The sequence below is a fragment of the Bombina bombina genome, chromosome 8 (genome assembly GCF_027579735.1).
Source record: "Bombina bombina isolate aBomBom1 chromosome 8, aBomBom1.pri, whole genome shotgun sequence".
Classification (NCBI taxonomy): domain Eukaryota; kingdom Metazoa; phylum Chordata; class Amphibia; order Anura; family Bombinatoridae; genus Bombina; species Bombina bombina.
This window is the reverse complement of record NC_069506.1, coordinates 215,235,304-215,379,482: the sequence shown is the minus strand read 5'-3', so window position 1 is coordinate 215,379,482 and position 144,179 is coordinate 215,235,304. Positions and strand designations below refer to the sequence as shown.

The window sequence follows — 144,179 nt, the reverse complement described above, 5'->3', positions numbered from 1 at the left end:
AAAAAAATCACTTATTTTGTTGTATTCTTTGCATTTGATAAAAAAAACTATCAAAAAAACCCTCATCAAAAAAGTTCCTTTAAAGGGATATGAAACCCAAAATGTTTATTTTATGATTCAGAAAGAGCACACTATTTTAAACAACTTTCTATTTTACTTCTATTATCAGTATTTCTTCATTCTCTTGGTAACTTTTGTTGAAAAGCAGGGACATAAACATAGGAGCCGGCTCATTTCTGGAGCACTATATGGCAGCAATTTTGCAAGAATGTTATACATTTGTAAGAGCACTAGATGGCAGCACTATTTCCTGTCATGTAGTGCTCCAGGGGCGCGATCCGATATAGATCACAGTTTGCGGCGCAAGCGAGGGAACCCACGTCGCCCGCAGTTTCAGCTCGCAACTCGAGCCATCCAATATGCGGCGCCGTCACTTGCTAAAGTGGCGCAAGTCTCACAAACCAGCGATGTCCAGAAATCTGCGTAAGTACAGATTTTTGGAGTCGTCAGTGAATTGCGCCACGTTAGAAACTGCTGGCGCCTATAAAACCTGACTAAAGTCTAAATCACCCGCACTGTCTAACACGCCTCCTAAACACGTCTAACCCTCTATCCGCTATCCCCCCTCACTATCCTAACAATAAAAAAGCTATTAACCCCTAAACCGCCGCTCCCGTACCCCACCGCAACCTAATAAAGTTATTAACCCCTAAACCGTCGCTCCCGTACCCCGCCGCCAGCTATATTATATCTATAACCCACTAAAGTGAGCCCCTAACACCGCCGCCATCTATATTAAAATTATTAACCCCTAATGTAAGCCCCTAACACCGCCGCCATCTCTATTAAAATGATTAACCCCTAATTTAATCTACCTACCCCGCCGCCAGCTATATTATCTATATTAACCCTAAGTATATTATAGTTAATATAGGTATTACATTATATATATTAACCCTAATTATATTAGGGTTAATATAGTTAATATAGTTACTATAGTATTTATATAAACTATATATTAACTCTATCTAACCCTAACACCCCTAACTAAATTTATATTAAATTAATCTAATTCATTTATAAACTAAAATAATTCTATTTAAATCTAAATACTTACCTATAAAATAAACCCTAAGATAGCTACAATATAATTAATAATTACATTGTAGCTATGTTAGGGTTAATATTTATTTTACAGGTAAATTGTTAATTATTTTAACTAGGTATAATAGCTATTAAATAGTTATTAACTATTTAATATCTACCTAGTTAAAATAATTACCCAATTACCTGTAAAATAAATCCTAACCTAAGTTACAAATACACCTACACTATCAATAAATTAAATAAACTACAAACATCTATCTAAAAATACAATTAAATTAACTAAACTAAATTACAAAAACAAACAAACACTAAATTACAAAAAATAAAAAAAAAGATTACAAGATTTTTAAGCTAATTACACCTATTCTAAGCCCCCTAATAAAATAATAAACCCCCAAAATAAAAAAAATTCCCTGCCCTATTCTAAATTAAAAAAATTTCAAAGCTCTTTACCTTACCAGCCCTTAAAAGGGCCTTTTGTGGGGCATGCCCCAAAGAATTCAGCTCTTTTGCATACAAATACAATACCCCCCACCCCATTACAACCCACCACCCACATACCCCTATTCTAAAACCACCCAAACCCCCCCTTAAAAAAGCCTAACACTACCCCCCTGAAGATCTCCCTACCTTGTCTTCACCACACCGGGCCGAACTCCTGTTCCGATCAGCCAATAGAATGCAAGCTCAATCTGATTGGCTGATTGGATCAGCCAATCGGATTGAACTTGAATCTGATTGGCTGATTCAATCAGCCAATCAGATTTTTCTAACTTAATTCCGATTGGCTGATAGAATCCTATCAGCCAATCGGAATTCGGCGGACGCCATCTTGGATGACGTCATTTAAAGGTACCTCATTCGTCGTTCAGTCGTCGGCCGGGATGGATGCTCCGCGGCGGCGGAGCGAAGAAAGAAGATTGAAGATGCCGCCGGAAGAATGAAGACTTTGCTGCCGCTTGGAGGAAGACGTCGCCGGAGGAAGAATTCTTCTTTGCCGCTTGGAGGAAGACATCGCCGGAGGAAGAATTCTTCTTTGCCGCTTGGAGGAAGACATCGCCGGAGGAAGAATTCTTCTTTGCCGCTTGGAGGAAGACATCGCCCGGATCGGATCAGGAGTTCGGCCCGGTGTGGTGAAGACAAGGTAGGGAGATCTTCAGGGGGGTAGTGTTAGGCTTTTTTAAGGGGGGTTTGGGTGGTTTTAGAATAGGGGTATGTGGGTGGTGGGTTGTAATGGGGGGGGGTATTGTATTTGTATGCAAAAGAGCTGAATTCTTTGGGGCATGCCCCACAAAAGGCCCTTTTAAGGGCTGGTAAGGTAAAGAGCTGTGACATTTTTTTAATTTAGAATAGGGCAGGGAATTTTTTTTATTTTGGGGGTTTATTATTTTATTAGGGGGCTTAGAATAGGTGTAATTAGCTTAAAAATCTTGTAATCTTTTTTTTATTTTTTGTAATTTAGTGTTTGTTTTTTTATGTAATTTAGTTTAGTTAATTTAATTGTATTTTTAGATAGATGTTTGTAGTTTATTTAATTTATTGATAGTGTAGGTGTATTTGTAACTTAGGTTAGGATTTATTTTACAGGTAATTGGGAAATTATTTTAACTAGGTAGATATTAAATAGTTAATAACTATTTAATAGCTATTATACCTAGTTAAAATAATTAACAATTTACCTGTAAAATAAATATTAACCCTAACATAGCTACAATGTAATTATTAATTATATTGTAGCTATCTTAGGGTTTATTTTATAGGTAAGTATTTAGATTTAAATAGGAATATTTTAGTTTATAAATGAATTAGATTAATTTAATATAAATTTAGTTAGGGGTGTTAGGGTTAGATAGAGTTAATATAGTTTATATAAATACTATAGTAACTATATTAACTATATTAACCCTAATATAATTAGGGTTAATATAGTTAATATATATATAATGTAATACCTATATTAACTATAATATACTTAGGGTTAATATAGATAATATAGCTGGCGGCGGGGTAGGTAGATTAAATTAGGGGTTAATCATTTTAATAGAGATGGCGGCGGTGTAAGGGGCTTACATTTGTGGTTAATAATATTAATATAGCTGGCGGCGGTATAGGGGGATTAGATTAGGGGTTAATAATTTTTATATAGGTGGCGGCGGTGTAAGGGGTCAGATTAGGGGATAGATAAGGTAGATGACAGCGGTGTAAGGGGTTCTAATTAGGGGATAGATAAGGTAGATGGCGGCGGTTTTAGGGGCTCACAGTAGGGGGTTAGTTTATGTAGATGGCGGCGGGGTCCGGGAGCGGCGGTTTAGGGGTTAATAACTTTATTAGGGTTTTCGGGGGGGGATCGCGGTTGACAGGTAGATAGACATTGCGCATGCGTTAGGTGTTAGGTTTATTTTAGAAGATCGCGGTTGACAGGGAGCTAGACATTGCGCATGCGTTAGGTGTTAGATTTATTTAGCAGCTAGTTTAGGGAGTTACGGGGTTCCAATAGTCAGCGTAAGGCTTCTTACGGCTGCTTTTTGTGGCGAGGTGAAAATGGAGTAAGTTTTCTCCATTTTCGCCACGTAAGTCCTTACGCTGCATATTGGATACCAAACTGCGCTGGTTTGGTATACCTGCCTATAGCCCAAAAACTACGGGCGACGGCAGAAATATACGCGCGTAACTTCTAGGTTACGCCGTATATAGGATACCAAACCACTTTTTTGCACTAGATGGCAGCAGTGTTTTCATGATTTACAATGATGCTGTCATGTACAGTATGTGTTCTAGATATGTGCATGCTTCGGAGCCTGCATACCCGCTTATCAACAAAGTATATTAAGAGAGGAAAGTCATTTTTTATATTAGAACATTTGAAAGTGTTTTATAAAATTGTACACTTTATCTAAATATTTAAAGAAAAATGTGTTGTTTCATTTCCCTTTAAGCAAATACATCTGTAACATTGTTCTTTGAAAAAACTAAAAAAAAAGAAAATTCTCTACCATAATGGCTATGCAGGAGGCTGCTGTTTATTAATTCTTACATATGAACTTTCCAAGAATCAAGAAGAACAGAGAGACATAGTCAGTTCCATTCTGCAGTTAAAATATGTGCTGATTTATACTCTCCTATGTTCTATTGGTTACATTTAAGAACTTGGGAAATACAGTCAGGCAAATGCAAAACATAAGGGTCATGAAGCACTTGGAGACTGTAATAAAATATGTGTGTGTAGTAAAAAACAAAAAAACAACATTGTTATTTATATATAGTCATTATTACGCTTGCTTCTCTATAAAAAAAAAATGTATTTGTCCCACACTCCCTAAAGAGACAAAGGAAATTGTGTAACCTGGATTTCCTTCAAAATGCTGCAAATTGCCAAAACTTGCTACATGCTACAGTGTGATTGTTTATAATAGTAGACAGATTTGTTTATAACCTGGACTTATTCACCAAGATATTTATAAACGTTCACGGGAGTTATCAAGTAGTTTTGAAAATAATTAATAAAGTGACCACTACACAGATCAAACGAAATAAACAGATCAGCCTCCAGGTTTAGTCCCAATCTTCAAGATCCCAAGCGACTAGTCACAAACAAATTCCATTGATGAATCAACTAAATCTAGTGTTCTCAAATTACAGGATACCGGGATGATAAATACACATTTATAAACAGGCATAACCGGTTATAGAAAGGCCCTGCTGCGCAGAGAGACACCTAGCGGAAACCATACAACAGTAATGACAAATATTGGCACTCCAGATGTTTCTTAAAGGGACACTGTACCCAAATTGTTTCTTTTGTGATTCAGATAGAGCATGCAATGTTAAGCAACTTTCTAATGTACTCCTATTATCAAATTTTATTCATTCTCTTGGTATGTTTATTTGAAAAGCAAGAATTTAAGTTTAGATGCCGGCCCATTTTTGGTGAACAACCTGGGTTGTCCTTGCTGATTGGACAGCACCAATAAACAAATGCTGTCCATGGTTCTGAACCACAAATTTGCTGGCTCCTTAGCTTAGATGCCTTCTTTTTCAAATAAAGCTATCAAGAGAACGAAAAAAAATTGATAACAGAAGTAAATTAGAAAGTTGCTTAAAATTGCATGCTCTATTCCAATCATGAAAGAAAAAATTTGGGTTCAGTATCCCTTTAACTACATTTCCCATGATGCTTAGGCCCTCTGAAGTCCAGTTGAGCATCATGGGAAATGTAGTTCTGTATATATACTGTATATATATATATATATATATATATATATATATATATATATATATATATATATATATATATATATAATGTAGTGGTTGTCAGCACCTTGTTATTTGAATGTAAAATGTTATTATATCAGCACCATAACCTTTATGTATTTGATATTTTCAGAATAAAATGACAATGAAAGGAGGTAAAATAAATAAAATATAATTGAAAGGTTTTAACAGCACATAATTAAACATTCTATATTGCAGTCAAAGTATTTAAGGTTCCTTTAATAATTGATACAATAAATATATAAAAAGTTAGCCTCCCTTTAAGTTCTTGTTCATTAGTTTTGTGATCTGTGCTTCTCTAAAAGAATAACAATGCTGGCTGTTTCTGAACATAGATATTATACATCAGTTAAATTGTACAGTACAGTTACTGATACACATTTTCTCTTTCCTGTAAATTTATTGAAAAGATCTTTTAATTATTAGGACTGATGATACTGTAGGTTGAAAGGACTACACTGACACCATGTGGACATTTTATGTAAATGAAGATATTTCTCCTAGACACAAAACTTTAAAATTATGAAACATTCATGCAGTGCTTTAGTGATGTGAAAGTGGCAGCCAAGGCTCAGTTTAGCCGGGTCTGGTGCTTCTATTCTGGATTTGTTGCTAGCCGCTTTTTTTTCTCCAAACCTGACAGAGCAGGTGGTTCCACCCGCTGCTCACTTACGCTACTCTGCATTTGAGGCCATAGATCCTCCGCTATAGCCTTGTGGGTTTCTCACTCTGACTTATGATGAACAAGAGGAGGCCTCGAGTGTGATTAATATAAATTCTATTACAGATACACCAGGAGAGCCTGTACCCCCGTTGTTACAGATTCTGAAGGAGGGCGTTCCACTCTCAGTATTTATAATACATTTTATGATTACACAGTTCAGCATACTTCATATAAACCAATAAGAATAAAGAAATAACCTTAGCACTAGGTTAGGCCTGATAACTTTATGATCAGTTCATGACATATTTCTATCATATGAGGGGAATTCGACCTTATATAGCGTGCAGTGGCGTAGCGTGGGTTGTCAGCGCCCAGGGCAAGGTAAGAATTGCGCCCCCCTAACCCATTAGCACCGACTGAGTCTCTTCCACCAGTACAGTAGGGATTGGCAAATTTGCTTTGAATCTAGGAGCCAGCTCAACAACTTAGGAGACAGGTTTTTGTTTTAATTACATATAAAACAAATTAAACTTGTTACAATTTCCAATATTCATTAAACCATTATTCTCAACTTCTACAGGAAAAAAACTGGTAGAAAACATGCAATAAATTAGGAATGTTTAAGAAGCCAGAAATATTCTTAAAAATAATATTTAAAAAAAAAAAGCAGAACAAGACAAGTGTTTATGTCTCTAGCACTAAATATTTGTGTTCGAATCCCAGTGTTGGGGGGGGGGGTGTACAGTCCGTTTACAGTTAAAAGCTTGTATTGGTTTGTGTTGTAATAAACATTTCACCAGGTATTACTTACTACCAACTGATCTGCAGGTAATGTAAAGGTCAATATCAAAGAAGAGTAGTAAAGATACAGTGCTAAGATTTTTCATACAAAAGTAAAACTTTATAGTTGATGGTAAAGGATATTTTTTGTGCAAATTCCATATAACTATTATTGTTCATACAGGGGTTGAGCTCATATTTAAAGTCCTGGTCTGGTAAGCAAATCACAGGTGTGGCATATGTGCATAGTTGCCAGTCGCTGGCCTGTGTCTAATTCAGAAGAAGTACATTGGCTCTCTGGAAAAAATCCCAAATGTTCAGAAAATGTTACCTTTTGTTAAGTCATTGGCTCCTTTATCTTTCACTGCTGAGTTTTTCTAACTTATTGATATATTGCTGCAGATAGACATTGCTGTAAGCCATGTATCTGTATTTCCTCTCTAATGCAAATGCACAAGTGTACCACCCCCTTCTCACACACAATCTAGAGCCCAGGAATAAAGTGGTTTCTCATGCAGGGGGTAGCATGCGGTAGATGACCTGAGAGCAGGACTTTTATGGAAACTCACAGCGGCCAGCCTGAGACATAACTGCAGCCAAACTGCATCCAGACTGATGAGAGGAGCAGAGCTCAGCAGCACAGGATTACAGACAGATTATTCCTACCCAGGCCCAAGAGAACACTGAGCTCACCTTTACACCCCAGCCTCCCAACAGTTAACATTCCTCTCAGTCCTCTGAGTCCTGAAAATTTGTAGTCAAGAAATATATAGCCACTAAGGCTAAGCCGCTGCCACAACTGACATCCCTTTCCTCTCCTCCCCAAATTACTTACCTGTCCAGGCTTCAATTTCGAGTCACGGGCAGGCACCAGGCACGACGCGCTAGAGACAGTCCTCAGGCTCAGGCTCTTCCTCCACTTATTGCTCCCTCGGTCCCTCCTGACCTGCGCGCTGGGAGTGGGAGGAGTCAGGACCTGCCGGCGCCGTGTTAGTGGTGTAAACTGTAGAGTCGGATAAACAGTAGATTACATTTACACACACTTACAGGAGGCGGCACAGACTGAGACTCACAGACCGTGACGACTCAGATGACACTGACAAAGTGAAAAACAATGGAAGTTCACACTTGCATTGATTGAGACTGAGAGTGACTCAAGACAGAACAGCAGGGTTGCTAAAAGGGTTGCTAAAATCGCTGCTGGAGTCTGGGACTGTCACAACAGTCTACTGTCTGGTGGAGGCTTTTGCGCCCCCCATAATTTTGCGCCCGGGGCAACCGCCCCTGTGGCCCCCCCCACGCTACGCCACTGATAGCGTGCAGCAGTTAATGTTATACAAGGATATCTGATTCCTCAAACTGCCAAGATCACAAGAAGAGCTAACTCAATTTTACCCTGATAGCTATCATGGGACTTCTGCTACATATTCAGTCACATAAGCAGTTAACCCATAAGTTACCATTCACACATATAAAACAAGACATAATGTTAATAATGTCCATCAAAATAATTTTCACATTAGGGCAGCTGTGGAAAGTCTATAATAGAAGCATTTGGCCAGGGTCTTAAAGGGACATGACACCCAAATGTTGAATCACATAAAAGTGATGCATCATAGCAACCCACTTCCAAAAGATATTGTTTAAATCTTTCCAACTTGCAGAAAGAACTGTCCTTTTAAACAATCTCCCCAAAAAGACTTCTAAGATAAGAGCTCATCTGCTGCAGTTTGGAATTAATAGTGCCAAGTCATTGATAGTGAGACATTGGAAAACGTAATTTATCCCAACTAAACAGATGTGGATAGACAGAAGTTAAAGGTTTTTTTTACACGTAATCAAAATTCATATTTCCTCAATGTCAAATTCTATTGGGAACAACTTACACTACAAAGATAAGAGAATAATCACATAACACAGTCACAAATCCACTATTGAGACAATATGTAAGCACATTTATACAGATAGATATCGCTCCCCATCTTCCTCTTATCCTTTCCAATTTTATATACACTCCTAATGCCATCTGCCCACTTTACACTACTTGACCTGCCACCCAAACATTTTCCCATTTCTAAAAGATAAAATGACTAAAATTACCTGTCAATCTTGAATAAGACACATAAAAGGTAACAGGTATTTTTCATTTAAAGAAGAAGATAATAAACCCTCCGAGTACCACCACATATCTCAAATGATGTTATTGTTTCTGAATGCATTTTTCTAGTCTTTGTATAGCTTCTGTTTAGAAAGACAGTATATGAGCGTAACAAGTGATAGTATGACTATAATATACACCAATGTTATATGAGCATCATCTGAATGTTCAGACCTATTATATGTATACAAATTACATGTTTGCATTGGTTGATAATATCTACTAATGTTTTTGAAATTTAAAAAAAAAAATTGATGCAGAATATCTGTAAAAAAAAAAGATGACTAGGTAATATCACATGAACATCTCTATGTAAAAAAGGAAGATATTTACCTGAAAATGTCCTTATTAGCAACATCACATTGTAAAGGAGCTTTGCAAGGGTATGGGCATCTGGTATGTGCAGGAACAGTCACCTCAGTTAAAGGAAGTACAAATTCTGCAAGATTTAAATGAAATCCTTTAAAGGGACATTCCAGTTAAAATATAAATGCACATAGATTTATTGTATTTTTGAATAGAAAAATATTTTCAATATACTTGTATTGGCAAAAATGTTTATATTAAGAGTTATCACTGTTTTAGCGTTAACATTTTTCTCTGCACGTGCATGTGAAGCATAGCTAGATATTGTCACTGCACCCACATTTTAAATAACACAGCTGCTTAGATCATCAGTGGGGCTTGTATCATGTCAGCAATTAATAAATTGAGTCATTAGCAGATGGTACAAACATCTTTGGCTCTCCAAACAAGTGTGTTTAAAATGCTGGTGCACGGTGCATACTTAAATACACTTTTGAAACAGCTATAGCTTTTATTAGAAGCCTTTTTGCTAATGCAGGTATATTACAAATTGCTTCTGTTCATTACCGAAATGCATCCATGTGGTTTTCTATTTTGGCTGGAATATCCCTTTAAGATCACCATAAAGTGTGAACTCTGATGATGCTGATTGGCTGTTTTTTTCACCATGCAGATGTCAGTAAAGACAGTAGCTATGGATCACAGAGAAATTACTCTGGTGAGCCATAAGATATTTTGGGGTAAAATATCTCCTTTTTAAAATAGAGAGTTGTTCTTGTAATATTTTGTTGTCAACGATTTAGTTTTACCTTAAAGGGATTTTGCATATTGGTATTATGTTCCTTTAACAGAGCCTTTGCTGCTGGATTTACATCACTAAAAGAAAGTCCTAGTGTTGCAGTTGCCTATCACTATAGATAAGTCCTTGTATTGCTGTAATAAAATGCATTGAACACATTTTTAATCAATTTAATGTTCTGTGTCTCTTTAAAAAGTCAGTGTGGTAAAAATATAGTTTGTCATGGAAGCACATGCAAAATCTATTTATACTTAACTGGAAAACAATGGAAAATAACAGGAAATGCAGGCTGTATAAATAGGTAGTACTTAGACATATGAACAGACAAAGAAAATGGTTTTGGATTAAACATTCATTATAAAAATGTTTTTTTGTTTCACCCAAGATTAGTTCCTAAGGCCATTCGGTTTGGCCACATTTTGAGAACATTATTTGTTAACAGTAATGTGTTAATCCCTTAAAAGGGGCATTAAACACTTTGAGATGGTGAAATAAAATGATAAATTGTATACAGAATATAAACTCTGCGATATACTTTCATTATTTATTTTGACCCCTTTTCAGTTCCTGCTAGAAATGGAAGTGCAGAACACTGTTATATACCACACAGCCATTTGCTGCACACTCTAGTGACCTATTTATAACTGTCCCTAATTGACCACAGCAGAGAAGGTAACCTAAGTTACAACATGGCAGCTCCCATTGTTTTATAGACACTAAAACTTTACACTTATTTTGTCAATATTTAAATAGCCAATGAAACTTTAAAAAATACATCTACATATTATTCTCAGACTAATCATTTCTTTGAAAGCATCCTTCTATCTAGTATTTGTTTAGTGTTTAATGTCCCTTTAACCCCTTAACGACCGAGGACGTGCAGGGTACGTCCTCAAAAAAAAGGCAGTTAACGCCTGAGGACGTACCCTGCACGTACTCGTTCAGGAAAGCAGCTGGAAGCGATCCTGCTCGGTTATCGATATCGAGGCATCCTGCAATAACAATTTTTAGCCATCCGATGCAGAGAGAGCCACTCTGTGGCCCTCTCTGCACCGGACATCGACGGCTAAGTTTGTTGGTGGGTGGGAGCCGGTGTGGGAGGCGGGTGGCGGCCATCGATGGCCCTTGTGACGCGGAGGGGGGCAGGATCGTGGGCGGGGATGGGCGGGTGCGTGCACAGGGAGGGAGCGGGTGGGAACCGCTACACTACAGAAATATTATAGTTAGAAGTGGGAAAAAGGGGGGGATTAGATTTGATCTAACAAGATCGGTTTGGCTGGTGGGGTTTTGGTCTGTGGGGGGGAAGCTACACTACTGAAAAAAATAAAAAATAAATAATAAAAAACAATTTTTTTGCAAACTGGCCCCCAATAAGGCAGAGGGGGAGGGTTAGAAAGCTGTTTTGGGGGGGGGGATCAGGGAGGTTGGGGGCTAAGGGGGGATCCTACATAGCAGCATATGTAAATATGCTAAAAAATAAATAAATATTCAAAGATTCCCTTTATTTTAGTACTGGCAGACTTTCTGCCAGTACTTAAGATGGTGGGGACAATTGTGGGGTGGGGGAGGGAAGGGAGCTGTTTGGGAGGGATCAGGGGGTGTGATGTGTCAGGTGGGAGGCTGATCTCTACACTAAAGCTAAAATTAACCCTGCAAAGCTCCCTACAAACTACCTAATTAACCCCTTCACTGCTAGACATAATACACGTGTGATGCGCAGCAGCATTTAGCGGCCTTCTAATTACCAAAAAGCAACGTCAAAGCCATATATGTCTGCTATTTCTGAACAAAGGGGATTCCAGAGAAGCATTTACAACCATTTGTGCCATAATTGCACAAGCTGTTTGTAAATAATTTTAGTGAGAAACCTAAAATTGTGAAAACTTTAACGTTTTTTTTAATTTGATCGCATTTGGCGATGCAATGGTGGCATGAAATATACCAAAATAGGTCTAGATCAATACTTTTAGTGAGAAACCTAAAGTTTGTGAAAAAGTTTGTGAAAAAGTGAACAATTTTTTTTATTTGATCGCTTTTGGCGGTGAAATGGTGGCATGAAATATACCAAAATGAGCCTAGATCATTACTTTGGGTTGTCTACTACACTACATTAAAGCTAAAATTAAATCTACAAACTCCCTACAAGCTCCCTAATTAACCCCTTCACTGCTGGGCATAATGGTGCGCAGCGGCATTTAGCGGCCTAATTACCAAAAAGCAATGCCAAAGCCATACATGTCTGCTATTTCTGAAGAAAGGGGATCCCAGAGAAGCATTTACAACCATTTGTGCCATAATTGCACAAGCTGTTTGTAAATAATTTCAGTGAGAAACCTAAAATTGTGAAAACTTTAACGTTTTTTTTAATTTGATCGCATTTGGCGATGAAATGGTGGCATGAAATATACCAAAATAGGTCTAGATCAATACTTGGGGTTGTCTACTACACTAATGCTAAAATTAACCCTAGAATCTCACTACATGCTCCCTAATTAACCCATTCACTGCTGGGAATATTACACGTGTGGTGCGCAGTGGCATTTAGCAGCCTTCTAATTACCAAAAAAGCAAAGCCAAAGTCATATATGTCTACTATTTATGAACAAAGGGGATCCCAGAGAAGCATTTACAACCATTTATGCCATAATTGCATAAGTTGTTTGTAAATAATTTCAGTGAGAAACCTAAAGTTTGTGAAAAAATTTGTGAAAAAGTGAACATTTTTTTTTATTTGATGGCATTTGGCGGTGAAATGGTGGCTTGAAATATGCCAAAATGGGTCTAGATCAATACTTTGGGATGTCTTCTAAAAAAAAAATATATACATGTCAAGGGATATTCAGGGATTCCTGACAGATATCAGTGTTCCAATGTAACTAGCGCTAATTTTGAAAAAAAGTGGTTTGGAAATAGCAAAGTGCTACTTGTATTTATGGCCCTATAACTTACAAAAAAAGCAAAGAACATGTAAACATTGGGTATTTCTAAACTCAGGACAAAATTTAGAAACTATTTAGCATGGGTGTTTTTGGTGGTTGTAGATGTGTAACATATTTTGGGGGTCAAAGTCAGAAAAAGTGTGTTTTTTTCAATTTTTTCATCATATTTTGTATTTTTTTTATAGCAAATTATAAGATATGATTAAAATAATGGTATATTTTGAAAGTCCATTTAATGGCGAGAAAAACGGTATATAATATGTGTGGGTACAGTAAATGAGTAAGAGGAAAATTACAGCTAAACACAAACACCACAAAAATGTAAAAATAGCCTTGGTCCCAAACGGACAGAAAATGGAAAAGTGCTGTGGTCATTAAGGGGTTAAGACGCTTTTCAATTTCACTTCTATTAACAAATTATTTTTTTCTCTTAGTATCCTTTTTTTAGTAAAGGATATGTATATATTCTCAGCAGTAGTATATTGCTCCTCTAGAATTGACTTTAACGGTGTGTGTAATCCCTTTGCAGGAGATTTTTGTAGCTAAATCATTTGATAAGAATTTCTAAATGATTGTAATGGGCCCCATAGTTATAAGCAAACAATAGTTCAATAGTAAAATACTCACTGCAACTCAATAAAACACATTACTTATTTATTGCACTTTTATGTTAAACAGATATTAAACAGTAAATAAATGCTAGATATTGAAATGTATTCCAAGCAGAGATTAACCTGAGTTTTTTAAATATTGAAGATACAAGTGTAAAGGTTAAGTTTCTATATAATACTTTAGTTTCTATTAAGTAATAGTTGCCACCATGTTGGAACCTAAGTATCACCCCTTACCTATCTCTTTTGCTGAATAGGGACAGATAAAAAACAGGCAATAAATGAGTGTGTGCAAACAATGCTTTGAGGAAACCCTATTAGATAGTTACTTCAACAATTCTATATTCTACACAGCCATGTTTACATTCAACAGCCAACTGGCAAACACAATTCGGTAGAATGAAACAAAATCACTAATTTTACACTATTCAATACAGATCCACAAATATAGTTGTCAGTTGATTGATTCCTGTGCCAGCCAACAAGTAAGCTTCACCTTTTCTTGACAACCCTGAACCAATCGCAGCATAAATTTGGACACAACTAAAGATTTTTTTCCATGACAAAAATTTCAAATAATGTTTTGTCTGTGCACATGTAAACAACAAAGCAAAAACATCCAACTTACAAGCTATCAGATCATGGTATGTTATATAGACCCGCAGCAGGCAACCTGCTTCATTTTCATTCACCTTGTCCAATAAATCCCCACATTTTGCCTGACAACTAACTGCAGGATGAATTCTTCACAACTGCCTGTTCAGGGCCAATGTCGTGATTTGCTGATGGACCATTATGTTAGGATAGATGAAGGATCATCCCAAAATGCTCTGCTACTTCCTTGGATACAACCGTCAGCATCAAAACCTTCAAATAGGGCAGTAAAGATTCATGAAAGATCCAGCCTTACACTCAAGAGCCACCTTTTTCCATCTGCATACACCAAACCACTTAAGGAAAATCATTTGTTGAAATAAAATTGCAGGGCACAAGAACCAGGAACCTCAGTCTATAGAAATGGGATAAGAACCCAGAGCTGCATTTTGTCCACTTGAAACAGTCACACAGGAAATGATAACCCAACAGCTGCAGTGTTGATGTTTAGACCTGCACCAGATCCCAAACAAGCAGTTCATATCACAGAAAGAAGTAGAGCCCACGCCCAACATTGTAAAGAAATGGAGTAACTGTCCATAATAATTGTTTGGGTACTTTGAAAGAACTGCCAAGCATGAAGAGGCTAGAAGCTCTAACCAAGTTCAAATTTTGTACCAAAGTTTTTAAGAGAATATAAGAACCAGATTGCTACACTATGGAAAATATTTTACTGGGGATGGGTTCACTACACTACAGAAAAGGGATCATTAGAAGGGTAACTGTCAGTACCTAAGATGATGGAGATCATAGGAGGGTGGAGGGTTAGAGAGCTGTTTGGGAGGGATCAGGGAGGTGGAAGGATAATGGGGCATTTCTACACTGCAGGAAAAAATAAAATAAAAAATAATAATAATAAAAAAAAACCTAAACCTTCTTACTGGCAGACTGTCTTCTAGCACCTTAGATGAGGAGTGTGTGTGTGTGTGTGTGTGTGTGGGGGGGGGGGGGGGTAGCTGTTTGGGAGGGATCAGTGAGGGATCAGAGAGGTGTCAGGTGGGAGGGTAATACCTACACTATAATACTATTACTTTTACCAGCTAACTAATTAACCCCTTCATTGCTGGCAACCTAATTATTAAAAACCAATGGTAAAGCAATGCATGTCTTTTATTTCTGAACAAAGGGGATCCAAGAGAAGCTTTTATAACTATTTGTCTTATGACTTTTTTTTGTTTTTTAATATGATTGCATTTTGCACGCTAAACAGTTTACTTGAATTATACCAAAATGGGCCTAGATCAATATCTTGAGTTGTATGCTAAAAAAATATATAGTTTTGAAACGTAAATAAAAAAAATATTGGCTCTATTTCTGTTTATATGTGTTGATAGCAAAAATGCTAAAAATTCTCCAGTATGTTGGGCAATTTTTTCTCTGAAATTCCTGGTCCTGAAGGGGTTAAAGGGACAGTCTACACCAGAATTTGTGTTTAAAAAGATAGATAATCCGTTTATTTCCCATTCCCTAGTTTTGCACAACCAACACAGTTATTTAAATACCTTTTTTACCTCTGTGATTACCTTGTATCTAACCCTTTACAAACTGCCCCATTATTTCAGTTCTTTTGATAGACAACCATTTTAGCCAATCAGAGCTGGCTCACCTGAACTCCACGTGCGTGAGCACAGTGTTATCTATATGAAAGAAAAGGAACTAAGACCCTCTAGAAGGGAAAAACTGTAAAAATTCCCTGAGAGAAGAGGCGGCCGTCAAGGGCTTAGAAATTAGCATGTGAACCTCCTAGGTTTAGCTTTCAACTAAGAATACCAAGAGAACAAAGCAAAATTGGTGATAAAAGGAAATTGGAAAATTGTTTAAAATTACATTCTCTATCTGAATCATGAAAGTTTATTTTGGACTAGACTGTTCCTTTAAGGCATTGTTTTTCAACTCCAGTCCTCACATACCCCTAACAGGCCAGATTTTCATGAAATATAATCGGAGGAAGTTCCTTGGTATTTGTCATATTAAACACACCTTGTAAAAATGTAATCTTTGAAAAACTAAATCTCAGCTGTCACTTGATTGGCTATATTAAAATGAGTCAACAGGTACAACATTCTGCCTTTCTTCCTCCATTAACTCTCTGATGTTTTCTGGCAAAGGCATACTGTGATCATGTCTATCAGTTTTGCTGGCGCATACTGTAGGGCTTCACTAGTCTGTTGTAAGCATCTCAACCTCATTCTTTTTACTCCAGTCTTTTGATAACATTGCATGTCCCTGAATATTGGCATATGTATACTGTGCTGGGCCCAAATTTGAAATTACTGGGGTAAGCAACCAAGTTTAAAGTAGGTAATCAGAATCCACTATTATAAAGAACATATAATCAGTCCTTAAATGGGCATAAAAGTTAAACAAGAAAATTATCTAATGTGTTAGGGCATTTTAATATTGTACTATTGCTTGCATATAACTGTGTGTTTAACCCCTTTGTATACTCAGGCCTGTTTGAGAATGCAGTCCGCCTCCCTTCTTTAAATCTCAGTGTGGTTGCTTTGATGCTTTCATGTGTGGCTGTAAGTTAGGGATACAGGTAAGAAGAGGCCTTGATAAGGTCTAACTCTATTTTGTATGTTGTGTTTGATATTTGTATGTCATTTTCCTATTTAGCATTGTACCCAGACTGCCTGGTTTACTGGTAAGGTTGAAAGGAGTCCTCCACAAAAATACTAGACAACGTGCAGGTCATAGGACCCAATTGGTAGGTGGGTTAACACAATGGCCCCTCTCCAAAGTTCTTCCCCTAGACCTCACCTATGAAATTGTCCAACTTTCCAAAAAACAAGGAAACAAGAGCCGTCTGCTCAGCTGCAAAATTCTTTGAAGTAACCTTTTATAAACAGGTATTTAATAAAACTCACAAGAAAGGGATTTTTTTTTTTAAATTGAGGTACCCAGGAGGCATGTGGCAGTTAGTCTTTTATTCTTTATTCCTCCGGCAGTTCTAATAGATGCTCTGGTGGTTCCTTGGTCCTTTTGTCTAAAGTACATGCTTCCTCTGTTTGTCCTGTTGCCTTGAGTGATAGCTTGAATAAGATGGGAGAGAGTCCCAGTAATTCTCATTGCTCCAGCTTGGCCTTGCAGGATTTGGTACGCAGACCTAATTCAGATGTCCAGTTCTCTACCTTGTACTCTTCCTTTACGAAGGAACCTCCTGTCTCAAGGTCCGTTTTTTGCATCTAGATTTAAAGGTTTTAAATGTAATGGTGTGGATGTCTAACACTTCGTTCTACATCAGAGTTTTTTCAGAATCGGTTATTGACACTTATTCAGACAAGAAAGTTGTTCACTAGGAAAATGAATCAATATATGGAAAGCCTTCTTTTCCTGGTTTGATTCCAAGGGTTTTTATTGGGACTTCTTTCAAATTCCTAGGATTTTACAATTTTTTCAGGATGGTTTAGATAAGGGTATATGTGCCAGTTCCTTGAAGGGTTGGATCTCAGCCCTTTTAGTATTGTTTCATAAAAAGCTTGCTAGATTGCCAGAAACATAACTTTTGCACAGGCTCTTATCAAGATTAGCACAGTCCAAAAATACAGCAACATCAAAGGTAACAAAGACAACGTTTCGGACCTCTAGTCCTTAGTCATGACATGACTAAGGACTAGAGGTCAGAAACGTTGTCTTTGTTACCTTTGATGTCCCAATAAAGATGGAAGTTTTTGCATAAGTGGTGAGTGCTGCTGTATTTTTGGACTGTGCTATGTTATTGGAGGTATTGTGTGGAACCCTCTGCAGCTTGCACCACCCACTGCCATTGTGCTGTACCACATGAACTTTGTTCTCAGGGCCGCAACTAGAAATTTTGGGGCCCCTGACTTAACCATTGTTCAGGGCCCCCCCTCTCCCCTCCTTTGACATGTGCAATTTTTGACCAAGAGACTAAAACCTATATGCACTTTATTCTTAAGTGTCTATATAAACTTGGAAATGTTGTAAAGGTAGTAACATACACACACACACAGACACAGACACACTCATACACTGAAACACACACACACACTCACACATAAGGATTCACATATAGACACGCAAAGAAACACACTCAGACACAGACAAGCAAACAGACAATCAGCTCTTGTTTACATTGACCTGACAAGTAATGAGGTAAACTACAGTTTTGTAAAAAAAAAAAAAAAGAAGGAGATTTAGAAAAAAATATATGGAGTTCTGATAATCTTTTTGTAAAGGAAGATGCCAACCAAATGATGATAACAGCATGCAGTGGCTGAAAGGAAGGGCCCTGAACTGCCTAAACCATAGTTTAAAGGTTAAATGGAGGATTTGTGACTTCCGGAAAGGTCTCGTTAGTCTCAAAGTCTGTAGAAAGATGTGAATAATCAGTAGTAAGGTCAAAATGTCCTAAAAAGGAACAGACAATGGACACACACACAAACTCAAACTTGCACATAAACCCAAGGAAACACCGACAGAGACAGCCTCAGAAAACACACAAAGACATACACACACAAAGAGACAACCACATAAAACACATAAAGACATACATACACACACCCTCACTGAGACAGTCACAGAAAACACACAAAGACATACACACACCCTCACAGAGACACCCACAGAAAACACACACCCTCACAGAGACATCCACAGAAAACACAGACATACATACATACAGACCCTCACAGACACATCCACAGAAAACACAGACATACACACCCACCCTCACAGAGGCATCCAGAGAAAATACACAAAGACAAACATACACAAACCCTCACAGAGACACCCATAGAAAAAGCTCAAAGACATATGCACACACCCTCACAGACATCCACAGAAAATGAACAAAGACATACACACCCACCCTCACTGAGAGACCCACAGAAAAAAATACATACACACTCAGAGACACAAACCAAAGCACAAAGACATAAACACAGACACCCACAGAAACACTCACAGGAGGAAACATTTATGCACCTTGCATCCCCTAAATCAGCAGTGTGTGACATGCATGATAAAAAAAATGCAGAAATAAAGAGATCACTTTTTAAAGAATCATATTTGTAAATGTGCAAACAAAAATAATTAAAAATTGTACATTAATGATCTGGGTAGATGGCTAGATGAAGAAAAGTACTTTTAAAAGGTTGACATATGTTTGGTTTTTTTTTCCCCCCATTTTCCCCAACCAATAGCACCACTTCAAATATAGTGTACAAATGTTCCCATCTGTCAGCCGTACTTATGGATTTTGAAAGTGCTGTACTCTATATGGTCTTGGTGGAACCATAAGCTGTGTTACTCATACCATTAGATCTGGTTAAATGCAGGATTTAGGCTTGTTGGTATGTTTTTTTTTTAAATTAAGTCAGCTGTAGTGTAAACTGAACAGTTTTAAGTTAACCTGTCTCATTTCAAACTCTGAGCAATCTTAGTCTGAGAGTATAACATTTTATGCAGATGTAAAAATCTTAGATAAAATGCCTCTTTGCATCTGGAAAGTCCTTGCATAAAGGGGCAGTAAACTGGAATGTAATATATATATATATATATATATATATATATACACACCAATAAAAAACTATACAAAGAGTATAGGAATAGGGTGCGCCAATACTGAGATAGAAATATGGGGGGGGGGGGGAATTGGTATATTATGAGCCAATAGGAAACCCCAAAAAATAGAATAGATATTCTATCAAAGTGATAATATACGTTGCAAGTGACAATATAAAAATGGTAATATAAAAGAAAATATAATATCAAACCTAAAACTAAGAGTGCAAATAATGTGTAACAATTTCCCTTGAAACTAGAAGTGACAATAATATGTGAACATTTTCCTTAAAACACAAAATGGCAACAAAATAAGTTGTTGTAACACTGAGGAGAGAAAAATAAATAAAATAAAATTAACAATGTGAATGAGACAACAATTGGTGATGTAGCAAGCAAAGTCCGTTTTTAAAAGTATATAAAGATGTGGGCTGCTTTTCTTGAAACCGATGGCGAGTCAGTGGATCTAAATGGTGGAATCAAAAAGAAAGCGCCTCATGGTGTGGATAACTCAAAACATTTGTGTAGCACAGTGACATGTAAAAAGTGGAAAGATACTCACAAGGAGAGTGGCACTCTTAATATAAGAAGTGCAAACAGGCAGGCTGACGTTTTTCATCAGTCAGTACGCTGGAAGTGGATGTGGTTTGATCGGCAACAGGTCCGACTGTCAGCTCTCCACAATAGGAACACAGACTCCCTCTGTCTGCATGTGGCTTGTACAAAATAGTTCTGATGGAAAGCCAGAGATCAAATAGCACCGTAAAGGCTGCGAACAGTTCTTAAGGGATACTACTAAAAGTGTATTAGCCACAATAAGAGAGTAGTTCCCTTCTCCAAACTGAAACAGGAATCTTAAAACATCCAGGTAAAATATAAAATAGCATTTATTTGAGCTTAAAATGCGTTTCTCAGCCGTAAGCTCCTGGCCGTTTCATCAAGTTAATGGCTAGGAGCTTACGGCCGAGAAACGCATTTTAAGCTCAAATAAATACTATTTTATATTTTACCTGGATGTTTTAAGATTCCTGTTTCAGTTTGGAGAAGGGAACTACTCTCTTATTGTGGCTAATACACTTTTAGTAGTATCCCTTAAGAACTGTTTGCAGCCTTTACGGTGCTATTTGATCTCTGGCTTTCCATCAGAACTATTTTGTACAAGCCACATGCAGACAGAGGGAGTCTGTGTTCCTATTGTGGAGAGCTGACAGTCGGACCTGTTGCCGATCAAACCACATCTACTTCCAGCGTACTGACTGCTGAAAAACGTCAGCCTGACTGTTTGCTCTTCTTATATTAAGAGTGCCACTCTCCTTGTGAGTATCTTTCCACTCGTTACACGTCACTGTGCTACACAAATGTTTTCAGTTATCCACACCATGAGGCGCTTTCTTTTTGTTACATATATATATATATATATATATATATATATATATATATATATATATAAATATGAATATCTGCCAAAAGGGCACCTACCATTTGTGTATTGAGGAGGAAACATTTCTGAATGGTTTTAAATATAGAATTTCTACAGCATTGTCAAATACACTGTTGCTAAAAAAAAATGTGTTTTTATGGACCCCTGGCCCCACCATACAACTCCTACCACACTGAAGTTACAAGTTGAAATTGCACAAAGAAATAAAAAACATTTGCTAAGTAATTCCTACCTCCTCTGCAAATGAAAGTGGTCAGCCGTCTGACTCAGGCACACACTGTACAAACAAAGTGCCAAGTCTGTCTCACACTGTGCATAGTGGTTTAGTGCACACTCAGAAATCCTCTCAAATGCTAATACTTTACTCCTTGTAAATGCTCAATTAGCACTCTGCTGTAGTACCCACTGGTGGCTGCCAAAATGCCTCATGGGGCACTCCTGGCCCATTGGCCCCTGACAAGAGTCACCCCCTGATGGCGGCCCGGTTTGTTCTTATCAAGATTAGACCGGTGGTCAGTCCAGTTTTTCCTCCATAGAACCTCATTCTAGCTTTGCCTGTTTGGGGGCTGTGTTTGGCAAGAAGGTTCTCCAGGCAGCTGCCTCTGGTCAATTATGTGCTTGCCTCTCTATATTTTTCTGTCCCACCCTTTTACGGTATTGTTTTGTGGCATTAGATTCCATGTTATGGCTTGTGGACTCTCACTTCCTTATGAAAGAAAACAAAATCCATGCTTACCTGATAAAATAATTTCTTTCATGGTGGTGAGAATCCATGAGACCCTCCCTATTTTTGTGGCAAAATATCCATTAGTGGTTCTAGCATGCACCTCGTTTGCTCTGCTTGTTCTTCCTGCTTTTCTGCTTGGCTATACGTTAGACTAAGGGAAATCAGGAAGTGTGACGTATTTGATTTTTTGGGGTGATTTTTGCCTGCCTCCTGGTGGAGAGGTTATGGCTTGTGCACTCTCACCACCATGAAATAAATAAATCAGGTAAGCAAAAATTTAGTTTTTTTCAAGATTATTATAAATGAATTGTTGAAAAGCATACCTAGGTAGGCTGAGATGCAGCAATTCACTAGTAGGAACTAGTGGGTGATTGGTGGCTAGGCACATATGCATCTTGTCTTTGGCTCACAAGATGTGTTCAGCTAGGTTCCCAGTAGCGCATTGTTGCTCTAGAGTTGAAGTTAACTATGGGTTTAGAACCTTTATAGGGGATAAACAGTTATATACAAGCAATAGTGCATGAATTCATTTTGCACTTGTATGTCCCTTTAAGTAACTAGTACTACTATTTTAAATTAAGCAATTTGGTTTTAATTCATACTAAACTATTAGTAGACTGCTGTACATCCATTTTTTAAATATTTACATACCTCTTTAGATTTCATTAATTTTTTAACTCATTTTTTTTTACAATGTGATGAGTTATTTGTGATGGTGCCTGCTTTTCAACCAAGGGGTTGTCTTCCGAAAGCATTGTATTAGAATAACAGTTGGCTTTTGGATACGTTCCCATATGGAAAAATGAGGGTATTATCCATATTTATGATTTTTTATATTCTGATTCAGCAATTAAAACATTAATATTCCTTTAATAATTTTAATTTGAGGCAAATACATTTTTTTCCATCATTTGTCCTTTCCCAAAGCTGTTGCAAACAAACTAACACTTCCCAATTGCTCACACAAAGGTAATAATCAGATGGTTAGTAACGGTTTATTTAATGACCTGTTGCTTGAACAAGTTCACAGCAGGCAACAGGAACTTCTGTCTCAAGTTCAACCTTTCCTACAATCCAAGCTGGTTAATCTTTATCCACCAAGGTGTTATGCAGGAGCAATTAGGTTATATAGAAGTTAAAAACATAAAACAGTTTGAGACTGTAATATACAATGTTTAATTATTCTAAACAAGCTTGTGACTAACTCATTCACTGAGAGTGATTATGTCACTGCCCAATACTCCAATATCCCGTCTCCAGGGGCGTATTTAGGTTTTGTGCTGCCCTAGGCACTCAGAATCCTGCTGCACCCCTCCCCTGGATTTACGTCACTTTTGGCAATATAATTTTTTGGTTAGGGAGTAATGTGATTTCTTTTTTCTTTTTTTTTTGCTGCTGCATTTTAAAATTAAATTTTCCACAGCCAGGGCTCGTAAAAAGCTTGCACCCTCAAGGATTTTTTTCTTCTCACAGACATTATTATTTTACCACTTTCAATTGGCCATTTGAACTTTTGTGCATTCATCTTTTTTTACATTGTCCCAGGAGGGGCTCCTTATATATGAGAACATATCACTGTTGATACCCAAGTATTATTTGTAGAATAATTGTTTTAATTATCTTATTGTTTTTAAGTTATATATGAAATTGTTACCCTTCACTACGTCATTATCTGTGTACTTGGATTCAAATACTTTGTAGTCAAGTGCACTTTTTATACTTGTATGTTTCATATTTATTTTTAATATTAGGATTTTGTATGTCACTTTTATCTACCCTCATGTGGTCAGATTGGTTATGATTAAATCTATGTTTTTGTAATTGGGCTCCATTTCACTTCCTGAGGCTCCTCTCTCATAATTTATAATTAATATTTTATAGCTCATTATATGCTTTATAGCTTTGTCCATACCCCTAGTAGATTACTCCTTGATTAGTAACTTTTGGCGCTCCTAAATTGTCCCATTTTTACCCACCATTTGTGCACTGCACAGTCACACACAAACAATCAGCTCCTGCTCCTCTTAACAGTTCAAGTTGGCAGCATTGGCAAATAAATAAAAAAAGGAGGACAGTCAGATAATGATTTATAGTACCAGTGACGGTCCCTACTCCCTACCTAAAAATGCTCTACAAATACATACAATTCAAAATTTCAACCAGTCCAGGCAGTGACTCCTAAATTATGTGGAAACTGGAAAGCTTTGCTTTGCTTGCACTTGCCTTAGTAGCATGATTAATTGATTTTAGCAGCCAGCCCAATAGCCATCAATGATCAAATTCAATTTCAAAATAAAACTATGGAAGAGAGGCAGACTCGGAGCCAGAGCAAAAAAAGATATCTTGCTATGCGGCTTGCTTGTACTGCTAACTGGGTCACCCCCCTCCTCTCCAGTTTAGTGTCTCACTCAGGCTTGGCTCCGCTGACGCTCGATCCCACTCTCACCCGTTGAGACTGCAGTGTCACTGACTGACAGTCTAGTCCGTGTCCGTTCGTGTACTGTCTGACATTGACTCCTCCGTCCGCTAGCTTCTGTCTTCATACTCACACTCACAGTCACCGCTAAGCCGCTTACCTCCAAATTCCAATGCAGGGACTCTGGGAGGGAGATCATGTGCGTGCCTCCCTCCATCCATGTGCGGCAAGTACTGTGTGAGCAGAGCAGACAGGAAGGCGGGTGGAGGGTGAAAAACTTCACGTGACCTCGGCAAAAGCCGGGTCATGTGACCGCCGCCGCCGCAACAACCAAAAAAATATTGCCAAGTTGCCAACATATCAGTGCCACTGCCGCCCCCCCCTCCCCCAAATCGGCCTTGTTGGCCTATGCATAAATACGCCCCTGCTTGTCTTTCAATAAACGCTCTCTGAGGGGAAAATAGGCCTCTAAACGTTCTGAGGAACATTCTCTATGAGGAATCTGGAGCACCTCAGTTCTTCATCCACCTCCTGAGAGGCAAATATTAGACTGGCTAATAAGTGAGGTGAGAGCGATGGAATACTTGTGGAGTTTTGGGAAATCTTCGCATCCTCCTAGTGGCCAGGAGTAATGGCCGTGTGGACTCTCACTACCTTACGAAAGAAATATAAACTTTGCAAAATACTTTATTTTGTGCCTTTTTCCTGCAATTTAACACTGAGGGACCAATGATAAAAAACCTGCTGGCACGAGGAGAAATGTTGCATAAAATCTGGGATTTGTTTTTCATTATATTGTAATGTAGGTGCTTTGTCTTTACATCTAGAATCTTACATAGGGAAAATAAAATCTCTCAAGAGAGGCTCCTAACGCTGGTTTTAGGCTACCACCGGTATTTGGAGTCACTCAAAATAGGGTCTAACGCTCACTTTTCAGCCGCGACTTTTCCATACCGCAGATCCCCTTACGTCAATTGCGTATCCTATCTTTTCAATGGGATTTTTCTAACTCCGGTATTTAGAGACGTTTCTGAAGTGAGCGTTAGACATCTAACGACAAAACTCCAGCCGCAGGAAAAAAGTCAGTAGTTAAGAGCTTTCTGGGCTAACGCCGGTTTCTAAAGCTCTTAACTACTGTACTCTAAAGTACACTAACACCCATAAACTACCTATGTACCCCTAAACCGAGGTCCCCCCACATCGCCGACACTCGAATAAATTTTTTTAACCCCTAATCTGCCGACCGCCACCTACGTTATCCTTATGTACCCCTAATCTGCTCCCCCTAACACCGCCGACCCCTGTATTATATTTATTAACCCCTAACCTGCCCCCCACAACGTCGCCGCCATCTACCTACACTTATTAACCCCTAATCTGCCGTCCGCACGCCGCCGCCAGCTACATTATAGCTATGTACCCCTAATCTGCTGCCCCTAACACCGCCGACCACTATATTATATTTATTAACCCCTAATCTGCCCCCCTCAACGTCGCCTCCATCTGCCTACACTTATTAACCCCTAATCTGCCGACCGCAAAGCGCCGCCACCTACGTTATCCTTATGTACCCCTAATCTGCTGCCCCTAACACCGCCGACCCCTATATTATATTTATTAACCCCTAATCTGCCCCCCTCAACGTCGCCTCCATCTGCCTACACTTATTAACCCCTAATCTGCCGACCGCAAAGCGCCGCCACCTACGTTATCCTTATGTACCCCTAATCTGCTGCCCCTAACACCGCAGACCCCTATATTATATTTATTAACCCCTAATCTGCCCCCCTCATCGTCGCCTCCATCTGCCTACACTTATTAACCCCTAATCTGCCGAGCGGACCGCACCGCTACTATAATAAAGTTATTAACCCCTAATCCGCCTCACTAACCCTATAATAAATAGTATTAACCCCTAATCTGCCCTCCCTAACATCGCCGACACCTAACTTAAATTATTAACCCCTAATCTGCCGACCGGAGCTCACCGCTACTCTAATAAATGTATTAACCCCTAAAGCTAAGTCTAACCCTAACACTAACACCCCCCTAAATTAAAGGATTACTTTCTGTTATAATTTTTAAGCTAAACAACTAACAAATTAAAGTTAATAAACATTAATTAAAACCTACTGACCTATATTTTCTCCAAAACGAAGTTTCATAACGTTCTAAAAGTTATATATTTTATTCGCCGATGATGTCACGTTATCCTGCCCACTATTTTCAGCACTGAGTGTTCAAAATACTTAAACCAATAACTTTGTGTTTAAAGCGCCATTTTGAAACCTAGGTATTGTAAACGGATTGGTACAGAGCAAAGGATACCCACGGAGTGGGTTTGGAAAACAATTAAATTTGCAGACAAGATTTCTGATATATGGTAGAGATATGTTAATGAAATGCTATTGATAAAAAGCGTATTTGGGGTAGTTAGTTAGTAACAGGCATAGAAAATATTTACTTACAGTGGCCCTTTAAATATAATTTACATCTAACGAAATTAATTAACTCTTATTAAATAAATTATTCCTATTTAAAGATAAATACTTACCTGTAAAATAAATCCTAATATAGCTACAATATAAATTATAATTATATTATAGCTATTTTAGGATTTATATTTATTTTACAGGTAACTTTGTATTTATTTTAACCAGGTACAATAGCTATTAAATAGTTAAGAACTATTTAATAGCTAAAATAGTTAAAATAATTACAAAATTACCTGTAAAATAAATACTAACCTAAGTTACAATTAAACCTAACACTACACTATCAATAAATTAATTAAATAAACTACCTACAATTACCTACAATTAACCTAACACTACACTATCAATAAATTAATTAAATACAATTCCTACAAATAAATACAATTAAATAAACTAGCTAAAGTACAAAAAATAAAAAAGAACTAAGTTACAAAAAATAAAAAAATATTTACAAACATAAGAAAAATATTACAACAATTTTAAACTAATTACACCTACTCTAAGCCCCCTAATAAAACAACAAAGCCCCCCAAAATAAAAAATGCCCTACCCTATTCTAAATTAATAAAGTTCAAAGCTCTTTTACCTTACCAGCCCTGAACAGGGCCCTTTGCAGGGCATGCCCCAAGAAGTTCAGCTCTTTTGCCTGCAAAAAAAAAACATACAATACCCCCCCCCCAACATTACAACCCACCACCCACATACCCCTAATCTAACCCAAACCCCCCTTAAATAAACCTAACACTAAGCCCCTGAAGATCATCCTACCTTGTCTTCACCTCACCAGGTATCACCGATCCGTCCTGGCTCCAAAATCTTCATCCAACCCAAGCGGGGGTTGGCGATCCATCATCCGGTGGCTGAAGAGGTCCAGAAGAGGCTCCAAAGTCTTCATCCTATCCGGGAAGAAGAGGCGATCCGGACCGGCAACCATCTTGATCCAAGCGGCATCTTCTATCTTCATCCGATGACGACCGGCTCCATCCTGAAGACCTCCACCGTGGACCCATCTTCTTCCGGCGACGTCCAACTGAAGAATGACGGTTCCTTTAAGGGTCGTCATCCAAGATGGCGTCCCTCGAATTCCGATTGGCTGATAGGATTCTATCAGCCAATCGGAATTAAGGTAGGAATATTCTGATTGGCTGATGGAATCAGCCAATCAGAATCAAGTTCAATCCGATTGGCTGATCCAATCAGCCAATCAGATTGAGCTTGCATTCTATTGGCTGATCGGAACAGCCAATAGAATGCGAGCTCAATCTGATTGGCTGATTGGATCAGCCAATCGGATTGAACTTGATTCAATCGTTGTAATATTTTTCTTATGTTTGTAAATATTTTTTTATTTTTTGTACTTTAGTTAGTTTATTTAATTGTATTTATTTGTAGGAATTGTATTTAATTAATTTATTGATAGTGTAGTGTTAGGTTAATTGTAGGTAATTGTAGGTAGTTTATTTAATTAATTTATTGATAGTGTAGTGTTAGGTTTAATTGTAACTTAGGTTAGTATTTTTTTTACAGGTAATTTTGTAATTATTTTAACTATTTTAGCTATTAAATAGTTCTTAACCATTTAATAGCTATTGTACCTGGTTAAAATAAATACAAAGTTACCTGTAAAATAAATATAAATCCTAAAATAGCTATAATATAATTATAATTTATATTGTAGCTATATTAGGATTTATTTTACAGGTAAGTATTTATCTTTAAATAGGAATAAGTTATTTAATAAGAGTTAATTAATTTCGTTAGATGTAAATTATATTTAATTTAGGGGGGTGTTAGTGTTAGGGTTAGACTTAGCTTTAGGGTTTAATACATTTATTAGAATAGCGGTGAGCTCCGGTCGGCAGATTAGGGGTTAATAATTGAAGTTAGGTGTCGGCGATGTTAGGGAGGGCAGATTAGGGGTTAATACTATTTATTATAGGGTTAGTGAGGCGGATTAGGGGTTAATAACTTTATTATAGTAGCGGTGCGGTCCGCTCGGCAGATTAGGGGTTAATAAGTGTAGGCAGATGGAGGCGACGTTGAGGGGGGCAGATTAGGGGTTAATAAATATAATATAGGGGTCGGCGGTGTTAGGGGCAGCAGATTAAGGGTACATAAGGATAACGTAGGTGGCGGCGCTTTGCGGTCGGCAGATTAGGGGTTAATAAGTGTAGGCAGATGGAGGCGAAGTTGAGGGGGGCAGATTAGGGGTTAATAAATATAATATAGTGGTCGGCGGTGTTAGGGGCAGCAGATTAGGGGTACATAGGGATAATGTAAGTAGCGGCGGTTTACGGAGCGGCAGATTAGGGGTTAAAAATAAAATGCATGTGTCAGCGATAGCGGGGGCGGCAGATTAGGGGTTAATAAGTGTAAGGCTAGGGGTGTTTAGACTCGGGGTACATGTAAGAGTGTTAGGTGCAGACGTAGGAAGTGTTTCCCCATAGCAAACAATGGGGCTGCGTTAAGAGCTGAACGCGGCTTTTTTGCAGGTGTTAGGTTTTTTTTCAGCTCAAACAGCCCCATTGTTTCCTATGGGGGAATCGTGCACGAGCACGTTTTTGAGGCTGGCCGCTTGCGTAAGCAACTCTGGTATTGAGAGTTGAAGCTGCGTTAAAAATGCTCTACGCTCCTTTTTTGGAGCCTAACGCAGCCTTTATGTGGACTCTCAATACCAGAGTTATTTTTATGGTGCGGCCAGAAAAAAGCCGGCGTTAGTTTTTCGGGTCGTTACCGACAAAACTCCAAATCTAGCCGTATAATTCTTTAAGGGACCTCACAGTACTGACAAGCCTTCTTAGAAAATCTTGCCAGACCACAAAACCTTAAAAGAATCAGGCCCTATGGGCTTGACAATTCCTATTTCATGGAGACTAAAGTGTCACTGTTATTTATTCAATACTAATATAAATTGTAAAAAATACGTGTGTATTATTCTCAGGCTAATCTTTGCTGTGAATACATCATTATGTCAAGCATTTAATTACGGTTTTATATTCATTTATGGTAGAACTTTTCCAGAGGCCACAGCAGAGCACTGACAGTTGCAAGGATTCCATGTTTAACAATGCTCATAATGTCAGCATCATTTTAAGTGGATATTTGATTTTAAAAGCAAGCAAGTTTTTTTAGATCAATATTTCTACATCTTGAAAAATGTGATAGTGTGCAGTCATAAGATATTCTAAAATGTTCTATTAAAATTCATGAAATAAATCACACTTGGCACAACAGACAAAGCATCATATTATACACAGGTTATTTTATTCATTGGTAAAAACAACCAGACACTTTTAAAAATAGAACAGTTTTATCCTGCATACAAGGAAAAGCAAACATATTAGAACAAACTGTATTGTATTAAAGCATACACATCATATAAATAACATGTATGCGCAAATGGATTTGAGACAAGTGGTTACTCCTTTCATTCTCTATAGAATACACAGGTGGTTGCACCCATTGTTGCAAATACCCTGGTGTGATATATGCTTTGTGTGTGCATACAATCAAATATATATAGCTCTGTAGAAATGTGTATGTACAGATCAATATATATGCATATATTTACAGACGTATATACATGTATGTATATATAACACAATAATACATATTTTCATGTAAATGTATAGACACAAGAACATAAAAGTGCTTTGTGAATGTGTTTGTATATACAAATATACAAGAAATAGCTTTGAGTACATGGTTTGTATACACTGAGTTTACGTTTCAGTTTCAGCAGCTAGCAATCAGGTTTTTTAAGTGCACTACCGTGATACTTAGCAATAATATATATATATAGCTGTTCTTTTCACATATTATCACAATGTTTACATCACAATGCACTTTATTCCCTTACACAGTAATATGTTCTCCATAAACACAATACTTTGCACCTATAATCTTATTATTTTTCTGTGCTTTCAGCTCTGTTTTCTCTGAAATTCCCATAATCTCAAAAGATTAGTTCATACAGAGAGACCTCTGAGACAGCTATACTTGTGTAGTAATTTGCCCTTGTGTGTGCTACAGTGTGAAGGCAGAGACTGAGAGGTGAAGGACACCGTTTGTTCTAGGACTTTAACCCTATACAAGTTTGGGGTTTAGCCCAAACTACACAATAAATACACAAAGCAGCACAGACAACCAGTTACCATATGTGAGCATGAGACGGTTTGCTATTTTCATTGTATGCAGCCTTAAGTTTCCGACAATATAGTAAATTATCTATAAAACAGATTTTAGGAGGATTACATTTAACGTTTTTTTAATTTCTGAAATGGTTTTAATGTGCCTAAACTACAGAGTACCATTAGGCTTTATAGCTTGTAAACTGTTCACCAAATGATCTGTATATTTTTAGTGCTTTGGAAAATGAGTGGGATGATTCTAAAATGCAATGGAATATAGCTTCACAATATGTATACTACTACTATTTATAGATTTAGTGTATAAGGTTGGAGGTACAGCTAAATATTACTCAATTGCTTATTTTTATGAAAACTTAAAGGGACACTCAAGTCAAAATGAAACTTTCATAATTCAGAAAGAGCACCCAATTTTAAGGAGTTTTCAAATTTACTTTCATCATTATATTTTGCACAATCTTTTTATATGCACATTTTTGAGGCACCCGCTCCTACTGAGCATGTGCACAAGCTTACAGGGTATACTAGTCTGTGATTGGCTGATGTCTGTCACAGGGGGGCTGGCAAACGGGATAAAAAATAAATTTGCCAGAAAAAAAAAATCTACTGCTTTTGTAAAATTCAGAGTGAGTGTTAAATCATTGTCTTTTTCTTATGCATGTGTTAATTATGCAATCCTTCTATATTTAGTGCTCCTTTATAATATCTGCTTATCCTCGTGATATAAAACTAATCTAAATGCTGAAAATTTATCGTTTCATTTGATAACATTTTCACAGCTGAAATACAATGTAATAGCAAACAGATTTCATTAACAATTCGGACTTGGAGAAAAAGCAAATCTCTGATATACTGAACTAAGTGGTCATTTTCATTAAAGTGAGGATTCAAAAGCAAATTGTAGTTAACCTTTAAAAAGCTTAAAGGGTCATGAAACCCAAAAAGTTTTTCATACATAATTTAGATGGAACATACTATTTTAAACAAACTTTCCAATTACTTCTATTATCTAATTTGCTTCATTCTCTTTGTATCTTTTGTTGAAAGAGCAGTAATGCACTACTGGGAGCTAGCTGAATGCCAACTAGGTACATATATGTGCAGCCACCAATCAGCAGCTTCTGAGCCTACCTATGTATACTTTTCAACAAAGAGAACAAAACAAATGAGATAATAGACGTAAATTGGAAAGTTGTTTAAAATTGTATGATCTATCTGAATCATGAAAGAAAAAATTGGATTTCATGTCCCTTTAATATGCTGGTGTTTGATAATATGCAATATTTGTAAAAGAAAATTAAACAGCAGTTCTATTTAGACTTCTATTTTCATCCATGCAATTCTTACATCAATACAATATCTTGCAACCTTTTTGAATAAGGTTTGAACAGGGATTAATAAGATAATAAAAATGAAAGCTATTCAAGAATGTGCATTTTGTATTTTTCTAGGGAAAATGAAAGGGCATTTACATAGTGACAAATTAAGTTGCAGCTTTTTAAATAAGAAAAAAAAAAGGTTATAGAAATATAAACTTAATTAATATTCAAAATAAATATGTATTTCCACTGAATTTTTACAGTGCTGGGTACAGCATAGTAACTGGGTTCTAAAGTATTCAATGAAATGTATTTTCTTAATAATGCATATTACCTGCATACCTTTACCAAGTAAATATATAAAATCAAACACAGAACTATTGGATAAAAGATACATTTTACCGTCTAATGCTGGTGCATTTGGCAGCACATTACTTTAAACATTTAAATTGACATTGTTTACAAACGTAGGGCCATCAGTCAACAGACAAAGCTTTGTCACTTTATTATTATTATTATTTTAATATCGTTATATTATCAGTAGCTGGGGTGATGAGGGGAGAGGACGAACCAAGAAGATATATCTTTTGGCAGGGCTGTCACAAAGACGAAATATGAACAAATGGTTCTGGGCAGCAAAAATGAAAACAAACCATAACTATGAATGCTGTGTCCTCTTAGGGCCACCTACAAACAATACTGATTTACACAACAGCAAACTGTACACACTTATCTACACATATAAACATATCTGGAGAATATAAAATGTTTATCAGCAAATCTTATAATAAAAATGTATATATTAACATAAGGGGTGTATAAAATATTCACATACAAAATGAAGGTAAAATGATATGTACAATAAAGAACATACACAGCATACAAATAGCTCAAGGGAAAGAATTGCTATTTTGGGAGAGTCAGAACACTGCTCATACTCTGGGGATTATTGTAACAAAATAAGAAATCTAGAATAAAACTAGTAAAATAATGTTACTTATGTATAATATCACAGTGGTTTTGTTAGCGGAGGCATTTTAAACCCTCGAATACCAAGTAAAACTGACTTCACAAATGGCTTCCCTTTGAGTGCTTATACAATTTTACCTCTCTCCGGTTATGTATTTAGCTGAACTAAACTTGTTGTATAATTTTGCTTACACGTTTTCATGTCATTATTCCATCATTTTTCTTCATTTTTAGCTCTACTACTTTTAATACATATTATCAAGTTCTGATGAATTTCTATCCCACATGTTGCTAAACTGAGCCCTCCAGCTATCCGTCTCCAAAACAGAAATCATACTGAGACCTTAAAACTAAAGGCATCTCAGACATACAGGGACTTTTGGACACTAATAAACCAGCTTCTAAGTGCCTTATTGCATGTTTGGTGTATCCTTCAGAGCTTTTTCATCAGAAGTGTAACGTTCTTTAACGGCAACGGACATGTTATTAAATATTATTGCACAGTAGATTCAGAGATTGAAGTGAGGCTCAGGCTCCTATCTCTCGCTCGGTCACTGTTGTGATCTTCCCAAGTGTCCTCTCCAGTTTACGGTGCTTTCTAGGCGCAGGGGGAGGTGGTGCTGGTGCTTCTTCCCTCAAAATTTGTCTGATTCTTTCTACGCAAACAGCTGTGGCCTCTCGTGTCTCTCTTGAGAGCTGTGACAGACTAAGAAAGCCATGAGGCAGGTCCTCAACCACCTTCAGTGTGACGGGCCGAGACAGTGATCGTAGTCGCTTTGCAAACATTACAGAATCATCCAGCATTGGATCAAGAGCACAGGCCTATTGGAGAAAGACAAACAATTGTAAAGACACAGAGAATACATAGGAGAGAAAGAAAAGAGAGCCATGGTTTCAAAAGAAAAAATAAACATTTTTAAGTAGACTGTCCCTTTAATTTTATTTATTGTTTAAAAATATAGATAATCCCTTTATTACCCATTCCCCAGTTTTGCATAACTAACAATGTTATATTAATACGTTTTAACTCTATGATTAACTTGTATCTTAGCCTCTGCAGACTGCCACCTTATATCAGTTATTTTGACAGACTTGCATTTTAGCCAATCAGTGTTGACTCACAAATAACGCTACGGGAGTGATCACAATGTTTTATATATGGCACACATGAACTAGCACTGTCTAACTGTGAAAAACTGTCAAAATGCTATAGGATAAGAGGTGGCCTTTAACGGCTTAGAAATCAGTTTGAATCTACCTAGGTTTAGCTTTCCACAAAGAATACCAAACATTTTTACTACAGGCATAAAAAACAAACAGTTATATGCAACAAGGTAATGCATGGATTTAAATACAGGCCCTTTGCTGGACATACTTTACTATTACTTTAAATCTAAACAAATTGTTAAAAAATAAAACTACCTGGGGCAGTCAATCAACTCAAAATAAAGCTGATGTTTGTAGAAGCAACAACAATGTTCAACAAGGTAACACTACAATATAGCTCAGCTGTATCTTCATTCTGCACTAAACATTCTTGCAAATCTAACAGTCTTACATCTAGCTGACACTGCAACAAAATGCTACCAGATTGACACTTTATCTGAACCAAAAGAACCTTTATCCAACAAAACAGTAAAAAATCACCATCCTATGAAAACTGAAGAAAACAAAGCACCGGGGAATTTAAATGCAAATCACAAGGGCGGTCCACGGCACCTTTAAAAGTAATACTTATTTTATTGGCAACAGAATTAAAAACAAAAGTGACGTTTCGGGTCTCCCTCTTAATAATACATGTTATGCATACACTTTGAACATACTTTTAAAGGCATTTTTGGTGCCAATCTCTCCTGCCACCTAGTGGGCTAAACCAGTAATTGAAGTCATATACAATTCATTTCTTATGACAACCATCATTTTATACATAGTTCACAAAGTATCTTAATATTGTGTAATAGATATATTGTATCATAAAATTTAAAGCATGACAAAAATGCTAATACGGAAACTACAGATGCAGTAATACCTTCCATAGGTACATATTTAAATATAGATATATCAAAACCAAGGTTTACTTATATTATTCTCATAGATTCAAAATCACTGTTTTAATGAAACACTGTTAAGTCATAATCTTTATTGAGGCCCTTAGGCCTAAGTGTCTTCAGCCTATGGATCCATTGCATCTCTCTTTGTTTTAATAGCCTCTCCCTATCCATACCATTTCTTTGTGGCCCTACATGGTCAATTACCTGCCACCTTAATTGACTAACTTGGTGATTTTTTTCTATAAAGTGTGCCGACAGAGGAGCCTCTTTATTTCTACACCTGATATTTGACCTGTGCTGGCTCATTCTGTTGTGCACTTTCCTGGTCGTTTCACCCAAATAAATTAATGAACACAGACATTTAATAAAATAAATGGCAAATTTAGACTCACAAGTGAAAAAATCATTGATGGTATACTTTCTCCCATTCTGTGGGTGGTAAAAGGAGTCCCCTTTAATGATAGAGTAGCAGCTCATACAACTGAGACATGGGTAACTACCTGTTAATTTCCTTCCTATATACTTTTGTATGAAGATTTTAGCTGGACCTATGTCAGTGTGTACCAGATGATCACAGAGATTTTTTTACCCTTCTATTGGCTAGAATGGGGAGTACTTTAAAGGCCTGTATGCCCTCATTACAGTCTTACAGTATGTGCCAATGTCTGCTGACTTAATGGACTAAATTGGGTAAAAAAATAAAACATACACTCTTTATCTGTCTTCTTTTTTATGGGCATTTGTTCCCTTCCCCTAACTTCACACATTTTATGTGCTAGCAGATTCTTGGGATATCCTCTCTTTAGAAACTTGAGCTGCATCTCATTTAATCTTTGTTCTACTCCTATCTCTTTACTGAATATTCTCTCCACCCTTATAAGTTGGCTCTTGGGTAATGATTCTACCAATTTTCTGGGGTGAAAGCTATTGTAATGAAGCAATGCATTTTTATCAGTCTCTTTAGTGTGGATATCAAAAATAAGAGTAATTTCCTTTTTTTGTAAATCACTGTGTCTAAAAATACTACAGATTCTTCATGCCAAGTTACTGAAAATTATAAACCCCTCACTGCTTAGTTTAGCTAGTGCATAACATGCATGATTAAGGGGGAGACGCCGAAACGTCACTTTTGTTTTAAATTCTGTTGCCAATAAAGTATTACTTTTAAAAAGTGCTGTGAACCGTCTTTGTGATTTGCATTACCTCTGGGGACCTGGCAGATACCCTGGTTTTCACGTGCACCAGAGACACACATTGCTGTATCATCACTTGGAGGGGAATTTAAATGGATAGTAAAGTTAAAATTATACTTTCATGATTCAGATAGAACATGCAATTTTAAACAACTTTGCTGTGTGTCACAGCCTTAACCGTTGAGCAGCAGCAACTGACCACACAGGTGCACCTCTGGCTCTAACCACTATACAAAAAACTACTATTAAACTGTGGATTGTTATCTATATCCTATCCATAAGTATTCAAATGATATAAAAGAAAAGAGAGTAAACTTACTCATCTTTCAAGTTTATTCTACGATGTTCCATCCTTTTTCTGCACCAAGTGAAACTGCACATCACTCCCTCCCACATAAGCAGTAGACCCGTGGTGTTTGCAGCAAGGTGCACATTATCCACACACGTGGACTGTTAAAAGGGATATTAAACACTTTGAGATGGTAACATAAAATGATAAATCGTATATATATATATATATATATATATATATATATATATATATATATATACACACACACACAGTAGAATCCAGATTATCCGGAACTCAAGCAACCGGAATTTTTTTTAAACATGATTATTTTTTTTTTTTAAACATGAATTTCTTTGTTAGGAGCAGTCTTTAAACAGCAGGAGCTGCAGTAAATAGCCCAAACGATACAGCAGGAGCTGCAGTAAACAGCGATACTGTAGTTACACTGACCCACAGACCCATTCATAAGAAACGTTAGGGACAGAGGATCAACTTCAACAGGATACAGTAAAGGGACAGAAAATACAGTTTACTGCAGCACTTACGATTGCATCAGCTTGGCAATCAGGGCTCACGGCTGCACATCCCTCTGTCATCGTTATGCACTGACTCTTCCGGAATAGACTACTACAGAGCACAATGGGAGGATCCACTTTAACAGGATGCTCAATCAATAACCAATTCACAGAACGTCTCAATCTCTTACTGAAAACGATGCAGGTTTTTTTTTGAGACGTTCTGGTAATTGGTTATTGATTGAGCATCCTGTTGAAGTCTGCCATGATACTGTACATCTAGTGTGCGCTTCTAACCGGCTCCTGCCCATGTGATCTACGAATCAGCAATTATTAAAGTACTGTATTGGCCCAATATAGGAAACAAAGGTGTTGAAGATAAAAAGCAGGCAAAGTCACAAATACCTGTACACACTTGTACAGTACAGTAGTGTATACAGCTTTTATTTACTGTAACAGCATTTTAACTAAAAATGCATTATACAGTAATGTTAAACTGTGTTACATAAAGTTAAGTTTGCTTTTATTTACTGTAACAGCATTTGAAATACAAATGCATAATAAAACTGTTAAATTAAATTAAGTTTGTCTTTATTTGTATTAATTAGCATTTATTTAATGTATTTAAATAATAATATCAAGTAAAAACAGTGTTTATAGTAAAATCTGGGTTATAGAACTAGTTAGACCTATTTTTAACAGTGACTCTCAAGCAACCAGAAATTCACTTATCCGGAATCTACCGATCCCCATGGGTGCCGGTTAATTGAGAGTTTACTGTATCTGTATATATATATATATATATATATATATATATATATATATATATATATATATATATATATATATATATATATATATATATATATATATATATATATATATATATAAATAAAACTCTGCAATATACTTTCATTATTTAATTTGTCTCCTTTTCTTGTAATTCCATTCTGAAATGGTGAGTATTACAGTTTCTGTTAAAAATAGAAGTGCAGAATACGGTTATATTCCACACAGCCTTTGGCTGCATACTCTCTAGAGACCTATTTATAACGGTCTCTAATTGGCCACAGAAGAGAAGGTAACCTAAGTTACAACATGGCAGCTCCCATTGATTTATAGACACTAACACTTTACACTTATTTTGTCAATCTTTAACCCCTTAACGACTGAGGACGTGCAGGGTACGTCCTCAGAAAAAAGGCAGTTAATGCCTGAGAACGTACCCTGCACGTCCTCAGTGTGGAAAGCAGCTGGAAGCGATCCTGCTCGCTTCCAGCTGCTTTCCGGTTATTGCAGTGATGCCTCGATATGGAGGCATCCTGCAATAACGTTTTTAAGTAATCCGGTGCAGAGAGAGCCACTCTGTGGCCCTCTCTGCACCGGAGATCGGTGGCTACCTGCGTTGGTGGGTGGGAGCCGGACCGGGAGGCGGGTGGCGGCCATCGATGGCCATGTGGATGTGAAGGGGGGCGGGATCGTGGGCGGGGGTGGCTGGGGGCGCGCACGGGCGCGCGCGCGTGCACGGGAGGGTGGGGGCGGGCGCGTGCACGGGGAGGGAGCGGGTGGGAACCGCTACACTACAGAAAATGGGAAATAAAAAATATATCAAAAATGTCAAACAAAAATGTCAAACAATAAGCAAGGTGGTGGGGGTTAGTCTGTGGGGGGTGGGGGGGGGGAAGCTACACTACAGAAAAAAAACAAAAAAAACAAAAAAAAAGCATTTTTTTATTGTAAACTGGGTACTGGCAGACAGCTGCCAGTACCCAAGATGGCCTCCAATAAGGCAGAGGGGAGGGTTAGAGAGCGGTTTTGGGGGGGATCAGGGAGGTTGGGGGCTAAGGGGGGGATCCTACACAGTAGCATATGTAAATATGCTAAAAAAAATTCATTTTTTTTTAAAAACCCTTTTATTTTAGTACTGGCAGACTTTCTGCCAGTACTTAAGATGGCGGGGACAATTGTGGGGTGGGGGAGGGAAGGGAGCTGTTTGGGAGGGATCAGGGGGTGGGATGTGTCAGATGGGAGGCTGATCTCTACACTAAAGCTAAAATTAACCCTGCAAGCTCACTACAAACTCCCTAATTAACCCTTTCACTGCTAGCCATAATACACGTGTGAGGCGCAACAGGATTTAGTGGCCTTCTAATTACCAGAAAGCAACGCCAAAGTCATATATGTCTGCTATTTCTGAACAAAGGGGATCCCAGACAAGCATTTACAACCATTTGTGCCATAATTGCACAAGCTGTTTGTAAATGATTTCAGTGAGAAACCTAAAATTGTGAAAAATTTTACGTTTTTTTTTAATTTGATCGCATTTGGCGGTGAAATGGTGGCATGAAATATACCAAAATGTGCCTAGATCAATACTTGGGGTTGTCTACTACACTACACTAAAGCTAAAATTAACCCTACAAGCTCCCTAAAAGCTCCCTAATTAACCCCTTAACTGCTGGGCATGATACACTTGTGGTGCGCAGTGGCATTTAGCGGCCTTCTAATTACCAAAAAGCAACGCCAAAGCCATATATGTGTGCTATTTCTGAACAAAGGGGATCCCAGAGAAGAATTTACAACCATTTATGCCATAATTGCACAAGCTGTTTGTAAATGATTTCAGTGAGAAACCTAAAGTTTGTGAAAAAATTTGTGAAAAAGTGAACAATTTTTTGTATTTGATCGCATTTGGCGGTGAAATGGTGGTATGAAATATACCAAAATTGGCCTAGATCAATACTTTGGGATGTCTACAAAAAAAAAATATATACATGTCAAGGGATATTCAGGGATTCCTGAAAGATATCAGTGTTCTAATGTAACTAGCGCTAATTTTGGAAAAAAATGGTTTGGAAATAGCAAAGTGCTACTTATATTTATGGCCCTATAACTTGCAAAAAAAGCAAAGAACATGTAAACATTGGGTATTTCTAAACTCAGGACAAAATTTAGAAACTATTTAGCATGGGTGTTTTTTGGTGGTTTTAGATATGTAACAGATTTTGGGGGTCAAAGTTAGAAAAAGTGTGTTTTTTTCCATTTTTCCTCATATTTTATCATTTTTTTTATAGTAAATTATAAGATATGATGAAAATAATGGTATCTTTAGAAAGTCCATTTAATGGCGAGAAAAACGGTATATAATATGTGTGGGTACAGTAAATGAGTAAGAAGAAAATTACAGCTAAACACAAACACCGCAAAAATGTAAAAATAGCCTTGGTCCCAAACGGACAGAAAATGGAAAAGTGCTCTGGTCACTAAGGGGTTAAACAACTAACAGAACTTTAAAAAAAAAATACATTTACATGTTATTTTCAGACTAATCTTCCCTTTTAATGCATCATACTATCTAGCATTTATTTAGAATTGAATGTCCCTTTAACTGTGTGTGATGCAGTACATGATACTAGCAGTATGTCTGTTAAACCCCCTTTCACTCTGTAGTTAGAGTTTATGGAAACATTGTGCTGTTCCTTTCTGGCGATTTCACATACCATGGACCAGAAGAATGGGCAGCAACAGGATAATTTTTATTCACAAAAAAAAAAAAAATATAATATAATTTTTTTACAGTACAATAAACTGTCCATGATCATCATGGTAAAACAGCTGAAACATTTCAACTAACAAAACAACAGCAGCTGAAATGTGTCAGCCGTTTCACCACAGTGGTTGTGTACAGTTTATTGCATTTTTTTTTAATAAATTATATTTCATAAAGTTATATATTTTTATATAAGGTGTATCCTGTTGCTGCCTTGTCTTCTGTTTCTTATAGAAAAGCACAGTATGTTCAAATGAAAGTGTAGTATACTCGCACATAAGGTAGATATAGGCACAGTTCCAAAGGAAAATCTTCCCACCGCAAATAGGATAAAGGAAATTGATTTAATTCCACTAGTTTCCCCTGGTAAACTTATCTTTAGAGTTAGACAGAGCAGGCCTAATTGACCTTAGGAGAATTTTTCCTGAGCTTAGAATCCAAAAGGAACACCATCATTTCCACAGACAGTATAGGAAAGCAGAGTGCAATAAACAATGCAAAACTAGCAATACACTAACTAGTAGATATGGTTGCCTAATAATGAAAAAAGTTCTATAGAAATAGGACGTGGAATTGATCTGGTGTGATGAAAGTGTTTCCATCTCAGTAGCAAGGTTTGTTGTTTAATGTTATGACCCATAACCCACAAAGCATTGCAACATTAAACCACAACAACAATCTGCTGTGAGTGCAGCTAAAAGATTGCGTTTTTAAAAACACAGGACAACAAAAAAGGAAGTAAACACACATATTAATATGGGGGCAGTGAATAATGAATCTGTTGGGGGAAAAACTGAAGTGGTGAACATTGAGATGTTGTAGAGATCAAAAACATCCCACAAACTCCTACTATAAAGCAAAAGAATACACAAAAATGACACAAGGTGTATAACATCAGGTCTGGACTGTAGGCGATTCACACAGTACAGAGGGACAAAACAACAATTTTATTAAAGGGCCATGATACCCAAATGTTAAAACACTTGAAAGTGATGCAGCATAGCTGTAAAACGCTGACAGGGAAATATCACCTGAACATCTCTATGTAAAAAAGAAAGATATTTTACCTCAAAATGTCCTAAGTATTCCATTGTAAAGGACTTTAAGCAGCAAATCAGTATTCCTGTTCCGGGACAGGCAAGGGAGTGAGCATCATGCACACTCATCTTATTTCCCTATTCAGTTTAAGGAAGTTTACTATGAAATCTCATGAGAGTTAAGTGAAGTCTCATGAGATCACCGTAAAAGAGTTCATGACCTCAGCACTGCTGATGCTGATTGGCTGCTGTTCATTTATTCCCTTTTTTTTACCTGCAGCTGGAAAGCAGCTGAAGTATAACTTTTTACACAGAACTTACTCTGCTGAGCTGAGGAAATTATGAGGTAAAATATCTTCCTTTTTTACATAGAGATGTTCAGGTGATATTTTCCTGTCAGCTTTTTACAGTTAAACTGCATCAGTTTCAAGTGATTTAGCATATGAGTATTATGTCCCTTTGCTTGTGCAATGATATTCTTTCCCTCACAGTAAGGGGACCAGTTTCCCAGATAAAAAAGTAGGTCAGGAGCTTGCCATGGAGAAGACCAACCAACAAGAATATGAGAAATTATTAAGTCAAAATTAATGGTACTCAGGGGTGGGAAGTGAAACCCCCACAACAGTTCATGTGATATTTAGTGCAGCAGATATCCAAGAGGAAGTGCACTATGCTAGACCTAGATTTTGATGGTATACAAAATGCATTAACCAAATACCCTGTATTATGGTCTCATCTACTTCATTTATAAATCTTTTACTATCACATTTTTTAAAAAGGGTACTGCAGCATATGTCTGCTTTTAATTTGCAGAAAGAAACAAAAATAGACAGTGCATACTAAGAGTCAGCTGAGAAACTTAACACTTATAACCTTTCAGACTTAGCCCACTTTACAAGTTGTATGTATGTGTATAGCTATGAATCTGTACACAAAACATAAAAGTATGATTAATCACCCTACAAGATAAACAACATATTGTGCAACTTAAAATGACAGAACTGTCCCTACAACATAATAGCCAATTGTGAAAATAAGAGGGCTTTTAATGACAGATAAATTACGAGAGAAAAAAATAAAAAATTCTGCTTTGCTCTTTTAGGAAGCAATGAAGACATGGTAGCCTCTGGTATTTTCCACTGATGTCTGATTGGGTGCTCTTGTACCTTACTCAGGTATCAGGTCTGGATTGGTTGTTATAATAGCTGCAGCCAATCTAAAGCAGACATGGGCATAATACTCTAGTACCATGGGTCGGGACCCATTACTGGGTCGCAACACCATGTTTACTGGGTCGCAACTTGTGTGTGTTGTAGTGTGTGTGGTTTGTGTGTTGTAGAAGAGTGTTTGTAGTGTGTGTTATATGAGAGTGTGTTTTGTATGAGAGCGTGTGTGTTATTACATATACAACACTTTCAAGTTTGACTATAAGTACACACACATTTAAGTCACTTTGCAAGAAGTTACAGCTATCTTGTTGTATATTACTTCCGATATTTTCAGACCAAGCATAAAAACAGGGTCATGGAAGTATGTGGTATCATTGGACTGGGTCTTGGGAAAAATTTTGAAGAAGCCTGCTCTAGTGCACATTGAAAGACTACTGAAGAAAAATGAAAGGCAATTCTAAGATAAATATGCTATTTGCTATGAAAACTCAAATAATTTGTTCCAGATAATGCCTCCTAAAACAGTAACAAGGGAAGGCAAAAGAAAGATGTACCAGTCAGCAAGAAATGCCTATTGGAGCTAATACTTGGTTGCAAAAAGGTGTATATAAAATATACATTTTTTATTTGGTTTGTATTTGGGAAACACATCCAGAGTCAACAATTCACCATGAATGCATACTTACCACAATGTGAACAGGAGGTAGGCCCTGCAGCATACTATCAGGAGCTAGCAAGGGTGACATGTAGGGGTTGTTCACTATGGCAGAAGTCTGTAAGGTCATGTTGGCTGACCCATTCTGAGACCGTAGAGGCTCAAATCCCTCTGGGAATTCGAGTGAGTGAGAAACAGGGATTGAGGATGGTTTGTCTTCATGGGAGTGTGTGGAAGGGATATTCTCCTTGGAGTGAGTGGGGTGCTTCTTTTCATAGGAGTGTTCAGAGGTTTCATTCTCGCTCTCACTTTCTGTAAGGAAAAAGTTGACATCTTGACTCTGGGGATTGCAAGGAGAAAGGGGAACTCTGACACCTGGGCCAGTCTGTAGCGACAATGATGGGAGAGGGAGCTGATTCTTCTCATATGGGCAGTTATAGTTATTTGCTTCAGTTTGCTGGTTTTGAAATCCAAGTTGTATGCTTTGCTGGTGTAGACTTAGGTCTTGGTAGGTTTTACTCTTTAGGGACACTTTTCGGTTTGTAGAACTCTCCTCCAGGAGGGCCGCCTCTGACACGCTCTTCCTTACAGTCTCTAAAAGATACAAAAATACCTAATTAAAGAGAATTGCCATAGCATATAGGAAAATAAATAGAACCCAGACTTACTGACCAAACTACCACTGAGCTTGGGCTAAGTGATGTGTTGAAAATATAATCAGTTACTTATACACACTATATGCATGCGTATACCGGCTTCTCATGGGTAAAAATCATGCGTCGGGTCACCTACCTGTATATAATTAATAGTTTAAATATAGCTGAGGTGGATAAATACAAAAAGCCATTGTACATAAATATCTAAAACTATATCAAAAATGGATTCTACCAATAGAACTCAGATCATTTGGGTTCCTTGCAGTCACTAAGTAAGGGTATCCCTTTTCTAAAATAGTTCATGATTGTTTTTTTATATGTGAAGGAGAACAAAGTCACATGGTGTCTGGTGTGTACATTTAAGAAACATACTTATAAAATACTGTATTTACTTTTAAGAATTTTAAAATCAGTCTTTGATGTGCCTAAAACAATTGTGCTCTCATTCTGCAGCAAAGCATGGGTATTAATAATAATTTTGTGAAGCTTTATCATTTTTGAATGAAATTAGAATAGGTTTAATTTATAATGTACAAGTCATTGTCAAAGGTGACCATATATAATTATGATTTAAGAAAAACAAACAAACACTCAAACATTTGATAAACCATAATTCCACAAAAAAAAGTATCTATCTAGTTCATCTATGATATAATCTCGTTTGTAACGCGTCCGTAGCCAGTTGCGCACGCATCCTCAAAGGAATGTTGGCTGCGAAAGGCAGCCAAAAGAATGTTGGCTGCGCAAGGCAGCCAAAAGAATCCACATGGATGCAGCGTAGGAAAACGCAGCATTAAGAAGAAAAAAAACACGCAACCACCCACACGAAATAACAAAAAAACCCCACAAAACTGCCTGTACGAAATAACAAAAAATCCTAACCGCCCGCACTAATAATAAATAAACCTAACCACCCGAACTAAGTATAACACAAAAAAACAACCTAACCGCCATACGAAGTATTAATAAAAAAAAAAAATAAGCGCCCGCAAGAAATAGTAACAAACATCTAAACCGCCAACCCCCACATTGCAAAATGATAAAGTAATTAACCCCTAAACCGACAAACCCCCACATCGCAATAAACCTAATTAACCTATTAACTCCTAAACCGCCAAACACCCACATCACAATAATCCTAATTAAAATATTATCTCCTTAAACCACCAACCCCCACAACGCAAATAACTAATTTAATTACTAAGCCCCCTAACCTAACAACCCCCTTTAAAATAAAAAATCCTAACATTAAAGGGACAGTAAACATAGAAAATAATGTTATATAATTCTGCACATAGTGCAGAATTATATAACATTATATTAGTGCTAGAGTTATATAACCAAATATTGCCTGCAAAGTTTTATTAAAAAATAGTGTTTTCCAGATCCGCTCTCTGTGCTCTTCTGAGCGGGTCTGTTTTTTTTACACAGAGCGCATCTGGCCAGCTGTCTAGTCACAGCCCGGCCCGACCGCGCCATTACACTCAGTGCAGCTCGCTCCCGCTGTCAGTAATGAGAGCTACTGAAATCTTATTGGCTGATTTGAACAGCCAATAGGATTTCAGTAGCTCTAATCCTACTGGCCAATTTAAAAATTTCAGCCAATAGGAATGCAAGGTACCCCAAATTGAATGCGGTACCTTCCATTCAATGTTTAGTGTACGACAGAGATTGGATGAAGAGGAGCCTCCACACCGCTGAGGATCCCCACCGCTGAAGACCGCCGCTGACGACTGCTGCTCCGGATCCGAGCATCGGTGAAGACCGCTCTGCACCGCCTTCGCTCTGGATGAAGATAGAAGACGATGGAGCCGTCTGGAAGAAGACCTTCACCACCGGACTTCAGGAACAGTGAGTACCTATTTGGGGCTTAGTTTTAGGCTTTTTTTTTTTTACTAATTAATGAAATGTGTGCACTCTATCCTGATCACAAACAAAAACAAATTTGGTGCTAGCAGTCATAATGTAATATTAAATAAATGAATAAGAGAGTAGTCACAGCTAAAAGTAAATGCTGTGAAAAAGAATGACAAGGCAGCACTCAAATTGCATAATTAACAAGTGGTTTATTTGCTAAACCTACACATGTCAAAAACAAAAATTCCCAAAACCCTTAATTACAATAAAAGGAGTGTCTATTGAAACCAGGCCTGGTAAGTACTGTTATCTAACACACTACCGTAAAACTACGGTTATTACAAATAATTGTTCGAAGTATATAACATTCCTTAAACTATGCACTGTTACAAACAAACAACCAATGTGTGAAAGATAAATTGTTGCAACATTATTCCCAAGAGACACAGATAGACAAATGTCCGTTTTGACAGAGCACTTAGTGTGAATCACACGCTCTGTGAATGAAATGTGTTACAAAAAAGCAGTTCCAGTGTTACTGATTGGAAAACCAACTATGATAGAATTACTGAGCAAGCAGTCTCACCACATTCGCGGTACAAAGTTCCAGTATATGCTCCAACACTAGCTTGTATAATTACCACTTGATCACTCCAAGCTTGGCATATGTCTCATGCCGGATCCTGGTAATTCTCCAAACAAAGCGGTTTGTGTTAAGGCTCCATTGCGGTTAATGCCTCCTTGTGTTTCCAAAACCGGAACTTCCATTCAAGACTGCTGCGTGCTTGTCAGTTGTTAGAACCACATCATAATCTAGAGTTATATAACCAAATATTGCCTGCAAAGTTTTATTAAAAAATAGTGTTTTCCAAATCCGCTCTCTGTGCTCTTCTGAGCGGGTCTGTTTTTTTTACACAGAGCGCATCTGGCCAGCTGTCTAGTCACAGCCCGGCCCGACCGCGCCATTACACTCAGTGCAGCTCGCTCCTGCTGTCAGGCAAAAAAATACTAAGTCCCTCTCTAACAGTAATGAGAGCTACTGAAATCTTATTGGCTGATTTGAACAGCCAATAGGATTTCAGTAGCTCTAATCCTACTGGCCAATTTAAAAATTTCAGCCAATAGGAATGCAAGGTACCCCAAATTGAATGCGGTACCTTCCATTCAATTTTTAGTGTACGACAGAGATTGGATGAAGAGGAGCCTCCACACCGCTGAGGATCCCCACCGCTGACGACTGCTGCTCCGGATCCGAGCATCGGGGAAGACCGCTCTGCACCTTCGCTCTGCGCCGCCTTCTCTCCGGATGAAGATAATGGAGCCGTCTGGAAGAAGACCTTCACCACCGGACTTCAGGAACAGTGAGTACCTATTTGGGGCTTAGTTTTAGGCTTTTTTTTTTTTAGTTTTTGGGGTGGCTTTTTTTTTTTTTTTATCGCCTTGTATTAAATAATATCATCATATATCCTATTCCACAGCCTATGGAAGTGCCAGATACAACAAATGGGAATATTTATAAACAAAGAATTAAAAAATGAATTTATTCAAATCTGTGAATGAACCTTGAGTCAGGCATTTACATACTGGAAGTTGATAGGGGCCCAGGTTTTGTTTTCTTGTTCGAGGCAGCATGCAGACATGATTGTATAACTTGCAAGACTGGTTAGACTGTAGTTAGTAAGAATAGGCTAAACACTCCATTACATTTTTAGTGCTCTTGTCATTCCTTATATAATTTTCTTTAAAAATCTTGTCACACCGCACTGGATTCTTATCTCTCTTAAAGGAACACAAAACTAATTTTTTATCATGTATTTAAAAGACCATTTAACTTTGTTTAGTCAATCAGAGGGCAGCTCTACACAATGAAATAATTTATAAACCCACATTTCAAGTCTGGACTAGTGGAAAAATACTTTAAAAGGGCCAGTGTAGTTGCAGTACAAAATAAGTTCATATAGCTAGTAAAGATAGAAATTGCTAAAAGATAACACAAATATGGAAAATAATAAAATGGTAAGTTATCTTACATAAAAGTATCTCACTCCAATGTTTTGGCTGTGCAATGCTGGGATGCCCTCATAAAACGGCTGTGCTAAGATCCTATGCTGACAAGCCCCCCTCCAATCAGATTCAATATGGTAAACTCCAGGTCACACCTAGATATATAAAGAGCTCATACACACTATTGAGGAGAGTGGATGTCAGTCCCGAGAGTGTGCGCACACAAATCATGTCAGCTCTGTGCCCCCCTCACAGTGACACAACACTGCAAAGAAAAAGACACAAGCATACATTACCTTCCAATGTCTCAGTAACTACTTCTCAAACTCCAGCATCCTTTACTAGCCACGCGCTTTACTGTTAACCACTTACTGCCGTGCATAAAACTTTTTCACCACTATAATAAAAATCGTCTGCGCGTGAGGGAGAGGCAGCACTGAGAGAAGGCTGCGTGTGGGTGAGAGGAGGCTGCAAGTGAGGTGCGCTAGTTCCTGACACACTGGGGAGAGAAAAAGCCAGAAAGGCATTATTCATGTATGCATTACGCAGGCAACTGTTTATTAAAACTGTGGCCTGACACCATCCTGTATAGGTCTTCTACAAGTAATCGGATCGTTCAACAGAGGTGATGGGGAACACCAATGTTAATCAATCCGATCACTTGCATGCAGAAGACCTATACAGGATGATGTGAGACCACCACACCAGCGCTACAGAATTTTGTGGCGCTATACAAATAAATGATAATAATAATAATATCCACCATTAGACAATGATCCATTTGTAGTGCGCGATGCTGAAATGAGCAATATTATGTTTGGTCTGCAGTCTGAGATGCAAATTATAAGCTGTTCAATAGGGGTGCACGCACTAGCATATTCGCAAAGCTGACAAACACAAGGGGGGAAAGCTGGACACTGTGAGAGCCAGCAGGCGACGAACTTATACATCTGACAACACAGGGCTTGGTTAGGGGGCTTAAAACTGTCTCACAAACATTATAATAAAAACAAAAATATGCTTTATCTGAAAAATCATCCGGACGGAATATATTTAATAATGATGTTAAACATATTAACATATAAAAAAAAAATAGTGTCACTTTAAATATAAACACTATGGCATTCAATGTGTATGTGCACGTGCATTTTTTTAAGATGTATGAATCATACATACAATGCAAGGTTACATGTCCCTATCATTAGAAGGTGACGCAAGCCATTCATCCACTGAAACTATCAATGTGTGGTATCTAATGTTAAACACAACGAACATCATTAAAAATATACAAGAAAAGACTTAAAAGTATTAATTTGATCTTTAGTAATGTACCAACCGACTTGGCAGTGCTATAGAAGAGGTACAAAAAAACAAAACAAGCCAGGGAGGGCAGTCTGGGACAGAAAGATTTCAGGACCCTGTTCCCTATAGTTTACAATATAGGTATTTACTAACCGCAATCACAAAGCTTAGGGATTTGTGTTCATCCTCCTCTTTCATTTTGCCAATCTTTTCACCCCCAAAATGTTTGTCAATCAACAATATGAAAGTTGGAGTAGGTAGCGGTCACAAAGTTATGTTTTCATGAAAATATTTTAGTAGCATTTTAGGATTAAAAAAGGCTTTAAAACAAAAGCAATCTCTGTGTGCAGGGTTAAAGTATGTACAAGTGCTCCCTAAAGGGAAAACGGCTTTCTTATATAAGAGGTTTTAGAGTTAGGTATGTATGTAACTTTATATGCCACAAAGGAGATTTTAATTAAAATAATTCAAACAATTCTGGATATTTACAAATGGACAGTCATAAACAACAAATAATATAACAGAAGGCTGTTATATATGAGAATGTGTGAGAAATAGCATTTTCAGGTTTATTTGTGTATATGAAAATGCTGATTTTTTTGCTTTGAAACCACAGCCTATTACAATGGGTTAAGCTTGTAGGTAAAATGAGATCTCAATATGTTATCACTTTGTGTACACACACTTTCTTCGTTATTTTATATCCGGTTTTTTTATAACTTTTTTTATAACTAAAGCCCAATACTTTGAAAGAACAATAGAAAACTATTCTATTAGCTATCTTTTCTACCCTCCACCTTTCTTCTGCTGGCTGTGTTTATATTGCCTGTTAATAGCCTGGAATTAAGTCCAGAAACTTTCAGTATAGGTGGAGATACCACAGGATAAATCAGCTATTTCAAATGCGGAAATACGGGTAAAGGAGCCACATGTACACATTTTAATACACTCCAGCACGTAAAAACATAATTTATGTAAGAACTTACCTGATAAATTCATTTCTTTCATATTGGCAATAGTCCATGAGCGATGACGTATGGGATATACAATCCTACCAGGAGGTGCAAAGTTTCCCAAACCTCAAAATGGCTATAAATACACCCCTCACCACACCCACAATTCAGTTTAACGAATAGCCAAGTAGTGGGGTGATAAAATAAGGAGTAGAAAAGCATACAAAAGAGAGGAACTGGAATATAATTGTGCTTTTATACAAAAAACATAACCACCAGAAAAAGGGAGGGTCTCATGGACTCTTGCCAATATGAAAGAAATTAATTTATCAGGTAAGTTCTTACATAAATTATATTTTCTTTCATGTAATTGGCAAGAGTCCATGAGCTAGTGACGTATGGGATAGTATAACCCAAGATGTGGAAGTCCACAGAAGAGTCACTAGAAAGGGAGGGATACAATAAACATAGCCTTTTTCCACTGAAAAAATTAAATCCACAAAAAATAAGTTTTTCTCATGAATTGAAAGAAAAAACTTAAAACATTAGCAGAAGAATCAAACAAACAGCTGCCTGAAGAACTTTTCTACCAAAGACTGCTTCAGAAGAAGCAAATACATCAAAATGGTAAAATTTAGTAAATGTATGCAATGAAGACCAAGTTGCTGCTTTGCAAATCTGATCAACTGAAGCTCCATTCTTAAAAGACCAAGAAGTGGAAAATGATCTAGTAGAATGCGCTGTGATCTTCTGAGGTGGGGACTGTCGCGCCTCCAAATAAGCTTTATGAATCAAAAGCTTCAACCAAGATGCCAAAGAAATGGCCAGAGAAGACAACAAATAGACTAGAAGTCTTCCTGAAATCTTTAGTAGCTTCAACATAATATTTCAAAGCTCTAACAACATCCAAAGAATGCAAAGATTCAAGAGCATTCTTGGGATTAGGACACAAGGAAGGAACAACAATTTCCCTACTAATGTTAGACTTCACAACCTTAGGAAGAAATTTAAACGAAGTCCACAAATCAGCCTTATCCTGATGGAAAATCAGAAAAGGAGACTCACAAAAGAGAGCAGACAATTTGGAAACTCTTCTAGCTGAAGAGATAGCCAAAAGAAACAACACTTTCCAAGAAAGTAGTTTTATATCCAAAGAATGCATAGGCTCAAAAGGAGGAGCTTGCAAATTCTTCAAAACCAAAATTAAGACTCCAAGGAGGAGAAATGTATTTAATAACAGGCTTGATACAAACTAAAGCCTGAACAAAACACTGAATATCAGGAAGCTTAGCAATCTTTTTATGAAATAAAACAGAATTGTGTCCCTTCAAAGTACTTGCAGACAAACCTTTATCCAAACCATCCTGGAGAAACTGTAAAATTCTAGGAATTCTAAAAGAATGCCAGGAAACACCATGAAATATAGGTCTTCCAAACTCTATAATAAATCTTCCTTGAAACAGATTTACAAGCCTGTAACATAGTATTAACCACTGAGTCAGAGAAACCTCTATGACTAAGCACTAAGCGTTCAATTTCCACACCTACAAATTTAACGATTTGAGATCCTGATGGAAAAACGGCCCTTGAGACAGAAGGTCTGGTCCTAGAGGAAGTGGCCAAGGCTGGCAACTGGACATCCAAACATCAGAAACACATACGATTGTTCCATAATGATCTTGGAGATCACTCTTGGAAGAAGAACTAGAGGTGGAAAGATATAAGCAGGTTGGTAAAACCAAGGAACTGCTAAAGCATCCACCATCTCCGCCTGAGGATCCCTGGACAGGTACCTGGGAAGTTTCTTGTTTAGATGAGAAGCCATCAGATATATTTCTGGAAGACCCCATATCTGTACAATCTGACAAAATACATCTGGATGGAGAGACCACTCCACCGGATGTAAGGTTTGATGACTGAGATAATCCGCTTCCCAATTGTCTACACCTGGGATATGCACCACAAAAATTAGACAAGAGCTGGATTCTGCCCAAGAAAGTATCCGAGATACTTCTTTCATAGCTAGGGGACTGCGAGTCCCACCCTGATGATTGACATATGTCACAGTTGTGATATTGTCCGTCTGAAAACAAATGAATGGTACTCTCTTTAACAGAGGCCAAACCTGAGTTCTAAAATATTGATTGGTAACCTCGCCTCTTGAGGTTTCCAAACCCCTTGTGCTGTCAGAGATCCCCAGACAGCTCCTTAACCTGAAAGACTTGCATCTGTTGTGATCACAGCCCAGGTAGGATGAACAAAAGAGGCCCCCTGAATTAAACAAAGATGGTCTAATCACCAAGTCAGAGAGAGTTGAATGTTGGGATTTAAGTATATCAATTGTGATATCTGAGTATAATCCCTGCACCACTGATTCAGCATAAAAAGCTGTAGAGGTCTCATGTGAAAACGAGCAAAGGGGATTGCGTCCGATGCTGCAGTCATGAGACCTAAAACTTCCATGCACATAGCCACTGAAGGGAGTGATTGAGACTGAAGGTTTCGACAAGCTGAAACCAATTTCATTTGTCTCTTGTCTGTTAAGAACAGAGTCATGGACATTGAATCTATCTGGAAACCTAAAAAGGTGACCCTTGTCTGAGGAATCAAGAAACTCTTTGGTATATTGATCCTCCAACCACGTCTTTGAAGAAACAACACTAGTTGATTCGTGTGAGATTCGGTTAAATGTCAAGACTGAGCTAGTACCAAGATATCGTCCAAATAAGGAAACTCCGCAATACCCTGTTCTCTGATTACATATAGAAGGTCACCGAGAACCATCGAAAAGATCCTTGGAGCTGTTGCTAGGCCAAATGGAAGAGCGACAAATTGGTAATGCTTGTCTAGAAAAAAAAAAAAGAATCTCAGAAACCGATAGTGGTCTGGATGAATCGGAATGTGAAGATATGCATCCTGTAAGTCTATCGTGGACATATAATGACCTTGCTGAACAAAAGGCAAAATAGTCCTCATAGTCACCATCTTGAAAGTTGGAACGCTTATAAAACGATTCAAAAATTTCATATCCAGAACTGGCCTGAATGAATTTTCTTTCTTTGGGACAATGAATAGATTTGAATAAAACCCAAGACCCTGTTCCTGAAACGGAACTGGTATTATTACCCCTGAAAACTCAAGATCTGAAACACACTTCAGAAAAGCCTGAGCCTTCACCGGATTTGCTGGAACGTGAGAGAGAAAGAATCTTCTCACAGGAGGTCTTACACTGAATCCTATTCGATACCCTCCAAATGTCTTGGAACAATTTCAATCTGCCCCCCACAAGCTGAACTGGATCGAGGGCCGCACCTTCATGCAGACTTGGGGGTTGGCTTTGGTTTCTTAAAAAGGCTTGGATTTATTCCAACTTGAAGAAGGTTTCCAATTGGAACAAGACTCTTTAGGGGAAGGATTGGTTTTCTGTTCCTTGTTCTGTCGAAAAGAACGAAAACGATTAGAAGCTTTAAATTTACCCTTAGATCTTTTATCCTGAGGCAAAAAAACTCCCTTCCCCCCAGTGATAGTTGAAATAATTGAATCCAACTGAGGACCAAATAAAGTTTTACCTTGGAAAGAAAGAGATAGTAATCTACACTTAGATACCATGTCAGCATTCCAAGATTTGAGCCATAAAGCTCCTCTAGCTAAAATAGCTGAAGACATGGATTTAACATCAATTTTGATATCAAAAATAGCATCACAGATAAAATGATTAGAATGTTGAAGCAAACGAACAATGCTAGACAAATCAGGATCTGTTTCCTGTTGCGCTAAGCTATCCAACCAAAAGGTTGATGCAGCCGCAACATCAGCCATAGCAATGGCAGGCCTGAGAAGATAGCCAGAATATAAATAAGTTTCCTTAGATGAGATTCAAGTTTCCTATCTAAAGGATCTTTAAAAGAAGTACTGTCTTCCATAGGAATAGTAGTACGTTTGGCAAGAGTAGAAATAGCCCCATCAACTTTGGGGATTTTTTCCCAAAACTCTAATCTAGCCGCTGGCAAAGGGTACAACCTTTTAAACCTAGAAGGAATGAAAAAAGTACCAGGCTTAACCCATTCCTTAGCAATCACATCAGAAATAGCATCAGGAACTGGAAAAACCTCAGGAGTAACCACAGGAGGTTTATAAACAGAATTTAAACGTTTACTAGTTTTGATATCAAGAGGACTAGACTCCTCAATATCCAAAGTAACCAACACTTCTTTTAACAAGGAACAAATATACTCAATCTTGAAAAGATAAGTAGATTTGTCAGTGTCAATGTCTGAGGTAGGATCTTCTGAATCAGAGAGATCCTCATCAGAGGAGGATATTTCAGTATGTTGTCGGTCATTAGAAATTTCATCAAATTTATGAGAAGTTTTAAAAGACCTTTTACGTTTATTAGAAGGTGGAATAGCAGACAAAGCCTTCTGTATCGCATCAGCAATATAATTTTTCATATCATCAGGGATATCATGTACATTAGATGTTGAAGGAACAACAGAAACTGTACTAGTACTGATGGAAACATTTTCTGCATGCAAAAGCTTATCATGACAACTATTACATACTACAGCTGGAGATATAATCTCAGCTAACTTACAACAGATACACTTAGCTTTGGTAGAACTGTGATCAGGCAGCAGAGTTCCAACAGTTGCTTCTGAGACAGGATCAGATTGAGACATCTTGCAAAATCTAAAAGAAAAAACAACATTAAAGCAAAATTTACAATTTCCTTATATGGCAGCTTCAGGAATGGGAAAAAATGCAAACAGCATGGCCCTCTGAGCATATGGAAGGCAAGAGGCATATAGGAAGTGGGGTGAAAAAATAAACAACATTTTTTGGTGCCAAATATGATGCACAACGCAAAAGACGCAGACGTACCTTCTTGCCCAAAATGACGCAATAAATAACAGCATATTGCGCCCTTTGCGAGCCTAATTTTGCCCGCAAAATTAACAGGAAAAAACAGTCAATTTGAAAAAAAGGACTATACCCCAGGTAAGACAAATAACTTACTAAACATGCTTCCCAAATTGAAACTGACAGTCTGCAAAAGGAAATATACATAGAACTGACTCATGGCAAATATAAGTAAAATACATATATTTAAAACTTTATATTAATACATAAAGCGCCAAACCATAGCTGAGAGTGTCTTAAATAAGAAAAAACTAAATTTATGCTTACCTGATAAATTTATTTCTCTTGTGGTGTATCCAGTCCACGGGTTCATCCATTACTTGTGGGATATTCTCCTTCCCAACAGGAAGTTGCAAGAGGACACCCACAGCAGAGCTGTCTATATAGCTCCTCCCCTAACTGCCACCCCCAGTCATTCGACCGAAGACAAGCAAGAAAAAAGGAGAAACTATAGGGTGCAGTGGTGACTGTAGTTTAAAATTAAAAAACACCTGCCTAAAAATGACAGGGCGGGCCGTGGACTGGATACACCGCAAGAGAAATAAATTTATCAGGTAAGCATAAATTTAGTTTTCTCTTGTAAAGGTGTATCCAGTCCACGGGTTCATCCATTACTTGTGGGAAACCAATACCAAAGCTTCAGGACACGGATGAAGGGAGGGACAAGGCAGGCACTTAAACGGAGGGCACCACTGCCTGTAAGACCTTTCTCCCAAAAATAGCCTCTGAAGAAGCAAAAGTATCGAATTTGTAGAATTTAGAAAAAGTATGAAGCGAAGACCAAGTCGCCACCTTACAAATCTGTTCAACAGAGGCCTCATTTTTAAAAGCCCATGTGGAAGCCACCGCTCTAGTGGAATGAGCTGTAATTCTTTCAGGAGGCTGCTGGCCAGCAGTCTCTTAAGCTAAGCGGATTATGCTTCTTAGCCAAAAAGAAAGAGAAGTTGCCGAAGCCTTTTGGCCTCTCCTCTGTCCAGAGTAGACAACAAACAAAGCAGATGTTTTACGAAAATCCTTAGTAGCTTGTAAATAAAACTTTAAAGCACGAACCACATCAAGATTGTGTAAAAGACGTTCCTTCTTTGAGGAAGGATTAGGACATAATGAAGGAACAACAATCTCCTGATTGATATTCTTATTAGATACTACCTTAGGAAGAAACCCAGGTTTGGTACGCAAAACTACCTTATCTGCATGGAAAATCAGATAAGGGGAATCACACTGTAAAGCAGATAACTCCGAAACTCTTCGAGCCGAGGAGATAGCTACTAAAAACAGAACTTTCCAAGATAAAAGTTTAATATCTATGGAATGCAAAGGTTCAAACGGAACCCCTTGAAAAACTAAGAACTAAATTTAAACTCCATGGCGGAGCAACAGGTTTAAACACAGGCCTGATTCTAACTAAAGCCTGACAAAATGCCTGAACGTCTGGAACCTCAGCCAGACGTTTGTGCAAAAGAATAGACAGAGCAGAAATCTGTCCCTTTAAGGAACTAGCAGATAATCCTTTCTCCAATCCCTCTTGGAGAAAGGATAAGATTCTAGGAATCCTGACTTTACTCCATGAGTAACCCTTGGATTCACACCAGTGAAGATATTTACACCATATCTTATGATAGCTTTTCCTGGTGACAGGTTTTCGAGCCTGAATTAAGGTATCAATGACCGATTCCGAAAAACCACGCTTCGATAGAATCAAGCGTTCAATCTCCAAGCAGTCAGACGCAGAGAAATTAGATTTGGATGTTTGAAAGGACCTTGAAGTAGAAGGTCCTGCCTTAGCGGCAGAGTCCATGGTGGAAAGGATAACATGTCCACAAGATCTGCATACCAAGTCCTGCGTGGCCACGCAGGAGCTATCAAAATCACCGAAGCTCTCTCCTGCTTGATCTTGGCAATCAGCCGAGGGAGCAGAGGAAACGGTGGAAACACATAAGCCAGGCTGAAGGACCAGGGCGCTGCTAGAGCATCTATCAGCGCTGCCTTGGGGTCCCTGGACCTGGACCCGTAACGAGGAAGCTTGGCGTTCTGACGAGACGCCATGAGATCCAGTTCTGGTTTGCCCCATAGTTGAATCAACTGGGCAAATACCTCCGGATGGAGCTCCCACTCCCACGGATGAAAAGTCTGCCGACTTAAAAAATCCGCCTCCCAGTTCTCTACTCCTGGGAAATGGATAGCTGAAAGATGGCAAGAGTGAACCTCTGCCCATAGAATTATCCTTGAAACCTCCAACATTGCCAGGGGGCTTCTTGTTCCCCCCTGATGGTTGATATAGGCCACAGTCGTGATATTGTCCGACTGAAATCTGATGAACCTGACCTCCGCTAGCTGAGGCCAAGCCTGAAGAGCATTGAATATCGCTCTTAGTTCCAGAATGTTTATCGGAAGGAGGGCTTCCTCCTGAGACCACGAGCCCTGAGCCTTCAGGGAGTTCCAGACTGCGCCCCAGCCCAGAAGGCTGGCATATGTCATTACTATAGTCCATTCTGGCCTGCGGAAGCTCATTCCCCTGGACAGATGGACCTGAGATAGCCACCAGAGAAGAGAATCCCTGGTATCCTGATCCAGATTTAGCAGTGGGGACAAATCTGTGTAATCCCCATTCCACTGACTGAGCATGCAAAGTTGCAGCGGTCTGAGATGTAGACGGGCAAATGGAACTATGTCCATTGCCGCTACCATTAAGCCGATTACTTCCATACACTGAGCCACTGACGGCTGAGAAGTGGAATAAAGAGCACGGCAGGAAGTTAGAAGCTTTGACAACCTGACTTCTGTCAGAAAAATCTTCATTTCTACTGAATCTATCAGAGTTCCTAGGAAGGAAACTCTTGTGAGAGGGGAGAGAGAACTCTTTTCTTTGTTCACCTTCCACCTGTGAGACCTCAGGAATGCCAGAACAATGTCCGTATGGGACTTGGCGATTTGAAAAGTCGACGCTTGTATCAGAATGTCGTCTAGGTAAGGAGCCACCGCTATGCCTCGTGGCTTTAGAACTGCCAGTAGGGACCCTAGAACCTTCGTAAAGATTCTTGGTGCCGTGGCTAACCCGAAGGGAAGAGCCACAAACTGGTAATGCCTGTCTAGGAAGGCAAACCTGAGAAACCGATGATGATCTCTGTGTATCGGAATGTGGAGATAAGCATCCTTTAGATCCACGGTAGTCATATATTGACCCTCCTGGATCATAGGTAGGATGGTTCGAATAGTCTCCATCTTGAAGGATGGGACCCTGAGAAATTTGTTTAGGATCTTGAGATCCAAGATTGGTCTGAAAGTTCCCTCTTTTTTGGGAACTATGAACAGATTTGAATAGAATCTCTGCCCCTGTTCCTCCCTTGGAACTGGGTGGATCACTCCCATGACCAGAAGGTCTTGAACACAACGTAAGAATGCCTCTCTCCCCTTTGGAGACGAGGCTATGAAATCCAGAAGATATCCCTGGGAAACAATCTCCAGAGCCCAGGGATCCTGGATGTCTCTTGCCCAAGCCTGGGCGAAGAGAGAAAGTCTGCCCCCAACTAGATCCGGTCCCGGATCGGGGGCAACTCCTTCATGCTGTCTTAGAGGCAGTAGCAGGGTTTTTGGCCTGCTTTCCCTTGTTCCAAGCCTGATTAGGTCTCCAGACTGGCTTGGACTGGGCAAAATTTCCTTCTTGTTGCAGCAGAGGAAGTTGAAGCTGCGCCACTCTTGAAGTTTCGAAAGGAACGAAAATTGGTCTGTTTGGTCCTTGATTTGTTGGACCTATCCTGGGGAAGGGCGTGGCCTTTTCCTCCAGTAATATCAGAAATGATCTCCTTCAATCCAGGCCCGAATAGCGTCTGCCCCTTGAAGGGGATGTTAAGAAGCTTAGACTTTGAAATAACGTCAGCTGACCAGGATTTAAGCCATAGCGCCCTACGCGCCTGAATGGCAAAACCTGAATTCTTAGCCGTTAGCTTTGTTAAATGAAAAACGGCGTCAGAAATAAATGAATTGGCTAACTTAAGAGTTTTAAGCCTGTCTAGGATATCATCCAACGGGGTCTCCACCTGTAGAGCCTCTGCAAGAGACTCGAACCAGAAAGCCGCTGCAGCAGTGACTGGGGCAATGCATGCAAGAGGCTGGAGAATAAAACCTTGTTGTATAAAGATTTTCTTAAGGAAACCCTCTAGTTTTTTATCCATGGGATCTAGGAAAGCACAACTGTCCTCGACGGGAATAGTTGTACGTTTAGCTAGGGTAGAGACTGCTCCCTCCACCTTAGGGACCGTCTGCCACGAGTCCCGTGTAGCGGCATCTATGGGAAACATCTTTTTTTTTTTCCAAATAATTTTTATTGAAGTCATAAAAAGATACAGAATATGGGGTAAGCCCCCAAACATTTATACATCAAAGTATACGGAGTATAGTTAGCAACACAATGTATTCCCATATTTCAAGCGTTACTATACAATGTGGGCTGTCACACAGAAAGACTTCAGTTTTTTTATAGAGTATCATAAATGTAAAATGGACAGTAATGGTCCTCTCCCAGCTATGTAAGGAAAAGATTAGGGTATCTATTCAAATAAGGTTAGGGCTAGGGAGGAGGTAGCTCTATAGTTTAAGGGGTAGGGGTATACAGCGGGCGAGAGCCGCTCAAATAGAGTAGGGGGGTGGAGGGCGGAGCCAATTAGTGTGTCAAATTTGTAAGAGGGAGTTGCTCAGGGTATAGGAATTTATATGCATAGTTGAGGGGCTTTCAATGAGATAAATAAGGGTAGTTCTTGAGAAAGTTATGTGGAAGGGGGGATATTAGTATGTGTGGAATATAAGGGACTTCTGGGTGAGCTCCTCTCCTGGTGAGATGTCAGCTATAGACGATGCGGGAAAAAGGAGAGGGGATATGACCCGCAGACAACCAGTACCGGCGGGAAAGGGAGGAGAGGGGCCCAGCAGTAACAGGATGTGAACAGTATAGGCAATACCTATGATAGATATACTTTCTAACAAGCAAGTCATACTATAATATATCTATGATAACAGTACCAAGTTATATACTTAAGGAACCCAACTGAAGATCATAGAGGGTCTGTACTAACATGTCACTTAAATTATATCACTCCAGGTAACATAAGTAGAGTTGTTGGCACGTCACACTGCCTCGGCCGCTGGCAGTGCGGAAGGATGCCAAGATATACTGGGGTCTCTGGGAGCAGTATTCTAATGTAATGCAACATAACACTTTCCACTATAACCCCCTGTAACATAAGGATGCAACTATGTACAATCATTGAAAACAAACACTCATATCCTCACAGCTAATAACCCTTAAAATTGCTACAGCTAGGGATAGGGATAGTTAGCATATTGCAGTAATATTGGCAATTTGTAGGACTATAGGCAAATATGACCTAGCAAGATAAAATGATGTATCAGAGTTTACTATCGTAATAGCAAATATAGTGGCATGTAAACATAGTAAGTGTATGCTGATAGTAGGGCTATACAAGTGAGGCCCCCTCTACAATGCAATAGTGTATTGGACAGGGAATCTAAGTACTGAAGTGAGTCTGTGCTAATTGCAAGAACCTGAAGAGCTGTATTAGGAGTTTAACTATTATTGTATGGAGGTTTATACCTAATCTAACTCCAATAGTAGCAGGCAATATGCGGCATGAAAATCTATATGCTATCTGCAAAAATGATAGGTTTTGTGAGACGACATAAAAAAACAGTTAAAATTCAACAAGCTTGCATCCGATATATGTCAGTAGATAGCTAAAGCATTACAAAACATATAGCAAATTTTGTACAGGCTGAACACAATCATACAGAATTTTATAATAATAATGACCTGTTTTGTCGTGTAGTGTAGATATTTCGCTTTTAATAGCTGTATTTTATTGACTGTTATAAGCGGGACTCCCAACTAAAAAGGGCCACGTGGAACCATATATTCCATGAGATGTATGTCTGAGTGAGTAAACACTGGATACTTTTTATGAAGCCCAAAAATTACTTAGAGTTTGAAAAAAACAGAGTGGGCTTTTGTAACAAGCTATATTGCTATAGCATACTAGTGAGGTTTACATGGGAGTTGCTAGGAAGGGGTGAAGAGGGACTTACAAGAGAGCTACTCAGATATTGCCCAACATACTAATAAATGGGTTTAAGTATGACTTATGTTACAAGTGGTTAGTATAACTTGGTCTAAATAAATGCTGTTAATATTTACAGCAGGTATAGAGGATATGCTTACCTTTGTGAGTATATAAACTAAAGAGGAGCTATAGGTAAACATGGCTAAACAAACCCAAACAATAAAAACTCCAAGCATAACTGCTGTGTTTGTTAAAAATGTTTTGTGTGAGCTATCTGTTGCGAGTCAAAGGCTTATTGACTGCCAAAAGTATATAGAGTGCAGGGCATAGCCCAACATACAGTTCCACATATTGCTCGTTACTTCAAACACACAAATTAGGTGAGTAATTTAACATGTGAACAGAAGATAAGTATTTGAGAAAAATAATAAAATATCAACTTCAAACTGTTTTTTAGAATTCAAACCTAAGCTAAATAAACAGGAGCTACTATGCGGGTGACAAATAAAATGATTTGCGGTAGCGACTGAGCATCAGCATGAGTCTCAAATTAAAGTTCCAAATGTGGGGGCATAGAAGGAAAGTGAGTAATATTCAAGTCGTTCACCAAAACTCAACAGATATGTCCAATATTCTCCCTCAATATCCCATCAATCAAAAAAAAAAAAAAAAAAAAAAAGGAAAATACAATGTTATGAAGTGAATTTGGAATAAGAGATCACAATATCCAGCAGGAACTGGGAATGTCCTTTGAGTCAGCAAGCAGCCACTAAAACATGCAGAGCTGCGTGACAAACAGATAGATCCAAAACAAAAGTAGTGCAGACCATGTATAAGAGCTATACTGAAGGAGCCTGGAGCAGCAGAAAATAGGTAACAATATAGCCCATTTTGTAGGGTCAACAGTGTCTCAATAGTTAACCAATGCCTCTCCTATGTAGCTGTATAGGACCCGGTGTGGGTAGCAGGGAAGGTTGAGAGAGCTGATAGAAGTGTAGCCACAAAACGGGCGATACCTGATTGGGAAGGTTGTCATATGTTAGTAGGATCCAGGAGCTGCGCATTACCTTTGGGTCACCCTGACCTTCCTTAAAGGGATCGAAGAGAAATCTATTATCCATCCCGTGAGACCTACATGGTAGCGTGTTTAAGTGGACATCTTCATAAAGATTTCCGGGCCTCAACAGGTCCAAGCATGAGGAATAGGATTTGTATGCCATAGTTGTTGGAGCGGTGGTTAGAAAGCACAATCCAGAGTCAGCCTGAACTTGAAGTTCCACTGCTGTCGGTCGCATCGTTAGGGAGTATAAAGCCAGATTCTCCGTGTGCATAATGCAATCAATATGCACTCTCACTAGCTCTGGGTTGTCGGGGCGTGTCATCCCTATGTCTGAGGTCAGCCCGGTACCCTGCTGACTGCTCAACTTAGCGTGTTTCTCCATAACCGCATCAGAGAATCCAACCTGTACCCTCAGTTCATGAAAGCTTTGGGTTGAGGCCCCGGCTGCTTCCCCCTCCGCAACACCGCAACGCTCATCCTGCAGCGTAGTAATAAGAGAGTGAAACTGTGCGTCCATCTTATTTGCCAGCTGCAGTAAAAGATCTATGATCTCCATTATGGATTGGTGTGAGTTACGCTGGTTAGTTAAAGTGAATACCCGACTCCACAAGTCTCTTCTCTACAGGCATGCAAGAAGCTAAGGTGCATCGCATAGAGCTGACTGAGTTACCTTGTTTGCTGCGCCGTTTCAAGTCTAGGTGTACCATGCGGGTCCCAACAAGAGGGGTCATTATACGGTGATCTCCGGGAAAATTTGAGCTATGAGAGGGAAGTTGAAGGTTCCACAGGTTCCTCTTAACACAATGCGCATTGTAGGTGTCTTTTAATAAAGATGTAATGACATTTTAGTCTCTTTTCTTCTATATCGTTGCTGGAGGTCTGGGTAGATGCGACTACTCGCCTCGGCAGTTGGCTCCGCCCCCCCGGGAAACATCTTTTTAAAGGCAGGAGGGGGAGAGAACGGTACACCTGGTCTATCCCATTCCTTCGTAATAATTTCTGAAAACCTCTTAGGGATTGGAAAAACATCAGTGTAAACAGGCACAGCAAAGTATTTGTCCATTTTACACAACTTCTCTGGGACTACAATGGTGTCACAGTCATCCAGAGTCGCTAAAACCTCCCTGAGCAACACGCGGAGGTGTTCAAGTTTAAATTTAAATGCTGTCATTTCAGAGTCAGACTGAAGTAACGCCTTCCCTGAATCAGAAATGTCACCCACAGATAGAAGCTCTCCTGCTTCGGCTTCTGTACATTGTGAGGGTATATCAGACATAGCTACTAAAGCGTCAGAGAGCTCTGTATTTATTCTAGCCCCAGAGCTGTCTCGCTTTCCTTGTAACCCTGGCAGTTTGGACAATACCTCTGTGAGAGTATGATTCATATCTTCCAATTTCTGCCTGAGAGTGAAACAGTACAACGCCGGTACCGTTTAAAAATAACAAACTTTTGATTGAAGGTAAAACTACACTAAGTCACCACATATCTCTTGATACTTCCTTTCTTGTCGAGAGCTTGCAAGAGAATGACTGGGGGTGGCGGTTAGGGGAGGAGCTATATAGACAGCTCTGCTGTGGGTGTCCTCTTGCAACTTCCTGTTGGGAAGGAGAATATCCCACAAGTAATGGATGAACCCATGGACTGGATACACCTTTACTAGAGAAACATACTTACCGAAAGACACCCATCCACATACAGCAGATAGACAAACCAGTACTGAAAAAGTATCAGCAGAGGTAATGGTATATAAGAGTATATCATCGATCTGAAAAGGGAGGTAGGAGATGAATCCCTACGACCGATAACAGAAAACCTTTGAAAAGATTTCCCGTGAGGAAAACCATAAAATCAACAGGCGATACTCCCTTCACATCACTCTGACAAACACTGTACTCTGAGAGGAACTGGACTTCAAAATGCTTAGAAGCGCTTATCATAGAAGAAATCATAGAAATCAAGCACAAACTTACTTCACCACCTCCATAGGAGGCAACTATTTGTAAAAACTGAATTGTGGGTGTGGTGAGGGGTGTATTTATAGGCATTTTGTGGTTTGGGAAACTTTGCCCCTCCTGGTGGCATTGTATATCCCATACGTCACTAGCTCATGGACTCTTACATGAAAGAAATGGATCATTGGGAACAAATTAAAGGAGAGACATGTTTGGGGTAAATTTCCACTTTAAAAAGGTACAAAAACACATAAGAAACTAATTCGAAATAGCTATAACTAGTATGACGGGAGGAATGCAAAAAATACAGCAAAGAAAAACACAACCCCGGCATCCCCCCCCCATTACTGTAAGTCAGTCACAGGAAAGAATTTGGTAAAAAATTTGGTATCTGACATTTTCTAATGCACAGACGTTAGTGAAAAATTAGGGCAAAAGCTGTGTGACCCCATGAGAAGAGCAGAGTACACGTTTTCTCTAATCTTATGGGGTAAGGATACAGTGCGGAAGTACAAGATTTATAAAATACAATGACTTTATCTTTAGTCAAACACTCCTAAAGACAATATCTAAAGTAAGCAGTAGAATAAGCTGATAACAAGAATATTGTATTTAGCACAGCAGTTCAGCAAACTAATAGAAAAATAAATTTATTTCTACATATATGGAGAGAATTTTGAGACATTATAGGATCCAGAACAGTCACTTTCCACTCACCTGGACTCATTTTCTCTTTGCCACCATCCATTAGAGAGCTCAGCCAGGACGTTGCCCCTTGACGGATGTCCCTGAGAAACATTGCAGTCCCTTTCTTTACTTGACTCACAGTGCTTTGTCTCTCAAGCATCCGATCCTCCACTGGGACTCCATCAGTGCCTGCAAGAAATGAGATTGTGAACCCAAATGAATGGACTAATGAAACTGTAGGCAAAGCAGAAAACTCAGAAGTGCAACTAAAAGAACCTCAAATGAGGGCCCCAATTACAAATGTACGCATTTGTAATTTAACATCTCCTGGAATGTGAATTGATATTCAAATAAACTTTAAGATAACTGTTTTACAAGCAAAAGTATAATGTGTAAAGGATATGAAAGCAAATAAAATGCCAGCATTTTACAGCCCCACATACTACTGTATCACAGTTTGAGATACGTAAGGTCAGTGCACATTAATGGGACACTTAAATCAAAATAAGCTTTTATAATTCAGATAAAGCATGCAGTTTTAAGACACTTTCCAATTTACTTCCATTATCAAATTATGCACAGTCTATTCATATTCACACTTTCTGGGGAACAAGATCCTACTGAGCATGTGCAGAAGCTCACATGGTATAAGTATACTAGTCTGTGATTGGCTGATGTCTGTCACATGATACAGGGGGCTGAAAAATGGGAGAAAAAATAAATTTGTCAGAAAAAAAATCTACTGCTTATTTGAAATTCAGAGTAGGTGTTAAATCATTGTCTTTTTAATTACAGGTGGCCCTCGTTTTACAATGGTTCAATTTACACAGTTTCAGAATAACAACTTTTTTTCCAGTCATGTGACTGCTATTGAAAAGCATTGAGAAGCAGTGCATTTATTAAAATAGCCAGTAGGTGGAGCTGTCCACTTGTGTTGCAGCAAAGCCAAGCAAGCTGAAATTAATCAGTTTAACCAGACCTAAGATATTGAGCAGATTTCAAAGGAACAAGATATTCCTGTCTATAAATCAGTCCAAATTGGAATGCATAGAAAGAACTGTTTGCAGAAAAATGCAAGTGAAGTCTGTGTTGTGTGATTATTTTATTAGGTTTATAATGCTGTTTAGCAAATGTTTTTGTTCATTTAACTTAGTTTAATTATATATTCTGTGTTGTGTGATTATTTTATTAAATTTATAATGCTTTTTAGCATTTAAAGCCTTCATTTCAAAGCTTTAAAAATAATGTATTAGGTGTTACTTATGACAATTTTGAGAGGGGCCTGGAACCTATCTCCCTCACTTCCCATTGACTTACATTATAAACTGGGTTTAAATTTACAACGGTTTTCGATTTACAACCATTCCTTCTGGAACCTAACCCCGGCGTAAACTGAGGGCTACCTGTATTCAATTCTACTGCATTGAGTGATCCTTTAAGCAAGCTGGTGCACACAGTATACCTACAATTTTTTTTTAAATGTGCTTCAAACACTGCAAACTGAGTTTGTTAATTGTTACTTAGTCAAAAGAAGGGGTGAGATCCCCAAAACATCATTTGTTTTATATATGTGCACAATAAAACACATTTGAAAATTTTCTCCTGAGAGTGCATGCTTGTTGTGGACATTGGATATAAATTGCCTGCAACCTGGTTGTTGTACTGATGGTGAGAGAATGAGCTCATATGTGTATATATATATATATATATATATATATATATATATATATATTTGATTTTTACTCTGCACAAAAGTCTGCTGAGAATGTGCAACAGTTTCAAGTAATTTCTGTTAAAATCCCTTTAATCTTTTTCCATACTGGTAGTCTGCCAGTCAGTTTCTCTGTACCTGCATAGGCACTCAGGCATTTGGACAGCACGCTGAGTGGGAGCAGTGGGTCCATCAGAGTAAGTAGGCGTGAGGGTGATGCTGTGGCTTGCAGAAGTGTTGCTGGATAGGCTACCATAATCCCATCTGGCATTCGGATTCCCACTGAGGCAGCACGGAGACATACTGTGATACACAGATTACCACCGGCACTGTCACCAGCAAGGCAGACTCTCTCTGCTGTGGAACCTGAAACACAACGCAAAACGCATCATAATAAAATTAAGTGTAAACAACCCATATATAAATATATACTGCAACCTTTAAAAAAGCTCACATTTACCTAGCAGCCGACAGTTCCTGAGTGCCCAGCAGTATGCATAAAAGCATTCTTCCAGGGCCCGTGGAAAAGGAGCCTCAGGAGCTAAAGAGTAATCCACAGATAAAATGGGAGCTCCCAGCTCCTGCGCCCAAGATTTTAAGTATGGCTCATGGGACTTTGACGTTTGAGCAACAAAGCCTCCGCCATGGAAATGGATAATCAAATCAGGAGAAAGGGAAGCAGGGCGGGATCTCAGCCGTAGGTCTAGGCTCAAAGAGACTTCATTCTTCATTAGGGCATTTAGTTCTTCACTCTCCTGAGGAGGAATAGATAAATTAGTTGTTGAGTGATCTAAGACAGTGATTTTTAAACTTTTTTTTGCCGTGGCACACTTTTTTACATTAAAAAATCCTGTGGCGCACCACCATCCCAAAATTTAAAAAAAAATCCCACATTGTAGCCTAATACCGCATATATATATATATATATATATATATATACACACACAAACACACACATACTGTATGTATTGTGCTGTTATGCCATGCCTCCTACAAACTACCCCTGCACTGGGAGTAAAAAACAAGCAAAGTTTAAAAAATATGTCACACTGTTGTCAGTCTGCCGTGGCACACCTGAGGATCTCTCACGGCACACTAGTGTGCCACGGCACACTGGTTGAAAAACACTGATCTAAGACAACAAGGGGATGCTTCACACTACTTAGTGTGATATGATTAACACTGGATGTAAACCTAATGCTTAAACAGAACATGCTCCTGTGCAGCATAACAAAATTTAAAATCTGCTGAGTTACAGTTACTTTTTATAAAACAAAAAATTGTTATATAACATTATTATTATTATTTTTTAGAGTCAAATGTCTTTCATTAGCAGCCATGTTTGTGGAAGGGAAAATCTAAACCTGGACTAAATGTTCAAAATATTCCACACAGCAAACAGGTTTAAACAAAGGTCAGTGCTATCTGATCTCACAGCTCCCACTATCTTCACCAAACTAAACTTTGCAGCAATGCTTCTCGTTTTCAACTAAACTATAATATTGACAAGACAGAGAAGGTTGTTTAACGCAAGGAATTATCACCAGGATATTTAAAGGAGAGTCTTGTCTGAAAACACATTTTAAATGAAAGATTTAGCCAATGATTGGCTCAGCCGCACTACTGCGAGTATCCTGGAACTCTGGTATCCTATAAATAGTGACTAACTGCTGCACAAAGTTATAACCTTTAGGTATCTTACCTGTCCCTCTCTCAGCTGGTAAGAGATGAGACGCATGTGCACAGGTCCCGGGCCCGAGTGCGCCACCGGGGGAGTGATAGTTACAGTACGTTGTGGGTCAGAGGACAAAGGCATCTCCAGAGGCTCAGGGGGTACAGAGAGACACTTATTGATGCGCACATTTGTGGATGCTATGCCAACCAGCGACTGAAGAATGAATAAGAAAACATAAAAGATTAAGTCAAGAAAGATAAAAGAATGGTAAGGGTAAATATTTTAAAATGCTGGTAATTGTAAGAGTTAGAAGAGGATAAAGAGAACTTACAAAAGTTAACTCTTCATTTACAAGACAAATTAAAAATGAACCAATAAAGTTGATTCACTTTTCTTCCAATATCCATCAATTTTCACTTAATCTATGTTGACAATGATCTAATTTCCTTATCTATTCCTATCACTCATTCTTATTGCCTAACCTGGCCACCCATTCACCAATGCTTACAGATAACAATTCTGTTTCAGTGATGTTCCAGAATGCCTTCCAGAAGTTCACATCCAGATTTTGTGTGATTCTCTCAAACTCAGCTCCCCGGAACTCAGGGTCGATGGCATATCTCCCACTTATAAAGAAAGAGCTTGCAGCTACACCTGTTTGAGCAAAGGAGAAGTTTAGTGGTCTGAAGCCAAATGTATCAATAAGGTTGATTCATATGAAATATGTATATCCCCTTCACATGTACAAATAATCCAGAATACACCAGAAATAAATATTTTCAAAATAGGATGCATGCCAGATGTCTTTACATTTTTATATCTCAGTAGGAATCATGCTTTACCGTGCACACTTACCGTAGTAAGTTCCAACAGCCCCCTCAGCTCCTAGTGAGAGCATTGAGAGGAAGAAGAGGGACATGAAAGGTGGTATTTAGACATGGGAAAGGCACAGTCCTCCCATGCATTGACAAAAAGATTAAAGGGACAGTCTAGTCTTTCATGATTCAGATAGAGAATGTAATTTTAAAAATGTTTCCAATTTACTTTTATCACCAATTTTGCTTTGTTTTCTTGGTATTCTTAGTTGAAAGCTAAACCTAGGAGGTTCACATGCTAATTTCTAAGCCCTTGAAGGCCGCCTCTTCTCTCAGGGCATTTTGACAGTTTTTCACCACTAGAGGGTGTTAGTTCATGTGTGTCATATAGATAACACTGTGCTCACGCACGTGGAGTTCCAGTGAGCCAGCTCTGATTGGCTTAAATGAATGTCTGTCAAAAGAACTGAAATAAAGAGGCAGTTTGCAGAGGCTTAAATACAAGGTAATCACAGAGGTAAAAGGTGTATTTATATGACTGTGTTGGTTATGCAAAACTAGGGAATGGTTAATAAAGGGATTATCTATCTTTTTAAACAATAAAAATTCTTGTGTAGACTGTCCCTTTAATGAAAAATTCTCAATATGCCTTAACAGCTAAATACATGCTACGTTCACCTGGATACACACACACACACTTTTCTTCTATTATACATACACATTTCACATTAGAAGTTGTAGCTGTGAAACTATCACTATGATGCAAGCACATTTGTTTTAAAGGGACATAAAAAAAGTTGGGATACAGACAAAATATAATAATATGTACTTTCTTTTAAGTTTCTGAATTGCACAGCTCTAACTACCCCCACACAATTCCTTCAATGGCTGTATCTATATCTACCTTTGCTTTTGGTAGAATGCAGAACTAGACCTTATGATCTGCTGGAGCATGCCTAGAAGCAAATAAGCTGCTGTGAAATAAAATGCCTGTGTTTCTGTAGCTAAACACTGATAGGGGGTGGATCAGACTACTCCAGACAGCACGGCTATGTAACACATTTAGCTTATTTTTGATTTTTAAAAATACTAGTCAGCAATTTAAAAAACATTATTAATAACAGAATTTATGTTTACCTGATAAATTACTTTCTCCAACGGTGTGTCCGGTCCACGGCGTCATCCTTACTTGTGGGATATTCTCTTCCCCAACAGGAAATGGCAAAGAGCCCAGCAAAGCTGGTCACATGATCCCTCCTAGGCTCCGCCTACCCCAGTCATTCGACCGACGTTAAGGAGGAATATTTGCATAGGAGAAACCATATGATACCGTGGTGACTGTAGTTAAAGAAAATAAATCATCAGACCTGATTAAAAAACCAGGGCGGGCCGTGGACCGGACACACCGTTGGAGAAAGTAATTTATCAGGTAAACATAAATTCTGTTTTCTCCAACATAGGTGTGTCCGGTCCACGGCGTCATCCTTACTTGTGGGAACCAATACCAAAGCTTTAGGACACGGATGAAGGGAGGGAGCAAATCAGGTCACCTAAATGGAAGGCACCACGGCTTGCAAAACCTTTCTCCCAAAAAATAGCCTCAGAAGAAGCAAAAGTATCAAACTTGTAAAATTTGGTAAAAGTGTGCAGTGAAGACCAAGTCGCTGCCCTACATATCTGATCAACAGAAGCCTCGTTCTTGAAGGCCCATGTGGAAGCCACAGCCCTAGTGGAATGAGCTGTGATTCTTTCAGGAGGCTGCCGTCCGGCAGTCTCGTAAGCCAATCTGATGATGCTTTTAATCCAAAAAGAGAGAGAGGTAGAAGTTGCTTTTTGACCTCTCCTGTTACCAGAATAAACAACAAACAAGGAAGATGTTTGTCTAAAATCCTTTGTAGCATCTAAATAGAATTTTAGAGCGCGAACAACATCCGAATTGTGCAACAAACGTTCCTTCTTCGAAACTGGTTTCGGACACAAAGAAGGCACGACTATCTCCTGGTTAATGTTTTTGTTAGAAACAACTTTTGGAAGAAAACCAGGTTTAGTACGTAAAACCACCTTATCTGCATGGAACACCAGATAAGGAGGAGAACACTGCAGAGCAGATAATTCTGAAACTCTTCTAGCGGAAGAAATTGCAGCCAAAAACAAAACTTTCCAAGATAATAACTTAATATTAACGGAATGTAAGGGTTCAAACGGAACCCCCTGAAGAACTGAAAGAACTAAGTTGAGACTCCAAGGAGGAGTCAAAGGTTTGTAAACAGGCTTGATTCTAACCAGAGCCTGAACAAAGGCTTGAACATCTGGCACAGCTGCCAGCTCTTTGTGAAGTAACACAGACAAGGCAGAAATCTGTCCCTTCAAGGAACTTGCAGATAATCCTTTCTCCAATCCTTCTTGAAGAAAGGATAGAATCCTAGGAATCTTTACCTTGTCCCAAGGGAATCCTTAGATTCACACCAACAGATATATTTTTTCCATATTTTGTGGTAAATTTTTCTAGTTACAGGCTTTCTGGCCTGAACAAGAGTATCAATAACAGAATATGAGAACCCTCGCTTTGATAAGATCAAGCGTTCAATCTCCAAGCAGTCAGCTGGAGTAGGACCAGATTCGGATGTTCGAACGGACCTTGAACAAAAAGGTCTCGTCTCAAAGGTAGCTTCCATGGTGAAGCCGATGACATATTCACCAGATCTGCCTACCAAGTCCTGCGTGGTTACGCAGGAGCTATCAAGATCACCTACGCCCTCTCCTGATTGATCCTGGCTACCAGCCTGGGGATGAGAGGAAACGGCGGGAATACATAAGCTAGGTTGAAGGTCCAAGGTGCTACTAGTGCATCTACTAGAGTCGCCTTGGGATCCCAGGATCTGGACCCGTAGCAAGGAACCTTGAAGTTCTAACGAGAGGCCATCAGATCCATGTCTGGAATGCCCCACAGTTGAGTGATTTGGGCAAAGATTTCCGGATGGAGTTCCCACACCCCCGGATGCAATGTCTGACGAATCAGAAAATCCGCTTCCCAAGTTTCCACTCCTGGGATGTGGATTGCAGACAGGTGGCAGGAGCGAGTCTCCGCCCATTGAATGATTTTGGTCACTTCTTCCATCGCCAGGGAACTCCTTGTTCCCCCCTGATGGTTGATGTACGCAACAGTCGTCATGTTGTCTGATTGAAACCGTATGAACTTGGCCCTCGCTAGCTGAGGCCAAGCCTTGAGAGCATTGGATATCGCTCTCAGTTCCAGAATATTTATCGGTAGAAGAGATTCTTCCCGAGACCAAAGACCCTGAGCTTTCAGGGATCCCCAGACCGCGCCCCAGCCCATCAGACTGGCGTCGGTCGTGACAATGACCCACTCTGGTCTGCGGGAGGTCACCCCTTGCGACAGGTTGTCCAGGGACAGCCACCAACGGAGTGAGTCTCTGGTCCTCTGATTTACTTGTATCTTCGGAGACAAGTCTGTATAGTCCCCATTCCACTGACTGAGCATACACAATTGAAATGGTCTTAGATGAATGCGCGCAAAAGGAACTATGTCCATTGCCGCTACCATCAAACCTATCACTTCCATGCACTGTGCTATGGAAGGAAGAGGAACGGAAGGAAGTACCCGACAAGAGTTTAGAAGTTTTGTTTTTCTGGTCTCTGTCAGAAAAATCCTCATTTCTAAGGAGTCTATTATTGTTCCCAAGAAGGGAACTCTTGTCGACGGAGATAGAGAACTCTTTTCCACGTTCACTTACCATCCGTGAGATCTGAGAAAGGCCAGGACTATGTCCGTGTGAGCCTTTGCTTGAGGAAGGGACGACGCTTGAATCAGAATGTCGTCCAAGTAAGGTACTACAGCAATGCCCCTTGGTCTTAGCACCGCCAGAAGGGACCCTAGTACCTTTGTGAAAATCCTTGGAACAGTGGCTAATCCGAAAGGAAGCGCCACGAACTGGTAATGCTTGTCCAGGAATGCGAACCTTAGCAACCGATGATGTTCCTTGTGGACAGGAATATGTAGATACGCATCCTTTAAATCCACCGTGGTCAAGAATTGACCTTCCTGGATGGAAGGATTGTTCGAATGGTTTCCATTTTGGACGATGGAACCTTGAGAAACTTGTTTAGGATCTTGAGATCTAAGATTGGTCTGAACGTTCCCTCTTTTTTGGGAACTACGAACAGATTGGAGTAGAACCCCATCCCTCGTTCTTTTAATGGAACAGGATGAATCACTTCCAGAAGATAACCTTGGAAGACTATTTCTAGCGCCCAAGGATCCAGAACATCTCTTGCCCAAGCCTGAGTGAAGAGAGAGAGAGTCTGCCCCCCACCAAATCCGGTCCCGGATCGGGGGCCCGCATCTCATGCTGTCTTGGGAGCAGTGGCAGGTTTCTTGGCCTGCTTTCCTTTGTTCCAGCCTTGCCTTGGTCTCCAGGCTGGATTGGCTTGAGAAGTATTACCCTCCTGCTTAGAGGACGTAGCACTTGGGGCTGGTCCGTTTCTGCGAAAGGGACGAAAATTAGGTTTATTTTTGGCCTTGAAAGACCTATTCTGAGGAAGGGCGTGGCCCTTGCCCCCAGTGATATCAGAGATAAACTCTTTCAAGTCAGGGCCAAACAGTGTTTTCCCCTTGAAAGGAATGTCAAACAATTTGTTCTTGGAAGACGCATCCGCTGACCAAGATTTTAACCAAAGCGCTCTGCGCGCCACAATAGCAAACCCAGAATTTTTCGCCGCTAATCTAGCCAATTGCAAGGTGGCGTCTAGGGTGAAAGAATTAGCCAAATTAAGAGCACGAATTCTGTCCATAATCTCCTCATAAGAAGAAGAATTACTAATAATCGCCTTTTCTAGCTCATCGCACCAGAAACACGCGGCTGTAGTGACAGGGACAATGCATGCAATTGGTTGTAGAAGGTAACCTTGCTGAACAAACATCTTTTTTAGCAAACCTTCTAATTTTTTATCCATAGGATCTTGGAAAGCACAACTATCTTCTATGGGTATAGTGGTGCGCTTGTTTAGAGTAGAAACCGCCCCCTCGACCTTGGGGACTGTCTGCCATAAGTCCTTTCTAGGGTCGACTATAGGAAACAATTTTTTAAATATGGGGGGAGGTACGAAAGGTACACCGGGCCTGTCCCATTCTTTATTAACAATGTACGCCACCCGCTTGAGTATAGGAAAAGCTTCGGGGGGCACCGGGGCCTCTAGGAACTTGTCCATTTTACATAGTGTTTCTGGAATGACCAGATAATCACAATCATCCAAATTGGATAACACCTCCTTAAGCAGAGCACGGAGATGTTCCAACTTAAATTTAAAAGTAATCACATCAGGTTCAGCTTGTTGAGAAATTTTTCCTGAATCTGAAATTTCTCCCTCAGACAAAACCTCCCTGGCCCCCTCAGACTGGTGTAGGGGCCCTTCAGAAACAATATCATCAGCGGCCTCATGCTCTTCAGTATTTTCTAAAACAGAGCAGTCGCGCTTTCGCTGACAAGTGGGCATATTGGCTAAAATGTTTTTGATAGAATTATCCATTACAGCCGTTAATTGTTGCATAGTAAGGAGTATTGGCACGCTAGATGTACTAGGGGCCTCCTGTATGGGCAAAACTGGTGTAGACGAAGGAGGGGATGATGCAGTACCATGCTTACTCCCCTCACTTGAGGAATCATCTTGGGCATCATTTTTACTAAATTTATTATGACATAAATCACATCTATTTAAATGAAAAGGAACCTTGGCTTCCCCACAGTCAGAACACAATCTATCTGGTAGTTCAGACATGTTAAACAGGCATAAACTTGATAACAAAGCACAAAAAACGTTTTAAAATAAAACCGTTACTGTCACTTTAAATTTTAAACTGAACACACTTTATTACTGCAATTGCGAAAAAGTATGAAGGAATTGTTCAAAATTCACCAAAATTTCACCACAGTGTCTTAAAGCCTTAAAATTATTGCACACCAAATTTGGAAGCTTTAACCCTTAAAATAACGGAACCGGAGCCGTTTTTATATTTAACCCCTTTACAGTCCCTGGAATCTGCTTTGCTGAGACCCAACCAAGCCCAAAGGGGAATACGATACCAAATAATGCCTTCAGAAAGACTTTTCTATGTATCAGAGCTCCACACACATGCAGCTGCATGTCATGCTGTTCTCAAAAACAAGTGCGCCATACCGGCGCGAAAATGAGGCTCTGACTATGATTAGGGAAAGCCCCAATAGAATAAAGTGTCTAAAACAGTGCCTGCCGATATTATTTTACAAAAAATACCCAGATTAAATGATTCCTCAAGGCTAAATATGTGTAAATATGATCGATTTAGCCCAGAAAATGTCTACAGTCTTAATAAGCCCTTGTGAAGCCCTTATTTACTGTGTGAATAAAAATGGCTTACCGGATCCCATAGGGAAAATGACAGCTTCCAGCATTACATCGTCTTGTTAGAATGTGTCATACCTCAAGCAGCAAAAGACTGCACACTGTTCCCCCAACTGAAGTTAATTCCTCTCAACAGTCCTGTGTGGAACAGCCATGGATTTTAGTAACGGTTGCTAAAATCATTTTCCTCATACAAACAGAAATCTTCATCTCTTTTCTGTTTCAGAGTAAATAGTACATACCAGCACTATTTTAAAATAACAAACTCTTGATTGAATAATAAAAACTACAGTTAAACACTAAAAAACTCTAAGCCATCTCCGTGGAGATGTTGCCTGTACAACGGCAAAGAGAATGACTGGGGTAGGCGGAGCCTAGGAGGGATCATGTGACCAGCTTTGCTGGGCTCTTTGCCATTTCCTGTTGGGGAAGAGAATATCCCACAAGTAAGGATGACGCCGTGGACCGGACACACCTATGTTGGAGAAAATAATGTATGCAAACTATTTTTACTTAATTAGCCCTTTTAGGATATGCACAGATCTCAACATGTTTTATGGCACTTTATGGTCTCCCTAAAAATGGGCATTCAATCATCAAAATAAATTAGTTTGTATGTTAGAACATTTAAATTTTTTAACAAAATCCCTTATTTTACTGGGTCTTAAATTCAATGGGGTTAGGCACAGTAAAAATTGCACTCCTGGAATACTCCTGTTTTGCTCTATATGGGGATACAGACAATGAGTTGATCGTATGTATGTGTGCCTGCTTCTCATTTGATTACCAGCTGTATTCTCTTCCGCGGTTGCACAGGAGCACGGCTTTTACTATGTGTTTAACCCCCTTGCAGGGATTAAACATATAGTGAAAGAAGGAATATTGTTTAAGAATTAAAAGGCTTCTACAAAATAAAGCATTTTATTGATACATTTAGGGCAAGGTTGGGGAACTTACAGTACAAGGGTCCAAAGGTGGCACTCATAATTATTTCCTGGTTACCAAAATAGTGCTTGATTTCACTGGCTACATTTGTTCTAAGAAACTACTAATTCTTATTATTACGTTTATTATTAATATCTGCTAATTATCAGCATTCCTGCATTGTTAATGTCCCTTTAAAATTTATTAAAGGTACTCTGGGAATTTGAGAGAATGTTTTATTGGTTTACCACCCCTGCACTAGAATGTCCCTTTAATGACTATCCATGTATGCCTCTACTTACTGATCCCAGACTCATGGCGTTTGTAATTCTCTCCGAATGATACCAGTCCGATAGAGATAGTCTGCAGGAATGGGCGAATGGAGGGAGTGAACTAAGGGGTAAACATCAGAAGTTAGCAAATGAGAAGTGAAAGCAAAGGTGTGCAGAGAGGGCAAAGGTTATGCAATTAGATGTGAAAAAAATATTACCTGTTGTAAATAAGAAATGTAAACATTGAAACTCAGCATTAGAGATAGAGTGTACATGGAAGATAATGAGTTATTTAAAGAATTTCAGTGTTTGAACTTTGACTTAGTCAAAGAAGATTCTCTCGTTTCTTAGAGAACAAGTAAAGACGAACATAAGCTAAACAGCAAAAAAAAAAAATCCATATACATCTCTGTAACATATATTAGGGCAATAATAATTATGATGGGGCCCTAATATAGTTGAATTCCAACTACCTAAAACATTTAGGTAGTTGGAACTCAGTCTAGAAGCAATCACAGGTATATTTTCCATGGATTTAAAGTCCACCTGGTCAGTAAAAGGGCTTAAAGTTCAGTGAAACCTAACCTAGTGTTGCAGTCAGCCTCTAGGAGACGAATGTCATTGTCATAAGTCACAACTTTGAAAAGATTCCAGGAAATCTCCGCCTGATCTTATCAATGACAGTGATAATCAGCTGTGATGTCAGCATCATACATGCCAGGAGAAGATCAAGGTTGCTCATAATGTTAAGGTCAAAAACACTGGAGTGCCAGGAAAGTAAGAGAGCTATGTGGAAAGCAAAAGACTAAAGGACAACAGACCACGGGAAGGAGGAGGGAGAAAAGACTTTCATTTAATAAAGGGACATTATAATACAAACATGTGTTACTGACTCCAGCCACTTTACATATTTTTAACCCCTGCAAAACATTTAAATAAATAGTTTTTAAATCCCACTCTGGAGTCACAAGCAGAAACTGGCCAATAATTATTGGTGGTCGTGTTCTGTTTGGGAGCTTCAATGCTTGTTGCTTCAAAACAGGACTCAATGTATGGGTTTAACCACATTTGCAGAGACTAAACACATATTAAGCTAGAGTCTGTAATGCAAAAATTACAAAGGCTAACAAATTGATTTAATATGCCCCTTCAAAAAGGCAATGATGGGAAGAAAGAAAATAAAATATATAGTAAAAAGCATAGGAATATGTTTAACAGCTGAACTATAACAAAATATATACAAGAATCCTTGTGCCATGAAAGAAACAATCACAGTGCTTATCTATTTACTTGTTGACTTCTGCCAGGTCTGGTTTTATAAATTGGCTATTCTTAAATTCATCTTGGATGCTTCTGCTAGGTGCACCCACCTCCCTTACTGCTCAATCACCACTACTTCACTCATCAGAATCTAAACCTGGCTCCAGAACCCAACTCAAAATCCCAGGACTAACAGAACAAGTAATGACCAGGACATTCTGCAAGTGGTCCCCCTACCTTTTGTCTCAGAACTCTATTATCTCTAGAGTTCAAACCACAGATAGAAAACCAATTTCATTCAGGGAATTATAATCTCAAGTGATAACAATAAAATGAACACATAGTTGAAAGAAGAGACAAAGAGTAGAAAGGTATGTGCAAGGAGTAAAAGATTATCTAAGACTATGTGCTACAGTAGGAAACCACTAAAAGCAATTCTAGTCCTATAAAGGGTACAAAAATAATTGCCCTCAAAAGGTTTTGTTAAAAAAAAAGATTCTAAAGACATTAATAAATGTTAGTAACAAGACTAGTGAGTGTCTTTTTGTTTTGTCCATGGAGCACTAGGAGTTCATAATGGATATTTATGTGGGTATACAAGTTTAATTGGGGGTTCTGATGTATAAGAAAACAGCAATGTGGCTAAATCTAAAGATAATACAAGCTGTTCGTTGTACAAGGAACCAACAATTGTTAAGCAGATGCACAGAGAATAAGATGGTGGCCATTTACCTGGAAACCCATGCATCGGCCATAAAAACATCCTTTGTGCATAGTGCTGTACTCTCGCAGAAACTCCTCAGACAGGCCATGCTCTTGCCGAAAGAAAAGGTCCCCATGACAGTTTGCAGTAAGAAGGCGTTGTGCAAAGCAGAGAAGAGCTCGAAGTTGCGTAAGTGCAGCTCCATATGCTTCCAGTTCTGAGCAATTGTGTGCAGCTCGGAAGAACAGGCTGCGTCTGCTGGCAGTGACATAGCGGCACTTGTGCAAGATGTGCTGAGTGCAGGACAGCACAACTTTTAGCAGGCTACGGTAACCATTAGCTGGAGTGTCAGGATCTAAATCAAAGAGAGGACATACTGCAGCTAGAGCCCGTAAAGCTGGCTCTATACCCTGTGCCTGTTCCTGGATGCGAGAGAATGCCTGCACCAGACGGGAGCCAACATCAGATGCTGATTCCCCAAAGTGACATATGTTATCTTCGCAGAGAGCATCCACTGCCTGGAACAGGGGACGAGGGTCCATCTGTTCGGGGGGAACTACCACAACACCTAAGAGAATAAACAGAGATTAGAAACTGGAACACTCAGTAAACAACAATATAACTAAACACCTGGCAAAACAATAAAATCAGATATGAAGTAATGCAAATCATAATTATCTTTGGCAAAGGTAAACCATCTTATATTAGCACAGAGTTTAGTCATTTGTGAATAAAGCAAGATTTTATTTTGTAGCTGTGGTTATTGTGCTTGTATATAGTTTATCCTCCTCCATCCCTATCACATGCTCATAAGTGGCAAACAAGAGAAGAGAAATAAAGAGAAGACACTGTGCAAGCTCTTATTAAAGGGACCGTAAACAATGCGAGAGTGCTACTCTAGTAGCTTGTTCATAACTGTCTCTAACTGGCCTCAGCAGAGAAGATAACAGACTTTGAAACGTAAGAAAACCTAGCTGACAGCATGACGGCACTCAATACGTTATGGAGACTAAAACTGTACGATTATTTCTACAATATTAAAACAAGCAATATACTTTTTGAAAATACATCTGACTATTTCCTTAGCTTAATGTTTGCTTTGAATATATCGTCATATTTAGTATTTATTTAGCTTTTAACATCCCTGCCAAAGTACTTAGAAGTGAATATAAATACCCATTGAAGCAGACTGACAACTTTTTGCAGTACAGCGGTCCCACCCCTTGCTCTCTCTCTCCCCCTCTCTTTTGTGCTCTCTCCCCCTCTCTTTTGCGCTCTCTCTCGCTCCACCTCTCTTTTGCTCTCTCCCCCCTCTCTCCATGATGGGAACAAAATTTGATAACAAAAGTAAAATTGGAAACTTTTTTAAAATTGCATGCTCTGTCATGGCCCTACAATTGTGGCTTAAAGGGACATTAAACCCCAAATTTTTCTTTCATGATTCAGATAGAGAATACAATTTTAAACAACATTCCAATTTACTTCTATTATCTAATTTGCTTCATTCTTTAGATATCCTTTGTAGAAGAAATAGCAATGCACACCAGTGATCCAATCACACGAGGCATCTATGTGCATCCACTAATCAGCAGCTACTGAGCCTATCTAGATATGCTTTCCAGCAAAGGATATCAAGAGAATGAAGCAAATTAGAAAGTTATTTAAATCACAAAAGAAAAAATTTGGGTTTCATGTCCCAGCCAGGTGGTCAGTATATTCAGCCGGGTGGTGTGCCCATCAAATAGGCGTTGGGGAAAACACTGATATACCTCTTATTATTGCATAGCCAGATGTGCTCAGCTAGCTCCCAGAAGTGCAATGCTGATCTAGTGCTGACTTACTATATTTTTAAGCAGGGGTTAAATACATCATTACATTCAATCAACAGTGTAGTTAAAACAATTCTGTAACCAAGAACATTTTCTTTAGCACCTTTGTGCCTTTACCCATGCATGTTGCATAAAACATTTAAACCCTTGTATGCCAGTGGACCATGTTATAGAAACCTCTGGCAGAAAAAGTTTAAACAAAGAATAACAGATAAGCCCCTGAAATAAAAACAGCTTAACTTTTTTCGTCTCATCAGCATGAGGCTGACACCTGTCGATCACACACACAAAATAAAAACAGAAGCAAATAGGCCACTTATACAAACACACTTTTCATGCCTCAGGCACACTCAAAATACATAGAACTGCAAGCAGCATTCATATAGTAACACTCTCACTGCAATGGGTTTAACATAACAGACTCTGAATAAAACCGGCCAGACATGAGCATAAACACATCATTTGTTTCACAGCTAACAGCTAAACATATTTTCTTACCTAAAGAATATACAAATATATAACGTGAACAGTGTAACAAAATATGCCCAGCAGTTGGCACATAATAAGGACTGATATAAAATGCAGAACACTATACATAATAATGCAGATTGATAATACATTTTGCAAGGCGCTACAAACAGTGAAAGAGTTAAATTACTGTGGAATGGTTTAGTTATGTAAATCAAAAAATATGAGATTGTAAGACAGGATCTGCTGACAAAGACCTAAGTGTATCCTTGTTACAACTGGCAGAAGTTTAGCTTTAGCGAGGAGCTATCATATCACGTCCCAGGACTATATCACCTGATTGTGTGTGTGAGTAGCAGAGAGGGACAGTCAAAGGTGAACTCACAAAAAAATACATTTTCAAAGTGCTCAGTCTCTCTCATTTTATAAACCTACTCTTTACTAGCAGGATGCAACTATTGATACCAGTGTTACCTTTTTTGTAACATTTACACAGAAATTGTAAGAAATATTTGTAAAGGTATATATAGTCATGTCACATATATATATATATATATATATATATATATATATATATATATATATATATATATATATATATATATATATATATATATATAAATAAATAAATAATGTATTTTTATTTTCTACACCCAATATTGAGAGATTGCACTAATAAAATATTATCTAGGCTGTAAGGTGAGTGGATGCAGCTTTATAAATATTGGATAAAATGTGTGCAGGTGCATAGATTACACTGTCCAGCTGCCCCTCCAGATATACTAGATAGCAAGCTTAATATAAAGTTGCATATAACAAGGGCATATTTGCTTTGATTATAGCAGAAAGCCTACTTCTGTGTTTTTATATAGACCCACCAGAGACCCTACAACACACACAGCACTGTGCAGGGCAGCAGCAGTGTAATAGCCCCTTGCACATCTGGAGGACAGTCTTTATCTAACAAACATGCCCAAACACAGGACTTTCTACTGTGCTAGAGGTTTGCTTTATGAGAGGAAAGGTTAAAAAAAAAAAGGAAGTATAGGGATAGTGTGTGAACTGAGAAGTTAAGGAAGAAAAACAAATAACTTAAAAGAATAAATAAAAGGGTGGTAAACATCTCCCATTCTCTCCAGTACCTGTACTACAAACTCCCCTCCTTCTTCACAACAGCTTCCAGGGAAAACGAGGTTGTCAGATTTCAATGATTCAACCAATGTCCTGTACAAACAGCTATATACATAAAGGGTTGGAACTTAAGCCAAACCCAGCCCACTGGGGTATAGTCATAGCTCTGCCAAACCCTCCCCTCTCAGTGAAACAATCTGTGCACCTCTACGATCCAGTAACCACCCTTTCTGCAATGTATGTATCTTACCGGATTCTGTTAGCTCATTGCTAATTATTTTCTGTTGGCAGACACCTGACAATGTTATCACTCCTATATTATTTTTACTTCTAGAATTAAAGGGACATGGAGCCTAACACTTTTATTTGATGATTTAGATAGAGTATATACATTTTAAAGATATTTAAAATTTTCATCTATTATCAAATGTACTTAATTCTTTTTATACCCTTAGTTGAGGCAGAAGCAATGCACTACTGGGAGCTAGCTGAACAAATCTGTTAAGTCAATTACATGAGACATATATGTAAAGTCACTAATCGCTAGCTCTCAGTTGTGCATTGCTGCTCCTGAGCCTATCTAGGTATGCTTTTCCGGAAAGAATACCAAGAGAAGGAAACAAATTTGTATGTAAATGTTAATTTTACCAGAACTCCGCTCCTTGCACTACTGAGCGGGTCTGGTTTTTACACAGCGCATCGCGACAACACTGTCTAGTCACAGTGTGCCTGGTCGCACCATTAAAATAAATGTAGCTCGCTCCCGCTACTAGACCAGAGCGGGAGTGAGCTACATTCATTTTAATGGCGCGACTGGGCACACTGTGACTAGAGAGTTTTGTCGCGATTCGCTGTGTAAAAACCAGACCCGCTCAGTAGAGCAAGGAGCGGCGTTCTGGTAAAATGAACTTTTACATAAAAAAATTCTGCAATACTTTAATGTATACATATGCCGGTAAGCTAATGTTATATGTGCAGAATTATATAACATTAGTTTGTAAGTTTACTGCCCCTTTAACAAAACAGGAATACTACATATACTGCCACTTGCCCTGAAATCTATTTAATCTTATAGGGACAGTAAAGTCAAACTTAAACAGGTTGGATACAGCACAACATTTTAAACATCTTTCTAAATTAATTATGTTATTAATGTTGCTTAGTTCTCTTGGTATCCTTTGTTAAAGTTTAACACTTGGTGTGCTAAGGAGCATGCATGTGTATTTAACCATCTGGAAGCAGTGTTTGCAACAATGCTTATATAAATGCTATACATAGTTGCAAACATGGCTGCCATGGAAAGATACAGACACTCTATGGCAGAAGAGTTTGCAACTTTATTTAGAACATTGATTTAAAGGGACACTGAACCCAAATTTTTTCTTTTGTGATTCAGATAAAGCATGCAATTTTAAGCAACTTTCTAATTTACTCCTATTATTAAATTTTCTTCATTCTCTTTGTATGTTTATTTGAAAAGCAAGAATGTAAGTTTAGATGCCGGCCTATTTTTGTTGAACAAACTGGGTTGTCCTTGCTGATTGGACAGCACCAATAAACAAGTGCTGCCCATGGTTCTGTACCAAACATTTGCTGGCTCCTTAGCTTAGATTCCTTCTTTTTCAAATAAAGATAGAAAAAGAACGAAGAAAAATTGATAATAGGAGTAAATTAGAAAGTTGCTTAAAATTGCATGCTCTATCTGAATCATGAAAGAAAAAATGTGGGTTCAGTGTCCCTTTAAGCATTGTTGCAAACACTACTGCCAGATGACTAAGGACCATACACACTCCAGAGCTCACCTAGGATTACTTAAAGGATACAAAGAGAACTAAGCAAACTTGATAACAGAAGTAAATTGGAAAATTGTTAAACAAAAAAACAGAATATATATATATAAGACTCACAATTTTACAGTCACTTTTGCAAGTAACTTCTGTTTCCAAAACTAACCTGCTGTGTGATATCACTATTAGCTCATAGACTACATCATAAACATTATTTTATCAGACATATTTTACAGCCATTTAAAGGGATTTCTGTCCTATTCTGAAGAGATATTATCCACTAGAATTTTCTCTGCATAAATGTTTTATAGATGATCCATTTGCACAGCCTATCTGGGTGTGTTTTTGTAAAAATGTATAGTTTTGCTTATTTTTAAAAAAACATTGTGCTGATTTTCATACTCATAACCAAGCCCCAAAATTTTAGAGGTATACTGATGTATACTGACTTCAGACTGCTTCTGTTTTTTATAATGGGTCTTTTCATATACAGGGGAGGGGGGGGGGGGTTCTGTTATCAGCCCTTTTCAGTGGGTGTCCCTGGCTTATCTCATTAACAGTGTTAAAGGGACAGTATACACCAAATTTAATATAACTGCATGTAATAGACAGTACTATAAAGAATAATATGCACAGATACTGATATAAAAATTCAGTATAAAACCGTTTAAAAACTTACTTAGAAGCTTCCAGTTTAGCTCTGTTTAAAAGGTTACTGGAACACCCACTGCAAGTGGGCAATAGAAGACCCCCTTCCTTTGCATATGAAAAAGACCCTTTACACAAACAGAAGCAAGCTGGAGTAGGTATACGTCGGTATTCTCCTAAAACTTTGGGGGATTGGTTAGGAGTCTGAATATCAGAGCAATGTTATTTAAAAATAAGCAAAACTATCCATTTAAAAAAAACAAAACTGTATAGGCTATATAAATGGATCAGCTACAAAACATTTAAACAAAGAAAAATCTAGTGTATAATGTCCCTTTAAATTGGGAACTTTTAAGTATGTTTTTAAAAGGTTTTACATTGGATTTTTATATCAGTATCTGTGCATATTATTCTTTATAGTAGTGTCTATTACATGCAGTTAAATGATAAGTGGCATATACTGTCCCTTTAAGTAAACCGTGCAGATATTGGGATAGGAGGATTAGGAAACAAGGGATTTCTATTGTCCAAATCTAGGCTAAACAGATCACTCTGGTGCTGCCTGGTACCAAGGGGATCATATGACTGGGAATTAAGTTTTCAGCTCCCCTTCCAGCTTTGCTCTGTGGTCACACTGCCCTCTGTACAACAAACCCAGAAAAATCACAGGAAGGGAGCCAGCTGTCAGAGCATCAAACACAGCTATGGGACCACAAAGCATTCAACCTCTCTGCCTGTCAGAGAAGCACAGAACATTGCATCTGTGGGAGAAACTCAGAGCATCATGCATCCATGTAATCTAGAGTGCTGTACAGCTGTGCTTCTTGGGGAACCCCACAAGATATGATAATATACTGTGCACAGTGAGACTGGAGATCAGAAGGGGTCCCTGGTACAACGGTAGGCTAAGTTGTAATTACTAACCAAACAACAGTAGTGAAGCAATTATGCAAAAAGGGCCTAGGATGTTGCTGTTCATCGATGTACATTTTGTTTGGCTCAATGTCTTCACACAAACTTCTCCATAAAGGAAAATGAATGCAGAATCCAGTTACAATTATGTTTTAATGTCAGGGAATACCATGGCTCTGTTTGTGTAAATGTTTGTCTGTGTAAATTTACAGTATCTCACAAAAGTGAGTACACCCCTCACATTTTTGTAAATATTTTATTATATCTTTTCATGTGACAACACTGAAGAAATGACACTTTTCTACAATGCAAAGTAGTGAGTGTACAGCTTGTATAACAGTGTGAATTTGCTGTCCCCTCAAAATAACTCAACACACAGCCATTAATGTCTAAACCGTTGGCAACAAAAGTGAGTACACCCCTAAGTGGAAATGTCCAAATTGAGCCCAAAGTGTCAATATTTTGTGTGGCCACCGTTATTTTCCAGCACTGCCTTAACCCTCTTTTGCGTGGAGTTCACCAGAGCTTCACAGGTTTCCACTGGAGTCCTCTTCCTCTCCTCCATGATGACATCACAAGCTGGTGGATGTTAGAGACCTTGCGCTCCCCCACCTTCCCTTTGACGATGCCCAACAGATGCTCAATAGGGTTTAGGACTGGAGACATGATTGGCCAGTCCATCACCTTACCCTCAGCTTCTTTAGCAAGGCAGTGGTCGTCTTGGAGGTGTGTTTGGGGTCGTTATCATGTTGGAATACTGCCCTGCGGGGCAGTCTCCACTTCAGTATGTCACAGTACATGTTGGCATTTATGTTTCCCTCAATGAACTGCAGCTCCCCAGTGCCAGCAGCACTCATGCAGGCCCAGACCATGACACTCCCATGCTTGACAGTAGGCAAGACACACTTGTCTTTGTACTCCTCACCTGGTTGTCGCCACACATGCTTGACACCTTCTGAACCAAATAAGTTTATCTTGGTCTCATTGGACCACAGGACATGGTTCCAGTAATCAATTTCCTTAGTCTGCTTGTCTTTAGCAAACTGTTTGAAGGCTTTCTTGTGCATCATCTTTAGAAGAGGTTTCCTTCTGGGACGACAGCCATGCAGACCAATTTGATGCAGTGTGCGGCGTATGGTCTGAGCACTGATAGGCTGACCCCCCACCCCTTTAACATCTGCAGCAATGCTGGCAGCACTCATACGTCTATTTCCCAAAGAGATCCTCTGGATGTGACGCTGAGCAAGTGCACTCAACTTCTTTGGTCGACCATGGCGAGGCCTGTTCTGTGAAATCTCTGTATAGTCTTGTCCACCGTGCCGCAGATCAGTTTCAGGGTCTTGGCAATCTTTTTATAGCCTAGGCCATCTTTATGTAGAGCAACAATTCTTTTTTTCAGATCCTCAGAGTTCTTTGCCATGAGGTACCATGTTGAACTTCCAGTGACCAGTATGAGAGAGTGTGAGTGCGATAACACCAAATTTAACACACCTGTTCCCCATTCACACCTGAGACTAATGAGTCACATGATGCCGGGGAGGGAAATTGGCTAATTGGGCCCAATTTGGACATTTCCACTTAGGGGTGTACTCACTTTTGTTGCCAATGGTTTAGACATATATGGCTGTGTGTGGAGTTATTTTGAGGGGACAGCAAATGTACACTCTTATACAGGTTGTACACTCACTACTTTACATTGTAGCAAAGTGTAATTTCTTCAGTGTTGTCACAGGAAAAGATATAATAAAATATTTTCAAAAATATGAGGGGTGTATTTACTTTTCTGAGATACTATGTGTGTATGTATGAGTGATTGTATGTATGTGCGGAGCTGTTTAGTGACCTGCAGCCAGATGATAATTGTCTTGAAGAAGGCCTACATATGGGTCGAAACGTCGACATTTTATTAATGTGAAACTAATTTGGAAATAAAGGTGCATAGCTATTTGCTTTATAACAAGTGCCCTCCAACATCCAACATGCCCCTCAAAATCGACTAGAGGATAGGACCCAGGCAGTGACTACACCTGTGTGGAAGGCTATTTATTATATATTTATGTATGAGTGGGTGAGTGTGTATGAATGAAAGAAAAAAAAATAATAAAGTATATAAAGTAAGCAATATTTTCCATAATTTGCTTAATGTGAGGTATATATATATACACATACACACATACATATATATATATATATATACACACACACACACAGACACACACAGACATACACACACACACACACATATATATATATATATATATATATATATATATATGACACATATACATATACACACACACATCTCTCAAGTAGAGAGTAAGAAGTGATCTATCATGTGAATCTCACAAACAGCAGTAATTATGCAGTATGGTGTACTGATACTAGGTAGGAGCTCCTGTACGTCCCTCCGTGAGCCAGGTTATTATACAAAGCAAAAGACACAGAAACAGAACATAATGTGATACTGTTTTAATAAAGAATAAATGACAATACAGAAAAATCCCTACTCACATTAAAAAACCTCAAACATGTGATGTGTACTATGTGCTTTTAACATACTTCACATATTTGAGTTTTTTTAATGTGAGTAGGGATTTTTCTGTATTGTCATTTATTCTTTATTAAAAGAGTATCACGCTATGCTCTTTTTCAGTGTCTTTTCCTTTGTATAATAACCTGGCTCACGGAGGGACATACAGGAGCTCCTACCTTGTATTAGTACACCATACTCCAAGAGGAGAAGATTTAATCAGCTTCTACTACGTATCTAGCTTGAGACCTAAACAGGAGACATTACTCTCACAGATGCGGCAACTTACCTCATAGGATAGAGGTAATTTCTTGTACCAGCTACACCCTCTTTTTTATTATTCTTAAACTCTGACTGTTGGATAAGTTCCCAAAAAAACACATGTTGTCTTACTCATGGATTATTGTCTAATTTCATAATTACTGCTGTTTGTAAGATTCACATGATAGATCACTTTGTAGCGCTATCTCAATACCTCTCTCAATACCTCTCTCTACTTGATCCGATTGCCTAGACCTAGCCCTACTTTTGGGGTCAGTCACTTTATGTAATAAAAACTTTGAATGCTACATTTATATAAGCCCTGGTGAGTGCTCTTTATTTTTGGGACTTTGTATTTGTATTGGATGCACCCCGGGCAGCTGTTTAACGAAGCGAGTGCAGAGTTCACCTGGGACTGTTATATATATATATATATATATATATATATATATATATATATATTAGGGCTGCACGATTAACCGCACGTGTGGTTTTAAACCGTGATTAATCGCTGCGGTTTAAAAACCGTGAGAGTACGCGATTTTCTGAAAAAAAAAAACACATTCTTTAATCTTAATGAAAGCGGAGACGGAGAGGGAGGATGAGAGGCAGACCAGGGTGCGGCTGTGGGCAGACCCGAGAATGCCCGCAAAACGGCCATTTTTGCAGAGAATTCTGAGTGTGTGGCAGCAACTGGCTTTCATCCTGCAGTCAGCTGGTATTGTGTGCGTGGTACATAAAATTCAAGATGAGTTCTGAAGAGCTGTCCGCGTCCAACAATAACGACGACGATAATGAAAATGATGTTGATGTTGCTACAGAATTGTTGGTGCCAAAGAAAAATTCAACATCAGTTGTTTGGGAATATTTTGGATTCAGAAAAGAGGATGTGAAACAGAACCAAGTCATCTGCAAAACTTGTGGAACGAGTGTTGCAGCAAAACAAAGTAACACATCAAACCTGTTCCAGCACCTTAAACAGCGGCATAAGGAAATCTTTGAACGATGTATGTAAAAAAAAACCTGGTAGAGAAAAGACAACACAAACAAGCTGTGAATCTAAAGTTGAGCAGCAGCAACCAATCATAAAGGCTTTTGCAAACACAGCACCATATGGGAAGACCTCAAAAAGGCATAGAGAAATAACCAACGCTATTGCATATTATGTATGCAAAGACATGGTGCCTGCATACAGTTAGTAAACAAGGCTTCAAAAGAATGATACACTCGACAAGAGATACCAAATGCCATCTCGCAATTACTTCTCAGTAGTTGCAATCCCAGAAAGGTACGCAAAATGCAAAGCTATAATTGAATCTGAGATAAATGACTGTCCAATAAAACATGACAATGTTGTGTGAACTCGTGTGTCATAAGACCTAATAACTGGCTAGTGGCTACTATTTAATCACATCACAGGCAGCAAATTTTATTGTAACTATTTTTTGTTTTGTATTTTTATGCTCAAATAGTGTACTGGACATTGATAAACATGTACATTAAGATTCTGTAGTGTTAAATAATTTTTTTAATTAGTGTTATAGTCATTTTTAATTAAATCGCAATCACATTTTTTTTTCCAAAAAAATTGGCAATTTATTTTTTTGGTCATATTGCCCAGCCCTAATATATATATATAGTGAGTGTGTGTATGTATGTATGACTAAATGTGTGCATGTATGAGTGAGTGTATGTCTGCCCAGAAGCAGAACTTTTTTTCACTTTCTGCGATGAGATTTTTTTTTAGTCAAAAATTTTCTGCAGGTCATTTTGAAATAGAAATCAGCTTAATTTTGACTTTACTATCCCTTTAAGAAACTTAAATTATTTTTTATTATGAAATAAACTTTGTTCTTTTGACAACCTTTTTTGAAAATCGATTCATATGTACATATCGGCATGAAATGAAGTTGTCTGAACTAGCAGAGGTGACTGATGGGTGGCTACTGTCACACCGTCTCTTGTCATTGGCTCACCACAGCAGTGCATTGACGACTTTAACTGAATGCTCAACGCATTTGCGGGGGGGGGGGTTAACACATGATGGATGGAATACACAACACAACAGTGCAAACAAAAAAAAGTTCCAAAATTTTTTAGAATATTTTCCTTTTGCACTTCTATGGCCGGGCCCTTATACAATTTGCTTTTTAAATATATGAAATATATGTTACACGACTTACAACGGCATTTTATTTTGTAAGGTAGATGATGATACACACACGGCACACCAATAGCACAATATAATATGGATATGGTACCAAAAGTGGTGGATAATACTTTAATGGACAATAGGACATAAAACCCTTGTTTTAGTTTTCTTTCATGATTTAGTAGAAGTTGAACATACTCTATTTTAAACAACTTTCCAATCTATTTCTATTATTTAATTTGTTTGGTTTTATTGGTATCCATTGTTGAAAAGGATACCTAGGTAGGCTCAGAGCTGATGATTGCTTGTTGACTCACTGCACACATATGTACTTACTGCCTTGGCAGCCTTGCCTAATAGAAATTTATTGGAAAATTCTTTAAATTATATGTTTTATATCAGATTCAGAATCTGTATTTTTTATGTTTCATGTTCTCTTTAAGAATAGTTAGATATGGTAAAAGCGGGTGTGTGATCTAATAAAGTTAAAAGGAAATTTTTTTTAGGTATACATATATATCAGAATCAGAGATCATAGCAGTTCTTGAAAACTTCACCCTGGTCTCTTCATCATGCATTGCATACCCCCCCCCTGCATATCAATATCACCATGGTCTCTTCATGCATCCCCCCCCTGCATATCAATCACCCTGGTCTCTCTCTTCATGCATTGCACCCCCCCCCCTGCATATCAATATCACCATGGTCTCTTCATGCATCCCCCCCCTGCATATCAATCACCCTGGTCTCTCTCTTCATGCATTGCACCCCCCCCCCCCTGCATATCAATATCACCATGGTCTCTTCATGCAACCCCCCCCCTGCATATCAATCACCCTGGTCTCTCTCTTCATGCATTGCACCCCCCCCCCCTGCATATCAATATCACCATGGTCTCTTCATGCATACCCCCCCCTGCATATCAATATCACCCTTGTCTCTTCATACATACCCCCCCCCTGCATATCAATCACCCTGGTCTCTCTCTTCATGCATTGCACCCCCCCCCTGCATATCAATATCACCCTTGTCTCTTCATATATACCCCCCCTGCATATCAATATCGCCCTTGTCTCTTCATACATACCCCCCCTGCATATCAATATCGCCCTTGTCTCTTCATACATACCCCCCCTGCATATCAATATCACCCATGTCTCTTCATACATACCCCCCCTGCATATCAATATCACCCTGGTCTCTTCATGCATACCCCCCCCCCCCACATATCAATATCACCCTGGTTTCTTCATACATACCCCCCCCTGCATATCAATATCACCCTGGTTTCTTCATGCATACCCCCCCTGCATATCAATATCGCCATATATATATATACACACATACACATATATACATACACACATATTAACACCCACACACACACATATACATATTAACACACATTTATTAAAAATAGTATATTGGTTGGTTCCTAGAGTCCTAGAATCATTTTTTTAAAGGGCCAGTGTACTCAATATATAATACCAGTAATAAATGCTCTAATTAACTAAATGAGATATGTATAGGAATTTTGAAAAACATGCTGGCACTCCCCAAGAAAAGGGCTGAGCTGTGCTTTTGGCTAGCACGCCCACCCTCCAATCATAAGCCATATGCAAATCCACATTGCACTCCAGCAACATATAGTCATTAGAAAAGACAGCAATGGACAGAAAAATATAGGTCCAAACAGTGCAACCACCTTTATTAACTCAAACAGCATGTATACTTGAATCAGACCAAGTATTTTACTGCATATGTATGTAACCCCAGTCCATCCTCCATTCCATTTAAACAGAAGTCTATTGGTGCCAGACAGAACACTGTGTGTGGAGCAGCTCCATATAAAGAAGACCGGTGTTCTAAAGTAAGTTGTCTACCGCGTAGGAATGTGACTACCGCGTCACTTCCGGTGACTTTAATCAGCTGCTGGAGGTTTGTGGCGCTCACTGCTCATGCGCTAGAGGCCCAACCTCCTACAAACAGCTGTTTAAGGCAGAACAGGTGACAACTTATTTTAGAACACCGGTGTTCTAAAGTAAGTTGTCTAACGCGTAGGAATTCCCGCCTGATCGCTCTGTCCTTCTCTCCATAACACAGATTTTATTTTGCAATAATTTTGAAATAGTTTTTACTTGCTGTATTTAGTTCCTTTTTCGCAGTTCTATACCTTTATAGCAATATCTCAAATTAGTCAACGCTGTACCGTGCTGTATTTTTGTGTTTTCTGAATGATCATTTCCTAAAGCCTCCAATATAATCCTCAGATGTTTTTACCTCGTTATGAATTATCTTCTTGCTTCCACCAATGTCTAATTAGCTCAGACTGAAGTCCTTATAACAACTCCTGGAAACGAAACTCCCGTTACAGTCCACATGTGATTGGTGGTTGTTCCGTGAGAGCAAATAGGTGTGTTGTACAGTAACAGTAATATCATAACGAGGTAAAAACGTCTGAGGATTATATTAGAGGCTTTAGGAAATGATCATTCAGAAAACACAAAAATACAGCACGGTACAGCGTTGACTAATTTGAGATATTGCTATAAAGGTATAGAACGGCGAAAAGGGAACTAAATACAGCAAGTAAAAAAACTATTTCAAAATTATTGCAAAATAAAATCTGTGTTATAGAGAGAAGAGAGCGATCAGGCAGCAATTCCTACGCGGTAGACAACTTACTTTAGAACATCGGTGTTCTAAAGTAAGTTGTCACCTATTCTGCCTTAAACAGCTGTTTGTAGGAGGTTGGGCCTCCAGTGAGCGCTGTCTATTGTGCCTTAAACATGCGCAGAAAGCGCCACAACCCTCCAGCAGCTGACTACACGTCACCGGAAGTGACGCAGTAATCAAATTCCTATGGTAGAAATCTTAATTTAAGACACCGGCAATATGTGTTCTACGCAGCAGCTGCCTATGTCATAAACTCAGATTAGATGAAGAATATATTGTAGGCTCCTTGACACCCTACAGTGTAGCAGCGTTCAGTTGTGATGTGTTTCCTCAATTTGAATTATTTGCCTGCCCACGCAAGTTTACTGTGGATCGCTAGCCGGACCTGAAGCAACTCTACTTGTTTCACTAGATGAAGACTATGCTTCACATTCCGTTGGCACCTTGCACAGACCTGCCCCTGCATCAGTGCACAGCAATGGGATACCAGTTCAGAAATTGTTATGCTGTACAGTACCTGATCTCCGGTATATAATATCTTGTGAGTCACCATGCTGTGCACTGATGCAGGGGCAGGTCTGTGCAAGGAGCCCCGGAATGTGAAGCATAGTCTTCATCAGTGAAACAAGTAGAGTTGCTTCAGGTCCAGCTAGCGATTGTGGCAGGCAAATAATCTAAATTGAGGCATGAAGGTGCGCAGACAGAGAAGGGAGTGGGAAGTCAGGGTTGAGGATCGTCTCTCTAAGCAGCTTGGGTTGGGAGAGCAATATGAAGAAATATATACACACACTTCCAATAAGTTTACCAATTCACTTACATGTATAACATTATAGATTAAAACTTTAGCACACAGAAAACTTGGGTGCATAATGTCTGTTTAAGCCCTGACTTAACTTTTCTGCAATCTGTTACCCTCCACACTTGAGTTCAGGAAGAGAGAAGAAATTGAAAACAGAGGAACGTAGTAAATATTTAAACCGAGATGGAACGGAACACTGACACCTGCAGGTAAAAATTAAAAGTGCAGGCATTTTTTTTTTTTTTACTTTCACGTCCGGTCTTTCTACAGACACACTACAGATTCTGCGATGAGATCCCACATCGTACAGTGTTCTGCCTTGGTGTAAGTAAGGGCTAGATTTACTCTCCCTGCAGGCAGACAGGTTCGCAAGTAGTAGTGAACCTGTCTGCCAGGCAATGGTCACTTGCGATGTTGCATCTCATAGTGAAATTTAACACTGCACAAGATGTATTTTTGCAACACCGTCCTTAATCCGGCGCAACCATTTATCAATCACCCCGAATGAGCGAGTGTCGGGTGATTGATCTCGCCACTTCTGAGTTGGTGGAGAGGAAAAAGAAGCAGTTTCTGCTTCTTAAATATGTGGCAACAGGTGCACTTTTGTGAACCACATAGCCCAAAAAGCTGCGTAAGCAGCTTAATAAATCTACCCCTAAGTGTGTGCATGTATCATAAGTGTGTGTATGTATGTGTGCATGTAGTGTGAGTAAGTGTGTGTATGTGTGTAAATGTGTGCATGTTGTGTGAGTAAGTGTGTGTGTGTATGTATGTGTGTAAATGTGTGCATGTAGTGTGAGTAAGTGTGTGTATGTGTGTAGATGTGTGCATGTTGTGTGAGTGTGTGTGTGTGTGTGTGTATGTGTGCATGTAGTGTGAGTAAGTGTGTGTATGTGTGTAAATGTGTGCATAAGTGTGTGTGTATGTGTGCATGTTGTGTGAGTAAGTGTGTGTGTGTGTGAGCATGTAGTGTGTGTGTATGTATGTATGTGTGTAAGTTTGTGCATGTAGTGTGAGTGTGTGTGTAAGTGTGTATGAGTGAGCTCCATTTTTATCTATTTAGCTTAAAGAGAGGAAAGTCCAAATTAAACTTGCAAGAATCAGATAGAACATGTCATTTTAAAGACACTTTTAAATTCACTTTATTTTCAATAATAGATACCAACAGTACAAAGCACATTTGAAAATAGAATACACATATATCCTACACAAGTGGAAGCTAGCTAGCGATTGGTTCCGGCATACATTTGTCTCTTGTGATTGGCTAACTAGATGTGTTCAGCTAGCTGTCAGTAGTGCAGTGCTGTTCCTTCAGCAAAGGATAACAAAAGAATGAAGCATATTTGATAATAAAAGTAAATTTGAAACTTTTTTAAAATTGTATATTCTATCCAAATCATGAATTAACGTTTTGGGGTTTCTTGTCCCTTTAATGTCAGAAAAGGCACATAGCTGATTTTGTACCTTTTCAAGTGTGAGCACACATTTTAGTCACTTATCCAAAAAAATCAGAGGGAACATTGCGTGCAGAGTACACACAGTGCTTGAGTCCTCATTGCACACGTGGGGGAGAAGCCTACACGGAAAATACATGGAGCTACATAGTGAGTAACCGTTAATGACTAGCAATGGCTATGAAAGTTGAAATGACTTATTTTCGCTAATAATCACCTAACTTGTGTGTTATACTAATCAATAAAAAAAACATTGTATACCAGTCTGTCAATGGGTTTGTTTTAGCCTATATTATAATAAAGGAAGTCTCTAAAATGTTTTACAATGTAACAAGGGGTCCAAGGTGTAAACATTTTAAGAATATCTGCTATAGAGCACAATAAACCTCTCTCTACATAAACATAGTAATATATTACTTATCTAGTTAAAGGGACAGTCAACACCAGAATATTTGTTGTTTAAAAAGAAAGATAATCCCTTTATTACCCATTCCCCAGTTTTGCATAACCAACACAGTTATAATAATACACATTTTACCTCTGTAATTATCTTGTATCTAAGCTTCTGCTTACTACCCCCTTATTTCAGTTCTTTTGACAGACATGCAGTTTAGCCAATCAGTACTCAGTCCTAGGTCACTTTACGTGCATGAGCTCAATGTTATCTATATGAAACGTGTGAACTAATGCCCTCTAGTGGTCAAAATGTATTCAGATTAGAGGCAGTCTTCAAGGTCTAAGAAATTAGCATATGAACCTCCTAGTTTTAGCTTTCAACTAAGAATACCAAGAGAACAAGGCAAAATTGGTGATAAAAGTAAATTGGGAAGTTGTTTAAAATTGCATGCCCTATTTAAAACATGAAAGTTTTTTTTGGACTTGACTGTCCCTTTAATACGTTTTAGCTAGAAATCTTTAGAGCATAACTTCTCTGTACAAATGGAAAACACACATAGTAAATTACACATTTTTTCATGTAGAAAATTGTACCATATAAAATGCCAGAGCTGTAAACAATCTACTAACCATACAATAGCATTATATTTACCCATGAATGTGCTGAATCATTACATCATTAATTCTTCCCATATGCCTGTATTCCATTTCATATTGGTGCCCTTTAAATTCACTCCACCATCTAACAATGTTTATGTTGTTTTAACCTTTTTACAGTGTTTTTCCTTCACGCTAAACTCCTCTCCAAAAAATGTTTTCTTTTGTTTTCCAAGATACTGTTCAATTTACAAATTAGATTCCATGCATTTATTAGCTAAATCCCCAAAGATTTTCTGTTTTCCAATATGATGTGATTATGTTCTCTGTCCACAATTCAACCCGTGATGTCCTGAGGGACCAAGATACTGGTAAACAAGCAAACTGGTCAAGTCCTTTGTACAGGGAGCCCAAGCCAAGACAAGGAAGAAATAAAGAGATATGGGACCACATTTCCAAAAACACAAGGAGTACAACGAAAAACAAGAGATTGTCATAAGGGAATGGATAACACAAGACAATCCCTGGCTCCATAGATATGGTTAAGTTTAGAAAACCTCTCCTGACTATTTCCAGTACCTAGTGAATCTTATGGACTGCATCAATCAGTAGACAATTATACTGTTCTGATATGAACATAATCTAATAGTGCATATGTTTCTGTGATGTAAAAAAAATGAGACAAAGATAAATCATTTCAAAAATAAAAAACTGAAATAATATGGTTATAACTGGGGATGTAGCCGTGTTTAGAATTGAGCAATCACATTCAAAATCATGTTAAATAGGAGTAAGTACACACTTGCCATCATGTAAAATGCCTCTGATTAACCCCAAATTAAGTTCAGCTGTTCTAGTAGGTCTTTCCTGGCGTTTTGTTAGTCGCATCCTACAGCAAAAGCCATGGTTCGCAGAGAGCTTCCAAAGCATCAGAGGGATCTCATTGTTAAAAGGTATCAGTCAGGAGAACGGTACAAAAGAATTTCCAAGGCATTAGATATACCATGGAACACAGTGAAGACAGTCATCATCAAGTGGATAGAATATGGAGAAACAGTGACATTACCAAGAACTGGACGTCCCTCCAAAATTGATGAAAAGACGAGAAGAAAACTGGTCTGGGAGGCTGCCAAGAGGCCTACAGCACCATTAAAGGAGCTGCAGGAATATCTGGCAAGTACTGTCTGGGCTATGGGGTAGAGTGGAAGACGGAAGCCTTTTCTTACAAAAAAAACATCCAAGCCCAGCTAAATTTTGCAAAAACACATCTGAAGTCTCCCAAAAGCATGTCGCAAAAGGTGTTCTGGTTTGATGAAACCAAGATTAAACTTTTTGGCCATAATTCCAAAAGATATATTTCGGCGCAAAAACAACACTGCATATAACCAAAAGAACACCATACCCACAGTGAAGCATTTTGGTGGCCGCATAATGCTTTGGGTCTGGTTTTCTTCAGCTGGAACTGGGGCCTTAGTCATGGTAGAGTGAATTATGAACAGTTCCAAATACCAGACAATATTGGCACAAAACCTTCAGGCTTCTGCTAGAAAGCTGAACATGAAGAGGAACTTCATCTTTCAGCATGACAATGCCCCAAAGCATACATCCAAATCAACAAAGGAATGGCTTCACCAGAAGAAGATTAAAGTTTTGGAATGGCCCAGTCAGAGCACAGACCTGAATCCAATCGAAAATCTGTGGGGTGATGTTAAGTGGGCTGTGCACAAGAGATGCCCTCACAATCTGACAGATATGGAGTGTTTTTGCAAAGAAGAGTGGGCAAATCTTGCCAAGTCAAGATGTGCCATGCTGAAAAACTCATACCCCAAAAGACTGAGTGCTGTAATAAAATCAAAGGGTGCTTCAACAAAGTATTAATTTAAGGGTGTGCACACTTCCCTCCACCTAAAAGATTTTAGTTTGTTTTGCAATTGAGTTGTACAGTTTATAGGTCACATTAACCCCTTAACGACCAAGGACGTGCAGGGTACGTCCTCAAAAAAAGTCAGTTAACGACCAAGGACGTACCCTGCACGTCCTCGGTCTGGAAAGCAGCTGGAAGCAATCCTGATCACTTCCAGCTGCTTTCCGGTTATTGCAGGATGCCTTGATATCGATAACTTGCCCCTCGTCAGAATCTTCTGGTGATATTTCTTTTATAGTTAAAGACTGATCTTTACTGTTTAAGGTGAAATCAATACATTTAGTACACATTCTCCTATGGGGCTCCACCATGGCTTTCAAACATAATGAACAAGTAGTTTCCTCTGTGTCAGACATGTTTAAACAGACTAGCAATGAGACTAGCAAGCTTGGAAAACACTTTAAACAAGTTTACAAGCAAAATAAAAAACGTTACTGCACCTTTAAGAAACACAAATTTTGTCAAAATTTGAAATAACAGTGAAAAAAGGCAGTTACTCTAACGAAATTTTTACAGTGTATGTAACAAGTTAGCAGAGCATTGCACCCACTTGCAAATGGATGATTAACCCCTTAATACCAAAAACGGAATAATAAATGACAAAAACGTTTTTTCAAACAGTCACAACTGCCACAGCCCTCCAGAGATGTCCTGGATCATGCAGAGGGAAACTGAATGTCTCTGTCAGTATTTTTAGCTGCACAGAAAAGCACTAAAAAAGGCCCCTCCCACTCATATTACAACAGTGGAAAGCCTAAGGAAACTGTTACTAGGCAAAATTCAAGCCAGCCATGTGGAAAAAGACTAGGCCCCAATAAGTTTTATCACCAAATACATATAAAAACGATTAAACATGCCAGCAAACGTTTTATATTACATTTTTATAAGAGTATGTATCTCTATTAATAAGCCTGATACCAGTCGCTATCACTGCATTTAAGGCTTTACTTACATTAGTTCCGTATTAGCAGCATTTTCTAGCAAATTCCATCCCTAGAAAAATATGAACTGCACATACCTTATTGCAGGAAAACCTGCACGCCATTCCCTCTCTGAAGTTACCTCACTCCTCAGAATATGTGAGAACAGCCATGGATCTTAGTTACTTCTGCTAAGATCATAGAAAACGCAGGCAGATTCTTCTTCTAAATACTGCCTGAGATAAACAGTACACTCCGGCACCATTTAAAAATAACAAACTTTTGATTGAAGAATAAACTAAGTATAAAACACCACACTCCTCTTACGACCTCCATCTTTGTTGAGGCTTGCAAGAGAATGACTGGGTATGATAGTTAGGGGAGGATCTATGTAGCAGTTCTGCTGTGGGTGATCCTCTTGCAACTTCCTGTTGGGAAGGAGAATATCCCACAAGTAATGGATGATCCGTGGACTGGATACACTTAACAAGAGAAAAATAATTTTTTAAAAAAACACATCAGTTAGGTGGTGGGGGTTGGTCTGTGGGGGGGGGGGGGAGATACACTACAGAAAAACCGGCCAAAAATTTTAAAAAAAACACCTTTTTTTTTTGCAAACTGGGTACTGGCAGACAGCTGCCAGTACCCAAGATGGCCCCCAATAAGGCAGAGGGGGAGGGTTAGATAGCGGTTTTGGGGGGGATCAGGGAGGTTGGGGGGGATCCTACACAATAGCATATGTAAATATGCTATAAAAATTATTTAAAAAAAAAAAACTTTTATTTTAGTAATGGCAGACTTTCTGCCAGTACTTAAGATGGCGGGGCAATTGTGGGGTGGAGGAGGGAAGGGAGCTGTTTGGGAGGGATCAGGTGTCAGGTGGGAGGCTGATCTCTACACTAAAGCTAAAATTAACCCTGCAAGCTCCCTACAAACTCCCTAATTAACCCCTTCACTGCTAGCCATAATACACGTGTGAGGCGCAACAGCATTTAGCGGCCTTCTAATTACCAGAAAGCAATGCCAAAGTCATATATGTCTGCTATTTCTGAACAAAGGGGATCCCAGAGAAGCATTTACAACCATTTGTGCCATAATTGCACAAGCGGTTTGTAAATAATTTCAGTGAGAAACCTAAAATTGTGAAAAATGTAACGTTTTTTTTTTTTTTTAATATGATCGCATTTGGCGGTAAAATGGTGGCATGAAATATACCAAAATGGGCCTAGATCAATACTTTGGTTTGTCTAATACACTACACTAAAGCTAAAATTAACCATAAAAGCTCCCTACAAGCTCCCTAATTAACCCCTGCACTGCTGGGCATAATACACGTGTGGTGCGCAGCGGCACTTAACGGCCTTCTAATTACCAAAAAGCAATGCCAAAGCCATATATGTCTGCTATTTCTGAACAAAGGGGATCCCAGAGAAGCATTTACAACCATTTGTGCCATAATTGCATAAGCTGTTTGTAAATGATTTCAGTGAGAAACCTAAAATTGTGAAAAAATTTGTGAAAAAGTGAACGATTTTTTGTATTTGATCGAATTTGGCGGTGAAATGGTGGTATGAAATATACCAAAATTGGCCTAGATCAATACTTTGGGATGTCTACTAAAAAATAATATATACATGGCAAGGGATATTCAGGGATTCCTGAAAGATATTAGTGTTCCAATGTAACTAGCGCTCATTTTGAAAAAAAAAAAATGGTTTGGAAATAGCAAAGTGCTACTTGTATTTATGGCCCTATAACTTTCAAAAAAAGCAAAGAACATGTAAACATTGGGTATTTCTAAACTCAGGAAAAAATTTAGAAACTATTTAGCATGGGTGTTTTTTGGTGGTTGAAGATATGTAACAGATTTTGGGGGTCAAAGTTAGAAAAACATAATTTATGCTTACCTGATAAATTTATTTCTCTTGTAGTGTATTCAGTCCACGGGTCATCCATTACTTATGGGATTATATCTCCTTCCCAACAGGAAGTTGCAAGAGGATCACCCAAGCAGAGCTGCTATATAGCTCCTCCCCTCACATGTCATATCCAGTCATTCGACCGAAACAAGACAAGAAAGGAGAAACCATAGGGTGCAGTGGTGACTGGAGTTTTAATTAAAATTTAAATCTGCCTTAAAAGACAGGGCGGGCCGTGGACTGAATACACTACAAGAGAAATAAATTTATCAGGTAAGCATAAATTATGTTTTCTCTTGTTAAGTGTATTCAGTCCACGGGTCATCCATTACTTATGGGATACCAATACCAAAGCTAAAGTACACGGATGATGGGAGGGACAAGGCAGGAACTTTAAACGGAAGGAACCACTGCCTGTAGAACCTTTCTCCCAAAAACAGCCTCCGAAGAAGCAAAAGTGTCAAATTTGTAAAATTTTGAAAAAGTGTGAAGTGAAGACCAAGTTGCAGCCTTGCAAATCTGTTCAACAGAGGCCTCATTCTTAAAGGCCCAGGTGGAAGCCACAGCTCTAGTGGAATGAGCTGTAATTCTTTCAGGAGGCTGCTGTCCAGCAGTCTCATAGGCTAAACGTATTATGCTACGAAGCCAAAAAGAGAGAGAGGTTGCTGAAGCTTTTAGACCTCTCCTCTGACCAGAGTACACGACAAACAGGGAAGAAGTTTGACGAAATTCTTTAGTTGCCTGTAAATAGAACTTCAGGGCACGGACTATGTCCAGATTATGCAAAAGACGTTCCTTCTTTGAAGAAGGATTAGGACATAAAGATGGAACAACAATCTCCTGATTGATATTCCTGTTAGAAACTACCTTAGGTAAAAACCCAGGTTTAGTATGCAGAACTACCTTGTCTGAATGGAAAATCAGATAAGGAGAATCACAATGTAAGGCCGATAACTCAGAGACTCTTTGAGCCGAGGAAATAGCCATCAAAAACAGAACTTTCCAAGATAAAAGCTTAATATCAATGGAATGAAGGGGTTCAAACGGAACCCCTTGAAGAACTTTAAGAACCAAATTTAAGCTCCACGGAGGAGCAACAGTCTTAAACACAGGCTTAATCCTAGCCAAAGCCTGACAAAAAGCCTGGACGTCTGGAACTTCTGCCAGACGTTTGTGTAAGAGAATAGACAGAGCAGAAATCTGTCCCTTTAACGAACTAGCAGATAAACCCTTTTCAAAACCTTCTTGTAGAAAAGACAATATCCTAGGAATCCTAACCTTACTCCATGAGTAACCCTTGGATTCGCACCAGTATAAATATTTACGCCATATCTTATGGTAAATTTTCCTGGTAACAGGCTTCCGTGCCTGTATTAAGGTATCAATAACTGACTCAGAGAAGCCACGCTTTGATAGAATCAAGCTTTCAATCTCGATGCAGTCAGCCTCAGAGAAATTAGATTTGGATGTTTGAAAGGGCCTTGTATTAGAAGGTCCTGCCTCAGAGGTAGAAACCACGGAGGACAGGACGACATGTCCACTAGGTCTGCATACCAGGTCCTGCGTGGCCACGCAGGCGCTATCAGAATCACCGATGCTCTCTCCTGTTTGATCTTGGCAATCAGTCGAGGAAGCATCGGAAATGGTGGAAACACATAAGCCATGTTGAAGACCCAAGGGGCTGTCAGAGCATCTATCAGCGCCGCTCCCGGGTCCCTGGACCTGGATCCGTAACAAGGAAGTTTGGCGTTCTGGCGAGAGGCCATGAGATCCAGATCTGGTTTGCCCCAACGATGAATCAGTTGAGCGAAGACCTCCGGATGAAGTTCCCACTCCCCCGGATGAAAAGTCTGGCGACTTAGAAAATCCGCCTCCCAGTTCTCCACGCCTGGGATGTAAATCGCTGACAGGTGGCAAGAGTGAGACTCTGCCCTGCGAATTATCTTTGAGACTTCCAACATCGCTAGGGAACTCCTGGTTCCCCCTTGATGGTTGATGTAAGCCACAGTCGTGATGTTGTCCGACTGAAATCTGATGAACCTCAGTGTTGCTAACTGAGGCCAAGCCAGAAGAGCATTGAGTATTGCTCTCAACTCCAGAATATTTATTGGGAGGAGTTTCTACTCCTGAGTCCATAATCCCTGAGCCTTCAGGGAGTTCCAGACTGCGCCCCAACCTAGAAGGCTGGCATCTGTTGTTACAATCGTCCAATCTGGCCTGCGAAAGGTCATACCCTTGGACAGATGGACCTGAGAAAGCCACCAGAGAAGAGAATCTCTGGTCTATTGGTCCAGATTTAGCAGAGGGGACAAATCTGAGTAATCCCCATTCCACTGACTTAGCATGCATAATTGCAGCGGTCTGAGATGCAGGCGCGCAAATGGCACTATGTCCATTGCCGCTACCATTAAGCCGATTACTTCCATGCACTGAGCCACTGACGGGCGAGGAATGGAATGAAGGACACGGCAAGCATTTAGAAGCTTTGATAACCTGGACTCCGTCAGGTAAATTTTCATCTCTACAGAATCTATAAGAGTCCCTAGAAAGGAGACTCTTGTGAGTGGTGATAGAGAACTCTTTTCCACGTTCACTTTCCACCCATGCAACCTCAGAAATGCCAGAACTATCTCTGTATGAGACTTGGCCATTTGAAAGCTTGACGCCTGTATCAGGATGTCGTCTAGATACGGAGCCACCGCTATGCCTCGCAGTCTTAGAACCGCCAGAAGTGAACCCAGAACCTTTGTAAAGATTCTCTGTGCCGTAGCCAACCCGAAGGGAAGAGCTACAAACTGGTAATGCCTGTCTAGAAAGGCAAATCTTAGGTACCGATAATGATCTTTGTGAATCGGTATATGAAGGTAGGCATCCTTTAAGTCTACTGTGGTCATGTATTGACCCTCTTGGATCATGGGTAGGATGGTTCGAATAGTTTCCATTTTGAATGATGGAACTCTTAGGAATTTGTTTAAGATTTTTAGATCCAAGATTGGTCTGAAGGTTCCCTCTTTCTTGGGAACCACAAACAGATTTGAGTAAAACCCTTGCCCTTGTTCCGTCCGCGGAACTGGGTGGATCACCCCCATTACTAAGAGGTCTTGCACAGAGCGTAGAAATGCCTCTTTCTTTATTTGGTTTGCTGATAACCTTGAAAGATGAAATCTCCCTTGTGGAGGGGATGCTTTGAAGTCCAGAAGATATCCCTGAGATATGATCTCCAACGCCCAGGGATCCTGGACATCTCTTGCCCAAGCCTGGGCGAAGAGAGATAGTCTGCCCCCCACTAGATCCGTTTCCGGATAGGGGGCCCTCTCTTCATGCTGTCTTAGGGGCAGAAGTAGGCTTTCTGGCCTGCTTGCCCTTGTTCCAGGGCTGGTTAGCTTTCCAGCCCTGCCTGTAACGAGCAACAGGTCCTTCCTGTTTTGGAGCGGAGGAAGTTGATGCTGCTCCTGCCTTGAAGTTACGAAAGGCACGAAAATTAGACTGTTTGGCTTTTGATTTGGCCCTGTCCTGAGGAAGAGTATGACCCTTACCTCCAGTAATGTCAGCAATAATTTCTTTCAAGCCGGGCCCGAATAAGGTCTGCCCTTTGAAAGGAATATTAAGCAATTTAGATTTAGAAGTCACGTCAGCTGACCAGGATTTAAGCCATAGCGCTCTGCGCGCCTGGATGGTGAATCCGGAGTTCTTAGCCGTAAGTTTGGTTAAATGTACAACGGCATCAGAAACAAATGCATTAGCTAGCTTAAGTTCTTTAAGCTTGGCCATAATCTCATCCAATGGAGCTGTGCGAATGGCCTCTTCCAGAGACTCAAACCAGAATGCCGCAGCAGAAGTGACAGGCGCAATGCATGCAAGGGGCTGTAAGATAAAACCTTGTTGAACAAACATTTTCTTAAGGTAACCTTCTAATTTTTTATCCATTGGATCCGAAAAAGCACAACTATCCTCCACCGGGATAGTGGTACGTTTAGCTAAAGTAGAAACTGCTCCCTCCACCTTAGGGACCGTCTGCCATAAGTCTCGTGTGGTAGCGTCTATTGGGAACATTTTTCTAAATATCGGAGGTGGGGAAAAGGGCACACCGGGTCTATCCCACTCCTTGCTAATAATTTCTGTAAGCCTTTTAGGTATAGGAAAAACGTCAGTACACACAGGTACCGCAAAGTATCTATCCAACCTACATACTTTCTCTGGAATTGCAACCGTGTTACAATCATTCAGAGCCGCTAATACCTCCCCTAGCAATACGCGGAGGTTCTCAAGCTTAAATTTAAAATGAGAAATCTCTGAATCCGGTCTCCCTGGATCAGATCCGTCACCCACAGAATGAAGCTCTCCGTCTTCATGTTCTGCAAATTGTGACGCAGTATCAGACATGGCTCTCACATCATCAGCACGCTCTGTCCTTAACCCAGAGCTATCGCGCTTGCCTCTTAATTCAGGTAATTTAGATAATACCTCTGTCATAACAGCAGCCATGTCTTGTAAAGTGATTTGTATGGGGCTCTCTGATGTACTTGGCGCCACAATATCACGCGCCTCCTGAGTGGGAGGCGAAGGTACTGACACGTGAGGAGAGTTAGCCGGCATAACTTCCCCCTCGTTGTCTGGTGATAATTTCTTTACAGATATAGATTGACTTTTATTCAAAGTGACATCAATACATTTAGTACACATATTTCTATGGGGCTCCACATTGGCCTTTAAACATAGTGAACAAACAGATTCATCTGTGTCAGACATGTTTAAACAGACTCGCAATGAGACTAGCAAGCTTGGAAAATCCTTTCAAATAAATTTACAAGCAATACAAAAAACGCTACTGCGCCTTTAAGAAGCACAAAAAAATTGTCACAGTAGAAATAACAATGAACCAAATCAGTTATAGCAACCAAATTTTCACAGTAAATGTATTAAGTTAGCAAAGTATTGCACCCACTAGCAAATGGATGATTAACCCCTTAATACCCAAAAACGGATAATCAATTTAACAATTAACGTTTTTATCACAGTCAAACACACTGTCACAGGTCTGCTGTGACTGATTACCTCCCTCAAAATGACTTTTGAAGACCCCTGAGCTCTCTAGAGACGTCCTGGATCAAGGAGGAAGAAGCAGGAAGACTGAAACTGAATTGTTACTGCGCAAAAAAAAATAGGCTCCTCCCACTCCTATTACAACAGTGGGAAACCTCAGTTAACCGTTTCTATGTAGAAATAAACAACAGCCGTCAGCCATGTGGAAAATCATGCCCCAAAAGATTTATCAAAGTACCTCACAAAAAACTAATAACATGCCAGTAAACGTTTTAAACATACACTTTAAAAGTTAGGTAGTGTTATTAATAAGCCTGCTACCAGTCGCTTCTACTGCAGTTAAGGCTTATACAATACTTCAGTATTAACAGTATTTTCTTAGTCAAATTCCATTCCTTAGAAAATTACTTATTATACATACATTCATCAGCCTGATACCAGTCGCTGCTGCATTTAAGGCTGTACTTACATTACATCGGTATCAGCAGTATTTTCTTAGTCAATTCCATTCCTTAGAAAAATAATTTACTGCACATACCTTGTTTGCGGGATTCCCCACACGCTATTCCCTTTCTGAAAGTTACCCCACTCCTCAGAATGTGCGAGAACAGCCAGTGGATCTTAGTTACTTCTGCTAAGATCATAGAAAACGCAGGCAGCTTCTTCTTCCAAATACTGCCTGAGAACAAACAGCACACTCCGTTGCCATTTAAAATAACAAACTTTTGATTGAAGAAATAAACTAAGTATAAAAAACACCACAGACCTCTCACAACGTCCTATCTAGTTGAGTTGCAAGAGAATGAATGGATATGACATGTGAGGGGAGGAGCTATATAGCAGCTCTGCTTGGGTGATCCTCTTGCAACTTCCTGTTGGGAAGGAGATATAATCCCATAAATAATGGATGACCCGTGGACTGAATACACTTAACAAGAGAAAAGTGTGTTTTTTTCCATTTTTCCTCATATTTTATACATTTTTTTATAGTAAATTATAAGACATTATGACAATAATGGTATCTTTAGAAAGTCCTTTTAATGGCGAGAAAAACGGTATATAATATGTATGGGTACAGTAAATGAGTAAGAGGAAAATTACAGCTAAACACAAACACCGCAAAAATGTAAAAATACCCTTGGTCCCAAACGGACAGAAAATGGAAAAGTGCTGTGGTCATTAAGGGGCTAAAGGTGGAAAAAGTTCTGAAATGATTTATCTTAGTCTCTTTTTGTTTACATCACAGAAACATGACATTTTAACAGGGGTGTGAAGACTTTTTATATCCACTGTATATACACATACATACATACACACACATTTATATACATATATAAACATTTGACCAGCCTGGTTTATGCCCAGGAAGATGGTCTGTATACAGAGATACAACGAGCAGCATGAAAATTATTCAGTGTTTTATGTGGAGGTGAAAGGTCACAAACAGCAAATAGGATATTTAGTCACCAGTGGTGTGATGGGTTGGGCTGCTGGTCACTCCACAAGAGGGGGGGTGACAGTTCCCCCTGTGTATGAAGGATGAGATACAAACAGAGAAGAGAGGCATAATAGAAAGCAACATGTCACTACACATTAGCACAGGTACAGGATTATAACAAGAACAATATTAATCTAAAGCTTCCTGGCTACCCTCTTACCATGCTCTGGCTCCATGGTCCGAAGCTGGGCTGCAAGTCCACAAAGATACGAGCACCAAGCATGGAAAAACAGTGATCATCATAAATATTCTAGAAAGAACTGAAAACCAACACTATGTATCAAATAACAAAGACGTGCTCCTTCCTCGTGTGTCAGATAACTCTTTCCTACCCCTACTGCCACCCCCTGTATTAACAAACAGGTTCTGCAAAGCATCATACATGTGCCACAGCACAAGGTGGGCTACCCACACAGTAGCCAGCAATGCCACCATCACATCTGCCTGTAAATTTATAGCTGCCTACAATTCCTTTTCACACAAACTCCATTATAGCTGCTTTAACCCTTTTTGCTCCATGATCCAGTAATGTGTATCTCATCACCCAGCATCCTACAATCAAGTAACACCGGCACTACAGCCAGTAACCCATTAGCTTCCTGCCAAGATGACTGCCTGTCATATTCACTCTCCCAATAAATCCTCATCCCCTACATTATGAATTTGCTGTATTTAGACACTGAGACAAGTGCTAGATGATGATTACAAACTACCAAGTACAATTGTGTAATGACTACAGACACTCTCACTACCATGATTTTTTTTTAAACTACTCTATTCAGATTTACTAAGTAATGTACTATGTTATATCTGATCAAGGACAAGGTCAATTTCTTCCACAATGTAAAATTGAGGGGTGGAAAGTTTCTAGGGGCTAGGGTGTCAAACTACTTCTTTTATGCATGTTTAACACAGACCACAATGAAGGCATATTTATATGTAACATACTCCATATTTAGCAATCTTATTGTAAAGTTTAATGTACTAACATCTTCTGCAGCATTATACAAGGAGTAATGGAAATAAAAACAAGAATGGGAAGGCAGACTGGGTTAGAAGGATTACATCACCCTGCTTCCACAAGGAACAATCAAGCAATGTTTTAAAAGGACGCTAAATAAATTGTATGCACCTCCCTCTAATTATAGGTGCTGCCATTTTGTAACCTAGGTTAAACTGCAGGTATATGGAGGAGAGAAGCTGCACAAGTGCAGACACCTTAGCACTGGAATAAACTCAATGCTATGCTGATAAAAATAATTTCCAATATACTTTATTGTTAGATTTACCTCATTTTCTTTGTATCCTTTGTTGAAATTTAGCTATTTATAGAATATCTTAGAAGGCTTAGGAGAGTGAACGTATCATGAGAACTATATGTATAATAATGTTACAAATATTGCTTCAAACGTTGTCATATAGTGTTCAAGACAAGTGTATGCTACTGTGCCTAGTTATGCTCTCATAAAAAGGAGCTAAAATAAAAAATATATATATAATATTTTAATCAACTTTCCAGTTTACTTCAATTATCAAATTTGCTTAAAAGGGACAGTCAAGTCCAAAAAAACTTTCATGATTTAAATAGGTCATGTAATTTTAAACAACTTCCCAATTTACTTTTATCACCAATTTTGCTTTGTTCTCTTGGTATTCTTAGTTGAAAGCTAAAACTAGGAGGTTCATATGCTAATTTCTCAGACCTTGAAGACTGCCTCTAATCTGAATACATTTTGACCACTAGAGGGCATTCGTTCATGTGTTTCATATAGATAACATTGAGCTCATGCACGTGAAGTGACCTAGGAGTGAGCACTGACTAAAATGCAAGACTGTCAAAAGAACTGAAATAAGGGGGCAGTCAGCAGAAGCTTAGATACAAGGTAATTACAGAGGTAAAACGTATATTAATATAACAGGGTTGGTTATGCAAAACTGGGGAGTGATTGAAAAATTCTGGTGTTGACTGTCCCTTTAATCTCTAGGTATCATTTGTTGAAGGAGCAGTAATGCAAGCTGAGCACATCAAGTAAGCCAAATGGATGCTTGGGAACCTACTTAGTTTATGATATTTCTTTAAAATGGCATACTCAATCTGAATCATGGGTTTAATTTTGACTTTATTGTACCTTTAAATTGCACACACTGTCTAAAATTATGAAACTTAAATTTTGACTTGCATGTCCACTGAACAACACAAAGTATAAAGATAGGATCATGAAAAAACTGGATAGGAATGTGCAGTAAGTTAATACAAGGAAAACTATCTCATGCTTTGGTAAATGTAGTCAACATAATAAAACAGCAAGTGGACAGTTGTGGTAATCTAAAGAGGTATACCCGGAAATGCCTCACAATGAGAGTGTAAGCAGTATGCAGGACAGCGGTACACCCGGATAGGCCTCACAATGAGAGTGTTAGCAGTATGCAGGACAGCGGTACACCCGGATAGGCCTCACAATGAGAGTGTTAGCAGTATGCAGTACATAGGCCTCACAATGAGAGTGTTAGCAGTATGCAGCACATAGGCCTCACAATGAGAGTGTTAGCAGTATGCAGGAAAGCAGTGCACCTGGATAGTCCTCACAATGAGAGTGTTAGCAGTATGCAGGACAGCGGTACACCCGGATAGGCCTCACAATGAGAGTGTTAGCAGTATGCAGCACATAGGCCTCACAGTGAGAGTGTTAGTAGTATGTAGGAATGCTGTGCACCCAGAGAGGCCCTACAATGGCTGTGTTAGCAGTATGACTCTGCAGGACAGCTGTGCACCCAGATAGGCCTCACAATGACTGGGTTAGCAGTATTCCAGAGAGCGGTACTCCCCAGAGAGGCCTCACAATGAGAGTGTTAGCAGTATGCAGCACATAGGCCTAACAATGACTGGGTTAGCAGTATGCAGGACAGCGGTACACCCGTATAGGCCTCACAATGAGAGTGTTAGCAGTATGCAGGACAGCAGTCCACCTGGATAGGCCTCACAATGAGAATGTTAGCAGTATGCAGCACAACGGTACACCTGGAAAGGCCTTACAATAAGAGTGTTAACAGTATGCAGGACAGCAGTCCAACTTGATAGGCCTCACAATGAGAGTGTTAGCAGTATGCAGGACAGCGGTACACCCGTATAGGCCTCACAATGAGAGTATTAGCAGTATGCAGGACAGCGGTGCACTTGGAAAGGCCTTACAATGAGAGTATTAGCAGTATGCAGGACAGCGGTACACCTGGATAGGCCTCACAATGAGAGTGTTAACAGTATGCAGGACAGCGGTACACCCGGATAGGCCTCACAATGAGAGTGTTAGCAGTATGCAGCACATAGGCCCCACAATGAGAGTGTCAGCAGTATGTAGGAGAGCTGTGCACCCAGAGAAGCCCTACAATGGCTGTGTTAGCAGTATGACTCTGCAGGACAGCTGTGCACCCAGATAGGCCTCACAATGACAGGGTTAGAAGTATTCCAGACAGCGGTACTCCCCAGAGAGGCCTCACAATGAGAGTATTAGCAGTATGCAGCACATAGGCCTCACAATGACTGGGTTAGAGGATGCAGGACAGCGGTACACCCGTATAGGCCTCACAATGAGAGTGTTAGCAGTATGCAGGACAGCAGTCCACCTGGATAGGCCTCACAATGAGAGTGTTAGCAGTATGCAGGACAGCAGTCCAACTGGATAGGCCTCACAATGAGAGTGTTAGCAGTATGCAGCACATAGGCCTCACAATGAGAGTGTTAGCAGTATTCCAGACAGCGGTACTCCCCAGAGAGGCCTCACAATGAGAGTGTTAGCAGTATGCAGCACATAGGCCTCACAATGAGAGTGTTAGCAGTATGCACACATAGGCCTCACAATGACAGGGTTAGAAGTATTCCAGACAGCGGTACTCCCCAGAGAGGCCTCACAATGAGAGTGTTAGCAGTATGCAGCACATAGGCCTCACAATGACTGGGTTAGCAGTATGCAGGACAGCGGTACACCCGTATAGGCCTCACAATGAGAGTGTTAGCAGTATGCAGGACAGCAGTCCACCTGGATAGGCCTCACAATGAGAGTGTTAGCAGTATGCAGCACATAGGCCTCACAATGAGAGTGTTAGCAGTATGCAGGACAGCGGTACACCCATATAGGCCTCACAATGAGAGTGTTAGCAGTATGCAGGACAGCGGTGCACCTGGAAAGGCCTTACAATGAGAGTGTTAACAGTATGCAGGACAGCAGTCCAACTGGATAGGCCTCACAATGAGAGTGTTAGCAGTATGCAGGATAGCGGTACACCCGTATAGGCCTCATAGTGAGAGTGTTAGCAGTATGCAGGACAGCGGTGCACCTGGAAAGGCCTTACAATGAGAGTGTTAGCAGTATGCAGGACAGCGGGGCACCTGGATAGGCCTCACAATGAGAGTGTTAGCAGTATGCAGGACAGCAGTCCACCTGGATAGGCATCACAATGAGAGTGTTAGCAGTATGCAGGACAGCAGTGCACCTGGATAGGCCTCATAATGAGAGTGTTAGCAGTATGCAGGACAGCGGTGCACCTCGATAGGCCTCACAATGAGAGTGTTAGCAGTATGCAGGACAGCAGTCCACCTGGATAGGCATCACAATGAGAGTGTTAGCAGTATGCAGGACAGCAGTGCACCTGGATAGGCCTCATAATGAGAGTGTTAGCAGTATGCAGGACAGCGGTGCACCTCGATAGGCCTCACAATGAGAGTGTTAGCAGTATGTAGGAGAGCTGTGCACCCGGAGAGGCCCTACAATGGCTGTGTTAGCAGTATGACTCTGCAGGACAGCTGTGCACCCAGATAGGCCTCACTATGACTGGGTTAGCCGTATTCCAGACAGCGGTACTCCCCAGAGAGGCCTCACAATTAGAGTGTTAGCAGTATGCAGCACATAGGCCTCACAATGACTGGGTTAGCAGTATTCCAGACAGCGGTACACCCCAGAGAGGCCTCACAATGAGAGTGTTAGCAGTATGCGGGACAGCGGTGCACCTGGATAGGCCTCACAATGAGAGTGTTGGCAGTATGCAGCACATAGGCCTCACAATGAGAGTGATAGCAGTATGCAGGACAGCGGGAGGTCTCACAATGAGAGTGTTAGCAGTATGCAGGACAGCGGTGCACCAGAAGAGGCCTCACAATGGCTATATTAGCAGTATGCAGGACAGCGGTGCACCAGGAGAGGCCTCACAATGATGAACGGTGTTAGCCGTATGCAAGACAGCTGTGTTCCCGGAGAGGCCTCACAATGACAGTATTAGCAGTATGCAAAACAGAGGTGTTCTCGGAGAGGCTTCACAATGACAGTTTTAGCAGTATGCAGAACAGCGGTGCACACAGAGAGGCCTCCCAATGGCTGTGTTTGCAGTATGCAGGAACAGCGGTGCACACGGAGAGGCCTCCCAATGGCTGTGTATGCAGTATGCAGGAACAGCAGTGCACACGGAGAGGCCTCACAATGACTGTGTTAACGGTATGCAGAACAGCGGTGCACCAGGAGAGGCCTCACAATGGCTCTGTTAGCAGTATGCAGAACAGCGGTGCACCAGGAGAGGCTTCACAATGGCACTGTTAGCAGTATGCAGGACAGCGGTGCACCAGGAGAGGCCTCACAATGGATGTGTTAGCAGTATGCAGGACAGCGGTGCACCAGGAGAGGCCTCACAATGGCTCTGTTAGAAGTATGCAGGACAGCGGTGCACCAGGAGAGGCCTCACAATGGATGTGTTAGCAGTATGCAAGACAGCAGTGCAACAGGAGAGGCCTCACAATGGCTCTGTTAGCAGTATGCAAGACAGTGGTGCGCACAGAGAGGCCTCACAATGACTGTGTTTTCAGTATACAGAACACCGGTGCACCTGGAGAGGCCTCACAATGGCTGTGTTTGCAGTATGCAGGAACAGCGGTGCACACGGAGTGGCCTCACAATGGCTGTGTTTGCAGTATGCAGACAGCGGTGCACACGGAGAGGCCTCACAATGGCTGTGTTTGCAGTATGCAGGACAGCGGTGCACACGGAGAGGCCTCACAATGGCTGTGTTTGCATTATGCAGGACAGCGGTGCACACAGAGAGGCCTCACAATGGCTGTGTTAGCGGTATGCAGGACAGCGGTGCACACGGAGAGGCCTCACAATGGCTGTGTTAGCGGTATGCAGGACAGCGGTGCACACGGAGAGGCCTCACAATGGCTGTGTTTGCAGTATGCAGGACAGCGGTGCACACGGAGAGGCCTCACAATGGCTGTGTTAGCGGTATGCAGGACAGCGGTGCACACGGAGAGGCCTCACAATGAGAGTGTTAGCAGTATGCAGGACAGTGGGTTATAGGGCAATGAGTGTTCATACAGGGAACTGAAGAATAAAGGATAATTAGTGCACATGGCGTGCATTAGGATACATTAGTTCACATACAAGAATATGCTTGTGAACACTAGATTTGGACAGCAGACAACTGGTTATTTATAAGGTTGAATCAAACTCAGTAAAACAGGAGAGAAGAGGGCTACACATTGACCTCACTTAAGCACATGTAAAATTAAATTAACCTGCATGTATACAAGGCAAAACCACTCTGATATTTGGCATGTTTTAAGCCCTCAAGGGCCAGAGCCGGAGAAAGAAAAAAAGGTGTTTGTGTTGCTAACATTTGTAGCAACAAATATTTTTATACCATGTACAAATAATTCTAAACTCCAAATAATTCTTCAAAATATCTCTAATATAAATATTTGGGTTTTGAAAGTACAAAAGGAGTTTAAGGGCACATAATCTGTATAACCACATAGGCATTTTCCTGAGAAAACTGTTTCCCCTGACACCAATGACTTTCAACATTTCCCCTTGTGTTCAATTCAACAGCTAGCTGCTTGGCACAAACATAGAGTGGGCTCTGCTGCCCACAGCTGAATACTCGCTAGAGGGGCAGGAGATCGGCATGTGCTTGATTTGTTTTTCCAACAGCTCATGTGAGTATGTGCACATTTCTGAGTATAAAGGTTTTTGTTTAATCACAACAAATCCTGTTTTCATTTACTCCTTTTTTTATGTTCAATTCCACATGCTGCCACAAGCAACTTTATTTTATCCACAAAACCAAATGATTGCAACACATACACTTCACTTCACCCATCTGTGGAAGGGAATCCCTAAACCAGTTTCTGGGTCAGTCTCCAGTGAATGAAAATGTCCATATGACCAACACATGAAAGTTGTAAAGATAAAAAAAGAAGAAAACTTATAACAAATCTGCACTTTTAACAAATATTAATCATAAAAGTATGTTAATGTAATTTTTTAAAGATTAAACTTTAGTATGTGTTAATATTTGGGGCATCCTGCTTTTCATCCTAACCAAAATAAATCTTAAAGTGCTGCTGCAACTACAATCCATGTGACAAGCTACCCCAAACCTTATACCTCTGCACCCTCAGCGTGTAGACTGTAAGCTCTTCAGAGCAAGGCCTGTATAGTTGCTATCTTATCACAAATCCTTGTCATTGTATACCCCTATCTCTGTACCCAGCACTACGTAATTTTCCGGTGGTATACAAATAAATGATAATAATAATAGTAATAGCTCAATTTGCAGAATATGAAACTATTCATATTACAAATATTTTGTTGATGTAAAAAACATCTGATAATTATGCTCGCTCCACTTCTTCGAGAGAGGCTGTAGTGTTTCAATTATACTTAAAGGAACATTATACTACTGTTCATATGAAAGCGCTGTCCTTTTGCATAAATACATAAAACAATTATATAGAAGATAAACAGATAGATAGTTATCACTAGTTACGACTCAGTAAAAAAATTGCAGTAGACAAGTAAAAATTTGGCTTTTTTCCAATTTTTATCAATGGGTGCACTAGTAGAGTGCTCGATTTTTCTGGGCACCCCATAAATAAAGCTTGGCACTTAAATGTTAAGTCCTTGACCACTGTACATTCCATTGCCTCCTCTTCTCTCCACACGGTTACATCTGCTTGCGCAGCACTTACGGTTGTGCTAAGATACAAATTGCAGCGGATGGAAACTAAATAACGTGCTTCCAAGCTCTCAGGCATTTTCCTCTTTGTGCTTCTGCTTACAGTGCTTTCTGATGTGTTTAATACAGTGGTGGCAGGGCTGTGAGCAGAAGCACAAAAAGGAAAATGCCTGAGAGCGCGGATGCACATAACCTCAGTGATGGAAGCAGTGCTGTCCACGCAGACAAGGAAGTGCGCTGCTAAATGAGTGACAGATGGTTGGGACCCATGTCAGATGCAGAACTAGTGCTTGGCGTTACACTTTCTTGCGCTCTGAGCGGATGTTTCAGCAAAGGGACTGGACTTCTTCCCTGTCTGCTCTCAAAATGGTGCGTTCCTCATTACCGGGTCACTAAACGTTTATAAAATCTTTTAGAGTGTGTAGGGCCAGGCGGTGCAGCAGCAGTGCCAATTTAATCTGTAAAAGATTAAAATCGCCTGCAATCTCTAAAAGTTATAAATGTTTAGTGACCCGGTAATGAGGAACGCACCAAAGGGAGAGCTGGCAAGGAAGAAAGTTGAGTCCCCTCTCTGAAACCTCTGTCTACCCTCCCATCTGTTGCTACATGTCGCTAGGCACTGTACGGATCTGCAATATTATATAGTGGTACACTCTATACTGCAGGGGGCATTTACTCTCTGAAAATGAAGGAAAGTTTTTTTTTGTTTAGATTCCTAAATTTTTTACATATTTGTGTAAATCACTGCACTAGTAACTTTTTCCTTCTGGACTAGTAAACTGACAATATTATTTTTAACCTGTGTGTGTGTGTGTTACACAGTTTCAACTTAAATCCAACCATAATACAGCAGTATCAGTTGTGTACTTCCTTCTGAAAGTGAATGTCAACTTTCATGAATCAGTGCCCGTTTTTTTAAAAAAAACTATTAAAAACAGGGGCACTTTCATTCATGAAAGTTTACATTGCACCGCATTTTACAAATACTTACCTTCTTCTCCTGAAACACCGGCTCGCCGTTCCCACGCCTGCAGCTCCTCTGTACTTCGTCAGCAATGACGAAATTGTCTCTCTCCAATCACGACTTCCCCCCCAGGATTGTTCATCTGGTGAGGCCACGCCGTGATTGGAGGAAGCCGGTTTTGTCATTGCTGTGTTAGTACAGCAGGAAGAAGCAGGCGGGGCGATCAGCGATCCAGTGTTTCAGGAGAAGAAGGTAAGTATTTGTAAAATCTGGTGCAATGTAAACTTTCATGAATGAAAGTGCCCCTGTTTTTAATAGAGTTTTTTTTAAAAACGGGCACCGATTCATGAAAGTTGACATTCACTTGAAGTGTTTTACTTTGATAGGAACTTCCTGCTAATGTTTACTGGTTGTAGCTTCTACTTCTTAACCAATTAGCATGTTTAAATGTATTTTACAGTGCCCCGTTTAAAGTGAAAGTCAACCATAGCCTTTTTTAGACGCTAGGGTTGACTGTTGAAACAAATAAAGGGCACTTTCATTCATGAATTATAAGATACTTCATGCAGAAAGTGCCTTTATTCAATTCAAACGTTCGCCATACTTAGCTGCTACAGCAGCCCAAGGCCAAAAAATGTTTTGCTAAGGAGGTGACGTTTTCACCTCTTAGCAAATAGTCGTGCAGTAAATTCAGCTCCCATGGGCGCCAAACCGGATTTACCGCACGCACGGCTATTGGCTAAGAGGTGAAAACGTCACCTCTTAGCAAAAAATGTTTTGGCCGTGGGCTGCCGTAGCAGCTAAGAACAGCGATCCTTTGAAACTAATAAAGTTACTTTCTGCATGAAGTATCTTAGACTTCATGAATGAAAGTGCCCTTTATTTGTTGGAAAATCCAAACACCCTTCCTGTTTGTCACCTGATAATGTACAGGAATCTATTATAAATATCATATAGTCACGTTTTACTCTTACAATATCATACTATCACGAGCAGTACTCATGGGTCAGTATCAAAGCTGGACCATATAAAAGCAAAAGGAAAGTTGGACAAAGAGGAACACAAATAAATAAGGAGAAGTGTACAAAGCCACAAAGCAGGATTGTCTTGAAAGTTGCAAAAGTTCAAAAAGTTGATCCTGCACAACCAAATTTTATATCCAGTGGAGGAATGTGACCTTTAAAGACAGGTCAGATTCTTACTACTGCCTAAAAGAATGTCACAACATATGGATAAAAGACACACTTTCACTGGAAAAGACATAAAAACATTCAGAAAGTCATCTCCAGGATAAGAACACAACCAAATATTACAAATCTGTGGAATATGGAATTCTGAAGTCACACCACTATCTAAATAGGGCTCGTCCCATGTAAAACAAAGTTTGTCAAATGTGTAAACCACCAATCACACACACACACACACACACTTCAAAAGGTGTCCTAAACTGACAATAAAAAAAGTTGTTTGTTTGGAATTATTTGGACTGCTACAGCAGTTGTGTGTCTATGAAGTGCAAACCCCTCCTGAGATGGATGTTTTCAATCAAAGGACACATGCAGCTTCTTAAACTGCAAGCCTACTTTATAAGCAACTACTGAAAAGGTGTCTGATACAAAATATGACATTGATAAAGAAGTGACCCCCTAGGTCATTAGTCAGAAAAGCTGAGTTAATTCAGAAGTCAACCTCACGCACTACATGTAGTTCAATGAAGCGGCCGATTGCACTGTGATTGGACAGCGCACCCATGACATGCTGTTGAAGAAAACAAAATAGCAGAAGAGGCTGGTGAGGAATGTAAGGTAAGTACGGGTTCGGGGGGTTAAAAACTAGGTTAATGCTACATAATGTTGCTCATAGTACAGAATTATGAAACATTAATTTTAACATTGACTGTCCCTTTAAGAAACACACTCCACTTCTAATAAATCTACTGAGACTTCTACATCAAGAAGAGCAGATGGATTAACTGGAGAGCTATGACAACAGCAACTTGAATAAAATTGAATCTATTGACTGAGCAGAAAAAAAATCTGCCAAAAAAAAAAAAGTTTAAAGGGACAATAAACCCAAAACATTTATTTCACGATTTAGATAGAACATATCATTTTAAACATTCTAATTTACTTCTATAACCTAATTGTATTTCATTTTTCTTGCTATCCTTTGTTGAAAAACAGGAAGGTAAATTCAGGAGAATACATGTGTCAGCAAAAATTTATGGCAGCAGTTTTGCAACAATGTTTTACATTAGCAGGAGCACTAGATGGTAGCACTATTTCCTGACATGTAGTGCTCCAGACCTATGCACGATACCTATCTAGATCTCTTTTCAACAAAGAATAACATGAGAACAAAGCTAATTTAATAACTGAAGTAAACTTGAAACTTTTTTTAAATCATATTCTCTATTTTAATCATGAAAGAAAATAAATGTGGGTTTCAAGTCCCTTTAATTTCACACCAGATGAGAGGGGGTTACCTCAGTGCCACACAAGAATCAGTGCTGTTCTCAAAAAGTAACAAAGTGAACCAATTTCAAACATGTATTTTTAATTTTAGTGCTAGTACATACTGCTCTAGAGAGTCTACCTGTGACACAAGGAAATGAGTGCATGTGAGAATCTGACAAAGAACAACAATTATTACTAATACTAATACTTGTTTAGTCACATTTTTACTTTAAAAAATCTGTCTGTAACAATCAGCTAAATGGAACATATGCTATGCCAATTAAGGACACCAGTAAATCTTAGTAAATGATTAATTATAGACAGCAGAAAAAATATTTAAAGAATGTAAAACATCATAACACCAAGGTCAAAATTAAACTTTCATGATTCAGACAAAACATGCAGTTTTCTATAGTATTTAAAGGGATACTAAACCCATTTTTTTTTTCTTTCATGATTCATAGCGCATGCAATTTTAAGCAACTTTCTAATTTACTCCTATTATAATTTTTTCCACCAATTAGCGAGCATAACTCAAGTCCTGAACCAAATATGGGCCGGCTCCTAAGCTTTAAATTTATGCTTTTAAAAAGAAAAAAAAAAAAAGGATAGCAAGAGAACGAAGAAAAATTGATAATAGGAGTAAATAAGAAGTTGATTAAAAATTGCATGCTCTATCTGAATCATGAAAGAAAAAAAATTGGGTTTAGTATCACTTGTAATATTCTTAAATATACTGCACCATTCGATTCATTGTGATTATATTAGTTGTTTAAATATTGAAGAAAGAAGTATAAAGTATCAGATACCTTCAAGTTGAAAGTTAGTTTCCCTTTTCTAATCTCTTCAACTAAGGATAATTAAAACAGTACATCAAGGGATGCATGAAACATACCAATGATAAGTAGTTTTATCAGGAATTACCATCCATTTAACATTGCCATATTTAACACATCCATTGTTTGCACAAGTTATGTGTACCCAAGTGTCCTCAGCAGAAGAAATTAGATAATGAAAATACAGATCTCAACATGGTGGCATTCAATACTTTAGAAAAAATTAGGGTAATTGGAAGGTAACAATTTTCAGAGTTAAACTTAAAAAAAGGAGACAAAATAAATTATGAAAGCATATTGTACATTTTTTACTACAAATAATCAATCATTTTATATTATTGTTCCAAAGAAAACTGGAAATCAGTTGCCTGCTTATTTTATTTTTTTTATAAAAATATACTCCCTGACATAGGACCAGTTTACAATTGCCTCAGTATATCAGTAAACAGTTTCCAGAGCTTTGATTGGAATTCTTCATTCAGATGATGCACCCTTTAGACTAAAGTTTGTTTGTATGACAGATAAGTACAAAATGACGCAAACACAAAGTGTCAATTGGAAGTTTGCATTACTGATATCATAAGTGGGCCTAAGCAGTATAAACTGATATTTGTACAAGTTGTTCTTTTATATTTAACTTAGAAAAGCTACACCTTATATCATCAGGGCATCTGTAAAGCTATTGCTTCATTTTTTCTTCTACATTTCATATTAACACTAGCCATAACATCATGCTTTAAAGGGGACAGTCTACACCAGAATATTTATTGTTTTAAAAGATAGATAATCCCTTTATTACCCATTCCCTAGTTTAGCATAACCAACACAGTTATATTAATATACTTTTTACCTCTGTGATTATCTTGTATCTAAGCCTCTGCAAACTGCCCCTTATTTCAGTTCTTTTGACAAACTTGCATTTTAGCCAATCAGTGCTGACTCCTAGGAACTCCACGTGTGTGAGTGTGTTATCTATATGAATCACATGAACTAATGCCCTCTAGTGGTGAAAAACTGTCACAATGCCGTGAGATGAGAGGCAGCCTTCAAGAGCTTAGAAATTAGCATATGAACCTCCTAGGTTTAACTTTCAACTAAGAATACCCAAAGAACAAAGCAAAATTGGTAACAGATATAAATTTGAAAATTGTTTAAAATTACATGCTCTATCTGAATAAATGAAAGTTTGTTTTGGACTAGACCAGTGATGGCGAACCTTTTTAACCCCGAGTGCCCAAACTACAACACAAAAGCGACTTATTTGTCTTAAAGTGTCAACACTGAAACTAAACCTGAAAAATAAGTGGTTTTATTACAAAAAACACTTAATTCGACTGTCTGAGTTAATGAACTACTTTTTTTTAATCAAAATAAAAATACAATAAAATAGGTTTCTATGATACACTTTTTATTGAAAAAATAACCAATTTCAAGGCTAAGTCACTACTGCTTCTCAGTTTTTCCCCACCTCTGGCCTCTCACTGTGTGCGCGCCCTGAAGTTTAGCGAGCTGAGTTTATTCCGTCCCTTTGTCACACTGTGTAAATAATGCACGCTTTTTACAGGCCAGGCCACCAGAGTCTCTTGGTGTTAAGTAGACCATTTTTGTGAACTTATGGCTTGTGTGCCAACAGAGATGCCTCTGCGTGCCAGCTGTGGCACGCATGCCATAGATTCGCCATCACTGGACTAGACTGTCCCTTTAATACTTAAAGAGATATTAAGCCCAAGTTTTTTCTTTTGTGATTCAGCATGCAATGTAGCCACCAATCAGAAGGAGCTTCCTAGGGTTCTGAACAAAAAAATGGTCTGGCTCCTAAGCTTACATTCCTGATTTTTCAAATAAAGATGCCAAGAGAATGAAGACAAATTGATAATAGGAATCATCTGAATCATGAAAGAAAAATAATTGGGTTTCATGTCTCTTTAAAGGTTCAGTGAAACCAAAAGTTTTTCTTTCATGATTACATTTGCTTCATTCTCTTGATATCCTTTGTAAAAGAAAAGTATTAGAAGCAGCAATGTGGGAGCTAGCTGAAAACATTGGGTGAGCCAATGACAGGAGGCATTTATGTGCAGCCACCAATCAGATGCTAGCTCCCAGTAGTAAATTGCTGCTCCTTAGCCTATGTACTGTAGTTATGCTTTTCAGTAAAAGATACTAAGTGAATGGTCTATCTAAATCATGAAAGTGTAATTTTGATTTTACTATCTCTTTACATTCTAGTGACCATGTTTCTATCTGCTGAAAAGTATTCCATTCCCTAAAAGGGATTTGTCACCCCCCCCCCACACCTAATTCAACAAAGGAGTCAGAAATAGAGGTTGTTATGATGTAATTACCATGGCAGAAAACAATAACCTAAAATGCATCAATAACCCATGTGTGAAAGTCACCAGCATATGTATTGAAAAAAGGTGGACCCACAAGAATGCTTAAAAAAATAAAATGAAAAATAATGTTCCTGCATATATTCATTTTCTCTTCATTTTTGCTTATCTTATACTATAAAATATACAAAAATAAAATGAATATAAGCAGGAACATTATTTTTCATTTTTATTTATTTTTTTCTAAGCATTCTTATGGGTCCATCCATGTATATGGTGGGTTTTATGCATCTCTGCAACTCAGTGAGGCTTCTGTATATAAAATAGTGCAGCAAGTATATATATATATATATATATATATATATATATATATATATATATATATATATATATATATATATATATATATATATATATATATATATATATATATATATATATATATAGTCCCTCAGGCTTCAATGCATCGCTGGAACCAGGAAAAACAGTGTACACCCAGGTATCTGTTATCATTATACAAACATGAGTACCTTTTACACTTAAGATATTGTGTACCATCTCGAACAAGTATACACAAAATAAATCAAACTAAACACACATGGGGGAACTAAACAGTTTGATCTATAATGGTAGGATGATAAAATGAACTAAATTAAAGCATATGCACATTGTTTTAGCAATAGCTCAATATATCTAGTGAGTAAGTCAATCGCAAAAGGCATATCTCCCAGTAGTTGTGAAAAAAGTGTATTTGGTTACTGCGCTATAAAACTCCATTAATCCTATAAAAAAATAAGAGGACTCCCCAACCTCTAAAATACAAAGTGAATAGGTAAGAAGAATTTGGTCACAAAAAGAAACCAAAAACTACTAGGATCATAGGCGCTAAAGCTTAAAATAGTGATTGTGATATAAATGTGAGTTGTCGGATATTATGAATATAAATGTGATGCAACCAATAAAGTGATTATAACAAATAAGGTGAACGTGACACCAAGATTAAGAAAAATATATTGTGCAGAATCTGCAAAAATTTAATAACAATATAAAAAATATGTATAAAATGAATGACAATACAGATAAGCAAAAGATATACAAGGTAACAATTGCGTTGATCAGACGCAGTTAACAGTGTAGTATACAATTTGCAACATTAGCTATATCACAAATGCTAAAAGACACATACAGATACCAAATTACAAATAAAATCCATAAAAGCAATACGAAGGAACGGATAAATCCTGTTGATGGTTGAAAGGATAAGCTTGTCACGTCCGAGGTTGAATTTTCTCAGGTAAAGCTGGAACGAAATAAGGGATCGATCAAACGTCAGAAAAGGCACCAAATAAAGGTTAACACTTTTACTTAGACCGGAACTGGTGATGAGGCGAGTAGATCCCCTCTCTCTGACAACACCCGCTTGGACGCGGCGTCTCAATATGGCGATAGGGTAGGAACGGAATATTCGTCCAAATCACCTTTGCATACAGGTAGCCGAAGTCAATTTCTACGGAGGCCTTGGAGGGACACAACACTTCAAAGAGCAACGCCTTTCAACCCACTAAGGGTCATGTTCACCTTATTTGTTATAATCACTTTATTTGTTGCATCACATTTATATTCATAATATTTGACAACTCACATTTATATCACAATCACTATTTTAAGCTTTCACTAGCGCCTATGATCCTAGAATTTTTTGGTTTCTTTTTGTGACCAAATTCTTCATATCTCCCAGTAGTGCATTGCCGCTACTAAGCCTATCTAGGTATGCTTATCAACAAAGGATAGCAAGGGAACAAACTAAATTTTATAAAACTTGCATGCACTACCCGTCTATCATTCTGAGCATGCCTATTAGTAACTGTTATCCCTATATAATGAGCACTTAGCGGTAGTGCACCATTTGATCCTTTGTTGAAAATCTTATTCAAAAATCACTTAGATTAGTGTATTGAATGCTGAAACTCACAGACAGCCAAAAAAACAAAACAAAAAAAAAAAAAAAATAACCAATACAGAAAACATGGTTGAAGTTAGCAAAATTAACTAAAAGCGCCACCCTGAGATGATTTCATACCCCTATAAATGTTACGTGATCAACAGCAGCAACTTGTTTTTGCACCTAGGCTCAGAGATCATGTTTTCTCTAAGAGACTACATCTGTGTAAACTGTGAGGAGACTGGGATACAGTCAAATGAGGTAAAACCTATATTAAATCTTTATAAAGTTATTGGATTTGGTGTGGTTGGTGATTATATTTGCCCAAAACATTGTAAAATGCTGTTTAAGCCCATCCTCCAAATTCTAAATTTTGTGTAGGCTAAAAACAAATGTACTGAATAGTAACGGCATTGAGATACAAATAATGTAAAAGTCTAGGAAAAGTTTAAGCACACCCATGAGAAACACAGTTTATTGGATTTAAAAAAAAAAGCAAATAAGTATATTTTGAAACATGTTTCTTCATTGTACTATGTGTTGTGTTTAAACCCTGTGGTAAAATAGAGAATTAAAGTTATGCTCCTGTGACACTCCAAATCAGGGCACAACTGGTAAGCAAATGAGAAGCTGGCATATGTACATATGCTCTAATCAATGGCTATATCCTAGCCTGGAGCTGAATGGAGATGTTCCAAAATTCCACATTTTATTTTTTTACCTAAGACTGTCTTTTAAAAGCAGCATTATAGTGCATAAATGAGATGCTCAAATGTAATTTTAGCACAAGCAAACCTGCAATGCTATGTGTTTAAACCCTACAAGGAGGTTAAACACATAGTTAAAGTACCATCTGGGAGTTGCATAGCACTGCTGGTCAAGAGTGGATACAGCTGGTGAGCCAATAAGCAGAGACGGTCACACAACCCAGATGGGTGAATATCACTGTGGTTTGGCTCAGCAGCTATCTCCGCTTGGTACTGGTAGTGCTCTGCGACTCCTGAGTGGTACTTTAGCTATGTGTTTAACCTCTTTGTGGTGGTTAAACACACAGCATTGCTGGGTTGATAATGCTAAATCTATATGCGCTAATGAATTTGAGAGTGTCCTTTTTGCACTATAATGTTATTTTAACAACTTTGTGCTTTGGAATTTTTTTTCTTTATGATGATCTTAGAAACTTAAAATTGTGACACAGATCGACAAAATAATTTACAATATAAATATGTTTAGTATTACAGAGTGTGGTTATGTAACAACAACATACAAAAAATGTGAAAAAAAATGGTACATTCTCTGAAGCTGTTTTCACAGATCATAGTCTTCTCTTGCAACTTCTTAAATTCTATGAAAAAAGGTGTGTCACATTGTTCAAAATAATGTTTAGATGGTACTGAATGACCCTAATACCATGTCACCCCCTGCCTCAAGAATTAGTATAACAAGTCAAATAAACCATGCAAATGTGCAAAAACCATTCATACATACAGTGTATCTAGAGTGGCTAAATAACGATATGGGTGTCAACCTCTGTGACAGTATGTACACAGTCTGACTGTACTTTACAGGATATGCTATCAACAGGATATACACAATACAGTACAGAAATGTGACAACAAATAACCGTGTCTAAACATTAATACAATGTATATCCAAAACGTAACACACACACACACATATATATATATATATATCCACACACTGTGTATCATTTCCATATTACTGTATTGTCACACAAATATATATGTCCATGGACTGTGTAGACATATACTGGAAGCAGATAGAGTATATTTCTGCAACTAGCACTAAACGAACCTATTTACAATTCACACAGAATTATACTTACCCGAACTACAGCTCCCCCCAGCTCCTTCCTCCCCCTGACGGCCAGGCGCCATCTTTCCCTGACGTCACCAGCCCACTGACAGCGGTGACCCACCTCAGACAGCGGACAGCCCCCGTCGCTAACCACGCCCACACACCAGATGAGACGATCTGAAGTGACGGATCTCAACCAGTCCAACTGTAATGGGCGGGGAGAGAGGCCTTTGTTAGGTTGTTTAGCAGGCAGTGGGAGGTGATATAAGTAACAATTACTTCGCTGGTTGTTTTTGTTGAGAGCACCAATGAAACTGATTCTTTAGCTTTTCTGGACTGCCAATAGAAAACAGTTATTATGTGCCGTAGTGTTCCGCTATAGTATACGGAATATATGTGAGCTGAGCTTTACACTTCTGACTTCTCGTTGTTTATATATACACACACGCACATACACACTTTTTTTTGTGGGTGGAGCGCAATGTTTTAGGTTACGTAAATGTTTTGAAAACTAAAGAGCAAGTTTATTACTATACATAATATAAATAAGGTCAAGGAGTTTGGCTGTTTATTTAGAAGTGTATGAAAAGGAGGAATATACAAAAGGGACAGTAAAGTCATAAACTTTTAAACATCGTCCAATTTACTTCTATTATCTAATTTGCTTTGTTCCCTTAGCCAGGACCGTCTTTAACACAGGGCAAAAGGGGCAGCTGCCCTGGGCCCAGTCTCTGTTGAGGGGCCCAAGAATCCTAAAAAAAAAATAAAAATAAAAAATTTTTTTTTTATGGTTCAAACCAGACTGCTGATGTGACATGGGGAACACACACATTCAGTCCTAATACTGTCACAGTCAAAAGTACTCTGCTTATATATAACTGTGCCAGACCGTGCCGGTGTCATGTGACATGCCAAGCTAGTGCCATGTGCTGTTTTAGATGTGCACTGTGCAGCACTGAATGCAAAGCCCTAACTCGGCATCCAGCCATTTCCCACTGCATCAGAAAAGGTCCTACTGGGGTTACCACTGTTACCAGGTAACTGCTCTGGTGGTGGGGATTGTTTCTGGGTAGGGCTGACTGTGGGCGCATGCAGCAGAAAGCTGGAGCGGCAGGCACATGAGGATTTGAGCATCTGTGCAGCTGCATACACTGCTCTCTTCAGTCTTGAGGCTGTGTGACTCATCTCACACTGTATCCATGCAGCCTTGGACAGACAGCATCCAGTCTACTGGTCCCCTTAGCCCTGCTCTTTCTGCTGTGGCCCTAAGATCAACTAACTGAAGTTTGTTAGGGGAATAGTGCTTTGTAGAAAGGTGTCAGTGGGAAGAATAAGTGAGTGCACACACGCCCCTCCCCATGCAGCATTGTCTAGTTCATGGTGAGAGGGAACTTGTTCCTAGCAAAGAAGCGACATGTGCTGGTGTGGCTGATGTATAGCGTCATGCTGATACTTCACACATTAATGTAAGGTTTATTTTTATAGTTTTTATTTTCTCTCTGTCTCAGATTTTACGGCTTCCCATAGTAGTTCTGCTGTTCCAGTCAGTAAACTTATATTTGTCTGCACCTCCATGCTTCCTCCTTTACCTTGCTTTGCTCCTGTTGGCTGCCCTAAATCTCTTTAACCAGCTAACCTCACACCAGAATCACATTCAAAAGAATATTAAATGAATCCACAGTGGAGGAATTTATATATTTATTTACTTATTAGTACTGCTTAGGTCCAGTTTCACATATTGCATTTTTTTTTTTTTTAAATGATTAGCCCAGCAGTGGATGATCCACCGCTGGGCTAATAATAATAAAAAAAAATTGATTTAGTTGTTTTTTGTGATGTTGGGGTGGAGAGCAAAATTGCATGGGGTGGGGGGGGGGGGGGCAAGAAATTTTTTGCCCAGGGTCCAATCAATATTAAAGACGGCCCTGCCCTTAGCATGCTTTGTTGAAGAACATGCCTAAGTAGGCTCAGGAATAGATTGCAGGAGTTAATTGCAGATTGGTGGCTGCACATATATGACTCTTCTCATTGGCTTACTCATTGTCCTCAGCTAACTCAGTAGTGCATTTGTGTTGCTTCAATAAAGGATACCAAGAGTTTATACTAAATTGGAAAGTGGTTTAAATGGTATGTTTATCTGAATCATGAAAAGAATATTTGGTTTTCATTATAACATTAGTGATAACTATATGGTATATAATATGGAGAGAGAAAAGATTGTGGCATAAAATATATAGTAAGACAATAGAGATATTCAGAATTTTAATGAGAAAAAATGTTTATACCACAGAATACTATTTATTACGATAAGTAATCAGACATATAAATTAATAACAATTCAAACATACTAATGAAACCGTTCACAGATATTTCTAGGAGATGCCTGATTAACCACTAATAAATAAAACTGAATAAAGGAAGATTAAACGCTAAATATTTATTTTAGGATTTACTTATGGCATCATATTTATGTTGCTCTGGTATTCTTTGTTGAAGATCATACCTACGTAGGTAACATGCATGTTTCTGGAACATAATATGGCATTTGTTTTGCATGGATACTTCTTCCATTGTTATACACCATCCAAACACTGCTGTCACCTAGTGCTAAAAAGCATTATTGCAAAATTGCTACAAACAAATATACAGTGCCTACCTAGACAAACAACATATCATCAGTGTATCTTTTATATAGATCAACTGAATTACAGAGTTACTATTTCCATAGACACAGGTATGCTTCTACCAACCAATAAACTTGTAGGTATACAATAGTGCAAAACATGCCCCTATGACAGTCTGCATCTCTGGAGTTAATACTTCCTGTGAAACAAGTAGTAGTTATGTTCTAGAACAAAAGCCTTTAACTTGTTTCCAGAGTTATTTCAATATTTCTGGAACTATTCCACAGCCAACAGGCACTGTTTGTGTGGAATAAAAGAATCCAATGAGGGGACGTGTCCGGGCAGCATCCATCCGAGGTGAACAAACTTATCTGCAGATTATCTTGAAGACCCCACAGCATCTTAACTTATTTTAGCTCTAAATATGGACTGTAACCATTGCTGAATCGTTTGATGTGAGTTATGCTGTGTTAATGATCCCGCACCATTAGATCTGGGCCATTGAAACCTAAGAAGACGGCCTAGCTACAAGGTTTACCCCCCCCCCAGGACTCCGGATACCACAGTCAGTATTATTATTATTATTGGTTATTTGTAGAGCGCCAACAGATTCCGCAGCGCTATAAACAAAGGGGGAGTACAACAAAACAATTATAGGGTAGAGGGCCCTGCCAAGAGTTGCACTGTTGTAGTCAGCTCTTAAGAAGGTGATCTACAAACAGCTGGACTTTTAGGCTTACATGCTAAGAGGGTTCAGGGGATTGCAGTGGAGGAGAGGAACTGGTATTAGGAAAGGTTAGCGTAGGTTGTATGCGTCCCTGAACAGTAGAGTCTTTAGGGAGCACTTAAAGCTTTTAAAACTAGAAGAGAGTCTTGTGGAGCGAGGCAGAGAGTTCCACAAGATGTGAGCCAGTCTGGAGAAGTCCTGTAAAAGGGAGTGTGATGAGGTGACAAGAGAGGAGGAGAGTAGGAGGTCATGAGCAGAGCGAAGGGGACGGGAGGGAGAGTATCTGGAGACAAGGTCTGAGATGTAGGGGGGAGCAGTGCAGTTGAGGGCTTTGTATGTAAGAGCAAGAGTTTTGTGTTTGATCCTAGAGGCAAGAGGAAGCCAGTGAAGGGATTGGCAGAGAGGCACAGCAGATGAAGAGCGACGTGTAAGGAAGATGAGTCTGGCAGAGGCATTCATTATGGATTGTAAAGGTGCTAGGCGGCAGGTGGGGAGACCAGAGAGGACAGAGTTGCAGTAATCAAGGCGGGAAAGAATGAGAGAGTGGATTAAAATCTTAGTTGTGTCTTGTGTAAGGAAGTGTCTAATTTTAGGGATGTTTCTAAGGTGGAAGCGGCAGGCTGTAGCCAAGGACTGAATGTGAGGCGTGAAGGAAAGATCTGAGTCAAAAGTGACCCAGAGACATCTGGCATGCGGGGTAGGGGTAATGATGGAGTTGTCGACAGTTATAGAGATATTGGGGGTGGAGATTTTGTAAGAAGGGGGGAAAATGAGGAGCTAAGTTTTGGAGAGATTTAGCTTGAGGTAGTGAGAGGACATCCAGGAAGAGATGTGAGAAAGACAGTTAGTGACACGGGTTAGCAAGGAAGGAGATAGTTCTGGTGCAGAGAAGTAGATTTGGGTGTCATCGGCATACAAATGATATTGGAAACCGTGGGACTTAATAAGGGAACCTAGTGATGACGTATAGATTGAGAAGAGAAGGGGACCGAGGACAGAGCCTTGCGGTACTCTGACAGAAAGTGGTGACGGGGCAGAGGAGGCCCCAGAGAAGGCTACACTGAAGGTACGGTTTGACAGGTAGGAAGAGAGCCACGAAAGGGCTTTTTCACAGATGCCGAAGGATTGGAGGGTTTGGTGCAAAAGAGGGTGGTCGACAGTGTCAAAGGCTGCGGACAGATCACGGAGGATAAGCAGAGAGAAGTGGCCTTTTGATTTAGTTGTAAGTAGGTCGTTGGTGACCTTAACAATAGCTATCTCTGTGGAGTGATAGGGACGAAATCCAGATTGCAGCGGGTCAAGAAGGGAGTTTAACGTAAGGAAATGGGATAGGTGTGCATATACTAGTTTTTCAAGAAGCTTTGAAGCAAGAGGGAGGAGGGAAATTGGGTGGTAGTTGGATGGGGAGGTAGGATCAAGGGAAGGTTTTTTGAGGATAGGTGTGACCAGCGCATGTTTCATTGATGAGGGAAATGTACCAGTGCTGAGGGAGAGGTTGAAAATGTGTGTTAGTATAGGGGTAAGGGTAGCAGAGAGAGAGGGGAGCAGCTGTGAGGATATAGGGTCAAGGGGACAGGTAGTGAGGTGAGAGTTCAGTATAAGTGCTGAAACTTCGTCCTCAGTAACAGGGGAGAATGAACTAAGTTTCAGGTTATGAGGGTTGTGGTTGAGTGAGAGTATTTGAGGGGGGGAGAGAATGGAATTGTGTTGAGAGCTGATTTCATGTCTGATGGAATCAATTTTGTTAATGAAGTGACTGGCAAAGTCTTGAGCTGACAGAGAAGTTGTATTAGGAAGTGGGGGAGGGCGGAGGAGAGTATTGAAAGTGGAGAACAGACGTTTTGGGTTTGAAGAAAGATTAGAGATAAGAGTAGAGTAGTAGTGTTGCATGTGGAGATTAAGGGCAGAGTAGTAGGAGTTCAAGATGAATTTGTAATGAAGAAAATCAGCTGAACTCCGTGATTTTCTCCAATGCCGTTCAGCAGTACAGGAACATCTGCGCAGGTTCCCGTGTCAGAGGAATATGCCAGGGCTGGGGATGAGTGTGTGATTTCCTAGCAGTGGTAAGAGGGGCGAGATTGTCAAGGACGGATATAAGGGTGGAATTATAGTGGCAGATAGATTGTTCAGGGCAGGAAAAGGAGGAGAAGGATGAGAGGAGTGGTTGAAGGGAATTAGCAAGTTGTTGCTGATCTAAAGACCTAATGCTTCTGTGAAGTTTGGTGTGAGGAGTAGAAGGTGGGAGAGTTGTAGGAAGGGATGATATGTTGCAGGTAAGGAGATGGTGGTCAGAAAGAGGAAAAGGGGTGTTTGAGAAGTTTGAGAGAGTGCATCGATAGCTAAAGATCAGGTAAAGGGAGTGACCGTCTTTGTGAGTGGGAGAATCAGTCCATTGTGACAGACCGAAAGAGGAAGTGAGTTGCAGAAGTTGTTTAGCAGATGAGGCAGTGGGATTTTTAAGGGGGATGTTGAAGTCGCCAAGAATGAGGGCAGGGGTGTCTGAGGAAAGGAAATAAGGAAGCCAGGCAGCAAAGTGATCTAAAAATTGAGTTGGGGAGCCAGGGGGGGCGGTATATGACTGCAACACGTATAGAGAGGGGAGAGAATAACCGAATCATGTGTGCTTCAAATGAAGAAAATGTGAGTGAAGAGAAGGGCTGTATTTGTTGGAAGGTGCAACGAGAGGAAAGTAAAATACTGACACCACCTCCTTGTCTATTGCCAGACCTAGGAGTGTGGCTGAAATGGAGACCCCCATGTGACAGTGCAGCAGTGGATGCTGTGTCTGAAGTAGAGAGCCAGGTTTCTGTAAGAGCCAGAAGGTTAAGAGAGTGGGAGATAAAGAGATCAGTATAGGATGGTTTTTCTGTATCTCTTCTATATATAATTCACTATGGAGAATGTACCCTACTTGAGAATCTAAGATGGAGAGTGGGTTTTCTGACCCTTCCGCACTTTGCCGATCTATGGGCAGTAGTCATATTCTACTACATAGAGAGAATATGCCTACAGTTAGCAGGAAAGCAGTACAAGACCCACTGAGACAGCAAAGAGTGGAAGAACGTGACAAGACTCCTGGAGCCCCACAGCAAGTTAATAATGAAAACCATGCGGTTGTTTATACATCAGCTCACCGGTCCCTGTACAAGCCCCTATTTGAACTTTTTGATGGATGGACAATAACTATCAAAATTGGGGTCGGATAATGAGAATAATATGCAGATGTATAATTTCTTTAATTATTTTAGTTGTTTACATATTGAAGGAATACATGTATTTTAGTAATGGGTGCCTCACAGCAAATAAATCATAAAAACCGTGCGGGACCGCTACAGTCCGGTGAAACACGAGGCTAGAGGGCCGTGGGTTATGACTGTTACCCGGAGTGCTGCAGCCGGCCATCCAAGAGGTGGCCAGAGAGCAGAGCGATGATTTTAACGAAGTATATTATAAACTCTGAAAGCTCTGAAAGTTCCACAAGGGACGTAAGACATGGGACTGTAAGTGCCGCTCTTTTTACTATAGTTGTAGGACCTTTCCTTGATTTTATGACAAGACAGGAGCCTACTATTTCGCTTTACTTTCTAAACTCCAGCAGTAATACAAGTACAGAAAAAAAAATAACATAGAATAACTGGACAACCAATCAGATCACAGTACATGGTAATAAAGCCAGGCTCTGGACAATCTTCTTTCTTTACTGCTCCAGCAGCAAGGTGATGTAAACTTGTTTCAGATTGATATTTTCTCAACATTGATTTATCTTCTCTAGATACTTATCTGTTTTTCCTACCACTCATTCATTGAGAGTCAATCTTTTCTTAATCCTATCTATCTTTTCTTTTATAATAACTATTCTATCAAATAATTGTTTGTGTTTTCAAACTTTTTCCTGTAAACATTTTAGTAACTGTTTATCCTTTATTTAGTAATCTTATATACCCGTTTATATAATATATATCATTGGTGGCGTAGTGGAGTGCTTTCTCACGAGAGCGCCGCCCAGGTGCCTTCTTTACCGCATCGCGGTGCCCTGGAAGCCATCTTGGTAGAGGATCCCTGTCTATCTCGTTACGTTGTGCACGCAGCGTCACACCACGTGACCGGAGCCATCTTGGATTCAGTTTCCACTATACCACCATCGATTAACGCTATTCCTAAACGGATAATTTTACATATTTGAAGCAACTGAATATTTGCAAAAATATAACAATGTTTTATACTGTGCAAAGTCTTGAGCTGACAGAGAAGTTGTATTAGGAAGTGGGGGAGGGCGGAGGAGAGTATTGAAAGTGGAGAACAGACGTTTTGGGTTTGAAGAAAGATTAGAGATAAGAGTAGAGAAGTAGTGTTGCTTGTGGAGATTAAGGGCAGAGTAGTAGGAGTTCAAGATGAATTTGTAATGAAGAAAATCAGCTGAACTCTGTGATTTTCTCCAATGCCGTTCAGCAGTACGGGAACATCTGCGTAGGTTCCCGTGTCAGAGGAGTATGCCAGGGCTGGGGATGAGTGTGTGATTTCCTAGCAGTGGTAAGAGGGGCGAGATTGTCAAGGACGGATATAAGGGTGGAATTATAGTGGCAGATAGATTGTTCAGGGCAGGAAAAGGAGGAGAAGGATGAGAGGAGCGGTTGAAGGGAATTAGCAAGTTGTTGCTGATCTAAAGACCTAATGCTTCTGTGAAGTTTGGTGTGAGGAGTAGAAGGTGGGAGAGTTGTAGGAAGGGATGATATGTTGCAGGTAAGGAGATGGTGGTCAGAAAGAGGAAAAGGGGAGTTTGAGAAGTTTGAGAGAGTGCATCGATAGCTAAAGATCAGGTCAAGGGAGTGACCGTCTTTGTGAGTGGGAGAATCAGTCCATTGTGACAGACCGAAAGAGGAAGTGAGTTGCAGAAGTTGTTTAGCAGATAAGGCAGTGGGATTGTTAAGGGGGATGTTGAAGTCACCAAGAATGAGGGCAGGGGTGTCTGAGGAAAGGAAATAAGGAAGCCAGGCAGCAAAGTGATCTAAAAATTGAGTTGGGGAGCCAGGGGGGTGGTATATGACTACAACACGTATAGAGAGGGGAGAGAATAACCGAATCATGTGTGCTTCAAATGAAGAAAATGTGAGTGAAGAGAAGGGCTGTATTTGTTGGAAGGTGCAACGAGAGGAAAGTAAAATACCGACACCACCTCCTTGTCTATTGCCAGACCTAGGAGTGTGGCTGAAATGGAGACCCCCATGTGACAGTGCAGCAGTGGATGCTGTGTCTGAAGTAGAGAGCCAGGTTTCTGTAAGAGCCAGAAGGTTAAGAGAGTGGGAGATAAAGAGATCAGTATAGGATGGTTTTTCTGTATCTCTTCTATATATAATTCACTATGGAGAATGTACCCTACTTGAGAATCTAAGATGGAGAGTGGGTTTTCTGACCCTTCCGCACTTTGCCGATCTATGGGCAGTAGTCATATTCTACTACATAGAGAGAATATGCCTACAGTTAGCAGGAAAGTAGTACAAGACCCACTGAGACAGCAAAGAGTGGAAGAACGTGACAAGACTCCTGGAGCCCCACAGCAATTTAATAATGAAAACCATGCGGTTGTTTATACATCAGCTCACCGGTCCCTGTACAAGCCCCTATTTGAACTTTTTGATGGATGGACAATAACTATCAAAATTGGGGTCGGATAATGAGAATAATATGCAGATGTATAATTTCTTTAATTATTTTAGTTGTTTACATATTGAAGGAATACATGTATTTTAGTAATGGGTGCCTCACAGCAAATAAATCATAAAAACCGTGCGGGACCGCTACAGTCCGGTGAAACACGAGGCTAGAGGGCCGTGGGTTATGACTGTTACCCGGAGTGCTGCAGGCGGCCATCCAAGAGGTGGCCAGAGAGCAGAGCAATGATTTTAACGAAGTATATTATAAACTCTGAAAGCTCTGAAAGTTCCACAAGGGACGTAAGACATGGGACTGTAAGTGCCGCTCTTTTTACTATAGTTGTAGGACCTTTCCTTGATTTTATGACAAGACAGGAGCCTACTATTTCGCTTTACTTCCTAAACTCCAGCAGTAATACAAGTACAGAAAAAAAATAACATAGAAAACTGGACAACCAATCAGATCACAGTACATGGTAATAAAGCCAGGCTCTAGACAATCCTCTTTCTTTACTGCTCCAGCAGCAAGGTGATGTAAACTTGTTTCAGATTGATATTTTCTCAACATTGATTTATCTTCTCTAGATACTTATCTGTTTTTCCTACCACTCATTCATTGAGAGTCAATCTTTTCTTAATCCTATCTATCTTTTCTTTTATAATAACTATTCAATCAAATAATTGTTTGTGTTTTCAAACTTTTTCCTGTAAACATTTTAGTAACTGTTTATCCTTTATTTAGTAATCTTATATACCCGTTTATATAATATATATCATTGGTGGCGTAGTGGAGTGCTTTTTATACTTTAACAGTTGCACAGAATATCATCCTCACGAGAGCGCCGCCTAGGTGCCTTCTTTACCGCATCGCGGTGCCCTGGCAGCCATCTTGGTAGAGGATCCCTGTCTATCTCGTTACGTTGCGCACGCAGCCTCACACCACGTGACCGGAGCCATCTTGGATTCAGTTTCCACTATACCACCATCGATTAACGCTATTCCTAAACGGATAATTTTACATATTTGAAGCAACTGAATATTTGCAAAAATATAACAATGTTTTATACTGTGCTATCGATGCAAGAAAAACAAGATTTATATTAAAAACGGAGTGTTTTTATATATATATATATATATATATATATATATATATATATAAACTACTATAACGGTAAATAAGGTTGTAACACTTATCATTATATCTGCAGAGTGGAAAACAAAACAAAACATATCTTTTATATATGCAATATACAGGGAGTGCAGAATTATTAGGCAAGTTGTATTTTTGAGGATTAATTTTATTATTGAACAACAACCATGTTCTCAATGAACCCAAAAAACTCATTAATATCAAAGCTGAATAGTTTTGGAAGTAGTTTTTAGTTTGTTTTTAGTTATAGCTATTTTAGGGGGATATCTGTGTGTGCAGGTGACTATTACTGTGCATAATTATTAGGCAACTTAACAAAAAACAAATATATACCCATTTCAATTATTTATTTTTACCAGTGAAACCAATATAACATCTCAACATTCACAAATATAAATTTCTGACATTCAAAAACAAAACAAAAACAAATCAGTGACCAATATAGCCACCTTTCTTTGCAAGGACACTCAAAAGCCTGCCATCCATGGATTCTGTCAGTGTTTTGATCTGTTCACCATCAACATTGCGTGCAGCAGCAACCACAGCATCCCAGACACTGTTCAGAGAGGTGTACTGTTTTCCCTCCTTGTAAATCTCACATTTGATGATGGACCACAGGTTCTCAATGGGGTTCAGATCAGGTGAACAAGGAGGCCATTTCATTAGATTTTCTTCTTTTATACCCTTTCTTGCCAGCCACGCTGTGGAGTACTTGGGCGCGTGTGATGGAGCATTGTCCTGCATGAAAATCATGTTTTTCTTGAAGGATGCAGACTTCTTCCTGTACCACTGCTTGAAGAAGGTGTCTTCCAGAAACTGGCAGTAGGACTGGGAGTTGAGCTTGACTCCATCCTCAACCCGAAAAGGCCCCACAAGCTCATCTTTGATGATACCAGCCCAAACCAGTACTCCACCTCCACCTTGCTGGCGTCTGAGTCGGACTGGAGCTCTCTGCCCTTTACCAATCCAGCCACGGGCCCATCCATCTGGCCCATCAAAACTCACTCTCATTTCATCAGTCCATAAAACCTTAGAAAAATCAGTCTTGAGATATTTCTTGGCCCAGTCTTGACGTTTCAGCTTGTGTGTCTTGATCAGTGGTGGTCGTCTTTCAGCCTTTCTTACCTTGGCCATGTCTCTGAGTATTGCACAGCTTGTGCTTTTGGGCACTCCAGATGTTGCAGCTCTGAAATATGGCCAAACTGGTGGCAAGTGGCATCTTGGCAGCTGCACGCTTGACTTTTCTCAGTTCATGGGCAGTTATTTTGCGCCTTGGTTTTTCCACACGCTTCTTGCGACCCTGTTGACTATTTTGAATAAAACGCTTAATTGTTCGATGATCACGCTTCAGAAGCTTTGCAATTTTAAGAGTGCTGCATCCCTCTGCAAGATATTTCACTATTTTTGACTTTTCTGAGCCTGTCAAGTCCTTCTTTTGACCCATTTTGCCAAAGGAAAGGAAGTTGCCTAATAATTATGCACACCTGATATAGGGTGTTTATGTCATTAGACCACACCCCTTCTCATTACAGAGATGCACATCACCTAATATGCTTAATTGGTAGTAGGCTTTCGAGCCTATACAGCTTGGAGTAAGACAACATGCATAAAGAGGATGATGTGGTCAAAATACTCATTTGCCTAATAATTCTGCACTCCCTGTATGTGAACAGAAGTGATATTCTGTCATTTGGCGGCACTCTCTGAGCTCCGCAGCAGGCAAAGTACATACTGTATATATTGTTTCCTTAATAATACTAACAGATATAATGTCTGACGATGAACAAACTTCTGTTGATATACAGTCAATGGTTAATACATCTGTATCCCAAGCAGTATCCGCTGCTTTGGCAGACATTTCATCCATTGTGAAAAATATTATACAGGAGACCCTTGAGCCTCCAGCCCTGGCACAAAACCCCTCTGAATCCCCAGAGCCCTCTAAGAAATGTACTACAAAATCCAAACACCAAGGGGAACCCCCCTTACAAAAAGAAATAAGCCTGCCATAACCCCTACCCCTGGGGTAACAATAAGGGAAGAAAAGGATAATGATACCTCTGAACTAAATAACCCTACGTACTTCCCTGACGGGTACCTATCAGAACACGAGTCAGAGGAAGAATGGCCTGAAGTGCCACATGACACCCCCTGTCCCCATGATGGCAGTAATAACTACCCCAACCAGACCATTATACACCCGCTGGGTCATCCCATGTTGACCCTGACCAAATAAGACATCCACGGTCATCTGAATGGTCCCCTTCACCACATATAGTGCAATTTCTGCAAGCTTGGTTAAGAAAGCCCCTTCCTAACCCCACTAGGAATAAATTAAGGGCGGAATGCCTTCGGCCCGTCCTCCCGGATAGGGAATCTTCCACTCCTGAATTTGATCCACCATGATTACTTTCCGTACCAGTGGTGTGAGAGACCCTAGAAATGGCTAAAACAGAAGGGGGCTCCTCAGCCAAAGGCTTACTTTTTGGAGAATCTTTTATTTGAGACTTGAATAAATTTGTCTCTACCTTTACCTCCTTGGACAGGGCTCAGTGCAATGTACGCAGAGTGCTTGATAACAGGGGGGGGGGGGGGTTTACCATGGCTGGTCGATTCAGGGGTCGTTCGCCCAGCCGAGCAACATTCAGAGGCTCCTTTCGCCAACAATGTACCCTGCAAATCAGACCCTTCTTCCCTACCAGAGGTCAGCCCTTCCGAGCCAGAGGTCATCCACAAACTCCTCCAGTTACCACTAACCAAGGTGAGTCCTTTGTACTTACGTGCTTCCCCAGTAGAGTTAGCGGGCAGTCTTGCTCACTATTTCACAACATGGAAGACTATTAGGCAACACTAAGACATCCTCAGACCATTGGGTTTTGCAAACAATATTAGGATTCCACATAGAATTTTTCCAACTTCCATCACAACCCCTTCCGCCCAACTCAATCTCTTTCCCTCAGTCTATGCAGGAACTTATAAACATAGAAATGCAACAACTTCTCCAAAAAGGAGCTATAGAGTGAGCCTCAACACAAGGTTTCCTCAGCAATATGTTCCTAGTCAAAAAGAAAGATGGAGGCTTTCGCCCCGTCATCAATCTGAGCGCATTAAACCTATTTCTAGTCTACCGCCATTTCAAAATGGAGGGCATACACCTTCTCAGGGACACCCTGCAAGGGCAGGATTGGATGGTTTGTCTAGACCTAAAAGATGCCTACTTAACGGTTCCCATGCATCATACATTCCGCCATTATCTCCAGTTCCTATGGAACGGGGATCTCTGGCAATTCACATGCCTCCCTTTTCGGCCTCAGCTCAGCACCTTGGTGTTTCACCAAGATTATGAGACCGGTTGCGGCCTTCCATCGGAGCAGGGGCATCAGACTCATCTTATATCTACTTCACCACCTTTGACAAGCGCAATTGCTGCAGGAATAAATAGAGCCCAAATAGTGTAATATCGTTTGTTACACCGATTTATTTGTACAGATTACAGGTACTCACATAGGTTAAAAGAAAAAGTGCTCGTAAAGTTATCTTTGATCAGAGTCCTTGTATAGTTATCAGACCTCTCAGGATAACAGTCATTTGATCTTCCCGGTCGGCGTGTGAGGTCGCCACCCAACAACAGCTGATTGCAACCAAAGGTCTGTGACTCACAGGTTTAAAACACACCGCCTCAACGTGTTTCTCGCCCTCTACTGGGCACTTTCTCAAGAGGATATGTGTTACATTGCCATTCCAGGTTTAAATAGCCTGGCTAACAGCGCCATCTAGCTCCCATTAATAATATTACTTTTCACATAAAGTTTATACCTATTGGGAGATATTCATACAATCTAAGTGCTTATATTTAATATATACCCTTTAAACATATTTAAAAACAAAACTAAATAAATACAAGCTGAAATGAATATATATATATATATATATATATATATCATATTTAAAAACAATTATAATTTAAAAACTATTTTGTGTAAAAATCATCATATTAAAATAAAATACAAATTTTGTGTTAAAAATCATTATAATAGTTACAATTTATATATCTACCTAAGAAACCCTATATTAAAAACATTACCACACAATATAAAAATGAATTAGTGAATTACTCAAAAATACATACATAGATTGCACATTGATATTTACATATTGCACCAGATTAATCCTTCTACACCACAAATGATGCAATATCCAAATCTACATTAAGGCCATTGGGTGTCAAGATTCCTAATTTATGGATCCAAAAAGTATTTCTATGCCTTAAATCTAGCAATCTATCACCCCCTCTACTATTAGGTAGTACATTTTAAATTCCCTTAATGGTCAGACATTTCGGGTCACAATTATGTTTTTGAGAATAATGTATAGGCACACTATGTTTCAAAATTGTTTTTTTAATGTTGTACACATGTTCACTATATCTTTCTGATAGGCACCTTTTCGTAGGACCTACATAATTTAGCCACAGCTACACTGTAGCATATACACAACATATGTACTTTTGCAAGTAATAAATTGTTTAGCTACAAATTATTCTCCTGTTACTGAGTTGATGACAGATCTTTCTTGGTCAATACACTTACACATCGGGCACCTGGTCTTGTGGCATCCATAAGTACCTCTTAAAACAAGAAAGTTATATCTAGATGACATCCTCATTTTAGCACAAGACTGGCATTGGCTTCTCAGACATCTGGAGTTCACAATGAACCTCTTACAACACCTAGGTTTAGTAATCAACCACAACAAATCTCTCCTCTCCCCTGCCCAAACTCTAGAGTTTCTAGGATTCACAGTGAATTCAGTGACAGCTACATTGGCTCACCCAGAGGCAAAACGGATCACTTTTCAGAAGGAACTCATATCAGCCCTGAGAAAACCTCAAATACAATTACGGCACCTGGCAAGGATTATAGAACTATTGTCCTCCTCCATTCAAGCAATCTTTCTTGGACCCTTATATTACAGGGCCATGCAGAGGTTGAAACATTCACACCTACACAAAGACCCTTCCTTTGCTCAACCGGTGACACTCTCCCCAGAGGTCAGACAAGAAATATCCTGATGGCTTCACAATATGCAAGCCTGGAATGGCAGGGCTATCTTCGGGTCCTTGTCTGACTTTATAATAGAATCCAACGCCAGCTTTCTTGGTTGGGGCGCATCTTGAAACTTCCAGGCAACAGGGGGCAAATGGACACCGGAGGAGTCGTCACTCCATATCAATTGCCTGGAACTCATAGCAGGTTCCCTTGCCGTCCAATCCTTCAAGGATTTATTAACTAATTGTTGTGTCCTCCTCCGGACGGACAGCATTTCAGCTGTCCAGTATATCAACAAACTTGGAGGCACCAGGTCACTGACCCTATCGAATTTAACTCTGCAATTTTACAAATTTTTCTTTGAGAACAATATATCAGTTGTGAAGGAGTATCTTTCGGGACAGTCCAACGTCGTAGCGGACTGGTTTTTCAGATACTGGAGAGATGGAAATTGAACAGGCAGATTTTTCGCAAAATTCTGACTCTCAGAGGACTTTTGTCCATTGACCTCTTTGCGTCTCGCACCAACCACCAACTCCCAACATATTTCAGTTGGTTACCAGACCCGGGAGCCCTAGCCACAGATGCCTTTCTCCAGAAGTGGCCCCCTCTCGGAGCATATGCCTTTTGCCCATTCTCTATGATCTCTAGAGTCCTAGCTCTCATTTGCAGACTACAGATCTCTATTGTGATATTCACTCCCCTCTGGCCAGCTCAAGCCTGGTTTCCAGCCCTTTTAGAGCTATTCTGTCATTACCCTCTACTGATATCTCCCTTTCCGAACCTTCTGAGGAACACGGAAGGAAACTATCACCCATTAAATCTAGACAAATCCCTTTATCTCCTAGTTTGGACAGTTTTAAGGGTTCCTGGGACCCCTCAGGCCTTTCGAGCACAACTCAAGGTCTCCTCAGAGATCACTGGGCCCCAGGAACTCGTCTGTCCTACCAAGCTGCCTGGTCAGTTCTGGGTTCGTTGGTACTTGGCAGAATGTACTGATTCCTTTTCAGCACCTCCTGTAACTATAGCTAACTTCCTCGCTCATCTTTATGAACAAGGGAAAGCCTATCGTACGGTTAATCTCTTTCATTCTGCCATATCAGCAGCTCACCTCCCAAATAATGGCCTACCTGTAGGTAAGGATCCTCTCATCTTTAGGATTCACCCTCAATCTCCTTATAAATCTCTCTGTGAGGTCTCAAAACTTTTGTCCTTATTTCAATCTTGGCCGCACAACCCTTTGTTATCCATGAAACAATTGTCAGCTAAATTTGCTACCCTGCTCTGCCTTCTCTCCTTTAGACGAGCATCAGATGTTCAAGCTATTGATGTGGACAGGTTCTCACTATCCCCTTCTGGTCTACATTTTCATATTAGTAGATGTACTAAAACCTTCTTGTCTTCTCTATCTTACCCTTATCTAGATTCGGAACCTCTGCTATGCGTAGCAAGATGCCTTAAAGAATACTGTTCTCGTACAGCTCCTTTACGTAGATCAGGAACAGGCCTCTTACTGATCTCTTATGTTCAGCCCTTTCATCCCATATCGGTCCCTATGATTGCTAGATGGATACGCTGGGTCATGTCCCTCGCTCAGATTCCATCCTCCTTTGGGGCTCATTCAGTTAGAGCTGCGGCAGCCTCTTGTGCCTTTAGGAAGGGTTGCTCTTTGCTAGACCTCCTGGCTGCGGCAGACTAGTCCTCTGACACTATATTCCGGGAATTTTGTTTTTTTCAAACATATGTTTTAGGCTGCTTTGTCATTATTAGATGGTTAAGCTTTAAAAAAGCAAAATAGGAACCCCTGTTTTGTCATAAAATACAGATTATGATAGCCTTGGTGATGCTATAGTCCCAATTTTATTAAAGACAGGAGGCGAGTATTTTGTGTTACTTTTATGCATTATTTGTTTCATTCTAGTGTGAATAATCTGATTTCCAGTACAGGAAACACTCCTGAGAGATGTCTATTAAAGATTCATATGTTCTGGTTCCATTGGAGGCCCGTTGGTCTTGTTATGTTCTACAGTTCCTGAGGATTGGTTCGGTCTGGACAAGTAAAGAAAGAGGATTGTCCAGAGCCTGACTTTATTACAGTGTACTGTGATCTGATTGGTTGTCCAGTTATACTATGTTACTTTTTTCTGTACTTGTATTACTGCTGGAGTTTAGAAAGTAAAGAAAGTAAAGCAAAATACTCGCCTCCTGTCTTTAATAAAATTGGGACTATAGAGTCACCAAGGCTATCATAATTGGTATTATACGTCAGCTCACCGGTCCCTGTACAAGCCCCTATTTCAACTTCTTAATGGACTGACAATAACTATCAAAATTGGGGTCGGATAATGACTGTGACTAGTGTTGTTTTAAGTAGATCTATTCAGCAAGTCCAAAGATAGATATGTTCTCTTATTCAATTATGGCTCACTGATTTCATATTTCTGCATACTTGTACACATATTATTATTTGAAGGAAACCAATCTGAAGTTTAACTTAATCCTTTTGTGTTTGCTGTAGATACTGACATTGAAGTTAGTGTTAATCTTCTACCCTATAGATATAAAATAATGATGTGAGTCAGATACTCCTACCTGCCCATTCTATTCCATATAACTTCTTAGTTCTCTGTATATTTATAACAAAGGTCTAGTTTTTAGGTGTCTGCAGATTGTA

At 39.4% G+C, this 144,179-nt stretch overlaps 1 protein-coding gene across 3 annotated transcripts; it reads right to left on the bottom strand.

Annotated features, from left to right (window-relative positions):
* Positions 1-30,140: 30,140 nt before the first annotated feature.
* LIPE (lipase E, hormone sensitive type) lies at positions 30,141-126,461 on the bottom strand. Of its 3 annotated transcripts, none has more exons than XM_053690874.1 (11): positions 126,334-126,461; positions 79,047-79,585; positions 77,085-77,175; positions 69,500-69,529; positions 69,153-69,298; positions 68,672-68,857; positions 67,430-67,724; positions 67,108-67,335; positions 65,289-65,447; positions 43,828-44,390; positions 30,141-34,156 (listed from the first exon to the last, which is right to left on the bottom strand). In XM_053690874.1, the coding sequence occupies exons 1-11, from the start codon at positions 126,383-126,385 to the stop codon at positions 33,863-33,865; spliced, it is 2,583 nt and encodes an 860-aa protein (XP_053546849.1). In that variant the 5' UTR covers positions 126,386-126,461; the 3' UTR covers positions 30,141-33,862. The 3 variants fall into 3 exon arrangements, with proteins under 3 accessions (XP_053546849.1, XP_053546851.1, XP_053546850.1); XM_053690876.1 differs by lacking the exon at positions 126,334-126,461 and adding an exon at positions 82,457-82,495; XM_053690875.1 differs by lacking the exon at positions 69,500-69,529.
* Between the last annotated feature and the right edge of the window lie 17,718 nt (positions 126,462-144,179).

What these genes read in the sequence shown, in the direction of transcription:
- LIPE (XM_053690874.1), bottom strand. Translation starts at nt 126,385, where the DNA reads ATGGCGCCTGGCCGTCAGGGGGAGGAAGGAGCTGGGGGGAGCTGTAGT. An exon ending in GCCGATGCATGGGTTTCCAG is followed by an intron (nt 77,176 to 79,046) that starts GTAAATGGCCAC and finishes TTTACCCCTTAG; the next exon opens with TTCACTCCCTCCATTCGCCC. An exon ending in CAAAGAGAAAATGAGTCCAG is followed by an intron (nt 44,391 to 65,288) that starts GTGAGTGGAAAG and finishes TGTATCTTTTAG; the next exon opens with AGACTGTAAGGAAGAGCGTG.